Source organism: Apodemus sylvaticus, chromosome 3, assembly GCF_947179515.1.
Source record: "Apodemus sylvaticus chromosome 3, mApoSyl1.1, whole genome shotgun sequence".
In the NCBI taxonomy this organism is placed as follows: Eukaryota; Metazoa; Chordata; class Mammalia; order Rodentia; family Muridae; genus Apodemus; species Apodemus sylvaticus.
Genome location: NC_067474.1, coordinates 14,853,853 through 14,998,031, shown reverse-complemented (window position 1 = coordinate 14,998,031; position 144,179 = coordinate 14,853,853). Strand labels below are relative to the sequence as shown.

The following is a 144,179-nucleotide window of genomic DNA, read 5'->3' as shown; positions in this document are numbered from 1 at the left end:
TCAGGTCATTCTACCTGCAGTTTGTCCCTTGAGACAAAGGACTAGCAGCTCCCGAAAGATATTAAAGTTAGAAAATGCCCTGTGTTTACAGGATTCTTTTTCTCTGAAAACCTCATTTGACCTGCCCTACTTCTCACCTCATGATGCCTGAGGTGGCTATCTCTTTTACATTGTCTATTTTTCTTTGTCTTTTAAAAAAGATTTATTTATTTCTATTTTATATGTATGGATGTTTTGCTTGCATGTATGTCTAGTCTATGTGCCACATGCCAATACCCCACAGGCTGGAAGAGAATGGAGTATGTCCTAAAAAAACAAGTTACAGACAGTCACGACCCGGCATGTGAGTGTTGGAAATTAAACTGGGAGCCTCTAGAAGAACAAAAGGTATTCTTAATCACTGAGCCACTTCTCTAGTCCTGCGCTGCCTCATCTAATGTTTTCATAATGTCTATAATTCTCCTCATCTCAAGGCTTGATCATGGACCCATGTTTCTCTAGCTCATTTCTGGAGGGTAATTCATGTCTGTTCCGTCCCCAAACTTGATGCTACGATTCGTAAGAACATCTCGTGTTTACTTCCTTCCATGCATTGAATTATCTTTGTATGCCTCTGATGAAATCAAATTGACAAGGGTAATGACTTTAATGTGTTCTCTGACTTGTTTTGTGAGAATGTTGTTGACAATTTCTGTGTATAGATTCTTATAGAAACCAGTCTGTAGTTCTCTGGTTGTGCTATCTCTTATTTGGTTCTGATACCATGATAGTACTGGATTTATAGGATTCCCTCTTCATTTTTAATTGTTTTCTATCTTATGTATGGTTTAAAGAGTATTTTTACCTCTAAATTTATGAACTTTGGGTTTCTATTTTTGTTTGTTGGCTATGGGTTTGTTGGTCTTTTTAAAAAATCAATTTTTTTGTTTGGCTAATTCTGTTCTATCATTTCCATTTCACTTATTTTTGCTCTCTTTTTTTTTAAATTTCCTAGATAGGCTCTTACTACATAGAAGAAGCTGGTCTCAAGTTCACAAAGATCTGCCTACATCTGCCTCCCAAGTACCGAGATGTAAAATGTGCACCATGATACTGGCTACCCTTGTTTCTTAATACAACAGAGCTGAAATTACTTCCTGTATCTTATCAGATCATATCTGCAGTGGCCAGAGAAGGTGTCAATTCTGTAACTGGAGTTATGAGGAACTATGAGCTTCTTGACATGGGTGGGTGCTGGAAACCAAACTATTGCTGTAAGATAAAATGAAGAAAAAAATGTAGACTATTTTAGTCACTAGTCTTATGATTACCTAGATATGAAATCTGCAAGAATCTTACAGAAACTTGTAAAATTAATTATAGATTATTTGGTAAAGTAAGTTATTTCTATATTACATAGTAAGTGTGTGTAATATAATTTATTACACTTGTATATATGATATATGAGTGTGTGGCTATGCATGTATGTATGCATTCACTTGTGTGTGCATGTGTATGTGTGAGAACACTCACCACTGAGGACATGTGTATATGTGGGTACACTTGCGGGTCTACATGTGGAGATAGATGCTCCTGATGCTCCTGAAGTGGAAACTTAAGGGTTCTTTGGAAAGTCAGTTGTGTTGGATGGCATTTTGCTGAAGCAAGCATGTGAAGGAGTATTTTTCTGAAGTGGACACAAGTGAAAGGGGGTTTTGCTAAAGCAGACATTTGAAGGAATGTCGCAGTGACACAGACACAAAGGAAAGGCTAAGGCAAACTCATCAAGGAACATTCTGCTGAAGAAGACACAGCTGAAATGATGTTCTGCTACAGCTAATACGTGCAAGCACACGTGATTAATGGTACAAAGGTATTGGTTCATTTTACACTGTATTGATGAGCCCCTTTTGTCGGTACCCCACAGAGAGAAATGCACCAAAAAATTTCTGGTGGTATGCTAGGTCTTGTTACCACTGCTGCCGACTTGGGCTCATTGGCAGAGTGATGTCAGCTGAGACAGAGTCACGTAGAGTTTTGCTAAGACAGACTCATGTGCTGAGACAAGACATGTGGTGAGGCAAGACCAGTGGAGGACATGTGGTGTTTGGAGGGAGTATAAGTAGGACACAATGGACAGTGACGGGGCTTGGTTAGGCTTGGCCAGGCTTGGCGTGCTTGCCAGTAGAGCTAGCTGTGCAATGCTTCTGAGATAGGCACAACCAAGAACTTCTCCTGGTGTTCCTGTTGGCTCTGGTCCCTCCTGCTGACTTGTGCAGATTTGGCTGAGGCCTGGCTGTCTCTGCTAGGTCATGCCACACCAAACTGGCTTGCTGGTATATTCTTGAAATATTTGCAAATGGACCAAGCTGTGTCTGTTGACCTGTGAACTGAACTGTGGATTTCCTGACAATGCAGATGGGAGATGCTTCAAAGAATGATTTCTAAATAGGTCCACTTCCCCTGTATTCTTTCTCTTCTACTACCTCTTGTGGGTGATGAGATAGAGGGAGGTTAAAGCATTTAAGAACCATCATTAAAAGTAGGGTTTGAAAAAATTAAAGTCACACTCACCTGAGAGCACATGTTGGGAGGGGAGCACTCATCAGGGAACATATGTGCATGTGTGGGTACACTCACCTGCGTACGTATGTTACAGGGTATACTCTCTTGTGAACACGAGTGTACAGGGGAAACACTATACTGTAAGAACATGTATATGTGGGCATACTCACCTCTGTGCACATGTGTGGAATCTAAACGTGGGCAGAGGGTCTCTTCCTCTGTCATGTTTCATCTAATTTTTTTTGTATTTTCTTTTTTTGACTTTTATGAAAAGTCAATTCTTTTCTCATATATCAGATTACAGTTTTCCCTCTCAATTCCTCCCTACCACCCATATCTACTGCCTTGTTTCAAAGAACGATTTCTAAATAGGTCCACTTCCCCTGTAGCTACTCTGTATGTTTCTTGTACCTTTATAAGCATTTGCTTCTTTTGGTTGGGGAATTTTTCTTCTATGATTTTGTTAAACATATTCTCTAAGCCTTTGACCTGGTTTCTTCTCCTTCCTCTATTTCTATTATTCTTAGATTTGTTCATCTCACAATGTCCCAGATTTTCTGGATATTTTGAGCCATGAGTTTCTTGTTTGTTTAGACTTAACATTTTCTTTTTTGTTTGTTTGTTTTTTCTTTATTGATATATTTTTTATTTACATTTCAAATGATTTCTCCTTTTCTGGGTCCCCACTCAACATTTTCTTTAATCAACATATTCATCTCTTCTATTGTGTGTTAAATTCCTGATATTCTGTTTCTCATCTCTCGTATTATGTGGGTGAGTCTTGCCTCTTAAGTTTCTTGTTTGAGTTCCTAAGCTTTACATTTCTGAATTTTCCTGTTTGGGTTTTCCTTATTGATTTTATTTCCACTTTCAGGTCTTGAATATTCTTATTCATTTTCACCCATTTTTTTTTTCATAGATTTCTTTAAGGGATTTATTTGTTTCCTTTTTTAAGGACCTCTATCATATTCAAAATAGACTTTAAGGTTCTTGTTTTGTTTTGTTTTTGTGATTCGGGTATGTGGGAATTCATGGGGCTGGTCTGGTAGGTTTGCTGAAATGTAATTTAGATATATTGTTTCCTCTGTTGTTGATTGTGTTTTAATGTTGCTAACTATGCACCTGTCATTGGAAAGATTGCAATTCTACCTGCTGATATACAGTCTCATCTTTGTTGGTGGTTTTTTTTTTTTTCCTTGTTTTCTGTAGTGGAAGTTTTCCTAATTGTTGACTGGCTAAATAAAGACAACAAAAGCTAATGCTGGGCGAAAGATAATGCTCGATTTCCAGGCAGGACATGGTGAGGAGGGAGAGGTTTGAGAGTTGGACCAGGCGATTGGCAGATGAGCTACAGACATGTAGGTCTTTTAGGGCACCGATCATTTACAGCCTCCACAACAACTTCAGAGGCCAAGGAGGATGGGGCAGGATATTCTTCTCCCTGTCTTTGAGTTATCTGGTCAGTTTTAAGATATAAAGGTCTCTAGTGTTGTCCTTCCACGGGGCTAAAGGGAGGTGGATGGGATGGCAGTTGCAACACAGGCAAGCTGCAAGCGGGACCAGGAGAGCTAGCTTGGGAGCTGCAGGGAGGCAGGGGTGGGGAGTGGGTGTTCGTGTCACCTTGGTGGATCTAGCCACAAGAGGTTGAAAGAGCTCAAGCAGAGCTCTAGAGGAATAAGCGTGGGCAGCCATGGGAAAATGTCAGCCAACAGCATGGTGGCAGCTGTTCTCAGAGCATAGCTGGGAAGGTGCTCCCAGCATTTGTGGGAAAAGAGTTAGCTCATGAGTAGCTAGCGGGCAGGTGACTGCTAGTCCCAGAGCCTAGCTGGAACTAGTGTGGTTTTATTTAAAATACTCACAATAGCTTCCTCTTTCCTATCCGGTTCTTAGGGAAGTGTGATGGCCTTGTGTTACCCGGTAAGAAAATTCTTCTGTGGTCCTATGGGGAGTGGCCACTGCGTTCCAGGCAGGAGTCTCCACTTAACATTTTGAAACATGTACAGTAACAAGCTATTTAGCTGCTGGGATCTGCTGGGATTTGCCTGTCTCTGCACCACAGCTTTGTTTTTACAGATGTGTACTACCACCATTGGGCTTTTATGACACTAGTATTAGGTCCTAATGTTGGTGCCAGTATCCATGAGCCATCTCCCCAGCCATATATAAATTTTAAATTTATTACTGCATAACAGCAAAATAATTCATCTAAAATTTTAATTGCCACTAAATCTTAAAATTATCATGTAATTAAAAGAATTGAACAAAATATTTTCAAACTATCTACAGAGATCATTATATATCTCCATAATCATAAATTGTTATATATGACTTTATTTTATGTATGATGTTACTGGGATAATTCTAGGATCGTGTGTGTGTGTGTGTGTGTGTGTGTGTGTGTGTGTGTGTGAATAACCTAGCACTGCATTTATAGAATATTTAAATAGATCCAAAGTAAATGAGGGACATAATGTATTCATGGATTTGAAGTTTCAAACTACAAACATAGGCTAGACTATCTTATATGAGCCTTATCAAAATTCAAAACACTGTGTGTAAGAGTCTACATATGTGTGCATTTGTGTGTCAAGGGATGAATTTATTCTAAGATATATGCAATAGTGAATGTACTGATTCACTGTAATCCCAAAATTTGAGAGATGGGAAAGACAATCTGAAGATCAAGAATGTCCTTGGCTACACGTTTAATTTGAATCTAGCCTGATGTCTCAAAAGAAAAAATAATGAAAGCTGGAGAGATGGCTCAGCAGTTAAGAGCATCGACTGCTCTCCCAAAAGTCCTAAGTTCAAATCCCAACAACCACAGGGTGGCTCACAACCATCCATAATGAGATCTGACTCCCTGTTCTGGAGTATCTAAAGACAACTATAGTGTACTTACATGTAATAAATAAATCTTTTTTTAAAATGAGGTCTGGCTAAACAGTTCAGTAGGTAAAGTCACATATCAGCAAATTCTAATTTGATAATAAGACCTAAATTCTAATCTGACTCCTGCAGCTCAGACTCCTAAAAGTTGTCTTCTGACTTCCATTGCCCGAACACATGCATACAATATATAAATAAATTTGGTTAATTAAAAAAGAAACTTGGGCTGATGAGATGGCTCAGTGCTTAAGAACACTAACATCTCTTCTGAAAGTCCTGAGTTCAAATCCCAGCAACCACATGGTGGCTCACAACCACCCATAATGAGATCTGATGCCCTCTTCTGGTGTGTCTGAAGACAGCTACAGTGTAGCTGTATTTATTTAACAATAAACAAATCTTTGGGCTGGAGTGAGTGGGAATAGAGCGATCAGAGGTCCTGAGTTTAATTCCCAGCAACCGCATGATAGCTTACAACCATCTGTACAACTACAGTGTACTCATATACATAGAAGAAACTTGTTTTCCAAACCATTTTTCATGCCTCAAAGATAGTATGTAGAAGAATGAGGTGTAGTTCAGCAGGTAAGTATTCACCTAGCATAAAGCCTGGATTCCATCTCCAGTACTAAGGAAAAATAGACATTATACAAATACAGAAAAAAATACATTCTATGAATTTCTGTATAATTTATAAAAAAATAAATAATAGTACTTATCAATATTAACTGTTACGTTTTGGAGCTAAACATGTTGGCACACGTCTATAATCTCAGCACATAAAAAGCCAAGGCAGGAAAACAAAATTTGAGCCCAATCTGAGATATGGAATAAGAAGGAGTGAAAAAACACACAATCTACATGTGTATTGTTTCAGTTTCTCTAAACTTTCTAATGGTTAAGAAGTCATGCTGGCTGTGGCGTCACACGCCTCTAATTCTAGTACTCAGGAGGAAGAGACAGGGGCGTCAATATAAATTACAGTCAGATCATCGTGGTACACATAGAGAGTTCCAAGCTAGGCAGATTCTGTTTCAAAAGGAAGAAGAAAAGGAGGGGAGGGAGGAAGAGGGGGAAGAGGGAGAGGAAGAGGGAGGAGTAGAAGAAAGTCAAGTAGGCATGTGGTTCAGTTACTTGCTTGTCTCATGGTTTTCCACAAGCTGACTTCTATCCCTTGTAATAATGATAAACAAGATTATTCCTTAATCGGTGGTATTAGAAAATTATCAAGTAATAATCCTACTTTCATGTCATCAGATGGTGTGGGTACTGTCCTCTCTCCATTCTCCCATGGGGAGCTGGTACTGGGGTTGGTAGAGAAAAAGTCAAGCTGGAAGGCACTCTGCTTAGACACAGCAAACACTCTCCTCAGGCTGACAGCTGCGTGGGGAGAAGGGAGAACCTTCCTCTTCTATTTGCAGAGACGTTTTCTAAGGCACAAACGGTTACATGATCAAGATGGGCTACATGAACCCTCCCCTTCTACCTATCCCCTTTGACCTCCTGTGACACTTAGCTTTAGGAAGCTGAGAAGTATGTGTCATAGGAAAACATGACATCACTGAGATTCAGAAACAGGCAGGGAGGTGAAAGACAAGTCTGAGTAATGTGCAGCTCCTCTTTGTGCACTTTTCATGCTTGTTTTCGTGTGGCTGGTTGTTTGTTTGTTCATCTGTTCTGTACTGCTGGAGATAGAACCCAGGGCCTCACAGGCATGCCCCCACTGTGCTGGAACAAGTCAGAGATGGTTAGCATGAGATTCGTCATTCAGTAAATATGTGCAGAGGGAGTGGACACAAGCAGATGGCCGATGATGAGAAAAAAGCCCACACAATCTACCACAGAGAGGTTTGTGAACATAGCCAAGGCTCAAAGCCTCAGTACCATTTAGTCTTTAAAGCTTGATACCTAAGAAGACAACCCTAACTTACAGGGTTTTTCAAGTTAATGGATTTTGGTTAATCCTGGCCAGGTGTCAGTTCTTGATACAGTGTAGATTCTGGGCAAAGTTACTTAACCTCATTATAATTGAAAGCATGTTGCTAGGAAACTGCATCCATGATTCTCTCTGATGCCAGATCAAGATATTCTGCCAAAAAGCATGTAAGCTCCTTTGAAGAGCAAAGTGCTAATGCTCTCTCAAGAGAACTATGATCATCTTTCACTACACAGTTACATGAACTAAATCAGGCGTTTCCCAGCAGAAGCAAGGTATTCACAAGCCTGGTCCTCTGAGGGGTTCTCGATCTCTGTGATGGGGATTGAGCCCAGTTTACAAGCAAGTTCTCTACTACTGCATTAGAAGCCTTGATCTTTTTTAATGTTTATTTTATTCCTATTTTTACAAACGACTTTTATTTATTCTCTGAGAAATGCAAAAAATCTATATATTTTGTTCCAGTCCACCGTACTTTCCTTCCCAACTCCCTCACAGCCTCCCACTCAGCAGGTCCCATCCCAATTTTTTCTAAAATTTTTTTCTAAATAACTCACCCCGTCCAATCATTGTTGCCCCTGTGCACATAGGTATGGGGCCATCCACTGGAACATGAGTAACATTAGTGCTCATTACCCACAACGTCTATCACTGCCAATAGTTTCTCAGAGAGAGTGGGGCCTTGGTTGGGGATTTAGCTCAGTGGTAGAGTGCTTGCCTAGCAAGCGCAAGGCCCTGGGTTCGGTCCTCAGCCCTGTTTTAAAAAAAAAAAAAAAAAAAAAAAAAAAAAAAAAAAAAAAAACGGCATTCAAAAAGGGTGGAATGAGAGAACCAATTCCACAACACATATGCCATAGTATATTCATACCTGCACTGCACTTACACAAAGTGGTTAATTAAAAAACTCCACAGACAACAGCCAGCTTTCAATAATGGAGAGTGGGGCCTTGCTCTCGAACTTGCAATTCTCCTGCTTCAGGTTCATGTACCACCACCCCCAAATACTTGGGAATATTTTTTACCACCCAGGAGAGAATAATACACATTTCTCCCATGGAAGAACTCTCTCTGTTGTTGTTGTTGTTGATGATGATGATGACGATGATGATGATGATGATGACGACGATGACGACGTCGACAACGATTATGATGATGATGATGATGTTATTGTTTTCACTTATGTTTTGTTTCGGAAAGCAAGATCTCACTTTCTAGGTCAAGCTGGCCTTGGATTCGTGATGTTCCTCTAACTTCAGCCTCCTGAGATTATAGAAAAGAACCGACAAGGCCCACTTGTCTTTTCTTTGGTTGGCTTGGGTTTTTTTTTAAGACAAGGTCTCCTGTAGCCCGGACTGACCTGGAACTCACTGCATGGCCAAGCATAACTCCACACATTCTTGATCCTGCTGCCTCCACCTGCAAAGGGCAAGGATTACATGTATACTACTATTCCCAGCTCCCTCCTTGTTTACAGGTTGTGTATAGAAATCATGGTTTCCAACAAAAGAGAGACTCTGTTAGGGTGATCGAGTGCTGTGTACGAGAACTGCTCCAGAAGGTGCAGCACCACGGTGATACATGAGGAGCCATTAAGTTCGTTCATCACATGGACTCTTTTCTCGCAGACACCAGGAAGGAAGTGGTTAACAAAGACAGCAATACAGCGCCTAAGACAAAGATGAAAAAGGCCTGGGTGAGCACCCAGAACTCAGCTGTCGAGGGAAAGAAAAGCTCCAGTGCTGACTGTGCTACAAAACAGACAACGTGTCTGTCTCAAACACAGAGAGAGAATGAAAGAGAGAAGATAGGAGAGGGAAGGAGGTAAGAGGCTTCATGCTAGAGGCTGAAGACAGACACTAGGCAGGTTGCCCTTTGGAGTTAGAGATTGCTATTAAAAGAGTTACCAACACTACAGGCAGGCAGGCAGACAGACAGACAGACAGCATGGCAGGGGCTCCAAGGAGTTCTGGCTTGTATGGCAGAGTGAGGGAAGGGGTTCTAGACATGATTGATGGGTAGTTCACAAAATAAGCCTCTAGTTAGTGTTGCTCAGGCTGTCTCTGACTCTTGTATGACAATGCTGAGGAAGGAGGTTTTGCATTTAAAGGAAGAATTTTATAACTTGAGGATGTGTAATAAGTGGGAGGAGGGACCCCTTAAATTAATGTGTATCCATCCCATGGAGTGTACTACCAGTAGACTCTGTTAGCCTGAATCCTATATGCAAAGTCATCTATAAGGAAGGAGAGACACAGCTATAGGTGACTGTGACCTAAGCAATACTAGGTCTAGGTTTTAATAGCAGGGAGGGAAGAGCAGAGAAAAAATAGATGGAGAGGAAGCAGATGTGGGTCAGAAGAAAGAGGAGGAAAGATGAAGGGAAGGAAGGGTGGAAGAGAAAAAGATATATGGAAGAAAAATTAAAAATAGATATGTAAAGAAAGAAAAGATAGGGAGAGAAGGGAAGGGAAAAGAAGAAAGGGAAGGGGAGACGGAGAGATATCTAGACTGTATGAACTCCAACAGTTGTGCTGTGCATACATTTTCACATGATTAACTCAAGTATCCCTACAATGCAAGACACTTAATATGCATTTTTGGTCAATAATATTAATAGTAATAGCCATTGCTGAATGTGTGCGCCTAGAAAGACTCTTAAGACAAGTGTTAATGCCAGGAGCATCATTATACGTATCAATGCTCTGGAAGAATTCACTCACACAGGTTCATCCATTCATGTTCTCCCTAAAGCTTGTTTGGTTAAAACATAATGAAGACATGGTGTTCACAGCACAGAAGCCAAACAGATGGGAAGAGCAAGTGTTTCCCATAAAGCCCTGAGGGTGGGCTCACTCCCTCTCCTTTGATTGTGTTTTTCTCATTAAAATCCAATCTATGACACACTCAGACTTCTCTACAGATAACACAATACAAAGACAGCAACAAACTGTGTTAGCCTGAAGTTAAATGGCAGGGAAAGACTTTCTGGTTTCCAAGCTCTGTAGTCTCAGTCATCAGGACCCAAAGATTCACAGATTTGCTTCACCCTGAAACCCTGCCCTGTAGGCACCAGCAGGACACAGTGACAGATACCAGGAAAGCTGATGTCAACGCACTGGATTCTTCCCCATTGTACTGGAAGGAGGTAATACAGCAATTCAAAAGCTAGGCCTGAGGGAAAATTATTTCTTCTCTGAGTAATTAAAGCATGGGTAGTTGGCAGCCCTAGCCCTTTCTACAGTAACTGCTCAGCTCAGCCTGGCTTTCCTAGCTGAGATGCATTTGGCTGTAAGTCACAGGTTCTCTTTTACAAAGGCAGTCATGCTTTTCATGTTTTTCCCAACCCTCCGGCTATTGTCAGAAGTCCACCCTCTTCCAATCAAGATTTGACAGTGAAGACAAACAACCCTAAATGGTTTAAGATCCACACACTGTCTTTGAGAACTGTGGAAAATAAGGCTTTCATTTTTAAATTAAATGTGTTTTGAAAGAAAGCTGTCTATATAATAAGTACACTTGGTTTTCTTGGCCTGAAATATCTTTTTGAAAGTTAATTCTAGGCTTAGTTCTACAGTTTTCTTGGGATGATCTTGTACTTGTCCCTGACCACATTGTATGACTTAAAGTCAAAGGAAGTTTTCACTGGTGTTCTGTTGAAGGGAAGGGAGAAGAGGTCACCATGGGTGTCTGTGGCATTTTGGTGCAAAGAGACGATTTTTAATGAATGGTGCTTGTACTGGCTGGTTTTGTGTGTCAACTTGACACAAGCTGAACTTATCACAGTTGAGGAAATGCCTCCATGAGATCCAGCTATAAGGCATTTTCTCAATTAGTGATCATGGCGGGGAGGGCCCATTATGAGTGGTGCCATCCCTGGGCTGGTAGTCTTGGGTTCTATAAGAAGACAAGCTGAGCAAGCCAGGGGTAGCAAGCCAATAAGAAACATCCCTCCATGGCCTCTGCATCAGCTCCTGCTTCCTGACCTGCTTGAGTTCCAGTCCTGACTTCCTTTGGTGATCAACAGTAATGTGGAAAGTATAAGCTGAATAAACCCTTTCCTCCCCAACTTGCTTCTTGGTCATGATGTTTGTGACTAAGACAGTGCTGGCACAGTGGGTGATTTGCCAAAGGTGCCCATGAGAAGGAATCAATTTGAAACCATAGTATGGAACAGTAACAATATGACAGGAATTTAACATATAAAAGAAAATGATATGGTTAAAGAGGAAGTAATTCACTGAAAGTTTCTGATTTTGAAGTCTTCATCCCCAGCTTCATAGCTATTTGGGAAGTTCTGGTGGGAGTTTAGGATGGGAGATTGATTACATGAAGGTAGATCATAGGGGGCATGGCCTTAGTGGACCTATCTTATTACAGCCTTCTCTGTCTCACTCTTTCCTTCGTGCTATCTTGATGTCAACCTCTACTATGTGCTCACACAACCATGATGCTCTACTAAACTTACCATGGCCACCATCATCAGAGCAAGGGACCACAGAATGTCTGAAACTATGAACCAAAATAAGTAATTCCTCTCTTTAAGGTGTTCTGTCAGACACTGTCACAGTGATTAGACAGTCTGAATGTCAAAGAAGGGGTTAGTCTATTCATCTTTTTTCTTAAATATTAAATTATTTATTTTTATTTTATATGATAAGTTGTTTGCCCTCACATGTGTGTGTATATATATAGTATATAGAATATAGTATATAGTATATAGTATATAGTATATAGTATATAGTATATAGTATATAGTATATAGTATATAGTATATAGTATATAGTATATAGTATATGTATGCCTGATGCCTGCATAGACTAGAAGAGAGCACTAAGATGCTGTAGAACTGGAACTAGAATTAAAGGTGGCTGTGGCCTACCATGCTGGTGGTAAGAACTAAGCTCAGGCCCTCTGTAAGGACAGCCAGTCCTCATGACTACTGAATCATTTCCCCAGCCCACCCACCTTCCTTTCTTCTTTGAGAATTAATTTGTTTTTACTTCATGTGTGAGTGTGTTTTTCCTAACCATATAAGTGCACCACATGCATGCAATGCCCATAGTGGTCAGAAGAGAGCACTAAATCTGCTATAACTAGAGTTACAGAGAGTTTTGAGCTACCATGCGACTGTTGGAAATCGAACTCGGATCCTCTGCAAAAGCATGCAGTACTCTTAACCACTGAGCCACCTCTTCAGCCCCTCTTTTTCTTAAAAGAAAAAATCAGTGTAAAAAATGAGCTCATTAACTTCTCTTATCTAATGAATTTTCTTTTGTAAATGAGACTAAAACATTTGATAACTATACAGACTCTAAATGAGGAAGATGTGCTGATAGGATTTAAAAAGGAACTCTTACCAGTACCTAGGTAACTGGAGTAAAGGGGTATAGAAACCTTTTGTTGTTGTTTGCTTGTTTTCCGTAAATGAGGTTTATTAGCTGTTTCAATGCTTTTATTTCAAATATTTCCCAGAAATAAAAGTGTAATTTTTATCATGTTGTTTTGCAACAATTTGGTTAGTTGTGTCAAAATCCTTGTCTCCACAGGAATGAAATCAGACCAATGAGAGCGAAGGAGACTTTCTTCTTAGACGTTCTCTTCGGTCTCCACCTTTGCCGCCCACATCCATCTATCTTTTCAGTCTACCTTTTGTCCTCCTGGGTTATCTCCTTTTGCTCCTCCGCAGTTACCAGGCTAGGTGCTGAAGGCAAGACAGAGGTTAGTCCACAGCGAACACGGGACATCAGGTTTCCAACTTCCTTCTAAACACATTACATACAATAAGCATAAGTCTTTAAAGAACAGAGCATGGTGGCACTTTTAATACCAACCCTGGGGTGAAAAATGCGGGCAGTGATGGACCAGCCTGATTCCATCTCAGTGTGAAAAGCCATTTTGTTATAACGTCAGAATAAGTTGCTTCTATTTGCTAAATTGAAGCTTGACTCAAACATACTCTACCGTAATAAGATAAGACATTCTGTCAAGGATTGCTGAGATGTTCTGTTTCTGGAAGGCAGCTTCACTCCCATGGATTCCATCCTAAGATCCGATGTTTTGTCAAATCTGCGATCTGCTTCTGTAAAATTCACTTGCAATAATCCTATGGCATGAACCCTCCCGTTTATCCTCTTTCCCTATAGTAAGAGGCCTCAGAAGATGATGATTTTCATTCTTGATTAGTGAGATCAACAGTAGATCTCCATAAATTCAAGGCCAGTCTAGTCCGAACAGTGAGATTCAGACCAGCGAGTGAGATCCTGTCAGGGAAGATTAAAAAAAAAGATTTTAAAGAATTTCAAAGTTGTAACCCAGTAAAGTTCATTCTTAATCATCTAAGAAGCAGACTCTTATACAGGGAGCAAACCCTAAAATGAAGGTTTGAATATGGCATAGAGCCATTTTTGTATGTAGAGTAATGCTTTTTGCAAAATTGTACTATTCTAGATGTGAATGTGTTTGTCTGCAGATTGAACCAATTATTTTAATTATACTCTTGAAAAAACTGTTTGAATTCAATTAAAAGTGGCTTTTGCCAGCTGTCATTTTAACATACTGTTTATGATCAAAAAGACTTGACACTTGGAATAAACTATTTTGACTGTTCTTTGACCCTTAGAACCCTCACATTAGCTTGTAGCAATCAAATTAAAATTCTCAGCAAATATCATTAAACTTCACTGAGCCAAGCTATATTATGAAGCGTCAGGCTCATAGAATGTTTATAACAAAAATAATAATATTCCTTGTTAGGAAATATATTTTCCATTTATATGTTTCTATAGTTAAACAAAAGAAGTCTAAATAAGCAGAGATAAATCAAAACCATAAAATATAGTTACTCCATCTATACGTTAAGTACATATTGACTATCCTAGTCAAAGCTACTGTTGCTGTGGTGAGACACCATGACCAAAGAAAACTAGGAAGGAAAGGGTTTATTTTGTTCGTCCTTTGTGGTTACAAACCCCTTCAGCTCCTTCAGTCCTTTCTCTAACTCCTCCACTGGGACCCCCATGATCAGTTCAATGGTTGGCAGCAATCATCCATTTCTGTATATGTCAGGCTCTGGTAGAGCCTCTCAGGAGACAGCTATATCAGGTTTCCGTCAATATGCACTTCTTGGCATCCACAATAGTGTCTGCATTTGGTGACTGTATATGGAATGGATCCCCAGGTGGGGCAGTCTCTGGATAGCCTTTAGCTCCCAAGGTCTAAACCACCAACCAAGGAGTACACATGGAGAGACCCATGGCTCCAGCCGTGTATGTAGCAGAGGACAGCCTTGTCAGGCATCAATGGGAGAAGAGGCTCTTGGTCCCATGAAGGCTTGATTCCCCCAGAATAGGGGAACTAGAGGGGAGGGAGGTAGAAGTGGATGGATGGGTGGGGGTACACCTTCATAGAAGCAGAAGGAGGGGGGATGGGAGAGGGAGATTTCTGGAGCATCAGGAAAGGGGATGACATTTGAAATGTAAATAAATAAAATATCCATATATATATATACATACATAATACATATATACATACATACATACACATACATACATACATACATACAAAGAGGGAGGATGTATTTTGTTTATGTTTCCATATAACTGCACATCAATGATGGGAGACAGAACAGGAACTCAGGATCACCAACTGAGGGAAGGCACCACCCACATCACATCAGGAATTAAGAAAATACCCTACAGGCTTGCCAACAGCCTGATCTTATGCAATTATTTTATCAATTAAGGATTTCTCCTCTCTGAGTACTCTAACTTGTGTCAAGTTCACACAAAATTGAAGAGTACATGGATTAATACCACTAGACTCTTTTTTTTTAATCCACTAGACCCTTAAGACATAATCTTTTCTAAAGGACAAAGGAACTCCTCACTTAGGCTGCTGGTAGGAGTGTGGACTTGTCTCTTGATGCAACATGGCTAAATCTCTTTATGGGCTTTTCTAGAATCTATCACCAGTACTGCTGTTGACATTTTTCTTGGTTGGTGCTTTCTTTCCTCAGCTGTACTCTTTCATCTTGGGTTTTTTGGTGTTTTTTTTCATCCCATATAAATTAGAAAATCCTATAGATATGGTGTACCCATCCCCAGGTCAGACTGAATAGTGCACTGTTTGTCCAGGAGGATATCCTGTAAAAACTAATGCTGCCATATCACAGCAACTTTGAGAGCCACCCAACACTCTGTTGAGGTGAGATGAATTCACATGACACTTGGAGATACACTATTTGACAGAAAAAATAAGCTTGTTGTTAGAGGTCTCAGCTAAACTACAGCACCTGTCAGCAAATCTTGGAGGCAACAAAGATGAATCTAGTGCCTCTTTCCTAGAGCTGGGTGCAAGTCAATCACCCAAAGCCACACACAAAGAACCACACAGAATCTGGGTGGTGGTAGTTCACACCTTTAATCCCAGTGCTCAGGAGGCTGAGACAGAGCAGCTCAAGGATATCCAGTGAAACCCTGTCTTGAAAAAAAATGAACAAACAAAAAAACATGCACTGAAAATGTTTTATTCCACCAGGGAAACAAAATTCTATTGCTCCAAGCAGATTTGAAAAACAAATTATTAAGCAACTTCATGACTCATGACAGCTCAAAATACAGACATTAACTGTGCTAGTCCTTTGTGTCTTTGGGGGAAAATACTTTAAGCAATAACAACAAAAATAAGAGCCTATCTCTGTAAAAACCTAGACTATGAAACCAAGCCTCCACCTTCTCATAAGCTAATACAAACACGTAAGTGCATTCTTGAAGACACTGACAACTCAGGTTCCTTCATGCTGCTCTAGCAAACAAAGATCTTCTAATGTTTGGTAATGCCACCTGGCTGAGTAGAAGCCTTCCCCACTTCAACTAAACAGAACTCCAGACAAATTACATTCTTTAAAATGATAATGTCCTCAATATTTGACTCACACCTCTATTCCACTATTGGATTTACCTGAGTTGCAGAAGGCCCTACCAAACACACACACACACACACAGAGGCTGATGCAGTGAGGACCCATTTCTTTCTACTTGGTTGCCTTGTTCAGCCTTGATATGAAGGTTTATGCCCAGCCTTACTGTATGTATCTTGTTAGGCCGTACTTGGTAGATGTCCTCGGGTGGAAGGAATAGAGGGAGGAGTAAACTGCAATCAAGATGTAATGTATGAAGAAGAATAAAAGTTAAATAAAAGGAAATTCTAATGTTCCTTTGCATTTAATTAACAGTCAATAATTGTTATTTCTTAAATAAGAAGCAGATGTATAGCATACGTGGGCTGCATGCATGCTTTTGGCTTTCTGTAATGAGTATCTGTAGAATGTCCAAACTGAAACCATTCCGTTGTGGTATCTCTTCAAAGTATGCTCACTTTCTCCTCCCCACGAATGTGCTCGTTAAGTTGAAAGGCCTAATGCTTTTACCCTTTATTAAACACCAAAATACCTTTTATGAAATGCTGGATTCAAATCTAATTATAATTTTTAGAAACTCCTATTTCCTGCAAACCCATTCCATTTAAATATTTTCACTGCTTTAATTGCTTTCTACCAAAACAAAAAAAGAAGCAATAAACTCCCTTTAACAGCCCCAGTAGACAGCCAACAAGCATTCTGTCTGTTAGATCCAGAAGACAATGTACACTTGCAGTCTCAGTCCTTGGGCCAGCATTGTACATATGCCATTACCGCTCTACAGTCATTGGCTTCTGTCTCCGTTTCCCTTTTTATCTTTGTAATCCTTCACTTATTTGCTTAAGACTCCTTCTTCTCTAAGATTCTGTTATTAAAATTGCTTTCTACCATGATTTCAAGCTGCTTCTATACACTAAAAGAAATTGTACAGCTCTGCTGTCTGGATGCTCCTTTTCTGTCCTTACGACAATTCCCCTCTCCTTGAATCAACTCTGGACTGCTGCTCTTGGTTTGAAAGAGCGAGAACAATGGCCACCCCTTTATCTTTCCACTTTTCTCGTTGGATTTTAGCTTTCTTTCCTGATCTATCAAGACAAGCCCATCATACTCTTTAACAAAGACCACGACCATGCTCAGTCTCATTTCTTTAACCCATCACTTAGTAAGCCACCTCTTCTTGAAGAATCAGGTCAAGCTATGCCTCCCTCGAGCCCTCAGATCAAGACCCTTTCAGATCCCTGAGTGTCATTTACAGATGCGTTCACACAATTATCAGCTAAATTGTTCTTTCCTTATGATTTTGATATTAGCTTGTCTTTTTTCTTTGTAAGCTCTCAGATACAAGCTTCTTTACTGACAGATAAATGTGAAATGGAAACAAGACCTTTCTACATAACAACAATAAGTTATAAAATAGTGTAACAAAAAATCTCTGCCTATAATATCAGAATAACAGTAAAGATGGAATCTGTATAAATCTGTAACGAAGAAAGTTGAAAACAAAAGAAATGTGCTGTTGTCATTGTAGGAGCCTTTTTATTTTGAGAAGTTAAAACCCAAATTAATCTGAGTGTAAGACAGCTGCCATTTTACCCTATATCGACAAGTGTTTTCTAGTTTGTCTAAATAAGTGCAAGAATGGCTTAAGTATTTTAGAAAAATATATAAGTGATTAAACTATTACAGAAAATAATCAAGAATTGTGTAAGTATTAAATAAATGAAAAGAGTGTAGTCTTGCCAGGAGAGGTGATATACATCTTTAATCCCAGCCCTCTGGAGGCAGGGTGGATCTCCAAGTTTGAGGCAACCTGGTCTACAGAGCTAATTCCAAGACAGCCAGAATTACAACAGGGAAATGTTGCATCAAAAATCCAAAAGTAAATAAATAAAAAAGAGTCTTTTCTTATCCAAACAGAGTTATATGGCCCTGTAATCTCAGCATTAAGGAGGCTGAGGCAGGAAAAACCTGCCTAGGCACTGAAGGGAGTTCCAGCTCAGCCTGAGTTACACTGTGGGATCCTGACTCAAAGAGCCAAGGCCTGAGGATAGACACAATGGTAGTATATGTATTTAGAATGTGGCATGCCTTGGGTTCAAACATCATAACTGCAAAGAATAAGTAATATTACTTAATATTATTTAATATAAATAAATATCAGATATGTTCAAGTCAGATTAAGCAACAAAAAATAAAACTAATAACTGTACTGATTTTCGGAAATAGTAAAACAATTTGGCTATATCTGTATGTTTATTTAGTACAATTGAAAGAGTTACATGCACTCTAATACATATATTATACAATAGTATTTAGCAACTACAAGAAATAGATTGGCCTATTTGCACATATCTTTAATGTTTCTAAGCAGACCATTGCATGTAAAAAACAAGTAAGACAAAAAGACATATATTTAATATTTTTTGTTGGGTTTGTAATTCAGTTTGTGGCTGTGTATAAATGTACTAGGATGTTAAGGACTAAGCAGAGGAGTCCACAGGTGAGTGAATGTGTTTCAGATGAACCAGCAAGTAAAGAGTTTGCTCTGTAAGAATGGTAACATGAATTTAATTCCTGGAACCCATACACAGGTAGAAAGAAAACAAACTCCAAAAATTTGTTCTCTGACCTCCCATAGGTACTGTGGCACATGTACCCCTCCATGCACATCATGCACACACCCTATAATCAATTTTTCAAATAAATGTGTGACCTGTGCAATTAAAAAAAATACATTTAATTATTTCATGCCAATACTAACCTAAAGAACTGAGAGATTCTCCAAAAATGAAAATATATGATAGTATATTTCAGACATAAAAGGATGTTTTAATTAGAAAAACACATGAAATTTTGGTAAGTTCCCTAGTTTGGGAAAGCTAAGGTAGATATTGGTGTGACTTCACTAATTGAGGTGCCACTATTGAGTGTTTTAGTTATTTGTCTTGCTGCTTTGACAAAAGCCACTTGAGGAAGGAAGGGTTTATCTGAGCTTCCAGGTCTTCATGGAAGAGAAGGCATGGCAGCAGGCCTACTAGGTAATTGCATCACCTCTGCAGTCAGGAACAAGACAGCAATGGCTGCTCATGCTCAACTCGCTTTTGCCTTCCTGTTCAGTCAGAAGACCCAGCCCATGGAAGAGTTCTGTCTATGCTTAGGGTGGGTCTTCCCATCTCAAATAATCTAATCTAGAAAATTCCCCACAGAGTCCTCCAGAGAGTTACATCTAATGTGATTCTAGAGCCTGTTGAAATGACAATCAGTATTGACCACAACATTGAATACATGACCTGTCCAAAACATCTTTCCTGGGTATAACAGTTTTAAAGGATATCAAATTTGATCCAGTAAGGTGGCTCCATGGGGAAAGGTACTTAACACAAAGTCTAATGGCCTGAGTGCAATCCTTGGTATCTGTGAAAGGAGAAAGCCAACTTCAGCAAGATATCCCCTGACCTACACAAACATGTGCATGTACACCACACACACACACACTCCCACACAGCTAATAAAGGTAATTGGAGGTAGAGATGAGAGAGGGTCAATGTACTAGACCAGAACTCACTATGTATACCAGACTAACCTCAAAGTCACTGAGATACACCTGCCTGATTCCTGGCTTGCTCCCTGGGTTTGTTCAACCTGCTCTCTTATAAAACCAGAGACCACAAGCTCAGGAGTGTCCCCACTCACAATGATCTGAACCCTCACCCATCAATCAATCACTAATTAAGAAAATGCCCCACAACTGGATCTTATGGAGTCATTTCTTAATTGATGTTTCACATAACTCTAGCTTGTGTCAAGTTGACATAATACTATCAAAAACAACCCTGGATATTGAACATGCATAATTATTATGATAGAGGTGTGTCAGTGTTCTAGTATAAAACTTCTATGAAAAGATAGGACTTGGGCTGGAGAGATGGCTCAGATATTAAGAGCACTGACTGCTCTTCTAGAGGTCCTGAGTTCAATTCCCAGCAACCACATGATGTGGCTCACATCGACCTATAATCATAACTGGTGTCCTCTTCTTGCCTGCTGTATGCATAATAAATAAATAAATAAATAAATAAATAGAAAAATGAAAGATAAGAGTTAAAAAATCTAGAATGCACTATGTGTTTGCTAGTTTGCTAGTTTAGACAAGACCAATTAGAGATGCCTAGAGAAATCAGCCTCTACTAAATGATTACCTCTATCAAATTGCTTGTGGGCATGCCTAAGGGGGATTTTCTTGGTTGGTGATTTCTGTGGGACGGGAGAGCCCAACATGCTGGAGGTGGTAGCACCTCTGGGCAGGTGATCCTGGGTTATGTAAGAAGCAAACGGCAAGCCATGGGAAGCAGGTTAGTAAGTAGCTTTCATCCAGGCCTCTGCTTCACTTCTTGCCTCCAGATTTCCACCTTGAGTTCCTTTCCTGGCTTCCCTCAGTGAAGAACTGTGATGTGGAAGCAGATGTCAAATAAATTCTTTCCTCCTCAAAGAAGCTTTTGGCAGTTTTATTACTGAAATCAAACTAGACCAGTGTCCAAATATTTCCCCAAAATTATCCAAGGAGACAGCTGCTCACAGGTGGGTATTCATCTCCTAAAACATTGAAAGAAAAATAGAGAAAGGAATTGGGACAGATTCAACATTACGAGCTAAGGAAAGTGAGTCCTGATATTTTGTTGAACAACTAATACTTATTTTTTCCAAAACTCCAGTACAAGCCAAATTCTTTGTATATTTGATTCCAAATTTAACTTCCAGTATTGTCATTTTAGTTTTTGTTTTTCATTTTGATCATTGTTTGAGACTATCTCTGTGGTGGTTTGAATGAAAATGGATCAAAAAAACAAATCCAAAAAACCTTCATCTGTGGATCCAGATGAAGAGGATGATTCTAATGCTTTGATTGGGAATCTGCATGTGAATGTTGAAAATCCTGTTCCCCTATTGGTTCTTGATCGATCAATAAAGATGCCAGTGGCCAATGGCTGGGCAGAAGAGGCAGGACTTCCAGGTTTCCACAAGCAGGCTAGGAGACAAGAAGAGAAAAGAGGATTTGGCATGCTTCTGAGGGAGAGAGAGACCCATCAGCCTTATGAGATCTCAGGTGGAGTGGCTGTTGGCAGCTTCCTTGACTGAGCCTGCGGTAGCAGGCAGGAGATTAGAAATGCAACTAAGCCAAAGGCAGTTTTAAAATACTGAGCAGGAAGAAGTTAACTAACTAGGCAACTAAGTCAAGGGCAGATTTAGAGTGTTGAGCAAGGAATAAAGAGTTCATGTCAGCAGAGGGAGGCTTAGAGGAGGCCAGCCACTGAACCATAAGACAGGTTAAAAATGAGCTAGTGTGTGTGTGTGCGTGCGTGTGTGTGTGTGTGTGTGTGTGTGTGTGTGTGTCTTTCATCTTTGGATCTAAGGGAACCTGGGCAGGGGCCAGTAGTGCCATCTTTCTAGAGCTTAAATCGGGGTGTAAAAACTACATGCTACATCCAGATGTAGAACTCTCAACTCCTTCTCCACTACCATGTCTGACTACATGTCACCATGACAATAATGAACTATACCACCCCCAGTTAAATGTTTTGCTTTATAATAATTGCTGTACTCATGATGTCTTCACGGCAATAGAAAACCTAACAAAGGCAGTCTCATCATTTACCCTAAGAGAACCTAGAACTCTTCAATACTCAGATGTCAGTCTCCTGAGTACTGGAATTAAAAGCTGCCCCCAGCTAAAATTATTTGTATTTTATTTATTCCAAGTTGGTGTAGTAGTGAAAAAAGTTTTAAATTCATCATGAGGAGTGTCTTATCAAGTTAACTGTTGTATCTAAATGATTGCATATTAAGATAATTACTTGTTTCTATTTGCCAATATCAATAATTTGAAGACTTTTTTTCTGGGAGAGTGCAGAGCCTGAGTCCCACTCCTATCCTACTTTCTGTGTAACATCTTTCCTTTATCTGCTTAGCACAGGAGCAGGAATCCCACTGATGATTAATCTTTGGTTTTGATATATTGTCCTCACCGAGTTAGTATTTACTGTCACACGCTTTCTACACATGAGGAAAATATGATGGAAAACACTTAAAGGTTGCCCTTGACTCATGGGAATTATGTTTCAATAGAAAGTAGGAAAACAAATTTAACAATAATAATCTATGCATGAGTTTTTCTGTGACTCTTTCTTTAGAATAAAACAGAATGGATGATGTGATAAAAATGGGGCTGTGTGGGTGGGAGGAGGCTACAGAAGGCTGAATGGCGGGAAGGCCCCCCTGAGAGTCTGCACAAGCTGAGCCCTTCGTGAAAAGAAGGAACCAGGTCACAGCAAATGAAAATGAGTCTGAAGTGCTTATGAAAGGCAAGGTGTGTCTGTGCCTCTCGGTAAGGAGGACATGTGGCTGGAGGCTGGGACAGACACAGGAAGCCACAGACACCATTACAACGTTTGGGATGTATTCTAACCACAGTGGAAAATATTGAACAGTTTATGCAAAGGATTGCCACAAGAACTTTGTTTAAACAAACAAAGAGATGTCTCAGACAGGTGACAAACTGTTGCCACTTAGAAATAGAAATAACAATTCCGTAGCTGAACAGAAAGCAATCATGTTGGATAATTGGTGCCTGCGGTACAGAGAAAGCCTAGCTGAGACAGAGCACTGGAGGGATAGTACATGCTTTAGGGTGCCACAGTCACTGTAAAGACAACTGGTCCCCCTGGGAAAGAAGATGGACTTGGCCAGCATCCATCACCACACCACGACATAGAAACTTCCCATTAAATGACATCGTGATTCCCCAAAAGACACCACTGTCTCGATTCCTGTTTCATTCTTCAGTCCCTATCCCAGATCTCCTACATCCAATGGAGATGGAAGGCAAGCTGAAAACAAAGATGCAACAGCAAGAAGCAGGAGGATGGATATTTAACTGCTTTGAAAAAAATCTCAGGGGCTGGAGAGATGGCTCAGTGGATAAGAGCACCGACTGCTCTTCCAGAGGTCCTGAGTTCAAATCCCAGCAACCACATAGTAGCTCAGAACCATCTGTAAGGAGAATCTGGTGTGTCTGAAGACAGCAACAGTTTATTCACATACATGAAATAAATAAATAAATCTTTTAAAAAAGAAGAAAAGAAAAAAATCTCTGAAGAAAATTTACTCCTGTAGTGCTTTGGGATTTCAAAGTAAATGTAGAATTTTGTGAACTAGGAAGGAGTTGAAAGTCAGCATGGTGGGTGGTGCTATCATGTATCCTAGTGGGAGAAAAGGGTTGCTGTTTATTGTTATTTTGTTATGGTTGTTCATATCAAAGGTGGTTAGCCTGACAAGGACTCCTATATCCTGATCCTCCTCTTACCCTTCGTGTTGAGGAGCCAATTGTAGCAGATTGTGAAGCAGAGCTCACATCAATGGGATGACACTTGGTCATCACCCACATCAAAGATAAAACAGGGGTCCTGGCACATCCCTACTACAAAAGAAAAAAAAAAGATTGCTTTGCCAAGCTATGCTTGCTTTGCTCCCATGTCCCTTTGTGCACAGCTGAAATCACTCTTTGTTTTTAACATTTTGGGGTTCAGATCTTTTGGATGGGTAATGACCCCAGGATAGAAAATTTCTTGGAAATCTGGGGAAAGAGCCCAGAAAAGTACCACAACAATCAAGAAAACTGCAGAAACTGAGGTAAAAGTTTCTTGGTGGTCAGGTTTTCTGGAGGTTTTTTGAGAGTGCCTGAGTGAAGGGTTGTACCTTTAAGGGATTCTCAACTCAGATGTTAGAAATCCTTAGAGGTAGAGGATTGAGCACCGAGCACCAAAAGAGGAAATAATTGGGCCAAAAATTCCTACTTCCTCAAAATATACATGAGTCCCCTAGATAGGAAGTTTGTCTCTGGCTGCCCCAGAGGCTCTTCCACCCCGTTCAATACACCCTGCCTGCCTGGGCTACAGAGACATGAACAGTGTGGAAGAAGAGACCTTCCAAAACCCAGTTTAACTCCTGTTTTCTCTATCTTTCCCTCCCTCTCTCCTTCCATGCTTCTCTCTCTCTCTCTCCCTCCCTCCCCCTTCTCTCTCCCTCCCTCCCCCTCTCTCCCTCTATCACGCCTCCCCCAACTGATTCTCTTTTCTTCCCTTTCAACCATGTTTCCTTAGAGAACCTGGGAGTGTTTGGATCAGGTTTTGGAGAAGGGAGGAAAATAGTTACTTGGTGTACTTGGGTCTGATATTACCCTAGACCATGTGACCCCAAGCAGATGCTTTTCCGAGTAAAATTGCCTTGCAAAGCTACTCTGATTTTTAGTCAGGATTAACTATATTTTAAGGAGTTGTTTTAATCAGAGACTCAAATTCCAGTCAACACTGAGGGACACAGATCCATCTGATCTCAGCCTATACCATTCTTGAATGAGGGAAAACAATGCTAAGGTATGGTCCCAGTCTCTATGTTGCAAATCAATAGCTCCATCTACTGGCAATGGGCACACCTCATTCCTACTTCCTTCATGGGTAACTTTCCCAGTGACACCTTGTGTCTGTGAGCTGAGGGGAAGGAAGAGGCCTTCCAAAGACCTCAAAGAGAGGTCTACATGATATCACTTGCTGTCCACTATTACAGTTTGTGTGATAAGATATATGGATTAATCTTTCTTGCATTGACACTGACATTTCTTCATGATTCTTTGCTTTTCTACTTTCTGCCTGCATGCCTAGTCCATTTAGGTATGTCTCCTTTACCTATGCTAACTGCAATGGTTTTTTTTAGTATTTCTTTTATGTGTACGTGTGTCTGCATACATGACTGTATATGTGTGTGTCACATGCATATGGAGTCCACAAAAGTCAGAAGATCCCCAGAACTGCAGTTGTGATCTGCCATGTGAGGCTTGGAACCCACACCTAAGTAAGTCCTCTCGACCACTGGTCCATCTCTCATGCCTCTCAGGTGTCTTTTAAGAGAGAAAGTAGCTTCACATTTAAGATGCATAAATCACACAGAGAGGTGTGTCCTGGTGGAGGATGGGCTCCTTTTATCATGGTACTTAGCACACTGCAAGCAAGCAGTAACCATGTTATTTTGTCTCCATCTTCCTGGAAGATAATTCCAGCTGTGTGGGAAGAATGGCAGAGAAGCAGTCTGCACTGGGTCTTAATGCCTGCTTGTTTGCCCCGTGTCTCCAAGCCTGTTTTCTTTAAAATATTTTCTCCTTTCCCAAGACTCCTTTGTTCCATGCTGGTTGTCTGCTCTAGTGCCTGCACTACCTGGGCACTCTTGCTTTTGTTTCTGCCTTCCAGTTACGATATAAACAGGCTAGGAAGCACAAGTTGATGGCACCTCTTACAGTTTTCTGTGCTCTGAATCTCTAGATTACAGGTTCTAAAACAAAATGACAGTAAAGTAAAAGACTGCTGACAGTTTGCGGTGGTTTCAATAAGAATGGCTTATAAGTTTGAATGCTTAATCATCAGGAAGTGGCACTATTAGGAGGCATAGCCTTGTTACAGTAGGTGTGTCCTTGTTGGACAAAGTGTGTCACTAGGCAGGGAGGCTTTGGGGTTTCAAATGCTCAAGCCAGGTCCAGCGTTTTTCTTAGTCCTGCTGCCTGGTAAACCTCGGCTCCTTCTCCAGCACCTACTATGCCGATAATGAACTAAGCCCTGAACCTGTAAATAAGCCCCAGTCAAATTAAATGTTTCGGGGCTGGAGAGATGGCTCAGCGGTTAAGAGCACCCACGGACTACTCATCCGAAGGTCTTGAGTTCAAAATCCTAGCAACCAGATGGTGGCTTACAGCCATCTGTAACAAGATCTGACACCCTCTTCTGATGTGTTTGAAGACAGCTACATTGTGTTTAAATAAGAAATAAATCTTAAAAAATTTTTTAAATTAAATGTTTCCTTTAGTATGAGTTGCTGTGGTCATAGTGTCACTTCACAGCAGTAGAATATTGACTAAGATACAGTCCATACAGAGAACAGAGAGGACTCTCTGTCACCCAACCGAGAGAGAGAGAGAGAGAGAGAGAGAGAGAGAGAGAGAGAGAGAGAGAGAGAGAGAGAGAAATAACAGTACCTTCAGGATCAGTAGACTGCCAGGCCTCCTTAGGTAAATTCTGCTGGACGTTGTAAACTGCAGTTTGAGGATTCACCGAGTACTGCTGTTTCTATCTGCTACTTACATTCATGCCAAACGAAAACAAGGCTATACAAGGTCACCCTCTGGACCGCAGAAAGCATCTTAAAAGTGGTTTTTGACTGTCTTGTGTTTTCGGTATGATTTATCCGGGCCTTGAAAAGCCACATCATTTATTTATTATTACATTATCCCATGTATGTAGTTTGGATCCAGCTCTCCTTTTCCTTTTCTTTTTTTAAGATGGTGTTACACAGCACTGTCCTCCAAGTCAAATGATGACCATCTTCATAAGACCAGCTGTGTCTGCTCATAAAGGGCCATTGCGATGGGGCTGTTTGCTTGTTTATTGATGCCATTCCTTTTATAGAAGGAGGGAATGAACAAGACCAGGATCCTTGTCTGGGTAGCCAGCCACCCCTCCCAGACAATGGTAAGCAATTCTGCCCTAATTTCATGTGGCCTTTGGGGATTATGGAGGAGCTAGAGTGCAAAGACTATGGAAGAACAGGGAGAAGAGGCTGTTAGTAATCCCTTACCAATACTTTATAAATAAATCAAATAAACTATTGTCCTCCCTAACCCCCAGAATGATCTTTGATGAAATTGAACTTTAGTTATTGGGACCTTATATTTTTATTTTTTATTTTATTTTATTTATTTTATTTTGGTTTTTTGGGATTTGGTTTTTTCAAGACAGGGTTTCTCTGTATAGCCCTAGCTATCCTGGAACTCACTCTATAGATTAGGCTGGCCTCAAACTCAGAATTCCGCCTGCCTCTGCCTCCCAGAGTGCTGGGATTACAGGTGTGCACCACCACTACCCAGCCTTATTGTGACCTTATGAAAGGGTTAAAAATTGCTTAATCATATCCACACACCAGGGAGAAAATTCTCAAAACAGATTTGTTACTATTACTATATCACAATAAGAAAGAAAAACCAAGTCAGGTATGATGGTGTATGCCTTTAACCACAGCACTGAAGAAGCAGAGGGAAGTAGATTCAAGGCCAGCCTGATATACACAGCTTGTTTCAGGACAGTCACAGCTACATAACATAACTCTGTCTCAAAAAAAAAAGATTACAAATGTAAATATTTGAATTTTTTTAGATCCACTTATTATTTTATGTGTATGAACATTTTCCTGCATAGCCATTTCTTACACTTCCATATTGATGTTCATTACTGAAAGCAGAGAGAGCAGGAACCTGGAGGCAGGAGTTGATGCAGAGGCTATGAGAGGATGCTTCTTACTGGCTTGCCCCTCATGGCTTGCTCAGCATGCTTTCTATAGAACTGAAGAACACCAGCCTAGAAGTGGCACCACCCACAATGGGCTGTGTCCTCCCTCACCAATGCCCTACAGGCTTGCTTATAGCCCAATCTTATGGAGGCTTTTTTCACAATAGGGGTTCCCTCCATATTGGGGAGTAATGCCACATGGTAGGAACTTGACATTAGCCAAGGACAATCCCTGGCTTTGGGCAGGAACCTGACATTAGGGCATAATAGGGAAGTAGGTTACAGCAGGAATCTTTATCCTAGGGTGGAGTGCTAAGAGTGTACTTGATTTTGGTCAAGGTGAACTTCTCCCAGCCTACATTGAGCACAGAATCCCGCACTAGTCAGGATCCTGCTCCACCTAGGGTGGAGAAGCTCAGAGTGAAGGTTAAGCTCATTGTTCTTCCAGGTCTACGAATTCCTTAATTAAGCAGGTGACCCACCCGGCTGCCTGAGCAGTCGAGCCAGGCGAAGCTCCGGAACTCAGCCCAGGGAGGGGGGGGGGGGGCGGTGAAAGGGCTTGCTCAAACCGTTAAAAGGTCTGACCGCCATTAAAGTTGGGACCTCGATCAGTAAAATATCATCCTGGCCTTCTTTCTTTTCGCCTTCCCCATCTATCCCTCAGCTTCAGTTCCAGCAACCCAGTTCATAGTAGCTGCAGGCAGCTACGGAATACAACACCCTCCTCTCAAAGGACTGCATCTTGTGTCAAGTTGCTATAAACATAGCCAGCACAGGCCCTGATTTCTGATTTCAAAAGGATTCTTGGGTCACCTTTTCAGAGAGGAAAACAATAAAATACCAGTAGCTGGATATGATGGCACTTACCTTTAATCCCAGCACTTAAAAGGCAGAAACAGGAAGATCTCTGTAAGTTTGAAGCATATATATATCTATATACCTATAGATAGATAGATGGATAGATAGATGGATAGATAGATAGATAGATAGATAGATAGATAGATAGATAGATAGATATTTCCAGGACAGCCAAAATAAATAATCACTGAAGGCTTGTTAAGATAAAATTCTTCTAGTCAAGAGAATAGAATTTCTAGTTGGGATGAAAACCTCACCATCCAGTTGGGCCAGGTCCATCATTCAGTCAAGAGACCAGGCTCACATTAAAGCATTCTTAAGCCATCACTTATTGTAACAACAACTTATTGTTACCTAATATTTCATAGTCAACATATTTTAGCTACCTTTGAAAGAAAAATAAAATGAAGTAGAGAATCAAAGAAAACATTTTGGGGTTTTATTGTTGTTTCTTTTTTTAAACTTTTTTTAAAGATGTATTTATTTATTAAATTTAAGTGCACTGTAGGTGTCTTCAGACACACCAGAAGAGGCATCAGATCTTGTTACAGATGGTTGTGAGCTACCATGTTGTTGCTGGGATTTGAACTCAGGACCTTTGGAAAAACAGTCAGTGCTCTTAACCACTGAGCCATCTCTCCAGCCCTTTATTGTTGTTTCTATCAAAAGTAATTGTTAAAGCCAAGGATAATATTAAGGCCTAGATGGAATGTTAAAGCCTAGGTAAACTGTTACCAGGCTAGCCTGCCGTTATAAGGAAACTTTCTCATATATTTACTAGGAGTCTTTCATATTGTTATGTTCTGTGCCTCTGGAAACCAATCATGATAGAAGTCAGTAAAACTGTTTTGTATAACTACCCACAATAATCCTGGAACCAAACCAACCACCCAGCAGCATTTCCTGTACGTGTATATAAGCTTTTACAGTGTTTACTTTTATAAGCTGCCCTTGTGATGGATCCCAACATAAGATATAAGAAACTATTTAAAATAAGACTTCTATTTTGAGTAATGGTTGAGTAAAATTTAAGTTACCAAGACCTCCCAGGAAACTGACATCCTACTTGGCAGAAAGAGACATGTACATGGGTAACTGACATCCTGGTGGTTGGCAAGTTAAGGCATATTAAACAAGATGAGTCCCATCTTGACAAGTTAAGACATGAATGTGAGACAAGGCAAGTCCCCAATGAATACCCTAACCAACGGGAGCAGGATTAATATACAACAAAGACATATTCCTAAGGAAATAAATCCCCTATCCTTAAATCCTGATTGGTAGAATAACTTGGCACAGATGTTTATAGATTTTAGGCTTAAAAAAATTCCCTGTAGGATTGTGTATATATATATATATATATATATATATATATATATATATATATATATATTTCTTTTATATTTCTTTAAAGATCTCAATAAGCCGGGCATTGGTGGCGCACGCCTTTAATCCCAGTACTTGGGAGGCAGAGACAGATAGATTTCTGAGTTCAAGGCCAGCCTGGTCTACAAAGTGAGTTCCAGGACAACCAGGGTTACACAGAGAAACCCTGTCTCAACCCCCCCCCCAAAAAAACACAATAAACTTTATTATATTTAAAAACCTTTCAAATAAAAAACTGTGACACATTGAAAATAAGCAGACCCAAAGCCTATATATCTCACTGAACTTTTATTATAATTTTTATTTTTTATTATATTCAACAAAATATATTTTTCTACCAATTGTAAAAATGATGAATATGTTATTAAATAAACATAAAAAGATAAAGTATCTTTTTGTTTGTTTCATTTATAGTAGAGCTTAAAATCTTGGCTCTTACTGTAGTACAAACCCAAAATAAGAACAATTTTTAGACATTGGTGTTCAGTGTAATAAGGCTGTATTTCAGTGTCCCTCACATCACCAAAGGATTTCACCTCCATAGTAGCTAAGCTAAGAGTTGATAGTTCTGCTGTGCCAAGGAATGAATTGTAGGCATGATTATTTGGAAACAGATTTCCTGCTATGGTCAAAGTTATTTGACTTGAGTGATTATCATCATTCTCAACCCACAAGGAACAAGTTACATTCATTTAAGAAATGGTGTGTATATTAAGATGGTCTATTCATGAACTCATTCATCAACTGTGTCAGTGAACAATGATTCTGCTTGGAGGGTGGCACAGACATTAGGTGAAGATAAGATTCTGGTTCATTGACTGTGATGATTTTGAAAAGCATTCATCTCAGAAAAAGAGTAACTTACAAGGTTCTTCAAAAATTGATACAATAATTATAAATATCAAGCAAAACATTCAGTCTCATACTTTGTTTTCTTACAAGCCACCTCCCAAATTAATTGTCTATGTTTCTTTTGGTTGTATAAATAATTTTGAAATATGTAAGCTGATCTGAAAACCATAGTTTTCATAGTTTCATAGTTCATTATGATCATATTTGATCATAATATAAAATCATCAAATAAACAACCTTACTTATAGAGAGAGTGAGATAGGAGAAGCATGATTTCAAGACTATTATGTAGTACACAGCAAGACACTGTCATATACAAACAAGCAGAAAGTATATATGAATTTTACAATATTGGAAATATTTCTCCAATTACAAAGTTAGAGAGACCACTGAGTGAGAGCCAACAAATTTCTAATTCCTCAAATTTTTTAATTTCAATCAATTAGGATATGTTGGTAATCTTAACTATTGAGATATTAAGAAAAAATGATTGTTACTTCCTGTTATTTTTGTTGTTAGAGGTAGAATTATGTTTCCGTGGCTTTGTCAAAAGATTACTTTCTTGCTTTTTCTAGGGTGTAATTTCCCTCCTTGTGTTGGTGTTTTCCATCTATTATCCTTTGTAGGCCTGGATTTGTGGAAAGATATTGTTTAAATTTGGTTTTGTCATGGAATATCTTGTTTGCTTCATATATGGTAATTGAGAGGTTTGCCTGGGAGGGCATTTATATTCTCTTAGGGTCTGTATGACATCTGCCCAGGATCTTCTAGCTTTCATAGTCTCTGGTGAGAAGTCTGGTGTAATTCTGACAGGTCTGCCTTTATAAGTTACTTGCCCTTTTTCCCTTAGTGCTTTTAATATTCTTTCTTTGTTTAGTGCATTTTGGTGTTTTGATTATTATGTGAGGAGAGGAATTTCTTTTCTGGTCCAGTCTGTTTGGAGTTCTATAGGCTTCTTGTATGTTCATAGGCATCTCTTTTTTTAGGTTAGGGAAGCTTACTTCTATAATTTTGTTGAAGATATTTACTGGCCCTTTAAGTTGGGAATCTTCACTCTCATCTATACCTATTATCCTTAGGTTTCATCTTCTCATTGTGTCGTGAATTTCCTGGATGTTTTGGGTTAGGAGCTTTTTACTTTTTGTGTTTTCTTTGACTGTTGTGTCAATGTTTTCTATGGTATCTTCTGCACCTGAGAGTCTCCCTTCTGTCTCATGTATGCTATTGCTGATGCTTGCATCTATGACTCCTGATCTCTTTCCTAGGTTTTCTAGCTCCAGGGTTGTCTCACTTTGTGATTTCTTTATTGCTTCTGGTTCCATTTTTAGATCCTGGATGGTTTTGTTCATTTCTTTTGCTTACTTAATTGTATTTTCCTGTAATTTTTTAGGGATTTTTGTGTTTCCTCTTTAAGGGCCTCTAGCTGTTTACCTGTATTCTCCTGTATTTCTTTAAGGGAGTTACTTTTGCCCTTCTTAAAGTCCTCTATCATTATGAGAAGTGGTTTTAGATCCGAATCTTGCTTTTCCAGTGTGATGGTGTATCCAGGACTTGCTATGGTGGAAGAATTGGCTTCTGACGATGCCCAGTAAACTTGGTTTCTGTTGCTTCTGTTCTTCCCCTTATCTCCTGCCATCTGGTTATCTCTAGAGCTACCTGTCATTGCTGTAATCTGACTGGAGCCTGTCCTACCTGTGATCCTGGTTGTGTCAGAACTCCTCAGAGTCAAGCTGTCTCTGTGATCCTGTGATTTTGAGATCCTGTGATCCTGGGTATGTCCAAGCTCCTGTAGTGTTAGCCTCTAGGAGCCTAAGATCCTGGTGTGACCAAGTTCCTGGGATCCTGGGATCCTGGGATCCTGGATGTATAAAAGCTCCTGGGAGTGGAGCTTCCTCTAGGTGTTGTGGGACTGGTTGCGGAGGAGTTTGTGCCTAAGGTCTCCTAAAAGAACAGGCCCAGACAGACTGGAAGAAACCTGTATCACTGGTCTGGTAGAGTCCCTGGGTGCCTTGGTCCTCCTTGTCCCAGTAACTTCAGGTGTAGGGAAAGATGTTGTGTTCTCCTCACCTCTGATCCTATGATCCTGGGCATGTTAGAGTGCCTGGGAGTGGAGCTTCCTCTGGGTGTTGGCCCTTGTATTAGTTTGGGTTCTCTAGAGTCACAAAATGTATGGGTAGTCTCTATATAGTTAGGGAATTTGTCAATGACTTACAGTCTATAGTCCAACTCTCCAAAAATGGGCAGCAGCAGCTTGGATGGAAGTCCAAGGATCTAGCAGTTGCTCATTCCCACGAGGCAAGCAGGTAAGGAAGAGTGAGCAAATCTTCCTTCTTCCAAGGTCCTTATATATCTCCAGCAGAGGGGGTAGCCCAGATTAAAGGCTGTAGGTCTCCAGCAGAGGGTGTGGTCCAGATTAAAGGCCAGTGGGTCTCCAGCAGAGGGTGTGGCCCAGATTAAAGGCGTGTGCCTCCATGCCTTTAATCCCAGATGATCTTGAACTCAGAGATCTCCTTGTCTTAATCTTCTGGAATTCATAGCCACTATGCTTCAAGATCTCCATGCCAAGATCCAGGTCAAAATATCTCCAGATTAGGATCATAGGTGAGCCTTCCAATTCTAGATTGTAGTTCATTCCAGATATAGACAAGTTGACAACCAGGAATAGCCACTACAGCCCTATAGGATCTTAACTCAATGTCAAGGTTCAGTTCTTTTATCTAAACAGTGTTCCTGGTCAATCAGTCCTCAGGGTATTCTTCATAGTGGCTCAATAAATTATTCCTGTCTGATTGAGATAGGTGTTTTGTGTGGTTTGTGAGGTGATTTCTGGACCCCAACAGTAATTAGGTATTCTGTTTTTTACTTTTGTTTGTTTTTAAACAAAGGTAGAGACTGAAGCAGGAAGATCATGAGTTGAAGGACACCCTGCCCCTGTAGTGAGACCCTGTCTTAAAGTTTATAAACAGCAGTGCTCAATGTTGCAGACTTCTGGGGGAGGAATATAAACACAAAACACTAATTTAGAAGTACCCTCTCACTTTTATTAGTTGGGTTTTCTTGTTTGTTGCTTGAGACATGCTGAGATGGAAGTACAGAACTCATTTCTCTTGCCTGGCCTTTCATGTCCTTTCCCTTGAATTCTAACATTGAGTTCTATGATATCCTACATTCTGAAGCATGGCATGCAAGAACTAATCCTGGCTGTTTTGGACCAGGCTGGCCTCGAACTCAGAAATCCACCTGCCTCTGCCTCCCAAATGCTGGGATTAAAGGCATGTGCCACCACCGCCCAGCCTTGGTTTGGTTTCTAACACACAAGTCAGCCAGTGCCCAGCTGTTTGTAGCTCTAGTTCCAAGGGATCTAATGCATTCTGGCCACCAAGGGCACCTGCACATAAACCCATGCAGGCACTTACAAAGACCAATAAACAAAAGTGAAGACTTTTATTTATACTTTATATTCCCTCCATCCCTGCTTCTTTTTTGAAAAGGTGTTATAGTCCAGGTTGGCCTCAAATTCTTTGGTCTGCTTCAACCCTCCAGTTTCCATATTGATTCTAAGAGGAATAGATGTGGGTGAGGTAAGAGTTAAACGGGAGGAAAAGATGGAATAAAATAATGAAAATGAAGGTGAAATTCTTTTTGCAATATTTCAAACTCAGTAGTGCAACTTTCTGGAATTTTTGCAAAGTTAAAGTTCTATCCTCTTAATGACCACAAGCACATCTCACCAGAGCACAAAGCTATGACTCCTTTTGGTGTTTCAAAGCTATTTTTGAGTGAGAATTCAGACTCTGAAGGGAGCCTTATCCATCAGCAGAGTCACAATAGTGACTCTAATGAATCAGAAGCTTCTATTCCAGAGACAGCAAGAATAATAATAGCACCTTCTCAGCCTTCCTTTTATGCCCCGAGAAGAGCCTTTAGTTCATTTTAACTTACCTGGCTTTTTCTTTTTAACTCCACATCTTAGTTGAACTTGTCTCTCACCATCCTGTGCTCCTGGATGGTCTCTTGCCTTAATTCGTTACATTGTACCATGCATCTTTTTCTAATAAAAAAAACAACCCCCCCAAACAAACAAACAAAACAAGGAAAGAACTGTCCTCATAATTCCTACTCGTGTTCACACATGCACATTCCCTCACTGTTCTCATTGGAGCCTCACTATTTTGTAGGGGGAAAAAACACAACGTGACTGCATTAATTTAATGTCAGAAATGGGGGAGGGGGCACTTGGGGCTTTATTGGGCAGAAGGAACTTTGGGCAAGGAATGCTTTATTTTACATTTGTCCAAGGCCAATAGTGCCTGCAGGGGTTCTTACTGCAGTGAAGGTTCGGGTCCCTCAGGTGTTCTTATGGGTATGCTGACTTGGAAGTTGTTTCTCAGTTTAAGATTCATTGTGTTAAGTCATTAACCCTTCAGTTAGGAGGGGGGAGGGGGGAGCCTCAAGCAGTGCACGTGCCTTTAATCCCAAAAAAGTTACCTATCTTTGCACATCTTTAGTCCCAGAACTGGGGAGGTAAAGGCAGGTGGATCTCTATGAGTTTGAGATCAGCCTGATCTACATAGAAAGTTTCAGGACAGCCAGGGCTACATATAGAGACCCTATTGCATAAAATAAACAAGCAAACAAACACATCCAACCTACAGTGTGCAGTTGTAAAGCCTTTAGTTGCATTCGTGGTACTGACAGCCACGCAGCCAGGGTAGCATGACAGTGATGGCTTTGTTCGGCGTTGGTGTGCTAGGACATCATGATAAGCACTACTGATCTGCAGCACTCTGGCAATCACTGTGTTTTCCATCTACAATGTCAGTAGTCACATCAAGATGAATCCTAATAGTGGCTTTAAAAAAGGGATAGCTCAAGAACCCAGGTATCCCTCAACAGAAGAGTGGATGCAAAAAATGTGGTATATCTACACAATGGAGTACTATTCAGCCATTAGAAACAATGAATTCATGAAATTCTTAGGCAAATGGATGGAGCTGGAGAACATCATACTAAGTGAGGTAACCCAGTCTCAAAAAATCAATCATGGTATGCACTCACTAATAAGTAGATATTAACCTAGAAAACTGGAATACCCAAAACATAATCCACACATCAAATGAGGTACAAGAAGAAAGGAGGAGTGGCCCCTGGTTCTGGAAAGACTCAGTGAAACAGTATTCAGCAAAACCAGAACTGGGAAGTGGGAAGGGGTGGGTGGGAGGACAGGGCAAGAGAAGGGGGCTTACGGGACTTTCGGGGAGTGGGGGGGGGGCTAGAAAAGGGGAAATCATTTGAAATGTAAATAAATTATATCGAATAAAAAACATTCTTTGTTTAAAAAAAAAAGGGTTAGCTCTACTTCTCTTAAAAGGGCAATCACACCAGCCTGCTATCCGCTCAGTTCTCCTGGTGACCAAACGGCATATTTCTAAAGCAGTCTGGGTTCCCTATGTGCAGCCTGTCAAAAACAACAATACAAGCAGCTTATGAGAAAACTCCTGAACTGGGTCAGGAAGGGAAAAGTAGCTCCAAGGAGAGAAGGTCACAAGCAAATGGGGATGAAGGATTCAGTGTGCGTTCCTAGGGTATGGAAAACACATGGCTGTGTGCCCCGTGAAGCAAAAGAAATTAGCTGTAGAGGTGTGTTTGGGATAGAATGATTTCACGCTACATGGCGTCCTTGAGCCTGAGCAGAAGCCCTTCTCAGCTTCTGAGATGCGTTGTTAGTGAGGGCTAAGGGTGTCAGTAGAGGGCGGTGAGCCAGTGCTCACACACTTTCCAGAGGCAGGAAATGTGCCACAATTATTATTCCCTGCTAGAGAGTACTTGTATTAGAAAGGTTTAACATCATAGATTTGAGCCAGCTATGATTCATCATATTATAAAAACTGATTTCTTAGATTCTCTTCTTTCCACCAGAATCTACAATTTGCAACAGTAGGAACAGTGACAATGATAAAAATAATTATGGGACTGGAAAGATGTCTCAGTGGTTAAGAACAGTTTCTAATTTTGCAGAAGACCCAAGTTCCTAGCACCCACAGCAGGTGGCTTACCTCCAGTTCTTGGGGATCCTCCTCTCTCTTCTGTCCACATCAGGAACTGCACTCACAAGCACTCACTCATATACACATACTTAAAAGTAAAAAAAAAAAAAAAAATTAAAAAAATAATTGTTAGCTGATCATTGTGGAATACATATACAATCCCAGAACCAAGACTGGAAGAGCATGTTGAGCTACAATAGTGAGTTCCAGACAAGCTTTGTGTTAGACAGGAGACACACTATCTTAAAAGTTTTTTTTTTTAATTAAAATAAAATAGTTAACCAGGCATGGTGGCACATGCCTGTAATCCCAGCACTTGGGGGGCAGAAGCAGGTGGATTTCTGAGTTTGAGGCCAGCCTGGTCTACAGAGTGAGTTCCAGGACAGCCAGGGATACACAGAGAAACCCTGTCTTAGAAAACCAAAAATAATAATAATAATAATAATAGAAAATAGTTTGCCCAGGCTACCCTGAAGCTTACTATGTATGTGTGGGGATAACCTTGAACTTGGATTCTCCCACTGCTATCTGTAAGTGATGGGATCACAGGTGTGCCACCACACCAAGTTTAACAACTGGGGTTATTATGTGAGAAAAGTTTTGCTTATCTGTGGTGCAGATATCACAAAAATTATCAACAGACCCGTGCTTTCCCATCAGCTTTCATTAATGCTTATGTATTTAATGTGTGGTACAAGACAATTCTTTTTTATCCATTGTGGCCCAGAGAAGCCAAAGGACTAGACATCCCTCCTTTAAGACACTGAGGCAAAGAAATTGAAGAAGACACTAGAAGATGGAAACAAGTTCCATGGTTATATATCAGCAGAATTGATATTGTACAAATGGCTTTATATCTGGAAGCCATCTATAGATTCTCTCAGGTACTCTTCAAAATTCTGATAATATTCTTCACAGAACTAGGAAAAGCAACCCAAAACTTCATATGGAAACATACACACACACACACACACACACACACACAATCAAAAACAACCCTCAATAGAAAGAGTAATATTGCAGATATCACAATACCCAATCTCAGATTATAACACGAAGCCATACTAACAAAGATAGCATAGTACTGTCACAAAACAGACTTGTAAATCCAAGAAATAGCATATAGGACCAGAGATAAGGCACAGCTATAGCCAATGTTGTTGGCTTGGTTCGGTTGAGGTTTCTGAGACAAAATCTCTGCATAGAGACTTGGATAGCCTGAAACTCACTACTCTGGCTTCAAACTCAGAGATCTACTTGCCTCTGCTTCCCAAGTGCTGGTATTAAAAAAGGGTACACTACGGTGCCTGGCCCAGTCACCCATTTTTTTTTAATGAAGCAGTCAAAAATATATATTATAGAAGAAGCAAGTGGTGCTGGAAAAAAATGGATTTCTACATGAAAAAGAAATAAATCTCTAGATCCAATTGTCTCACCCTGCAAAAATTAAAATAATCAATTAAAAATAGATTAAATGAAGTACTACTGCAGTAACTCAAACTTTAAAACTGCTGTGGATAGATACTTCAAGATACAGGGAAAGATTGTTAAACAGGACTCCAATAGTGTAGGAAAAAGCCTAAGAATTAATAAATGGAACTGTGTGAAATTAAGTAGCCTCTGCACAACAAATAGTCAGATGAAAGAGGAGCCTACTGTCTAACTTTAGTGGAGCATGCCTTTAATCCCAGAACTTGGGAGGCAAGGGAAGCAGATCTTTGTGAGTTTGAGCCAGGCCAGTCTGATCTACAAAGTGAATTCCAGAACAGCCAAGGCTATACAGAGAAACACTGTCTCAAAAGAGAGAGAAAATGAGAGAGAGAGAGAGAGAGAATGAGAGAGGAACCTACAAAAACAGGAAAGTATCCTTTAAATCTATACATCAAACAGGGAATTAGTATTACTATCCAGGATACATAAAGATCTGAAAAACTGAAATGATAAGTGACATAATGAACTGAAGAAGTTGCTCTCAGAAAAGAAATACGGGGCAGAGGGGAGCTCAGCTATTCCACACCCACAGCCAATCCTGGTGACCTGCATTCAATCCCTCAGACCCATATGATAGTAAAAAGGAGCAGACTCCTACCAATGCCCTCTCGTGTCACCCCCAACCCATACACACTTACGTACATATGCACGCACATAAAATAAGTTTAAGTGCAATAATTTTTTTAAAAGAAGAAATAAAGATGGTCAATAAGTGCTTGGAAAGGTGTTCAACATCCTTAGCCATCAAGTAAATGCTAAATAAAATTGCTATGGTGGGATGGGGGAAAAGTGTCTAAGAGTATTTGCTGCTCCTCCAGTGTCTGAGTCCAGCTAAGTGACTCTAGCTCAATTCTCAGCATTAGGCAACTTAACAACCATGTGTGCCTTGCGCTTCAGAGGATCCACTGACCTCTTCATGCCTCTGTGAACACCCTCAGTTGACACCTGCACATACACACAGGAACATGCACAGGTGCAAATAAAAATAAAATATAAACCTTTAATAACGAAAGCAAACTGCTCTGAGATTCCATCTCACCCCAATCAGAATCACTATCACCAATGAAAAAATTAGCAGCGTAAGCTGGTGAGAACATTGTGAGCAAGGAAAGCTGGCGGAAATATAAACGTGTACAGCCACCATGGAAATCAGTATGAATGCTCCTCAGCACGCTAAAGGTATATGCACTGCATGATCCAGTGATAGCACTCTTCCATATACACCTGAAGGTGTGCATGAGAACTTACCATAAATACCATGTGACTTCTCTCATATGTGGAATCTAGATTTAAAACAGATGTTTCATCCACAGAACTTCGTTTGTGAGTCACAACAGTAGGGAATTGGGAAATATAAGGTAATAGAGCGTGTAAGCAGAAGTAGGGGCTGAGCTTTAAGTAAGGAAACCAGCAGGAAGTGGGAGGGGGTTCCTGTGAAGGGCTGTAAGGAATGAGGGTGAGTGAGGAGGACATGCCACTCGGTGTATGAAGGTGGTGAAACTCGGTACTTTGATAACTACCTCGGAGCTGCTTTGTAAGAGATACACGGGTGCACTGAGAAGCAGCAGGGTACCTTTCTTCAAACAGGCCTATTTCTTTTTTCTTTTTGTCTGTCTTTTTCTTTTGGATGCTGGCCAGAACCTGAGTATACTTTAAAAGTCTCTTGCCAAAGCTTGGGGCTTCCTTGCTCTCTCTCTAAAGGCCCCCTCCTAAGGAGCTCTCTCCCACTCTGCAGTTGCCTGCCACCTTGTGGCTGATCTCTACTCTCCAAGCAGCTATAAGAGCTATAGCTTGCTTACCCTGGGGTTTGTCTTTTAAACTCTAATGAAATTTCCTCGCGCACCAGAAAATAAACATAAAAAATAAATCAACTGAGGAGTCTGTAAGGGGGTCCTGGGGCCTAACTCCCAGGAGGAATGGGACCTAAGGGCTTGCTTTGCAGTCAAGATTGCAGGTAATGCTGATAGCTCTCCATCTGAGGCAGTGTAGCTAGCTAGAAAAAGGGGGGTGGGGGGGAGGTTCAAAGGACCACCGCTGGAGATGCAGCTCAGCATTTTCAAGAACTTCCTGCCCTTCCAGAGGATCGGATCCCATTCCCAGAGCCCATAATGAGCTTCTTAACCAAATCATCAGCTCCAGGGAACCTGATGTCCCCTCTGACAAGGCATGTACATAGTTCACATACTCTAATGCAGCAAAATATTCATACACATAAAAATATGTTTTTAAAAAGAAAAGAAAGCCAGGCGGTGGGCCATGGTGCACGCCTTTAATCCCAGCACTTGGGAGGCAGAGGCAGGTGGACTTCTGAGTTCGAGGCCAGCCTGGTCTAAGTTCCTGGATAGCCAGAGCTACACAGAGAAACCCTGTATCGGGAAAAAAAGAAAAGAAAGGAAGGAAGGAAGGAAGGAAGGAGGGAGGGAGGGAGGGAGGGAGGGAGGGAGGGAGGGAGGGAGGGAGGGAGGGAGAGAGAGAGAGAGAGAGAGAGAGAGAGAGAGAGAGAGAGAGAGAGAGAGAGAGAAAGAAAGAAAGAAAGAAAGAAAGAAAGAAAGAAAGAAAGAAAGAAAGAAAGAAAGAAAGAAAGAAAGAAAGAAAGAGAAAGAAAGAGACAAAAAGAAAAAATGAAAGAAATAGAAAATAACATCTCATACTTCTCCTGGTTTGGATTTATGTCTGCTGCTGACTGGTACTCAACAGTTTCTGCAGAACTGACCAGACTGCCTTCAGGAAAAGCTGTACTGCCCTTTCCAAAGACATCAGATATGACATTTAAAAACAAAAGCAAACACAAAGCACCTGACCCATACCCTGTGTGTAAGCATGGATCCCTTCGATGTGTGTTCTATCTGTACTAGCTTTTCTCTAGCAGCGCACAGTACCTCAAAAGGTCTCTCTATGAACAGAATTCTGTGGGTTAGAAAAAGATCTATCAGGCATATACCAAAAAAGTTTGCCAATACATAATTGTTTTATATCTAAACTCACTTGCAAATTAATAGCTTAAAAATTCCCAGATCATATACATAGAGCTACTTCTAAAATATCTAGGTCTATCCTCCAAAAGGCCATACCTTATTGTCTCCAAATATATCTCTCTGTCTGTGGCCTCAAACGCAAAAATCCACCTGCCTCTGCCTCCCAAGTGCTAGAATTAAAGGTGTGTGCCACCACTGCCCAGCCTGAATATTTTCTGCCTATAACTGAATCCCAAGACTCAGAACCATCAGCTACAAGGAGGACAGTTTTCTTCCCTAAGATGTAAGAAATGATATGAATCACTTTATTTGATATATTAGAAACATAAACCTATACATTTTTCTTTTTAAATTATTTATTCTATGACAGTTTCATATATTCTATAATACATTCTGGTCTCATTCACCACCTCATCATCTCTTATACCACAGTACCACCAAAGCCCTACTCTTCCCAAAAAGACCCCTTCTCCCACTATCAAAATCTTGCCTTCTTGTTTTCTTTTCCAGGGGGTGGTGGTTGCTGCATCGAACTTTATTGGTGGCATTCAAGAGAGCAGGGAGGGCTCCCTAAACCCCTCCTGTTATTATGGGGGTCTGGGATGGAAACTGTGAAGGAGATGCTCAGTGTTGGGTGCTGAGTCAGACCAGGGACTCCTCAGCAACCGAGGGCCTCTCACTCTCAGTGTGCTTCCTGGGGTGGGCGGTCCAGGGTTTCTTACTTCTTGGAGGCCATGGAGGCCATGAGGTCCACCACCCTGCTGCTGTAGCTGTACTCATTGTCATACCAGGAAATGAGTTTTACAAAGTTGTCATTGAGAGCAATGCCATACCCAGCATCAAAGGTGGAAAAGTGGGAGTTGCTGTGGAAGTCACAGGAGACAACCTGGTCCTCAGTGTAGCCCAGGATGCCCTTCAGTAGGCCCTTGGATGCCTGCTTCACCACTTGGCCATCATACTTGGCAGGTTTCTCCAGGTGGCATGTCAGATCCACAACAGATATATTGAGGTAGGAACTCGGAAGGCCATGCCAGTGAGCTTCCGGTTCAGCTCTGCGATAACCTTGCCCACAGCCTTGGCAGCACCAGTGGAAGCATAGATGATATTCTGGGTAGCCACACAGCTATCATGCCACAGCTTTCCAAAGAGGCCATCCACAGACTTTTGAGTGGCAGTGATGGCATGGACAGTGGTCATGAACCCTTCCACGATGCCAAAGTTGTCATGGATGACTTTGGCCAGGGGGGCTAAGCAGTTGGTGGTGCAGGATGCATTGCTGACAATCTTGATTGAGTTGTCATATGTCTCGTGGTTCACACCCATCACAAACATGGGGCATCAGCAGAAAGGGCAGAGATGATGATCCTTTTGACCACACCCTTCATGTGGGCCCAGATCTTCTCCATGGTGGTGAAGACACCAGTAGACTCCACGATGTACTCAGTACCAGAAACACTTCATTTGAAGTTAGCAGGATCTCAATCCTAGAAGATGGTGATGGGCTTCCCATTGATAACAAACTTCCCATTCTCAGCCTTGACTGTGCCATTGAATTTGCCATGGGTATAGTCACACTGAAACATGTAGGCTGTGTAGTTGATTAAGGTCAATGAAGTGGTCTTTGATGGCAACAATCTCCACTTTGCCAAAGTGCAGAGCAGAAGGCAGCTCTGGTAACCAGGCACCCAATACAGCCAAATCTGTTCACACTGACCTTCACCATCTTCTCTATGGGACGAAGCTGGCACTGCACAAGAAGATGCAGCTGTCTCTGGAACAGGGAGGAGCAGGAAGCTGCCTTCTTGGTTTTTAATCAAGACCATCCTCACAATCAAGTTGTCTACTAGATCTTTGGGTAAACGTCTCACCTGTTATACCACTGAAGACAATGGCTCTCCCTCCCTCAGAAACTATAAACTGCCAATGGAAGTCCAGAAAGGTTTAAATCTCAGCAGTTCAACATCCATGGTCTTTCAGCCTAATCATAAAGATCAGATGCAAAGTGATGGCACTAGTAACGGGAGGGACTCTGCAATTCCTGGGTTAAAACTCAACAACTCCTTAACCACCACAAGCAAAGCCATAATGTTTGCATAGAATGACTAATGGACATCCCAGCACTTGGGAGACAGAGGCAGGTGGAATTTCTGAGTTTGAGGCCAGCCTGGTCTACAGAGTGAGAAACCCTGTCTTAAAGAAAGAAAGAAAGAAAGAAAGAAAGAAAGAAAGAAAGAAAGAAAGAAAGAAAGAAAGAAAGAAAGAAAGAAAGAAAGAAAGAAAGAAAGAAAGAAAGAAAGAAAACAAAGAAATGGACAATTACCAAACTTTAGTAGAGGTGGTGCGGGCAGAAATCAGCCTTTTTCTTTTTTAAAGATTTATTTATTATATGTAAGTACACTGTAGCTATCTTCAGACACACCAGAAGAGGGTGTCAGATCTCATTACAGATGGTTGTGAGCCACCATGTGGTTGCTGGGATTTGAGCTCAGGACCTCTGGAAGTGCAGTCAGTGCTCTAAACCGCTGAGCCATATCTCCAGCCCAGGAAATCAGCCTTTATTTAGAGCTTTATGTCAGGGATTTGATCACTGGTAGCCTCACTTCATGCTCATGAGATGCAGTCTTGTTCATAATACAGGATCTCATTTCTACTGCACAGGCATGCCATAGGGTCCCATCAAGCTGTAGCAGCGTATCATTCTCTACCTTCTCTGTCGTATTCTGTAGCTGCCTGCAGCTACTACGAACTGGTTTCCTGGAACAGAAGCTGAGGGATGGATGGGAAGGGGCGAAAAGAACGAAGCCAGGACGATAGTTTACCAATCAAGTCCCCCACTTTAATCGAAGTCAGACCTTTTAACAGTTTGGGCAAACCTCTCCCCCCAGACTGAGTTCTGGTGAAGTTGTCTGGGGGTCCTTGGCTCTACAGCTCAGGAACCTGGGTGGGTCATCTGCTTAATTCAGGAATCCTTAGACCGGGAGGAACTATGAACTTAACCTTCACTCTGAGCTTCTCCACCCTAGGTGGAGCAAGCAGGATTCTGACTAGCTCAGGATTCCCTGCTCCACAAAGGCTAGGAGAAGTTCACCTTGACCAATGTCAAGTACACTCAGAGCACTCCACCCTAGGATAAAAATTCCTGCTGTAATCTACTTCCCTATTATGCACTAAAGGTAGATTCCTGCCTGAAGCCCTTGGCCTTGGCCAATGTCAAGTTTCTACCTTGTGGCACGACACCCCAATATGGCTCTGTATACTTCTCCATTTGTCAAAATTCTACTTCTCTGGTCAAGCCGAATCTGAAATGACCTTCTTTTCCAAACTAGATATTATGGCCTCTTCCTAATAAGGCAGAGTTAACTAGTTTTCACCAAAGCTCTGTATATCTTAGACCATATAAGAATATAGCAGTTTTTAAAACCTTATGAATGCCAATGAAATGCCAGAGGGCTATAAAGATGGACTTGAACCTCATTAAGATAGAGATCATGCCAGGTGGTGGTGGTGGTGCATACCTTTAATCCCAGCACTCAGGGCAGAGGCAGGTGGATCTTTGTGAGTTCAAGGCCAGCCTGGTCTACAGAGTGAGTTCCTGGACAGTCAGGGCAACACAGAAAACTCTCGAAAAACAAACAAATGAACAAAAAGATAGAGATCATTAGGATTATTTTTTGTATTGTTTTTTTTGAAACAGGATTTCACCATGTAGCCTTAGCTAGCTTAGAATTCACTATGTAGACTGGGCTGGCCTTGACCTCATAGAGATCTGCCTCCTAAGTGCTGGGATCAAAGGTGTGTGTTACCACACACACACACACACACACACACACACAGCTGAGATAACTTTTCTTAAAAGAGTTGACTGAGGATAGATGTGGAGGCACATAACTATAATACTTGCATTGAAGAGAAAACAGGAGAAGGACCATAAATTCTAAGTTAGCCTAGGCTACATTGTGAGATACTGCCTTGCAGACTAAAACAACACAATGACAGAAGATAAACTAAAATTGTGTCCCTCAGTGACGGGCAGCCAGCTTGCTGCCTCCCTCCTGTATCACTCTGTTCCCCTGCAAGAGGAGCACTTTTGAAGGCTGGAGACACCACTGTCCCCTGCTTGATTCTATAGCTTCTCCATCAAATGCCTTTCTCTCATTAGGAGGTACATTTTATGTTTTCAAGATTTTGAACTGTTCATTAATCCTATTCAATAATCCTTTGAATTCCATGAACAGAGAACATTGATGCCTTTGTAGCTTCTCTTCTTACTAGTTTCCTTGTGTGCTGTGGATGTAATTGATATAATACATTAGAATATTGCTGTAGTTTTGGAGACTATTCAATCTGTCACAGAGCAAGGGTCTCACTGTTAGGTCACAAATAATCAAGGAAGGTGGAACACACTCTTAAGATATTAGTAGAAATGCATTGTAGATACAGATGTTTACATGTGGATATGCATGTGTATGTATATAGTTTTACAGTGTAGCGTATGCATGTGTGTCACATTGTCCTGTCAGTGTAAAAGAACCTTTGGAGCAACAACAAATACTCCACCAACAACAACTAGATCAAAATTTCTAATACTGTCCAATATGAGATCTTGGGGGAGAGGGCTTGAGAGATGCGTCAGAGACTAAGAGTGCTCTCTGCTCTTGCAGAACCCAAGTGTGGTTCCAGCATTCATATCTTGCAACTCACAAGCAAACTCTAGCACTAGGGAATCCCAAGTTCACATGCCAACACAAGACATACATTCATATGCTAGGAATTACAAAAGGAAGCAAATCGTCAAAGAAGCAACTTAAAAGTTCTAACTCTTACATTTCAGCAACAGGCCCCAAACCACTTGCCATGGCTTAGTGGGAAAAAAAATGAAGTAACACCTTTTTTATTTATTTATTTATTTATTTATTTATTTATTTATTTTGGGTTTTTTTTGGATTTTTTTTTTTTGAGACAGGGTTTCTCTATATAGTCCTGACTGTCCTGGTGTAGGACCCCCGTTTTGGGGAGACCTCACTCAAGTCTCGGGTTAGCGCACACCCAAGGAAACACGAGAGACGGGCTTGATGAGGCAGTTTATTATCGGAGCTCCGGGCCGACACATATCTCGCATAGGAGACAGGGGAGTCAACCCCGAGGCTCGGAAACCAGGGGTTTTTATAGGAAAAGTCAGGGGGTTTGGCACGATTACACATGATTCAATGATTCAAACATTGGCGGGAGGAATTTGCACATGCTTACATCAGCAAACAGAAGTGCAGATCAGGGCTTTGTAGAGTTAAACATTGGGCCAGTCATCAGATGAGCTAGTTCCTGGGACAGGGTGAGCTATCTCTTGAGGCCAAAGGTCTCAAGCTGAGGGTGGAAAGGCAAGTTACTCAGTGACTCAGTGCTAAACTAATTGCTGGGGTCTAAAAATATTGAGTTGGGGGGTAATGGTATTAGAAGTTTACAGAAGCAAGATAAGCTTAGCTCATTTCCAGTTATCTTGTGGGGCCAGGATCACCTATTCAAGGCCTTTTTGTCTAGCTTTTAAAGGGTGGGCTCTGGACTGTGACCTTTTACCTAGTTTCTAACAAATAGCACAAAGAGCGAGCTCTGGAATATGAAGTGTTTGGGGCTCCCAAGAAGGCTGGAGTTATGCTGTATTTTTTTTTTTTTTTATCCTTTTACTGGAACTCACTGTGTAGACCAGGCTGGCCTCGAACTCAAAATCTGCCTGCCTCTGCCTCTGCCTCTGCTGGGATTACAGGCATGCGCCACCATGGCCCGGTGAAGTAACACTTTTGTATTGCTGTGCTTGAAATATCTGACAGACTGAGGCGGTGGTGGCGCACTGATTCCTAATGACTTTCTGCTATAATCATAGATTGATGCCTGGGAAGGAGAGCAAGGAAGATAAGATCTCCCTCAGTTCCACCGCAAGTTCAAGGCCAGCCTGGGCCACAGGAAAGCATGAGGGCTAGGGAGGGGAGGACAAGACAAGAAAGCAAAAGAGCTTGACTTGATAGATTCTCCTCCACCAGCAGCACCACTTACTAGTCCCTGGCAATGCCTGCAGCACAGCAGGGGCTCAATAGTTTCTTACCTGTTCCAGGAAACAATCTGGGTTTATTCACCTGCAGAATCTGATAAGTTCCTATACAATGCCATTCTCTGGGGTAAGTTTTCTGCATCTGAGTTTAAGCCAAGACTGACCTTCAACTCCTGATCTTGATGTCTCCCCCTCTGCTGGACTGGGACTATAGGTGTTCACCACCACGCCTGACTTGTCTGTAATGACTCTAGGTTCGCCCAGGACAGAAGTGACTGCCACTACAAGTGACTGCTTTTCATTTAAATTAGATGATAACACAACTCAGATGTGTCCTAGTATAGCCTGTAGAATGATACTTTACAGGCAGAGGCGAGACAATGTCTCCTGGGAAGAACGGCACTCCCTCTTACATTCAGAAGCTGATGATCTCACTTGACAATTTCCTAAATGCTCCTCTTTCCTTATAGCGGGGACATGGTATAACCAAGTAAATATGGATATCTAAGTATTCATCTTGTAGCCAAAAAATTCTGCTTGCTTTGCTCCAACCATTTATGTTATTACGGGAGAAAAGGCATTCCAGAAATTCCAGTCACAAGTTCTTTTTTTTTTTTTTTTTTTTTTTTTCTAGTCACTGCCTTTCAGGGCAGGTGTATTCCAAACAATGGGCCCAGGCTAAGGAGATTTACATCTGAAAAATCTTACAAGGTCCCTGCCATACAAATGAATGTTGGGCAAGGTAGAAAGAATTTACATTTGAGTTGGTACCTCAGTTACCAACCTGAGTTGGTGCCTAGTTCCATAGCTACTTTTTCCTACAAGTTAATCCAGTTCCACCTTTAACTCTTGATTTTGCTATGCAGATAGACTCTCTCTCTCTCTCTCTCTCTCTCTCTCTCTCTCTCTCTCTCTCTCTCCTGCTCAGGCCCACCTGAATAGCAAGGGAAGTTTATGAGGAACTGCCTTTTGTTACAGGCCCCGTGCAGGGAGTCCTTGAACAAGGCAACCTTCTTAGCTTATCCAGGTGTGATTCAGGATACAGTATATACTTAATACTCAGGAAGACTCATGTAGACTCAGAGAGAGACAGTAGATATTTTTTACTCAGAGAGACACTTGGAGGAATGAGTTAGTTAGTTCTTTTAGGCTGAGGGCTAGAGGTTGGAGCTGCCAGCTAATCACCCAGGGCCCCGGGCAGCCCCAGGCTGAGGCTAGGGACTACAAGGTACTGATCTCCAGGGGCCTCAGAGGGTCTACGATGGCCGCGAGCATGGCCCCAGGCATGCACAGAGAAGAATGCAACCAGCGGACTAGGCAGAAGTACTCTTGAAAGACAGCGAGAGCCAGGCAGCTTCCCAAGCTCTACAATGTCGCCATTTTCCCCAGGAGGCTAGGCACGAGAACCATCCTTCTTCAGCTCCCGAGCCGGTGCGACATGGAGACCAAGATGAAGAAGCAGTTTAGCTGCATGGGCCTTGGACTTTGGGTAAACACCCTGTATTGTCCGAGAAAGCCTAGCTAGCCTTTTACAGGTGTATGTGATGCTTAATGTGAGATGTTAACTTGACTGGACTTTGAGAGATACCTGAAAATACATTCAGATTTCAAACCACCTCTGTGGTCATGTCAGTTTGTCCTTTCCCGCTGGAACTGTATTTCCTGGACCAAAGAATCCTGGTTATCCCGCAGCAGACTTCGGACTGTAACACAGACGGTCCCCTTCTCCTTATTTGTATCCTACTGAAAAGATTAAGAATTTCACTTGTACCATTCAGCTATGTGTGTTTGCCAACTGCCATGCATTTTAAATCATAGACTGTATTTTTTATAATTTAATTATTGTTTTTACACTTGTGTGTGTGACTTGTGGGAGTGTGAGTATGGGCAATTTGGCAGGCATGTGAAGTTCTAAGGGTAATTTTTAGGAGTTGGTTTTCTGCTGGCCTCAAACTCACAGAGATGTGCTTGCACCTGTCTCCCCAGTTCTAGCATGTGCCACCACCACCATTCTCAACTTCTATCATAGTTCCAGGGATCAAACTCAGGTGTTAAAGCAAGGAATTCTACTCACTGAACCATCTCACTGGCTATTCTCTGCCAGCACAATGAAGTAGTGAAGTAAAAGCAAAAGTGACGGCATACACAGAAGAAATGGATCAAAAGTTTGTGGCTAGTCTGGGCTACAGATTGAGACCCTGTCTCAAATGAATAATTGGATAGATAAACAAGTAAGGTTTTGATCAAAACTGAGTATTAAATTTTCTATTATTTTGAAAAGTTTAACTCGGAAACTTTAAAAAAGCCATAGAACACTGGTCCCTCCTAGAAGGGCAAGAGTTCCCCCTCCCAGAAGGGAGAGGCTAAATTAAATTCCTCAGACCACAGTATGGTCTCTGTGGCTAGGAAAGACCCAGAGTCCACTGACCACCTACCTATCAACCAATTAATTTAAAGGTAATGTAAGACCCGATAAAAGCGGGCACACCAGTGCCCCATGCCTCAGAAGGCGACACCCAAATCACTCACGAGAAATGGCCTTGATGTAATAGCAAGAACTCTGGGTTCTACAGCCGTATACCACGAAAGGGTAGAGTACTATGGACCCCGAGTGCAGAATTGTGACAGCTTTTATAAGTTTACAACAAAGCCTGTGAATCACAAACCAATCATTCCTTAGCATTGAGAGCCCGCACAGTGCGAGCCAATCAATTTGTACCACTCCATAGTTTTTAGGCCAATCAGTTTAAATTATTGGAGGCCACGTTCCGTGGACTAATTAGTTTCCTATTTTCTTGGAGGTCTATAGCAGCATGAACTCCTGAATGGGGGTAATGGCGTAAGCAGTTTACAGAAGCAAGATAAGCGGATAATTAGCTCATTTCCAGTTACCTTACGGGGCCAGGACCTTTTTGCCTAGCTCTTAACAAAGTGCGGGCTTTGGAATGTGACCTTTTACCTACTTTCTAACAAAGTAGGAACAATCTGGGGTGACCCTAAATGAATGGGCTACCCATCCCATCCCTAGGTCCACTGTTCTTCGGGTAGTCCATGAATACATTTTGGTGCCAGTGGCTTCTTGGACCCAAGATCTTTTCTTGGAAACAGCGCCATTGGCTTGGAAGACCGAGTGTTGACCCCCCGTGTCCACCAAGAACTGAGTGGGTTTCTCTTTCACTCCCACAGTTATCCTGGGTTGGGGGAGGTGGTCAGAAACCCCATCTCCCCTAGTCGCTGTCTTCACCCAGGGCTAACACCTGGGTTTGCCATTTGGGGGCACTTTTCCCAAGACCTGGGAATTCCTGCTCCTGGCTTCTATTTCTTAGGGCACACTCTGGCTCAGTGGCCTCTCTCCTTACAGTATGCACACTGGTCCTTTTTGTCTCCCTTTTCTGCTTTTTCTAACTATTATATCCAGGATTCTCTTAGCTTCCTTCTCTGTCATTTTTTCTTTCTTTTTCTCTGTTCCTTCTCATCCTCTGTCTCCCTGTCTCAGCAAACTGCACTAAATTTCACTATAGACTTTCTCAACAACCTATATTAAATCCTTCTACAGACCTTCTCAGCAACCTGAACCAAATCCCTCTAGCCTCTGAAGCTTTTTCCTGATATAGCTTTATATTTCTTGCCCCTGGAGTCATATCGTGTATATTGGCAGAATGCCTCTATGAGCTGCTCTAGAAAATCTGCAGATGACTCATCTGGTCCCTGCTTAACCTTACATACCTTGGTCAAATTTGAGGGCTTCCATGCCCTCAAGACCTGCCAATAGAGTCTGGTGTAGGTCTTTCAGGTGCCTCTTACCTTTTGTCTGAGGGGGTAATCTTTCTGGCTTCCTGTATTACAAATAAAACAGTCTCAAAGAGATTAATTAGTCTCTTGGGAAATATGCCCTTAGTGAGAGAGCCACCGTGGTATCAGGATAGGTGGTCTCAGGTCCTCTCCTGCTCCATTCTGTGGTCCTCTCTAAATATCAATTGAGCATAATTATTATCATTTTGTAAATTATAAAGTATAAGATAGACATAACACCTAGTTTATCATCCCTGCCAATTAAACAGAACCCTTTCATCTGTATTATCTTAAAAGACTGTCAGAGTTAACATTTAAACTTAACATTGTAAGAATTGACTCATGTCCTGGCTTTAAATTTTATGTCACCTGAAAATCATTTATTTAAATCTATATCAGATTTCTCAGGATTAAACAGCTTGGGCTATCTATGAGACTAACAGTCTTCAATGCCATCAGAAATCTAAGAGTGACCAATATACAGAAAATATATAGAAAGCTTAGCACAGCTTTTAAGACTTAAATATCATATTCCATGGATTTTTGATGTTTTTGAAAACTAACTATGTAAAGTAAGGTGGACTGTTGTCTGTTAAACTATCTTCAGCTATTTCTGATTAAAACCTAGAAAACACCCTAACAATAAACTCAGAGCCTTATATTTCTATTTGGCCCTAAACTCACAGGCTTAAACATCTCAGATTGGTAATAATAACAACAAAGAACTGGGTGTAAATCCTCTACTTTCAAATTTTTAGTATTTATACCAAGGAAAACCTTGATTTTTGTATCAAAATAAAATCTCTATCAAATAAGAACTTATGCCTTGAACTTAATAACAAAGACTTTAGTATCACAAAGACAGATTTTTCATTTAATATTTTAGAATCTAGTCTTCTGGAGGTCTCCCTTTTTTTGACCTCTCTCCCAGAGGAAAAATATAACCACAAAGTTTAACAATCACATTGATCATAATAATTTAAACAATGTAAAATAAAAGAAATAAACCATCTGCACCAACTTAAACCCAAAATTCTTGCACCTGCCACATTGAGTGTCTTGTCGAGACTAATTTTCCCCACCAGGGGGTGTCAAAGTCCAAGTATTTTGTCTCTCCTTTTGTTCTAAGTTGGCACGCTTGAGTCATGTGTCCTGATTTTGGCGCCATAAAGAAAGTTGCTTTTCAGTTGGATAATAACAAAATGAGGCAACACTACCACTCAAAACAACCAAAAAGGAGAGATTTTGACAAATGAAATAAATGTTCTAGGGCAGGAATTTATGCTTTCAATAATACCTTTAGGTGCTTTGAATGTTCAGGGCTATGTGAATTCCCAGGATTTAGGTGTGTTTGGGGAATACAGTTAGGAATTGATGGACCAGTCGGGCGGTGGTGGTGCATGCCTGGATTCCCAGCATTCTGGGAGTCAGAGGCAGGCGGATTTCTGAGTTCGAGGCCAGCCTGTTGGTTTCTGCGTTGATTTCTGTGGCTGCGGCTGCTGACCAGGCCCACACGTGCGCACCCCGGGCGCCGGGCCGCGGAGGAACCGTGAACCGCAATGAGACACACTAGACCAGATAGCTCCACGTGGGCTTTATTTAAGAAGGGGAAGGGGTAGCCGGCGGGAAGGGAAGGGGGAAGAGAAAGAAAAGAGAGAGAGGAAAGGAGCGCTGCTCAGTTATATACCAGGGGTGACGTAATTACAGGTAAAGGTGGGCTATGGAATTCTGGGTAAATGGCAGCCGTTGCCTAGGCAACAGACCCATACATTGCTTTGCATGGCGTCACAAGCTTTGCAGGCCTCAGGCCTCGGGTACCTACACAGCCTGTTCTACAGAGTGAGTTCCAGGACATCCAGGCCCAGACAGAGAAACCCTGTCTTGAAAAAACCAAATCCAAAAACAAAAAAAACAAAACAAACCCCCCCCCCCCAAAAAAAAACAAAGAAAGAAAGAAAGAAAGAAAGAAAGAAAGGAAGAAAGAAAGGAAGGAAGGAAGGAAGGAAGGAAGGAAGGAAGAAAGAAAGAAAGAAAGAAAGAAAGAAAGAAAGAAAGAAAGAAAGAAAGAAAGAAAGAAAGAAAGAAAGAAAGAAAGAAAGAAAGAAAGAAAGAAAGAAAAGAGTTGATGGACCAGTCTGATTCTATCTTAAACTTTAGATGCCATTTTGTTTCAAGGTCAGAATAAGTTCATTTTGTTTACTAAAACTCAGATATGACCAAGCATTAACCTATTTCTGGAATTTGACATGTTCCCCACCCCATGGAGTTTTACTTATACTTTGAACATGCCCTGATAAGATTAAGATATTTTGTCAAGGAATCTTGAGGTATCTTGAGATGTTCTGCCAAAATGATTTGTCAAATAGTTTTACCTGATGTCTGCTTCTGTTACGTGCTTGCCAAGTCCTTATGCTACCAAATTCCTCTGAAAAATCCCTTTTGCTCCTTTGAAAAAGAGGCCCAGAAATGATCACCCTCACTGGTCTCTCAAATCCCACTTTGGAGAGCCCAGCATATGCACAGTAAATAACGCTTGCTTAATTAGCCTTAATTTGGGTGCTAGTCTTCATTCTTGCTTGATGGGCTCATTATTCTCGGAGGCCACAGTCAAACTAGACCCCAATCCAGTCTTGGGGACCCAAAGAGCTACTTCACTTTAGGGTGCACGCCTCGAGGAAATTCCAAGGCACAGAGACATGTTCTTGGTTCAGTGGACTACTGAAGTGAATGGGGAAACACAAAGAGATCAGCAAGCACCTGAGGATTCCTACATCCTTAAGTCACAACTCATAGTGAGACATCTCCTGCAACATCTGACACTGTTCTGGTGGCATCCTCCTGCCTGTGTGGGGACAGAAGGTGCCTGATAAGGTACATCAAATCCTGGCTAGGACACAAGTAAGCCATTGCTCTCCCTCTCTTGTTTTCGTTTTTGTTTGTTTGTTGTTTTATTTTTGGTTTGGTTTGGCTTCGTTTTTTGTTTGATTTCCAGTTTTGTTTTGTTTGTTTTTGTTTTGTTTTCTTGCCCGCCCTACTGACTAGACTAAACCCAGATTGAACACTAATTCTGAACAAGGTCAGGCAATCTGTAAACTTTATGCCCAAAAAATGGAATATAAATGATTCCCCCTTGTACTGGCTGGGTTTGTGTGTCAACTTGACACACAACTTAGAGTCATCCGAGAGAAAGTGTCAGTGAAGGAAATCCTTCAATGAAATCAATTAGTGATCAATTAGTGACCATTGTGACTGGTGCCGTCCCTGGGATGGCTGATGGTCCTGGGTGCTGTAAGACAGTGAGCTGAGCAAGCCTTGAGCAAGCTCTACATCAGCTCTTCCTGCCTGCTTGAGATCCTGTCCTGACTTCTTTGGTAACAGTGATGTAGAAGTACAAGCCAAATAAACCCTTTCCTCCCCAACCTGCTTTTTGTTCATGGTGTTTTCTTGCAGCAACAGAAACCCCTTAGGGGGTTCCCTAAGAATTATTCCCCCGGAATAATGGATGAACCTGGATATTAGGTTGTTGTACTGGCTGGTTTTGTGTGTCAACTTGACACAGGCTGGAGTTATCACAGAGAAAGGAGTTTCAGCTGGGGAAGTGCCTCCATGAGATCCAACTGTGAGGCATTTTCTCAATTAGTGATCAAGGGGGAGGGCCCCTTGTGGGTGGTACCATCCCTGGGCTGGTAGTCTTGTTCTATAAGAGAGCAGGCTGAGCAAGCCAGGGGAAGCAAGCCAGTAAGGAACATCTCTCCATGGCTTCTGCATCAGCTTCTGCTTCCAACCCTGCTTGAGTTCCAGTCCTGACTTCCTTTTGTGATGAACAGCAATGTGGAAGTGTAAGCTGAATAAACCCTTTCCTCCCCAACTTGCTTCTTGGTCATGATGTTTGTACAGGAATAGAAACCCTGGCTAAGACAGTTGTATATCTCTGGATATGATCCTGCTGTCCTCATTACAATTCAAAGAAAACAATTTCAATGAGAAATACCAAAACCTATAGGTCCCAGTAAAAATCTTTTTCCAGTATCCCAGATTCTCTCATCAAGCCCATAACCTACCACAGCAGGTACACATCCTAAAGATTTGCTGACTACTGTCAGACCTATTTGAACTTCTACTCTTATTCATGTTGCCACATACACTTGCATACACCTTGCCCTCATCTAAAGTCTACAGGCCTCCAATACCCACATCTTCTCTCCCAATGAAAGTTCCCCTCTTAATCATGCTGCCAGGAGTCTTTTCCTTCCTCAATCATTCTACACCTAGCCTAATAGAAGACTGTTGGCTTTGTCTGAATCTAAAACCCTCTTGTTATGGGAAATGGTTTACAATCAATCTTTTACAGCATTGCCACAAGTTGCTACTGATATTTGTCCTTGGTCCCAGCCCAAATTAATCCTAGGTGATAAATAGGACCGGTACTATGAATTATCTTCAATGCATCAGATTTCTTGGCATCTCTTTATTTGGCTAAATGTGTGACCATTGTATGCAACCTGTCACTGGCATAGAGAACAAACAGCTCTTTCTTCCTGCCTGTACAGATGTCTGGTAGGCCTGTAATGGTGGAATTATGTGTTGCTTATCAGTCTCCGCCATTGTACATGAGACACATATATTTTATCTTTTTGTATTTTCACTCATATTCCTCAAATTTATATTTATGATAGGGATGGTAACCACTTACATCTAGCTATAACATCAGACCATCCTAGAGCCAAGAGGGTGGCTTTCTGCAGCCCTGGGAACACCAGCACTAATCCTATAAGACCAAGAGATCAAAACCCTAAATGCCCAATTAAATGGGACTTGGACTTTTTAACAAAACTCAGTCCCTAGAACAAGTAGATGTTTTGGCCAAAGTAGTATTCCCAAACAGGAGAGGTCTCAATTTGCTCTTTACAAAATAAAGAGGGGTGTGTGTGGCTGTGGGAGAAACTTGCTATTTCTATGCTAACCAATCAGGAATAATTCGAGAAACAATAGCTGTGGTAAGAAATGATCTTAAAGTCGGGCAGTGGTGGCGCACGCCTGTAATCCCAGCACTCTGGGAGGCTGAAGCAGGCGGATTTCTGAGTTCGAGGTCAGCCTGGTCTACAAAGTGAGTTCCAAGACAGGCAGGGCTATACAGAAAAACCCAGTCTCAAAAAAACCAAAAAAAAAAAAACCAAAAAAAAAAAAACCAAAAAAAAAAAAAACCAAAAAAACCTCTTAAAACCAAATACTTAGATTACCAAGGAGGAAATAATTGGCACCAATGCCATTCAACTTGTAGCCCTGGCTAACTACTCTTATTTCAGGGACTGCAGGCCCACTAATATGCAATTAGGCATTACAAATGCATTACACGTTTCTTCTATTGATAAATAGAAAGTGATGAAATACCTATCCTCTACTGGCATTGTCAGTCCATGAAACAAACAGAAATGTAGTCCTAATCAAGAATTTGGAAGGACACATAAAACAAGAGGGGATGATGTACCAACCTGATTCCATCTTAAGGTTGGAAGCAATTTTGTTACACAGAAGAAGAGCTGAAGAGATGGCTCAGCAGTTAAGAGCACAGACTGCTCTTCCGAAGGTGGTTCAAATCTCAGCAACCACATGGTGGCTCACAACCATTTTAATGAGATCTGATGTCCTCTTCTGGGGTGTCTGAAAACAGCTACAGTGTACTTACATATAATAAATAAATAAATCTAAAAAAAAAAAAAGGTCAGAAGAAGTTTGTGAAGTTTGTTTCTCTTTACTGTAAAACTCAAGTTTGACCATGCTTTAAACTAGTTCTAGAATTTGATATGTTCCCACCTACGGAGTTTAACACAGTTTGAACATACCCTGAATTCTGTCTTCATAAGGTGTTCAGCCAAGGAATCTTGAGATATCTATAGATGTTCTGCCAAAATGATCTGTCAAATAATCATACCTGGTGTCAGCTTCTGCAATTCACTTGCCAAGTCCTTATGCTGCCAAATTCCTCTGAAAATGCCTTTTTTTCCTATAAAACGAGGTCCTAAAAGTTCACCCTCTCTGGTCTCTCAAATTCTACTTTGTAGAGTTAAATCTTTTTTTTTTCTATATTCTTTGTTTACATTCCAAATGCTTTCCCCTTTCCTGGTTCCCCCCTCCCAGTATGTCCCATAAACCCTCCTCTCTCCACCCATTCTCCAATCACCCCCTCCCTTTTCTCTGTCCTGGTACTCCCCTACAATGCTGGATCAAGCCTTTCCAGGATCAGGGCCCTGGAGAGTTAAATCTTATGCATAGTAATTAGTTGGCTTTAATTTGGATGGTGGTCCTCATTCTTGCTGGTGGGATCAACAAATGTCTCATTTGTAAATTTATTTGCAAAGTCAACACTGCAGAGTCCTATGGAAGAGTTGTGACAAGATGACTAGCTGTTACATTTCCTTTTAGTTTGGTTGGTTTTTTTTTTTTAACTTTCTGAGAGATGGTCTTAATATCTACCTTTGATGGAGCTAGAGAGATGGCTCAGTGGGTAAGAGCACTGACTGTTCTGCCAAAGGTCCTGAGTTCAATTCCCAGCAACCACATGGTGGTCCATAACAATCTGTAATGGGATCCGATGCCCTCTTCTGGTGTGTCTTAACACAGAACATACATACATAAAATAAATAAATCTTTAAAAAAAAAATACGCTGGGCAGTGGTGGTGCATACTGTTAATCCCAGCACTTGGGAGACAAAGAAAGGCAGATTTCTGAGTTCAAGGCCAGCTGGGTCTACAGAATGAGTTCCAAAACAGCCAGGACTATACAGAGAAACCCTATTCAAAAGCAAAACAACAACAACAACAACAACAAAATATCTACCCTTGACTAGCGGGCACCTCCATTATGTAGACCAGGCTTCCCTGGAACTCACAAAGAACTGCTTGTTGTTGCCAGCTGGGTGCTGGGATTCAAGCACACACCACTGCTCCAAGCTCCAATTTTTTCAAAAAGCAGTTGCCATGCCTGCAATACAAGCTGTTGACTCAAGGAGACTTGGAGGTCTGAAGTTTAAGGTACACTCAGCTCCAGGGTGAGTTAAAGAGCAGCCTGAATTACAGGAGACCCTGTGTCTTTGGGTTTTATGGCGGTGAAGGGACACCATGACCACAGCAACTCTTATAAAAGAAAACATTTAATTGTGGCTGGCTTACAGTTTCAGAGGTTTATCCCATTATTATCATGGCTGGAAGCATGACAGAGTACAGGCAGACATGGTGCTGGAAGAGCTGAGACTTCTACATCTTGATCCACAGGCAGCAGAAGAAGCATTTTAGACCTCAAAGCCTGCCCCCAGTGACCCACTTCCTCCAACAAGGCCACACCTCCCAATAGTGCCACTCCCTCTGACCAAACTTTTAAATACACCACAACCTGTATCAAAAGAAGAAAAAGGTGTCACCAAAAGGCAACTCTTAGCATCAGAAGCAGTTTACAATTAGCCTCCAAATCCACTGATGAAGTCATCCCTAGGCAACAAGGAACCTCTTGCTGCTGTTGCCATGGCAACTGCCACACACTCCCTGAGTACACTTGTGCACAGTGATATGCATCATTACCAGGCATCTACATCATGGCCCAGATAAAAGACAGAGACCCTGACCCCTCTCTCTCTTCTCTTCCTCGCTTCTTTCCCCCATTCACTAAAGAACCTCTTCTTGTGGGATTTTGTTGTCTTGTGTGATCTGTTTGGAAACAAGCCACTTCCCAACTGACAACAGTTATTAACTGCTTACGGTGGCACGCACTTGCAATCTCAGATGTTGGGAAGTGGAGTCAAAACAAGAGGTCTGCCTTAAATTTGTATCCGACCTGGGCTACATAATGACTCACTATAGTCAGCCTAAGTCATAGAGTAAGATGCTGTCTCAAAACAAACAAACAAACAGCATTTGGAGGAAATGTGTTTCTAGACCAACTATCTACTGCTTTATGTGTCAAATGCCACCCAGAGGGAACCAACTGCCTTCAATTTTGTGTAGCATTTCAACCTATATTTACTTTTCTTTTTAAAAATGAGTTTTCTTGTCACAGTCTGCTTATACTTCTTGTGATACATCATAGACTCTTTCCCTCATCCTTTTTTGCCCATGGCTTAATGCTGAGGAGTGGTGAGGAGACATAAGCACATCCTGCTCCATCTGTGGCAAGCGTACCACTTATTAGAATGTAGATTAGCTCTCAAGATTCCTGTAATCTCAAGTCCCTGTTTGGCTCTCTTTCTGTATCTTACTATTTTCATCAGAAAGTCTGTTCAGATATAATTTACAAGAAAATAAGGCCCTTTTTTTTTTGGAGATGAGGCATTGATATATATATATATAGTTCAGGCTGTCCTCAGTTTTGGGATTGGATTACAGGCTGCTGCTCCCACCAAGCTGGGTACATTTCTTTCTTTTGTTTTTTTTTTTGTTTTTTTTTTTGGTTTTTTTTTTGTTTGTTTTTGTTTTGCTTTTGTTTTTGTTTTTTTTTTTGGAACTAGAGCTCTTGTAAGCAGCCTGGCCTAGAACTCATTGCATCTAATCTCTACCTCTGATATTAGAGATTATAGGCCAAGATCACCACACCTGCTAAAGTTAAAGTATATAATTTTGGATGTATAAATTTTATCTTGACAACTATATGAAGCTATGTAATCACCGCTAAAATTGCCATATAAAAGATTACCAGGAAGATGGGGGCATAACTAAAGCTCAGCTTGGAGACTGACTGGTGTAGAAGACCACCCTGGGTTCAATTCTTGGTTCTTAAAATGTATTTTAGAGAGGTATGCCAGTAATCCCAGCACTACAGCAGAATAATTACTTCAAGTTCAGGGTCATGCTGGTTACAGGTTGAGACCTCATCTTTCTCTACCCCCAAAATCTACTATATCTTGCCCTCACTCAAGAAAGTCCCTTTGAACTCAGTATCTTGAACCTCAGTATTCAGGGTCATGCTGGTTACAGGTTGAGACCTCATCTTTCTCTACCCCCAAAATCTACTATATCTTGCCCTCACTCAAGAAAGTCCCTTTGAACTCAGTATCTTGTCTGTCCCTAGCACACACAGTGTCTTCTGCAGTGTACTGGCTATTCCTGGTTGTCAACTTGACTATATCTGGAATGAACTACAGTCTAGAATTGGAAGGCTCACCTATGATCCTAATTTGGAGGCTTAGAGATATAAGTTTCTGACCTGGATTTTGGCATGGAGACCTTGAAGCATAGTGGCTAAGACAAGGAGATCTCCAAGTTCAAGATCATTTGGGATTAAAGGCATGGATGCACACACCTTTAATCTGGGCCACACCCTCTGTTGGAGACCTACAGCCTTTAATCTGGGCTACACCCTCTGCTGGAGATATTTAAGGACTTTGTAAGAAGGAAGATTCTTTCTCACTCTTCCTTGCCTGCTTGCTTCCTGGGACTGAGAAACTGCTAGATCCTTGGACTTCCACCCACAGCTGCTGCTGATCATTGTTGGGGAGTTGGACTATAGACTGTAAGTCATTGACAAATTTCCTAACTATTTAAAGACTATCCATACGTTCTGTGACTCTAGAGAACCCAAACTAATACATGCAGTTATGAATTTTCCTTTCCTAGAGTGTTATAGAAACAGTGAAATAGTATATAGCCTTTCACATAGGCATGGGTATAGAATGAGCAGAACCCTTTCGGTCTGCCTTCTTTTACTCTTTAGTGCTTCTGAGGTTCTAAGGCTTCATTGCCAGAATCTGTGGATTGGCCCTGTGACAGTTCCAAATCTATAGGAGTTTGTCTTCCCTGATTGACTCGCCTATGCACTGACAGACACTGTTCCTTCTTGTTTGTGCCAGGAATGGACCCAAGGTCTTGCAAGTATTTGGGAGATGCTCTGCCACTTGAGCATTGTCCTCATCATGACACTGACTATAGTGAGTATAGCTTTGAGGGCCACGTTCTATGTTGTGTGGACACACGATTGGTTTCTCTGGACAAAATACAAGACCAAGAGTGCTGAATAGCATAAAGGTAGCATACTGTACCAGAAGGGAAGGTAAAGGACTACCAGTGAATTTTCACATTTACAAGCTTTTGTTGTGTAAACTTTGTTCCTTGATTTAAAACTAGTGGTTAAATAAAATTGGTACAGCCAACTAGTGCAGGGCTTAGAGGTAGATAGGATTTGAGTTACCTGGTTGGGGGTGGAAAAGAGAGAGGAGAGAGGAATACTAGGTTGGGGGGGGGTGGTCAAGAAGGAAGAACTTGAAGAGAGGAGGAAGCTGCCTTAGGAAAAACAGCAAATATCTGAGGTATACCGTTGGGGAGGTAGTCCTCAGATGCCTCAGGACCTGAGTTAGGAAAGTAAATTTTGGATTCCCCCTCCCCCATAATTGTAAAAGCTAGATAAAATAACCATAGTCTGAGTCTCATTTATTTATAAGCTATTCAGGGATAAGTCTAACTACTTGGTTGTACAGTTTAGCTGTCAAATTTGACCCATAGTGGCTATATCATTTTAAATTCCAGAGAAACACAGGGTTACAGTTGCTTCTTATCTGTGCCAATATTTCATAATTGGAGTCATTTTAGTACATAAGTGGATGTGGAGTAACCTGACTAGTGCTTCAAATTGTATTTCCCAGATAACTATCCTGTACACGGATGGCTTACATGAGAAATGTCCTCTATATCTGGTATCTGAACTCCTGGTTCCCAGTTGGTGGTTTGTGGGAGGTATTTAGAGAGGCTGTGCGACTTTTGAAAGGTAGAACCTTGCTAGAGGGATCATATCACTGGGCTGGGCTTTGAGTGTTTATACTCTAGCCCCATTCCCTGTTTGAACTGCAAGCCTGCCACATGCTGCCACTTGCTGCTGTACTTACTGGCCAGACAGACTCCTGGACATCTAGAAACATAACCCATGTTGTTTTGTCACAGCAACAGAGAAGGAACTAACATACATTGTTCTTTTGGACTTGATACGTGACTTTCTGCAGCCTGTACTGACCTCTAACTAAGTGTATAGCCAAAGATGACCTTGACTATGGCCTGTGCCACCAAGCCCCAGCTTTTGTACATCTTGTCCTTTTCTGTACTTTTAATTTTTAAAATTTATTAGCTCTTTGAATGAGTTTTTTACAGTGTTTTGATCAGATTTCATTTTCCAAAGTCAAGCAAATGGTTAAATAGTTTGCCCAATATCACCCAGGTAAAAAGACAAGGCTGAATTTAAATACAAACCTACTATTATAGCAATGTCCTACTATATTATATATGAGAAACATAATATAGTATAGCTGAGCTATCCTGGAACTCTTAGAGCTATCCTGGAACTCTTAGAGCTATCCTGGAACTCTTAGAGCTAGCCTGGAACTCTTAGAGCTATCCTGGAACTCTTAGAGCTATCCTGGAACTCTTAGAGCTAGCCTGGAACTCTTAGAGCTATCCTGTAACTCTTAGAGCTAGCCTGGAACTCTTAGAGCTATCCTGGAACTCTTAGAGCTAGCCTGGAACTCTTAGAGCTATCCTGGAACTCTTAGAGCTATCCTGGAACTCTTAGAGCTATCCTGGAACTCTTAGAGCTAGCCTGGAACTCTTAGAGCTATCCTGGAACTCTTAGAGCTAGCCTGGAACTCTTAGAGCTATCCTGGAACTCTTAGAGCTAGCCTGGAACTCTTAGAGCTAGCCTGGAACTCTTAGAGCTAGCCTGGAACTCTTAGAGCTAGCCTGGAACTCTTAGAGCTAGCCTGGAACTCTTAGAGCTAGCCTGGAACTCTTAGAGCTATCCTGGAACTCTTAGAGCTAGCCTGGAACTCTTAGAGCTATCCTGGAACTCTTAGAGCTATCCTGGAACTCTTAGAGCTAGCCTGGAACTCTTAGAGCTATCCTGTAACTCTTAGAGCTAGCCTGGAACTCTTAGAGCTATCCTGGAACTCTTAGAGCTAGCCTGGAACTCTTAGAGCTATCCTGGAACTCTTAGAGCTAGCCTGGAACTCTTAGAGCTATCCTGGAACTCTTAGAGCTATCCTGGAACTCTTAGAGCTAGCCTGGAACTCTTAGAGCTATCCTGGAACTCTTAGAGCTATCCTGGAACTCTTAGAGCTAGCCTGGAACTCTTAGAGCTATCCTGGAACTCTTAGAGCTAGCCTGGAACTCTTAGAGCTAGCCTGAAACTCTTAGAGCTAGCCTGGAACTCTTAGAGCTAGCCTGGAACTCTTAGAGCTATCCTGGAACTCTTAGAGCTATCCTGGAACTCTTAGAGCTATCCTGGAACTCTTAGAGCTAGCCTGGAACTCTTAGAGCTAGCCTGGAACTCTTAGAGCTAGCCTGGAACTCTTAGAGCTAGCCTGGAACTCTTAGAGCTAGCCTGGAACTCTTAGAGCTAGCCTGGAACTCTTAGAGCTAGCCTGGAACTCTTAGAGCTAGCCTGGAACTCTTAGAAATCCTCCTGCAGTTTCATAAGTGCTGGAATGACAGGTGTGAATCACAATATACAAGTTAATACTCCTTTTTGTTTAATTTAGTTTAAGATGCTGGAAATTGAGTCCAGTAGCCACATGTGTGTGAGGTGTACCTCTCCCATGTTTGAGGCTGAGTGTCACTGTACAGTTAGGCTGTCCTGGATTCCTCCCCTGGTGTGACACTCCTGCAATAGTCTCTACAGTGCTGGAACTGTATTCAAAATGGAAGGACAAAGTCCCAGTCTCAACAAGCTCGGCTTGGCCTCCACACTGACTTTCCAATTAAAGAGATATAAAGCAGAGAGAGGTTTAACCAACATGTTGGGGAAAGGAACACATAAATTTCAATGACCCACAAGTTCCTCTTTTGGGGGTTCTGACATGACCTTTAAGTTTAAATGTAGTTGAAGGGGCTTAAAAAGAAGGATTGGGGGTTAAGGGAGTATGGCACGGCGGTGTGGGGGAAGGGGGTGCCCAGGCGGGGCCCTTGCCCCAGCACCTCTTCCCCCTGAGGGACCACACACACAGAGGCATGGTATAGAATAGAGTTTATAGAGTTTATTCAGGGTAGAGGATGGGAGTTAGGCAGAGAGAGAGAGAGAGAGAGAGAGAGAGAGAGAATAGAGAGTAGAGAGTAGAGAAGTGGAGTGGAGGCTGGCCATGACCACGCGGAGTGGAGGGAGAGCCCAAGATGCAGAGAGGTGAGAGTGGGATGGAAGAGAGTGAGGAGAGAGAGAGGAGGGGCAAGTAGCCCCCTTTATAGTGGGCCAGATCTCTGGGGCGGGGCATTTCTGGCTGTTGCCAGGTAAGTGTGGGGTGGAGCTTAGACAGAATACCAACAGTAGTAACTACAATTCATGGAGAACAGGGTGAGATGTATACCTATAAGAAGTTTTGGTCATGGTGTTGCCTTTTGATTTGTATTTCAGCCCTGGCTCTGCAAGCTGGTCTGAAGAAGCCCTGACTTGACACAATCTTGTTCCTACTAGTTGATTATTTAAACTGTATGGCCCAGCCTCACATTCTTCCTTAATTACTCTTATCTGCCTATGGCCTGCCCTAGAAGGTCTTGCTGTTCCTGGGATCTAAGGTGAATTCAGGTGTAGGAAATGAGCAGTCTGCACCTTCTGCCTAGGAGGAGGAGGACTAGCTGTGTAAACAGACACTCCTGGGATGACTCACATGCCTATGCAAGTTAAGCTGGAGCCAGAAAGACAGAGACACAAATGAAGGGGAAGGTGCCAAGCTTCAATCTTGCTTTCAGTTTATCTTGTTGGTTCAAGTAAGAAGTCAGTGATTTTTAGCAAAGCAGGTTTTTAAGTGCCTTACAGGATTATAGGCCAACATTAAATAACAGAAATTGCCAGAAAGTACACACGCCCATTTCAGGTTCTTCAGTACTGACTGACTAGAACCCCTCTAAAGGCTGGGGAAATCCTCATAAGCATGGGGAATGGAGCCGGGACCCCCCAGAACTCACATAAAATTTTCTGGTAGATGTGACAGCCCACCTGTAATCCCAGTCCTGGGTGGAACAGAGGCAGGCAGATCTGAGTCCTAGAACACCCTGATCTATACTGTGAGTCAGCCAGGACTTTGTACAAAGTGAGTGTGGTTACATGACCTTTTTTACACTACATCATGGTATTTTTTGAGGCAACTTCATGTTCACAGGGCATGATCACACTTGCCTTAGAATAAGCAACCATTTGTTCCCTTTAGGATGAGGGCACCGCTTTGTTTCATGAGTTTCCACATCCATCTTCTTTCTTTTTTGTTTAATATATTTTGTTCAGGACATCTAATCACAGGCCTTGAGCATAGTGAGTATCTGCTGCAACCCGGAGCTTCATCCCCAGCCCACCTCAACTTAGGTTCTGCCATAATTCCTTGAATACACTGAAAAGTGTTGGTCTGAAAAACAGTCTCCTTATCAAACTCATAATATGAATATTTTTAAGAATTTTCTGAGCCAGGCTGGTCTATATATAAGTTCTAGGCCAGCCAAGACAACACAGTGAGACCCTGTATCAACAGATAAAAGATTACAGAGATCTGTCCAGACATGATGGTGTGTGCTAGGAGATAGAAGGATCAGCTTTGGTTACTAAACCAGATGCTGATCTCAAAAAGCAAACAAACAAAAAATGACATACAGCTGGTAGATAGATGCCCTACCCCCCCCCCCCAACAAAACAAACTATTCCTGGATTGTCAGTTTGGGGGCAGAAAGTAAAGAGTTCCAGAACAGCATAGGCAGGCTGAGTACAGCCATGGATACGGAAGAGAAAAGGGTCTTTATCTCACCAGCAATAGGCCATGTTAACCGAGCACCTGCTACATGCCAGGTGCTATAGTCAACTCTTTATAAGTATTATTGTTCATAGCACACTCACATTTTAGAAGGGGAGAGACTAAGGCATATAGAAAGTTAGGTACTTTTTTTGTTTTTGTTTTGGAGACAGGGTTTCTCTGTGTAACAATCCATAGCTGTCCAGGATTCGATCTGTAGACCAGGCTGACCTTGAAATTCACAGCCCCTGAGTTCTGGGATTAATGGTGTGCACAACCATGCCCAGCAGTTAGGTACTTTTTTGGAGATCATTCATCTGCTATTAGGCGTGGGTAGAGTCCAGGGCCGGCTTCAGCTCTTGTTCTTTGCAGTTTTTACTGCATCTAAGCTAAGACCACACTAACCTAAGGACTGTTAGAAAAGGCAAGAGGCCTGCAGCAAGGTCCAGATGAGAAGTTTCTCTTTTACTGCTTATCTGGAGAATCTAGCTTTGTGAGAAGCCACGTTGCTCCATATTTCCACCCTTGTGCCCCACTTCATTCCTTCCCTCCAGCCAGGGAAGATGCTTTGTGAGAGTTAACTAAAAGTTTCTAATGGATAGACTGTGCTTCAAGGCTAAACCGTTTCCAGGGCAGAGTGAAAAGTTTCTTTTTTCCATAAGTTTGCCTCAAGTGCCCAGAGTAACTTCCTGGAAAGAAGTAAAGTTTATAGCACTTCTGTTTTCTAGTAGTGTCTTATAGTTAATTACATGCATTGTATAGGTTCCTTGTTTTGTTTTTTGACCTGGATGCAGAGGATTTATCTATAATTTAATGAGTCTGTCTACTAGTAATAAACAGCCTTTTATCTCAAAATAACATTGCATTAGTTGCCATTGTTCATGATATTTTCTGCGCATGCAAATACTTGTGTAGGATAAACTAGAACTTTTAATTTTAATATTGTAATCAACTGCCAAAGTCTTTGCCCTTCATGCTGCAGTATTTGTATGTTCTCAAAAAAGCCACCATCAAACAAACAAAACCAAAAACCATAGTACCTGACTTTTTCATTCTAATTCATCATCTTGTTAAATGTGTTAATTTTTCACTTCAATAGGTTTTCTACATATCCCTACTAATATATGCGGGTGACTCCGGTGTGCGTCTTTTGATTTATTACAGAGTGGTGTTTAGTGGTGTGAATGTACTATGGTTTATCCGCACACCTTCTGAAGGACAGGCAGTTCAGGTTATTCTCTACCATCTGTTTTAGGAGCTCCGTCAGGACTTGTCATAGGAGGTGATCAAGGCAGACTGCAGAGTTTCAGTGTGCCGGAGGTGAGGAAAAGCACAGCTGTAATGAGTTATACAAAAACACCTGCTAGAGTGTCTGACCCATGACAGGTCTTTGTTAAGTGAACTAACCATGAATCAGTAAGACATTGAATGCAGGGCATACTGAGTGCAGTGGTGTGGACACGTGTCAGAGGCTGGTTGATATCATTAGGATTGTAATGCCTAAGGGACGTAGTCATAGACACAGCTGGTGTTCTCCAGAAAGTTCAACTGCCTGTGGCTGTTGTTTAAAGACTAAGGTGGACAGGTTGAGAAGGAAGAGTCTTTTGTTTTTGTTTCCAATGGTGACGTGAATCTAGGGCCTCTTATTTGTTAGGCCAGTGTTGTACCACTGAACCTCATTCCCAAGCCCTGTATAACCTTTTATTGGTCTTGGACTCTGGTTACTCTTTCAATTCACAACTTGAAAAAAAAAAATCACTAGTTAGTCAAAGAAACTACATCAAGAATGGTTTTCCTACTCTAATGTAAATAGTGCCTGTGAACCATTTTTTTTTTGAATAAAAGAAATAGTCACAGCTCTGGAACAGTCACCACACCCAGCTATATTTATGCAAAGTTAATACATCTTGCTAGGTTGCTCTGCGAAGGCAACACACCAGGTTTGTATAGCTCAAATTCAAGTTCATATATCATGACAAAGTAGTAGCTTTATTTAAGAACTCTATAACTGTACACTGGCATTATTTAATATTTGTGCTATGATGTGTTTTGAGGCTAGGGCAAGAGAACATATCATGTATTAAAAATCCTGAGGCAAAGTGGTCCACATCCCACCCCCACCACAATTAATACATTCCAAGATTTCCACAGCTGTGAATTTTTATTTATTTATTTATTTTATTCGATATAATTTATTTACATTTCAAATGATTTCCCTTTTCTAGCCCCCCCCCCACTCCCCGAAAGTCCCGTAAGCCCCCTTCACTTCCCCTGTCCTCCCACCCACCCCTTCCCACTTCCCCGTTCTGGTTTTGCCGAATACTGTTTCACTGAGTCTTTCCAGAACCAGGGGCCACTCCTCCTCACAGCTGTGAATTTTAAGACTCTACAGTTTTACAAAGCAGAGATTTTGTTTGTTTCTAGTTAGCACTGTTAGCTCTTGAAGCATTAAATCATGCAGGCTGATGGAGTAGCTCCGTACGCCCTAATTCTCTTTTTGTGTGGGAGACACTAGGTTTCACTCCCAGCTCATCCCTATCATCATCAATTGGGAATTAAATTTACATTTCAATTGCATAGTTAAAAATAGAACATTCACAAATCTCAGCCCACTGCCTAAATACACAACAAGAAAATAACAGCAGGTCATGGCAAACACAATCCATTGGCTTACACATTTTGGAAGTTAACAGCTTCCCCCCTGTGGTCTCAGCCTCTCATTTCCATCTTTCTCATCTTAAATTCACAAGTTTGTAATCACCTTTTAACTATTTTTTTTCACTTAACATGCTCTTTCTTGTCTCTTTCCCTCTAAATTCTAGTGGGGGTGCCCAGTATGGGCCATTGTTACCATTTTCTTCCTGTTGTTAATGTTGTTCATCATCATCATCATCATCATCATCATCATCACCACTATAAACACATAATCTTACTGTGTAACCTAGGCTTGCCTTAGCCTTTCAGGGGCTGCCATTGTAGGCTTTCCCACCACTCCAGTGGATATGACTTCCTTTCCAATGGGGGAACGAAACATGAGTCCTTGAGTAAAGTTAGTAAGCCCTCAACCACTGAGCTACACCCCCAGTCCAAGAAAATTTTTATATTTTGAGATATAGAGTTTTTCTTCTAATCCCAGAGTGCTGGAATTACAGGTATGTGCCACAACAGCCAGTTTCAGACAATCACTTTTCATACTCATGAAACAAAATAAAAAATAATGAGAAGCATCATCAATATTTTATTGGTTTTGATTGATATTATACAATTGAGACTTTTCCCAGTAGATTGAAACACAGTGCAAAGACAGGAGTGAAATGTCATAGCTCTGTCATTTTCTATTCTGTGAACAGATCCTTTGAAGCTAGGCTAAGGTGGTCCAAGATGTCAAGGAAGATGATGCAGTTCTGAGAGGTATCTGCAGAGATAGGACTGAACTTCCTTAGTTTGTGGCTGGGCCATTTTACAGTCATGGTTTACTATCATTAGTCTGAATATGCTATTAAACTCTAGGGTTTAAAGGGCTCAACTCAATTCACAGCCTCATGAGTGTCTCTATATATCACCATACAGGAAAAGTTCAGTCCTTGTGTGTGTGGGTCACCTATGTAAGACTTCAGATCAGTTGGGCAATAGCGGCACACGCCTTTAATCCCGGCACTTGGGAGGCAGAGGCAGGCAGATTTCTAAGTTCAAGGCCAGCCTGGTCTACAGAGTGAGTTCCAGGACAGGCAGGACTATACAGAGAAACTTGGTCTTGAAAAACAAAACAAAACAAAACAAAACAAAACACTTAGTCACTTACTAGTATTCAACTGAAAACTAGGCCATTGGTTTATAAACTAACAAGTGGTTCTCAATCTTGTTTTGAATTGGAAGAGATATTTGACACTTTCTGGAAACACTAAAGGCTGTTACCAGAAGGAAGAGGTTGCTACTAAAATTAAAAGGTGAGGGGGTTGAAGCATACTTACAGACCTTACGTTACATGAGAGAACTGCCCAGCAAAGGGTTAACAGGACTAAGCAGAGAAATACATGAGATCTTGTCTTCTACTCCTTGAGTATTTTTCAGGGTGGCCTGCGGCCTGCTTCAACACCCTGTTGGGATGGGTGCCACACACTCAGCACAAAATGAGGCAGAGCTATCTTTGCTATTTTTTGAGAGGAAGTTTTATTCACTATCTAGTCCAATTTGGACTGTAACTGAGGGTCCTACTGCTTTAGCCCCTAAGTGCTGGGATTTATAAGCATGGGCCACCATATCTGCCTCTTCATGACAGGTCAATGATAACTTTAGACAATGTGCCCCTTGCTGGCTACACTTAGGGGCATCTATTCCCATTCAGCCAAGCCAGAGCTCTTATTCACAGCTCTTATTTTGTTCTCTTTAATGTAGTAGATGCAAGGGGGCTAAGTCCCCTCAATGGTGATTAAATAACAGAGTTTACTTAGCAAGGGTGGTTACTGATGTCCAATGAATTTCTTGTTTATCTATTTTTCAAAGCAATTTGAGCACATTTACCATTCATCAGTTAATGTTTTGATAGTTTCTATTCTAAAGACAAGGTTCAGGGGTCAGTTTTCTACGCTATGTGATTCTGGAGATCACAGTCAGGTCACCAAGCTGGGCAGAATGCCTTAGCTGCTGACTCATTCCACCAGTCCTTTTAAAATTATTATTATTTAAAAATTACATTTATGGAGGCAGAGGCAGGCAGATTTCTGAGTTCAATGCCAGCCTGGTCTATAAAGTGAGTTACAAGACAGCCAGGGCTACACAGAGAAACCCTGTCTCAAAAAAAACCAGACCCCTCCCCCCTTAAAAAATTACATTTATATCTAGGTAGTGTGACATATGCCTTTAATTCTAGCACTCAAAAGGAGGAGACTGTAGGATTTCTGTGAGTTCAAGGCCAGTCTGTTCTATAGAGAGTTCCACGACAGCCAGGGATTCAGAGAAACCCTGTCTCAAAAAACAAAACCGAAAAACTTTACACTTATTTTTTATATAGGTGTATGAATGGAGGTCAGAGTTAGTTCTTTCCATCATGTTGCCTCAGGGGTCCAACTCTGGTTCTGCATTTCATCTGCACCATTGTGGGTGTTTTACCAATGTAACTGTTCTGTGTGTCATTAAATACTGCGTTATCTCAAGCACATTTCATGTAAAAGGAAAAACTTAATTTCTTCTTTTTAAGTTTTTATTAGACTCTGAAACTAGTTCATTGAAGTGACTTCTTCATTATGCTCACTGAGTGTGCCTCTCTCTCTTTGTGTGTGTGTGTGTGCGCGCACGCCTGCGAGGTTTGTGTTGTGGCTTGCAGAGGCCAGGGAATGAAGTGAGTGCTGAGAAAGAGATCCTCGGCAAGTACAGCAAGTGTTTTTGTTGTTGTTTTGTTTTTTGTTTTCCCCAAGACAAGGTTTTTCTGTGTATCCCTGGCTGTCCTGGAGCTCACTCTATAGACCAGGCTGGCCCCGAACTCAGAAATCTGCCTGCCTCTGCCTCCCAAGGGCTGGGATTAAAGGCGAGCGCCACCACCGTAGCTGCGGGCCACACTTTCTGAAGGCAGTCTATATAACAGGATGTGGACCAAGCTTGCTCTTTGCTGTCTGTCACTGGCATTAGAGCCTATTTCTTCGGGATTCTGGTGTGTAATGGAAACAAGCTGAAACACACACACACACACACACACACACACAATCAGTTCTGTTTCTCTAAGGAATCCTGTAAGTCTCTGTGTGAGTACGTGTACACACACACACACACAATCAGTTCTGTTTCTCTAAGGAATCCTGTAAGTCTCTGTGTGAGTACGTATACACACACACACACACACACAATCAGTTCTGTTTCTCTAAGGAATCCTGTAAGTCTCTGTGTGAGTACGTGTACACACACACACACACACACACACACACAATCAATTCTGTTTCTCTAAGGAATCCTGTAAGTCTCTGTGTGAGTACGTGTACATAGGTACCTGAGGCGTTCAGAAGAGGGTATCAGATCCCCTAGAACTGGTGCTTGTGAGCAGCCTGGTATAGTAGGTTCTAGGAACAGAATTTGGAACTTCTGCTTGCAGCAGTATGTGTTCTTAATCCACTGAGTCATTTCTGCAATCCCCTGCTTAAATTCTTCTATCACATATAGTATGTTGTTTGAACATATAATTATATTTGGCCACCCATTCATTTGCTAGCCTACTTGGACCTTCCACATTTTAGCTGTTGTGAATTATATTTTATAAGCATTTGTATACATTATTATTATTATTATTGGTGTTTTTGAGTCAGGGTCTCTCTACATAGTCCTGGCTGTCATGAACTCAACCATGCATTCCAGGCTGACCTGGTACTCACAGAGATCTGTCTACTTCTGCCTCCCAACGCTAGAACTAAAGGCCTGCTCCACCATATCCAGAATTTGTGCCATTTTCTTGGAGACACATCTCTGGTGGTGAAACTGCTCTTGTATGCACATGATCACAAGGGTGCAAAGTACCATAGGCATGTCATGCCTAGAAGACAGCATGCCACAACATCTTCCAGCCTCTGGCCTCTGGCTCCTTCCACTCACTATTATAAAATATCCCTTAACCTCGGAGGGGGTTATACAGACATCTCACTTATGACTGAATATCCATCACTCATTTATGTGCAGTACTTTGGTCTCTTGTGAGTCTGCCATCACCACTGGCCTTTGCAAAAAGAAGATTCTCTGATCAAAGCTGACAACCACATTTTCTATGCAGAACAAACACAATTATTTAGAAGGGAATTTGTCAGGTGTATCGTGTTCATTTAGCAAGAGGGCTATAATTTCCAAGCTGGAGTATGTGAACTCCCAGCCATGGGCTTTAGCCAGGTTTATAATACCAGGTGTAAATTCCCTCCTGTGGAGCAGGCCTGAAAACTAATCAGAAAGTCATTGGTTATACTCACAACAGATTTTCCACTACTATACAAGTGTGCACTGACCTGGCTGGTCAGTGATAAACCCTGTAGGACCCACAGCTGAAGAAGACCTGAAGACTTTTCTCCTCAGCAGCCTGCATAGCACTCTCTGATACTACCAGGACTACAGCAACAGGGAAGCTTCGATGTCAGTTCGTTTGATTTCTTTATACTCTACCACTACAGAATGTTATATACCAAAATTAAAACAAAACCCCTGCATTTTATTTATTTATTTATTTATTTATTTATTTATTTATTTTTGGTCTTTTGAGACAGGGTTTCTCTGTGTAGCCCTGGCTGTCCTGGAACTCACTCTGTAGACCAGGTTGGCCTCAAACTCAAAAATCCACCTGCCTCTGCCTCCCAAGTGCTGGGATTAAAGGCGTGCGCCACCACCGCCCGCCCAGCAGAGATTTCTACACTTTCCAGTAACCCACCTAACTTGAGGTTGCTACCCATTTATTTGGAAAATTCCTTGATTTAGAACTTCCTTTTGTTTTGGAACTATAAATACTTTTAATCATTTCCCTGAAACAACCTGAACCCATGTTCTTGGATGAGTCAGGGTTACTTGACCTTTTTGAGGTAAAAACTGAGTTTATATAGATAATTAATAGACAGCCAGAACTGTATAATCTTACTGGACAGAATCAGGAGACACAAATTTAGGTGTTCCCAATATAATTTTAAGGAGAATTTATAGGATAAGGTGGTGCAAACCTATAATCTCAGGAACCAAGAAACAGAGATAGAAAACCAAGAGTTCGAGCCTGGGCTACATAGCCAATCTAAATGAAAACCATAAACAGCAGGTTGGCTTGATAAATGGTTGATAAGCCTGAGGACCCATGTTTGGCCCTCAGAGCCCATAAAGTGAAAAGAGAAAGCCAGCCCTACAAGCTGTTCTCGACTGCACACACTTGATATAGAAATGCTTTACTTTATGTTTTTCTAGACAGTCACACTATACAGCCTTTGCTGGTGCGACAGCTATCGTTGGCTGTCAACTTGACTATATGTGAAATGGATGACAGTCCAGAAATGGAAAGTGTATGTGGGATCTTGATCTTTATGCAGATCCTGAGGCTGGATGGCACTGGCTTTTAATCCAGATCTTGATCTTACCATGTTCTCCATCATTCTGAAGCAGCTGGCTTAATAGATGGAGATGGAATGGCCTTGTGAAGACACAGAAACGGTGCCAATTAGGTACAGCAGTCTGGATGGTGGGGCAGGGTTTTAGAAGGTGGCATGTCTTTGAATCAGAACCTGATATATAGTAGTTTCTCCTATAGCCACAATCCATGGGTCCATGAATCAACAGCTTGAAAAGGAAATAGTCCCTCTCCCCACTGGGTAAATTTTTGTTTCCTGTTCTTGAAACCCTAAGTTCTGCTGGCCTAGAAGCTTTGGTATCAAAGTGGAGAGTGTTCCTGCCAGGAGCTACAACAAATATTGCATAGACCTGAAGGCTCTGATTTCCCCTGCTCACTTTAGGGTCCTAATGCCCTTAAACTAACAGGCTAAGAAAAGAATAACAGGTCGGTGGTGGCACAGGTCTGTAATCACAGCACTTGGGAGGCGGAGGCAGGTGGATTTCTGAGTTTGAGGCCAGCCTGGTCTACAGAGTGAGTTCCAGGACAGCCAGGGCTATACAGAGAAACCCTCGAAAAACAAACAAACAAACAAAGATCTATTTTAGCTGGGTGGTGGTGGCGCACACCTGTAATCCCAGCACTCTGGGAGGCAGATCAGCGGATTTCTGAGTTCGAGGCCAGCCTGGTCTACAGAGTTCCAGGACAGGTACATACAGAGAAACCCTGTCTCGAAAAAAAAAAAACAAATCCAAAAAAACCCAAAAAATCCAAAACAAAACAAAAAGAATAACAGTGTTGAGGGCAGGGTAATCGATCCAAATTGGATTGCTTCTCCACAATGAATGTAAGAAGAATCATATATTTGGAGTGCAGGAGGAGATCTGTTAGGGCATCTCTTGGTACTACTGCATCCTGTGATTAAAGTCAATGGGAAACCACAACAACCCAATCCAGGCAGGATGACAAAGGGAAGCACAGACCCATCAGGAATGAAGGTATGGGTTACTTCTCTGGGAAGAGGGCTAAGACCTGCTGAGGTGCTTGCAGAAGGTGGAAGGAATTCAGAATGGATAGTAGAGGAAGTTAGTTACAAATACCATCTAAGGCTACATAACTAGTTGTAAAAATGAGGATTATAAGTGACATGAGTACTTCTGTTGTATTTTATTTAAAATGGATTTGTATAGATATTTGTGTTTTCTTTAATTTTCTTATCATACATTGTAGAATGAATTAAGAGAATACTAATAGGATGTCCCCCAAGGGACAATGCCACCTATTCTAAATTTATATTGCCTTTGTGGTTTGTATGAGGGTAGTTATATTATGTTAGTGGTAATTATGTCCTGGTTAAATATGTATTTGCAATTGTACATGGGATAGTTATGTTTAGGTATTATTATGCCCTGGCTATTGTTTTTATTTGGATATTATCCATGACATAAGGCGATATGATTGTTTGTCAAGTTAACAAGGGTTAGATTTGAACTCTACTATTGGTTGTCAACTTGAGTATATCTGGGATGAACTACAGTCCAGAAGTGGAGGGCACACTTATGAGCCAGATTTTGATTTTTTTCTTTGTTTGGTTTTTTTTTTTGTTTGTTTTTTTGAGACAGAGTTTCTCTGGGTAGCCCTGACTGTCCTGGAACTCACTCTGTATATCAGGCTGGCCTCAGAAATTCGCCTGCCTCTGCCTCCCCTCTGCCTCCCAAGGATGGGATTAAAGGCGTGTGAAACCACCACCCAGTGAGCCAGATTTTGAGACAGGAAGACAACACACCTTTGATCCAGATGTTGAGGCTAAAACACAGGCTGATGATCTGGATCTTGAATTGGGAAGACCCAGGCCTTTAATTCAGACCTTAGGTAGGAAGACATGCCTTTAATCTGGGCCATACCCTCTACTGGAAGCCTGTATGAGAACAATAAAAGAAGAAAGGTTTGTTCTTTCACTGTTTGTCCTTGCCTTACTAGGATATCCACCTCTTCTCTAGCATTGGACCCTGCTTCTTCAAGATTGCAGCATATACTGAAGACCAGCTGAGAGGACTTTCCATTCACAGCTCACCATTGTTGGTTTTGTTGGCCTGCGTCCTCTAAGTCATCGTAATAATTATATTTTGTGTCTGAAGAAAACCTTGACTAATACTGCTGACCTAGGGCTTCTATGTAGACTAGGCTGGCCTCTAATTCAGAGATTCACCAGCCTCTTCTGCCTCTCAAACGCTGAGATGAGAAGTATTTACCTCCACTCCTGGCATTAAAACTTTGTCTTAATACAAGAAAACAACCACACAACAAAGAGACTTTGATATAACCAAATGTAAATGGACCCTACCTTTCCCAGCTACTACATGTCACCTAACTTACCAGCTATGTATGTGTAAGCTACATATATAATTCTTTAATAAGTTTAAGGCAGACTGGAGAATGATAAATTCAAATAACTCTCAGACAAAAATCTACAAAAATTCAGACAGCTTTGGTAGTAGGTTTGAATTTACTTGAAGTATGCAGTTTAGGAGGGTGTGATCCGTCCACGGCTAGAGGTGGGGAGGTTCCTAGAGCTACTTGCATCAACACTTTCCCTGAGAGGGAGCTGTGAGTGGAGCTCAGTAGGAAGATGCTTTAAGCAGAGACTAGAGGCCCTGGGTTCCATTCCTAGCATTATGCAAAATAAACACGTGTATTCATATCTCCCTAGAATTCCTGTCTTGTTAGTGGTGTAATTAGTGTATAACATGCAGAATGGATATAGTTTAAACAATCTGTACTAGTAACAACCATAAAAGCCATAGAAAGCCAGGCGGTTGTGGTGCACACCTGTAATCCCAGCACTCTGGGAGGCTGAGGCAGGTGGATTTCTGAGTTCGAGGCCAGTCTGGTCTACAGAGTGAGTTCCAGCTATAGCTGGGGCTACACAGAGAAACCCTGTCTCAAAAAAACAAAACAAAACAAACAAACAAACAAAAGAATTGAAAGTTTATAATAGGCAATCAAAATTTAAAGAAAATCTAAAACAAATTATAAAACCAAAACCATTAAACTTTTCAATACTTTTTGTTGTTTGAGAATTCTTACTATTTAGCCCTATAGACTAAGGTGGCCTCAAATTCAAGAGTGTTAGGATTCAAGCGCTATAACACTTTTAATATTTGTTTAGGATGTTAGAGACAGAGTCTAAGAAATCCTGATTGTTCTAGAATTCCCTGTGTAGACTGGGACAGACTTGAATTCAGATTCAACTGTTTGCCTCTCCCTCCTGAGTGCAGAATTAAAGTTGTATACCACCATAGCTGACAATATTTTCTTTTAGAGGTTTTTGTTTTTGTTTTTTTTTTTTTTTGTTGTTTTTGTTTTTGGTTTTTTTCAAGACAGGGTTTCTCTGTGTAGCCCTGGCTGTCCTGGAACTCACTCTGTAGACCAGGCTGGCCTCGAACTCAGAAATCCACCTGCCTCTGCCTCCCAAGTGCTGGGATTAAAGGCGTGCGCCACCACTGCCCTGCGAGGTTTTTGTTTTGTTTTTGTTTTTTTGTTTGTTTTGAGACAGGGTTTTGAGACAGGGTTTCTCTGTGTAGTCCTTGCTGTCCTGGAACTTACTCTGTAGACCAGGCTAGCCTCGAACTCAGAAATCCACCTGCCTCTGCCTCCCAAGTGCTGGGATTAAAGGCATGTGCCACCACTGCCCGGCTTCCTATTTAAGTTTTTATATCTTCCTAAAAGTTTTAGCTAACTATATTACTCGTTAATTTTTAGCATCTACTAATATTTTATAAAACTGGGGATCAAATCCAGTGCCTTATGCACTACCATTGTCCTATATCCCAGCATCAATTACTAATTATAAGAAACCATCTGCAAAGGATATCATCATGTACTATATCACAGCTTTAAAAAAACAAATGTATGTAGCCAAATATGAATGACCATACCACTGATCATTCACTTTATGCAGAATGACATATTCTCACGTAGTAATAGTTTTGTCAGGTGTCTGTTAAGAAAGTCAAGCCAGATGTGGTAGCAAATGTCTTTAATCCCAATATTCTTAAGGGAGACGCAGGATCTCTGAGCTTGAAACTAGTCTGTCTGGTCTACATATGGAGTTCCAGAACAGCTGGGGAAACCACAAATCAAGGTATTTTTCAAATTGATAAAAACATTGGTATTATAGCACAGTAGGAGTACCTTCACTATAGGTCTGAGATGTTTGTTATCTGATGTCATTCTTTGATTTGGTTGAAGGAAGTGAGCCATCTGTTGGGGTAATACTTTACAAAACATGTCACATATGTCACAAGATTGTTAAGTCATACTGAGGTAGGCAATAAATAGCTAAGAGGATTGTTAGCCTAAGATAATTTAGCTCCGAAGTTGCACTATCCCAGCTCTCCACAACAATCAGGAAGTCTCTAATCAATCCCCTACACCTTTACAAACTCTGGCTTTTCTCTGGTAAATTCAGTTCACAGCACTTACCATGTGGTTTTGCAGAAAGACAGAATGGGATGTAAAATGTTTAAAGCCCGAGTTCCAGAAACACAAAGTATAGAATAAAGACTGGGATGACAATAGATTTAATTAGAATTGAAAACTTCATGGCTGAAATGTGAGGAAGTTCTCTCATGAATTAAATTTTCGGAAGGGGTGGCTAGGGAATTAGGGATTTGAGGGGCTAGGTATTTGAGGATACTAAAGTTTAGAGAGTAGGGAGAAAGGTAAAACTGAGAACCCGGGTTTGCAGCTAATCAGTTCAACATTCCTTTTACAGTAAGTCACCTAAAAGTATACATGGGCGGTTAGTCAAGTAAGATAGTTCAGAGAGTGAATGTGCTTGCTGCCGAGCCAGACGACCTGAGCTCAACGAAGGAGAGAACTGAGTCCTACCAGGTGTCGTCTCAGAAACACATGGACAGGCACAACCTGGCCATTTGAGGATATAAGATTGGAAACAAATGCTACTAAAATATATTGATTTCAGGAAACTAGAAAGAAACCATAATTTTATTATAGGTTACAAAAGACACATAGTTTAAAAGATATAGAAAATGTATAGTTTAAAAGATATAGAATAGGTACAAATAAGAAAGCCGGGCGGTGGTGGTGCACACCTTTAATCCCAGCACTTGGGAGGCAGAGGCAGAGGCAGGTGGATTTCTGAGTTTGAGGCCAGCCTGGTCTACAGACAGGTTCCAGGACAGCCAGGGTTATACAGAAAAACCCTGTCTCGAAAAACAACAACAAAAAAACCAACAGTAGTGGCCTAAGCCTCTAATCCCAGCACTCAGAAGGCAGAGGCAGGAGGATTTCTGAGCTCAAGGCCAGCTAAATTCCATTACTTATTTTTTTTTTAATCATACCACTACCTCACGTTTATATCATCACTTAGAACTTTATTTTCTAAGCTCCCATGACTGAAGTTTAATATGCATAGGGAGTGAATGGCAAGATTTTAGGATCCTCATGCAGTTAGTTGTTTCCAGAGATAAACATAGAAATGTGGATTACAGTAATCTGATTCCATGTCTTGTAATTTTTTTCTGAAATATAATTCCAGTAGCTGTATGGTGTAGCACAAAACAGATTGTTAATCAGGAAAGGGGTTGATTTTTTTTCTGTCTCCCTTGGGAGTACTGGAGTGTCGTAGAGGCATTTTTAAATCAGTATTGATTACTTTTTCCGCCAGTAAAAGAGCCAACTCCAGGCAATGTATACATAGGCAGATTTATAGCCAGGGGGGAAGGAGAAGAGGGGAAGGGGAAGAGAAAGAACACATCCAGAGGGGGTGGTGCAAAATGTCTGGATTATATGGGGAGGGGAGGGGGGGGAAGAACAGCCCAGCCCCTAGGCTGGGAAGTTTAAGGTTGGGGGCAGTGAAAGTCGGGTATGCCGGGAGAACCCAGGTAAGTACAACTTTGGTATGTGAAATATGTGCCTCCGCCCTTGACCTTGTCTGAAACCCCACAGTTGAGGCTAGAGTGTCACTGTTATCAGGTGATGGAAGCCAGAGAAGTCAAAAATCCTAAAATGTAGGGCTAGAGTAGGCTCTAGACTCAACCATCTAAAGCACTGGCTGCTCCTCCAAAGAGCATGTTCAGGTCCTAGCACGCATAGCTTTCTGTAATCCCAATGCCAGAGGATCCAGTACCCTTTTCTGGTCTCTAAGCATGAGGCATGCACATGGTACATGGTCATACACACAGAATACCCAAACAAACAGAATAAAATACATTTTAAAAGATCATAACATCCACAGGATGGCCTGTGAATTAATTGAGCTATTCCCTGCCCTATGCCCACAAAACAGTTCTATCATTGAGAAACTTTCAAGTTCATACCCTTTTTAAACTTTAATTTGAATTGATACCAAAGTTAAGGGGCAGCATTGGGTACTATAGTTATGGCCTGAGAACTTATCACCTGGTTTTAATCTACAGCTAAGGAACACTAATTAGAAGTGTACTGATTCAGTAGCTTAGTCTTCATGAATCAATCCCTCATCTGTAAAACTGAGGGAAAATGATGAAATCTTTTCTACTTAACTGTCTTAACTAAGGTATGCCTGGAGAACCCAGGTAAGTACAACTTTGGTATGTGAAATATGTGCCTCCGCCCTTGACCTTGTCTGAAACCCAACAGTTGAGGCTAGAGGGTCACTGTTATCAGGTGATGGAAGCCAGAGAAGTCAAAAATCCTAAAATGTAGGGCTAGAGTAGGGATTAGTTAAGACAGTTAAGTAGAACTGTAATGTAAAATCCAAAAGACACAAATCTAAGAACATTTCAGAATTTTCAATAAAAATTACATTTTAAAAATAAACAATAACAAGCACTACTAAAAGTATGAAATAAAAATAGTATAGGTCTAAAGATTTGGCTCCTGTCACTGAATCAAATGGTCTTTCAAGCTATTAGATAATGATAAAAATCAATGGTGGGACAATACTAGAATTGAGAGAAGAATAGAAAATATTACTGCCTCAGACACAACAGGTATTTTTTTCCTTAGGATTTATGTTTCTTTGATATTGAGATTTGTGTGCACTTGGTCATAATGTTATTTAGACAGGGCGGCCTCAGTTGTCCTACCTTAGCTTCTATGTGCTAAGATTAGAAGTATGCATTAATACATCTAGCTGTTTTATGAATTTAGGTAGTAGAGACCAAATACAAGACCTTGCTAGCACCCATCGTATTACTGAACTACATCCTCCATCTCAATGAAAAACATATTGTAATGTATGTAAGATAAAAACCCAACTCCCACTTGACATCAGGAGTCAGTTCTGTCTACATGACTGACTATTTATCATTGAAAATATTCCACCAGGTATTGACTCTACTTCTGGACACTTTGGTAAAATTTGGGATAATTAATATAAGAACTAATGTTTTATAATCTTTGGGATACTATCCCTTTCAAATTTGAACAAAGCCTTGTCTTTGATTCAAATCTTTTAGAACATCGAGGGTGATATACTTTCTTACATGTTCAGCATTCGACAGTGTTAGTTACTAGCTCTTCAGATTCATTACTACCCTCGAAGACACTCAAGTTAACTATCATTATCACTAAACACTTATGAACACCAACATCCAACTACCTAGAGCAGCTATATTATACAGTATATATTATACAGTATTACAAACAGTACTGAAAACAAAGAAGATCTTTCTCATGAACAGTGCCCCCAGCATTTTCAAGAGTACCTGACAATTGCGTTTTAATCTCTTTTTTAAAAGATATTTTATAGCCGGGCAGTGGTGGTGCAAACCTGTAATCCCAGCACTCTGGGAGGCAGAGGCAGGTGGATTTCTGAGTTCGAAGCTAGCCTGGTCTACAGAGTGAGTTCCAGGTCAGCTAAGGCTATACAGAGAAACCCTGTCTCGAAAAAACCAAATCCAAAAAACAAACAAACAAAACAAAACAAAACAAAAAAGATATTTTTATGTTTACATGGGTTTTGCCTGTACTATATGCATGTCCGCTGCCTAAAGAGGTCAGATTGGTGTCCCATGCCCTGGAACTGGAGTTAAGGATATTTGTGAGTGACCAGGTCGGTGTTGGAAACCAAATGGTCTTCTGCAAGAGCATTACGTTCTCTTAACCATTGACTCAGCTCTTCGTCCTTCTAATTACAATTTTAAAAGCAAAATTTCAACCAGTATTTTAACTCTTAACAGACTTAATTTGTCTCAGTACTTAATACTGATATGTATAGAGTACAAATCAGCCAAATATATAAATATAACTGATCAATTTATACTTTTAAGTGACTGCTGTTGAACATTCCCTTAAATTAGGGCACTAAGTTTAAGAAAGCAAATATATGTTCTGAGTGGAATTTCAAATTAGGCAGAGCTGAAAAAATTTAGGTGTCTCCTAGTATCCTTAAGGGAGTTTTGTAAGAGATGCCATAGAAACTTATTGCAGTTGTTTTGCAGCATATAACAGGTGTATTATAGGCTTGTCTTTAAATGTCTGTGTAGCTAAGGATATCCTTAAACTCCTAATCTTCCTGCCTCTTTCCAAATGCTCAGCTATCATTGCAGGTTTTTTGTTTTTTGGGTTTTTTTTTGTTTGTTTGTTTTTGTTTTTGGTTCTTTTGAGACAGGGTTTCTCTGTTGTAGACCAGGCTGGCCTTGAACTCAAAAATCCGCCTGCCTGCCTCTGCCTCCCAAGTGCTGGGATTACAGGATTGAACCACCACCACCTGGCTATTCTTGCAGTTTTGTTTGAATGGGCCCTATATTACTTCCTACTAGTGACCTTTGAGACATCTGAGGGCAAGACTTTTTCATAGAAACTTACTTCGCCTTAAATATTAAAATTTAGTTATTAATGATATTAAACATTAACATTTAATACTTATAGAATTTATTGAATTCTATTAATGCCTTAATTTGTGTAATTCTCTCCAGAATCCTATAAATTTAAAAAAATTCATCCAATTTAAAGATTCATAGGAAGAGGAAGATTTAATCAAGTATCTTAGTGTGAGATGAGTTGGTACCTAATCCCAATCAGACAAGTATGTTATACTATGTTCAAGTTTTATCCATCTACAAAACAAAACCACTGAAAATCCTTAGGAAGGGGAGAGACATAATTGGATGGTTCATGATAGAAAAACCATGAAGGCTAATACAATGCCAGCAAGAAGGAGGAGGATTGACAAGTTATAAGGCATTGCTAACAAATGTTAGTACTGAATGTGTATCATTATTCAGAGGGCAGGTTAATATTTAAAGTGGAGCTTACAATTAGCATTTTAAACACTTAAAAGATCCAGACTTACAGATATGTCTGGTAAAGACTAGGAGACACTGAAGTTAAAGTGGAGAAAAACAGACTTGAAAATTTGAATGATTTGAAGTACTCAGGTAGACTGCATAATCCTACTACATTTCTCAAAGAAAAAAATACACTTTAAAAATTACATTTGATTCAATTAATTGATTTTGTGTGTCTTTGTGTGTGTGCCTGTGTGTGTGAAGAATGTGGAGAAATGGAGTTAGTTCTGTTCTTGGTAGAAAGCACCTTTAGTTATTCTTCTTCCCTGAAAAGTCACTGAAACATTGACAGATATTAAACTAAAAATTTAGTAGGAGCCAAGAATAAGTAGTCTTATCTTACACAGGACCTAATCTTTGCATAACCCACAGTATATTCGGATTGAGAATTGGGAAAAGAATATAGTGAATGGAGGAGTTTATAAGTAACAGTACAGAGATAACACAGGAAGGGGACGCAGAATGGCCCAGGCATGAGTAAGTTTAAATGACGTTGCACTCCCCATGAAAGATAATTCTAAGGTCCTTGGAAATCTGTGTGCAGTTTCGAGAAAAGCCCAGAAGCCAAAAATGAAGCTGGATTACGATGCTTCACATGCTACAGGAGGAATTCTTGATTATTATGGAGTGTAGACTGCTCAAGAGAATGAGGGGAAAATAAAACTTATGGATATGCATGATTATTAACATTTATCTCCTATGTTACTTAGCAGAAGTCATAAAACATATTTTCACTTTAGTGTTAGTAAATAACTTGTGATGCATATAAACTCTAAACATTCATTACAGAGTATAAAGTAACAGACATTTATATTAAGTTTCCCAAAGAAGTCGGGGAGTACATCATGACATGTGGTGCTTTAACCTTTGAAACTGGAGTGCATCTCTGTTGATTGACAGCACCGGTTAACTGTGAGGAAACACAGCTCTTAAGTGCTTTTAGTGTGTGTGAACTTCAAGGAGTGGTTGTCTCCTCCCAAGAAGTCAGTCCTAGGATGAAACTGAGATTGTCAGTTTTGGTAATCAGTAGATAACCTTACCCTCTGGGCTATCTCACCAGCCCAGATTTCCCTTTTCCTGTGTAGCCTTCCTTGTCTGTCCGGGAGCTCACTCTGTAGACCAGGCCTCAGTCTTTGAGTGAAGGGATTAAAGGTATGTGCTGCCACCACCACCATCTGGCCAGCTTTGTTTTTCATAGTTCTAGCTAGACTGCAACATAGCTTATATGTGTTAATATACTAACAATTTTTCTTTTCTGTAGTCTTGCCAATGCACTACTTTCCTGGTGCGCAACAACTGAGTGTAGCCAGACAGTGGTGGCGCACGCCTTTAATCCCAGCATTTGGGAGGCAGAGGCAGGCAGATTTCTGAGTTTGAAGCCAGCCTTGTCTACAGAGTGAGTTCCAGGACAGCCAGGGATACACAGAGAAACCCTGTCTCAGAAAAAAAAACCAAAAAAGCAACAACAACAACAAAAAAACAACAATTGAGTGTTTTTTGGTTTTTGTTTTTGTATTTTTTTTTCAACTGGCTTTATTTGCTGGTGTAAGGTACTAAAATTCTAGTTTTAAAAATACTCAATATGTATAACAGTTTGAAGACAAGATTTTTCTGAGATACGGCAGAAGTGCAAAGTTAAAAACAAAGTGAGATAAAGAACAAGCTCCTCTCCAAACAATTTTGAAATGCTTTTCCAGTGTACATCACAATAAAGAAATGCAGATCTCAATCAGTTTAATGCCCCTATGTCTCGCGTTGTCGGGAACTGTAGGCTTAGAGAGACCATTCCTAAACTTTTACCTCTATCAGATATTCCTAGAAATAGTAATTTAACACGTGTTTATGTCACATAATTGATTAGTCTGCATGTAACATCTGCTCATCAAATTTTAATGCTCAAGTTTTGTAGCTTCAAGTCCTTGCCTAAGCCCGAATACAAATGCAATATTCTCCCTAGCTGACATTCTCTTTTCTAATCTTGATGCTGTTGACCTATCGTGGATCTCAGCATTGTACGGTCGCGCTGCTTTGCAGCTACAGTCCAGTCCACTTTGTGTCGGTTCTTCTCTTCTGGACGTGCTCTTTACTTACCTGATCTCACTTTGTGCCACCCCACCCTGGCAAAGATGCCAGGCATACTTTCCGAGTCGCCTGCCATTCCCGCGGTGGCCTTGTGAGTGGCCCTGGTGACAGTCGGCTGACCCCCAGAGCTGTGCTGGTGCTCACTCTTCAGCCTCAGGTTCCCCTGTTGGGGCTGCTCCAGGTTTGGCGGGGTCGGTCTGCCGCGGCGAGAAGGTCATGCTCACCTTGGGGCAGTCCACGGCGAGCACTGAAATACCTTCCAGGGTCAGGGAAGGACAGACACGCTACCAGTCAGGGACTTCGCTGGCCGGCCGAGCCGCGCCCGTCCGGGCAGCCCGGCGACTTCCGGATCTGCGCAGACTCCTGGGTCGCCCCTCCCCCGGCCGGCTGTTTCCCGGCATGCTCTGCGGCGGAAAGGCCGAGTCGACAATAACAAACCCCACGGCGGCCGCGACCCAGCCCTGCCAAGCTTCCAGTGCCTCGGCCCGCGGACTCGGGTCCCCGCGCGGAGCCGAGGGGCAGGAGCAGCGGCTGCGCCCGACTCCCATCCCGCCGGACTTCCGGGCCTCTCCGGGTACTCGGCGGCCGGGCGCCGACGGCTGTGTCGGTTGGCGGCGCCGCAGGGGCGGTTCGTAGCCGCCGCCGAGGCCAGGGCGGCGGCAGAAGATGGTGCGGGGGGCCGCCGGCTGTGTCGCTGCCGCGGACGGAGGAGGCGCTGCCGGGTAAGTGTCGCCCCTGCTTCCATCTGGCGGCGGGCTTGGCCGGGCCGGTCAGCCCCTGACGGGCTCGCCGGAGCGTCTGCCAGCGCCGGCTCGGAGGGTCGCCGCGCCAGCCCTACGGGGACCGTGAGGCCCGCTGGCTGCTGACAGGATCGCGGGAGCGGCGGGGCGGCGGTGCTCACCGGAGGCCTGAATCGCGGCCTCGGTCTTCAGAGCTTGGCGCACTCAGTGCCGGGCTCGGGAAACCCGAGAGGATTTGGGCCAGGGCCGGAGTGAGTGCCCGAGGGGAGCAACCTAGAGGTGATGCCTTTGTCCCGACCCCGGAGTGCAAGCATCGGTGTAAAGTTACTCCTTGGAATGACTCAGCCTCGCTCGCCCCACGGGTGGATTTGGGGTGGGGGTTTATACGGGTTCCAAAACTTGGTACAAATGACAGCTTCCGAACGCGGTGTCTGTACTTTCTCTTTAGAGTGGTGGATGTGTTATGGTGACTGTTTATGGTTTCGTAATCCTGTCCTTTCCGTCATGAGTCTTTAAAATGTGATCATTTAAATGTGAACTGGCATAGGCCTGATGCCACTCGTGCACTCACTTATTGATAAAGCCCCTGCAAGACATTCAGTTGGGTGGGGATGTTGGCAAGTCTATCATGAGCATTAAAAATTGTCCATTTTGCTAACCCTTTTCTGTAAAGGACTGATGTGAGTTATCTGAGGGTTTGCAAAGCTAGCAGTTTAGAAGTAGCCTAAAAATGGACCAGCCCGTGTGCTCAATCAAATGTTGTTACTATATTTCAGTAGGTGATTTTTTTTGACTACTAGATCTATAAATGGACAGCTGTTATGTGAGAAATATTTTATTTCGTGTTATTACAAAATATGGCACAAATCGCTTTCCGATTAAGTTTTTGTCATCTATTTTAAATGTTAGCCTAGGGTTAGAACATAGCTGCTATATTCATCTCAGCATTCCAGGAGGCTGTGACAGAAAGAGATGGCTTTAGGTTATTTGAGTTACACAGTAAGTTAAGGTGGTCTTGGGAAACATAGTGAGAACATGTCTTGAAAACAGAAAAACAACAAAAACGGTATTTACATAGTTATGGCATGGGTGTGTCTGTCAGGCACACAATGTAGCATTTGCATCGATAAATCTACTAATGTAATGTATTGGACTTAGACAAAATTTATAAATTTTGTTTTGTTTTGAATTAAGGAAGACAATGAAACAGTCCTCTGCCTGGAGAGAAGAGGAATTTTTATTTATTTATTTTTTTGGAGGGGCTCTTTATGACAAACATCAGGGTTTGAATGCACAGCAGCTTGAGTTTACACATAAATCCATAAAAGCCAAAGGACAAAAGATAAAAGAACTGATTTGTCACCGGATTGTGTTTGTTTTGTTTCTTGCCTTGTTAGAGTGTGCTGCTAGGAGTATGCTCTGTAAAGTGTTAGTTAGATCCCTGAGCCAGTGTAGACCTGAGGGGGGAAAACGTTTCAAGGTCTATCTGATTAAGAGAGCTGTTTAGAGGTGCAGCTGTCTGATTAGAAGAGCTTGATTTAGAGGTGTATATTGTAGCTCAGGTTGGTCTGCAGCTCTTGGCCCCCTTTTGCTAAGACCCGACTCATCATCCCTGACACATCTCAGAGTTTTGGTAAGTATTCATTAGAGATGTTTTGGTAATTATTCAGCAGCAGGACAACTCAAGTCTATCATTCAGAAGAAAAGTGAGAACATAAGCAAGCCAGGAAAGTTAAGAAGTGTGTGTGTCTGTATTGGAGGGTGGGTTTGAAACTTTGGATAAGGTGTCTCACAGTCTTGAGTAAAGACCCAAGAGAATTTAAGAAGCTATGGCTACTTGACAAAAGGACCCTTTTGGAGGGATGAGCGGGGAGAAGAAATAGAAAATATGGAAGGCTCTGATTGAAGGCATATTCCATGAAAAAGGTTACTAAAGGTGGAACTCCCGGAGTGAGGGGTAGTAGTGGTAGGAAGAGGCATTCTGTAGACATTTGTGCTCATATGGACCCTGCATGTGCAAAGGCACAGACTTGAGTGTCAGTAGATCCAGCAAGTCTGGGAAACAGTTGAACTTGAATCTATTCCTCACATGTTGATTGATCCTACAAAGTACACTTGTATCTAACAGTGAACTATAGTACATTTCATATGTGTTGTGTTAAGACAACCCTTGGGGAATTTAAACAGGGTTTCAGGGAGACAGGAAGACAGAGTTTCTCTGTGTATCCCTGGCTGTCCTGGAACTCACTCTGTAGACCAGGCTGGCCTTGAACTCAGAAATCCGACCTGCCTCTGCCTCCCAAGTGCTGGGACTAAAGGTCTGCACCACTGCCTCCTGGCTGGGGATTTTAAAGAAGGCAAAATCACATCTATCAATTGCTGGTTTAGAAAAGAGGTTAGCGAAGCAGACTGTGGCATGTTAGGTTAGACAGTCTGCTTTTTAGATAAAAACATAATATTACTTAGCATAATTCTCTAGTATTTTTGCATTATGGACCTAGGAAACCTAATCTGCTTATTATAAAACTGGTCATTGCCACAGGTCCTAAAAGCATTACTTTTCCTTTCACCCTTCTGTAAAGTTGAGTCAGTGAATCTGCAAGTGTGTGCAGAACTTGAATGCTTATATTATAAGCAGCCTTTTATTAGTAGTTTCAGCTTTCTTAGGTGTTTAATGAGTGCCCTCAAGAATACAGATTTTGCTGGATTGAATTCTCATATTATTGACTGGTAATTATGAAAACAAAAAGTAGTAGTGACCTGTTTTCATCTTGTTTGAGACTGTTGACATCAGTTTTTCCTTCACTATCCATATATAAAAATTGGTCAGTAACTGCCCACAGAATATGTATCCAGATTATGGCTTTGATGACAGCAAATGAAATGACATTTGAGAATCCTTTCCTGTTTGTTTGTTTGTTTGCTTTTTGAGACAGAGTTTCTCTGTGTATCCCTGGCTGTCCTGGAACTCACTCTGTAGACCAGGCTGGCCTCAAACTCAGAAATCTGCCTGTCTCTGCCTCCCAAGTGCTGTGATTAAAGGCGTGCGCCACCACCGCCCGGCAAGAATGCTTTTTTTGATATTGCCCTGTGTTTATAGCCTTGTTTGATAGAGTAAAAGCTAATTCAGTATTATATAGGTAATTTGTTAAAAAAATACATTTGTTTCATAGTTAATGTACACTTAAAAGTAAAATATACAACTAGAAAATGATCTCTAAAGTCATGGATTTTATATAGTTTTGATGAATTAGATATGATGCCAGAATGAGTAATATGTTAATGTCCTAATGTCAAATTATTTCCATATTATGCAGTAAGATACAAGATAGTATGTATGGCATCATGGTGGAAATAAAACTGAATATCATTACTTGTTCGTTAATCCTCACATGCACTGTGGCAAATGCACTCATAAAATAAATGTAATCTTTAAAAATTTGGGGGCTGCAAATATGTCAACAGTTAAGAGCACTCACTCCTGCAGAGGACCCCAGTTCAGTCCTAGCACCGGCATTAAATTGCTCACCGCCAGCTACAACTCTAGCCCTAGAGGATCCAACACACATCTTTTGGTCTTTTTAAGTACCTGAATTCATCTCCACACACTATTTATTTATTTATTTATTTATTTATTTATTTATTTATTATTGTCTACAGAAGGAAGAGAAGCAGTTACAGACACTTTTAACTATCCAGCCCTGGCTGACCTTAGTTTTCTAAAACCAGATTATTGTGTCTATGCATGTGCCTACTCTCCTATTGAGTTTTATTTCTTTTTTTTTTCTCTTCTTTTTGTTTTGTTTTTTGTTTTTCAGGGCAGGGTTTCTATGTATATCCCTGGCTGTCCTAGAACTCACTCTGTAGACCAGGATGGCCTTTTATTCAGAAATTCCCCTGCCTCTGCCTCCCAAGTGTTGGGATTAAAGGTGTGTGCCACCACTTCCCGCCCTGGATTCCATTTCTGATTTAAAAGTATTTCTGTTCTGTTTTGGTTAAGAGCGTATTATATCTGTTACCTCCATGTAGACCTGAGCGTGCTTATGTAATGTCAGAGAACGCACACACTTAGATGTGACCCTTGATGAAACAGGGTTTTTTTGTAGAGTGTGAAGATGCCTGTCCTGCTCTTGGGGTACATCTGATTTGCAGAGGCTGACATCCAGTTCTTAGTGTGTACCACCTAAAAGGGGATGCATCTGATTTGCAGAGACTGACACCCTGTTATGGTCTGGACCACCCATATGGCTTTGTAGTGAATGTTGTTTCCATTTATGAAGAAGCCAGTCATCACTCAGAGTGGTAGAATTGCTAAGAATTGCAGTTTGCAGAATTAGAAACAAGAAAAACAATTTCAAATTGCATTTCTCCATGAGGCCTTTAGTTTGCTTTCTTTAGTAACATCCAGATCTTGTGCTCTATTAAACTTGAAAGCAACTTGAAAGTATTTATATTCCTAGCAGCCAATACTGTGCCTGGCTTATTCAGACCTCCTCCACTCCCACCCCAAGGATTGGGGTTCTCCTGAGGGCTTAGTTTTGAAAAATTTGAAAACCTTGAAATGTAAAAAAGCTAGTTCTCAGGTTTTAGAATGTTAGAACATTGATGGTAAGGCTAGAGTAGTGGGCCTTGTCACTCACAGTGCTGATTTTTCAAGAGAAAAGTTTGAATTACCTCAGCTAAAAAGTTGGCTAGGCAGTTAAATTAATTTTGAAACAAATTCTAACTATGATGCTTTGACTGGCTTGGAACTTGGTATGTAGACCAGTTTGGCCTCTATCTCTGGGATTTTACTACCTGGGCCTCCTCAGGACTGGGATTAAAGGTGTGCAGGTGTGTACCACCACAACTGAAAAAGCAACATGAAATGTTTTCTGAGATGATTTCTGGTTATTTTATATAGACATGGAAGTCAAGCATCACCCATATATTCTGTATAAATATAATGGGATCATTTTTAATTTCAAATTTTTTGTTTTAGATTGTTTTATATGGCTTTGGATACCCTGGAATTGGAGTTGCCACATGGATGCTGGGAACACTGAAAGGGCAGTGTTCTTAGCTGCTCAGCTGTCTGTCCAGCTTGTCCGCCATCATTTGTAGCCAGCTACAAATGGGAAGGACCACCCAAATTGCTGGACTATACACCCAGCTCAGAAATAACTTTAGGACCATACTTAAATCTTTAATAAAAAGCAGAGATTGGAGGAGGAATTTTTACCTGGCCTGAAAATGCAAAGTGTTGGTATAGTTTTCTTCATGTGTGGAATCCTCTGATGATACTTCTGGGAAAAGAAACTAGGCTACTAAACATACTAAAAGGAACTAAGCTATTAAACATTGAAGCTTAATACCGACCACCTTTAGTGATTCCCACTACCCCCCAGCCCCCTCCAGCTGGGGCTTCTCTGTGTAGCCCTGGCTGTCCTGGAACTCACTCTGTAGACCAGGCTAGCCTCGAACTCAGAAATCCCCCTGCCTCTGCCTCCCAAGCGCCTGAGATCAAAGGCGTGTGCCACCACTCCCCGGCTTTTTTTTTTTTTTAAATACACTACTGGGTACTGTAAAGGACTCTAATGTGCATTATTGCTTTCCTCCTTCCTTACTCTGTAATGTATCGTTTTCAGTTTGTAGATCATAAACTGAGATACTGAAGTGATTGAGTCCCAGTGGAGTAGGTAGAATCTAAGTGGAAATAAATCTTGTTCCAAACACTACCTTTCTAGGTTAATCATGTGTCAAGAGTTGTCAAGTTCACATATGTAGTGGGGTTGCCAACTAAAGTAAGTGGGATCATGAAGGTTGTCTTCTCTTGTCTTCACTTATTTTGCAGAGCGGTTCAATGAGGAGGAAGAAAAACCTGCCTTGAAGAAAGCAGTGTTTAGCTAAACATTATAACACATTAAAAGTAGCTTAGGGCCAGGCAGTGGTGGCGCGCGCGTGCGCCTGTAATCCCAGCACTTGGGAGGCAGAGGCTGGTGAGTTTGAGTTTGAGGCCAGCCTGGTCTACAGAGTGAATTCCAGGACAGCCAGGGCTACACAGAGAAATCCTGTCTCAAAAACAAACAAACAAACAAACAAACAAACAAACAAACAAAAGAGTTACATCCTAAGAGAAAAGATGGACAGAATTTAAACAAAAATGAGTTTGGATACCTGGGGAATGATAGTTTTGTGTACAGTAAAATGAAGAGAAAGATTTAAAGGAAAAGCATCAGACTGAAAATTGCACTTTTTGACTGGGTATGGATGTGTAGCTCAGCAGTTTATTTGGCCTTGGTTTTTTGTTTTTCTTTGTTTTAGAGAGACAGGGTTATGATCAATCTTCCTGTCTCTGATTCCCAAGTGTTGTGATTACTGGGGTGTCGGCGTCTCTTTGCTCATCTGGGCAGGCTCTTCTCACCGTCAACCTTGCAGCCAGTCACACTGGCTCAGGCGCACTCCAGTGTCTCAAGTGCTTGATTCTTGACGTGCACAGTGAGCATACACTGCACCCAGTCCCCAAAACAAAGAAAGAAAAAAGAATACATTTAGACATGTTCAACAGTAGGATTTGTAGTTGGAAAGATTTTACATCAGCCAGTACTATTTCTGAGTAGGAGACAGGTCTGAATTGTTACTGACCTTAACTGATGGTGTTTTCATACATGTGGAAGAGTTTGTACAATTTGAAATATGAAGATTATTTCTTGGGAAATATATCTTTTCTTATCAAATGAAAGAACTGGTAGATGAACTCAGTCAAGGTCATATAGTACTGCAGGGCTTGACTATAGTTTTTTAAGCCTTCTGTTCTTATTCTTCTATCTCCCTAAAGATAAAAATTAAAGGAATAAATATGAGTGACCATTTAGGGAAGACGAGGTGGATCAGAGCAACATGTGTGAATTTCAGGACCGCTAGGGCTACATAGAGATCCTATCTCGATAAGCAAGCAAACAACCCCCACCGCCACCCCCAAAACAACAGGTTTAGTGGCATATACTTAATACCTTCCTTAGGAGATAAGGGTTAGGGGTCAGAATTGAATTTGAGACTACCCTGAGACTGTCTAAAAACAGACAAGCAGTTCTTAGTTTGTGCATTTTTAGGACACAGTGCAGGTTAAGTTACACCGGTGGTGGCGCACGCCTTTAATCCCAGCACTTGGGAGGCAGAGGCAGGTGGATTTTTGAGTTCGAGGCTAGCCTGGTCTACAGAGTGAGTTCCAGGACAGTCAGGGCTACACAGAGAAACCCCGTCTCGAGAAAACAAACAAACAAACAAACAAAAAGTTGCACCAATTTATATTCCTGCCAGTAGAACTAGGTGTGGTGGGTGATAGGGCAAAGACAGGAGGATTAGGGGTTCAAAGTTGGCCTGCTACCTAAGAAATATCAGGCTTCCCGGACTTCAGGAGACTGATTCTTTTCTGTCTCAGAACAAAAAAGATAAGAAAGGGGGAAGGAACAAGAATGAGGAAAAGTGTACTGTGCACTCTGTTACCTTTTCAACATTTAACAATTAGTGGCAATTTGAATGTTAACAATGTAGCTATGTTAGTGTTCTGGTGTTATCTCTCTCCAGGCTGGCACTACCACCGCCCGGCTAGTTCTCCTTTAAGTTTAGTATGCACACACATCCTAGTAGTTTTATTTATTTATTCATTTACTTATTTACTATTTTTGTTTTGAGATACTGTTTAGCTGCATAGTTCAGGCCATCCCCATACTCCAGGTTATTTGGACTCCTGAGTGCTGGGGTCACACAAGTGCTACATCATCCTAATACTATCATATGAAAAAAATTAAACTTTTCTCTCTTCCAATTGAAATTCTAAAATTCACTAGGTTTGAGCATGACATGTTTTGATATTTGTCTCTAGTGTTGTCTTAATGAAATATGTATTAATAATTTTGTCTTATTGACTAGAAACTAATGACAGTACTTAGGCAGGTGGTCAGTAAATAGGAGTTGGGTTGTCGAAGAGATGGTTCATCAGATAAGAGTGCTTGTTACATTTCTAGAGGATATTCAGGTGATTCTTGGCAACCACACGAAGGCTCAGAGACATCTGTGACTACAAGGGGATGTGACACAGCTTCTGTCCTCAGAAGGCACCTGGAATGCCTGTGATATGGTCACACACACACACACACACACACACACACAATATGCAGGTAGAACACCTATACACATAAAATAAGTTTTTATAAAAAAATGAGTAGGCATGGTAGTATATACTTGAACTCTGATCTCCAGCAAGAGTACTGAGAGTTTAGAACCAGAGACAAAAAGTAGTAGACAAACAAGTGTGTTATTACTATATATATATTCAGAGTCTTCCAGTTAGAATTCCCAAAGCATTCAGTCTAGGAACTGTTCACAAACATTTCCATTGTAGTAGATTACAACACATAAGAGGCTGTGCGGCAGACGAACATTACACCATTTAGATATAGGACTTGCTACTGAAATTTGGGTAGCCATGGGATCATTTCCCGAAGAATAAAGAAAAAAGACTCTTCTGTGCTAGTTCTGAAAATGATATGCAACAAACAAGTTTAGTTCATAGAAGCAACTCATGGAATTAATGATCTTTACATAAATTAGGGGCAAATGTGTAAAATGAATAAGGAGCAATCCCAAAGTTATAAGCTAATAGAGCATTAGCTCTTTATTTTTTTTTGTTTTGTTTTGTTTTTTGGATTTCGTTCTCTCCCACCCCCCCACCCCACCCCACCCCAGGGTTTTTCCCTGCCCAGCTGAGCATTAACTCTTAATGTTGTTTGTGTATGTGTTGAGGTTAGAGGATAGTGTCCTCTCTCTCACCTAGCTCCTTTAGGTGGCTGCTGGTGCATTTACTGTCAACTATCTTACCAGCCTTGAGTTGTTTTAGGAGTTAAATGTGTAAGGTTAAGTTTTGGTAATGTGCTCAGTGAGGATAAACTTAACTTTCTATTACTTTCTGGATAAATTAACTTTCTGGAGTTGGTTTTATATATATGGAGATTTCTGGTTTGGATTAATTGAAGAGTTGGTTGTGAGCTTACAGTTGGGGGGGGGGGAGGGGAGGTGAGACATTAAAAGAAAGACACCAGGCAGCAAGCCTGGTGCCAGAGCTTTACATTCTAGCCTGAGGGAGAAAGTCCCTCCCTCCTATGGTCTTTGTGTGGATTCTTGTCTTTTCCTTCTTAGGATAGCATTTGCATACCTCCTTTCTTGATATTTAGTCATTTTATTTGATAAGGTTTTTTTAATTTTTAAAAGATTTATTTATTATATATAAGTAACTGTAGCTGTCTTCAGACACACCAGAAGAGGGCGTCAGATCTCATTACAAATGGTTGTGAGCCACCATGTTGTTGCTGGGAATTGAACTCACCTCCTCTGGAAGGGCAGTCAATGCTCTTAAGCTCTGAGCTATCTCTCCAGCCCAATGATGAGGTTTTAAAAGATACTTAATATCGAAGTTTGTCACTACAACCTTTTTTTTTTTTTAATTTATTCAGTGACGACATAAGAACTTGCTTTTATGAATAGTCTGACTGTATATCATTTTCTAGAACATTTGGATGAGTGATCTCATGTACTGCTTGACTTTTGCAAAACACAAATTTGGAAAAACTGGGTAGCTTGTTAATAAGTAATAAGCCAAGACTAGTTACACATGCTTAAACTCAGTTTTGTTTTGTTGTTGTTTCTGTTGTTGTTTTTTTTTTTTTTTATTATGTATGGGTATTTTGCCTGCATGTATGTGCACTAGCCACATGGGTACCTGGTTCCATTGGAGGTTGTAAGAGGGCATTGAATCCCCAGGAACTGGGGTTAAATAAAGACTGTTATGAGTCTGAATGTGGATGCTGGAAATCAAACACAGGTGTTCTATATAAGAGCAGTCAGTGATCTAAACTGCTAAACCATCTCTATGTAGATATTTAACATTTTAAAATATGTTTTTTTATTTTTTATTTGGAAATTGTTATCTGGCTAGCTTGGAACTGCCTATGTGGTTCTGGATGACCTGGAACAAATTTCTAGGCACACCTGTTTCCTGCATACTTGGATTACTTACATGCTACCATGTCCACTTTAAACAGATTTACAAGGAAAACAAAACTCAACTTCAGATCATCTTATTTTGACAAAATAGTTTACTGTGAATTCTCATTGAGACTTTTTATTTCATAGCTGGGATATATCATTTTTGCCTCAAACACCATTGGTTGTCCATTATGTTTGTTAGATACTAAGCATGTAAAGAATCGTGTATGCCTACACCTGCTATCCTACCATTTGCAAGATGGGGACAGGAGGATTCAAGTTTGAGGCCAACTCACCAGCCTCCCCCCTCCCAAAAAAAAAAATTCTTGTTAAACAGTTGGTAGGGTGAGCAACAAGGCAGAGAGAAGGAGTCTGTGGGAATGGCAGCTTTAGGAAGGGGTTTTATGATGGAAGACAGTGTGTGACAAAAACTGGATAATCTTGCTCCGTGGCAGAATGCGTACATTTCCAGTCCTCTCAGTGTTACTGCCATAGACCTTCCTCCCCCACATTTTTGTTTTCAAAGCCAAAGATGGTACACCCCTTCAATTAGGTAGTTCCAGTTTTGTCTGCTTCCCTACAGCTGGCTTGAGGACACACATCCTTCACTTTGTAGACTCTTGAGTAGGGTATGCACTAACCAGTCCAAATAATTCTTTCATTTTCTTTGTCTGATTTTTAACTTTAAAACTAGAATGCTGAGTATTACCTAAGAATAAGAAAAATCTTAAATACTTGTTATGTTGGTTAGGTTTTGATGCACAGTGCAAAGTTGATTTGTAAATGATGTGCTTAGAGGAGGCTGATATTGTTATTTCAGTTATTACCATTTTTAATAAAGTATATTGTTTATACTCTGCCTTGTATACAGGGTGTTCACAATCCTTTTGTATAATAGGCATTACTAGCTGTTGTTTTTCCTTATGTTCCTGGATTGGCTACAAATAGTGTGATAAGAATTGACATATGCTCAGTCCATACATAATTTAAGAACTTGATTTTCATTGAGATCTTACAGGAAAGAAGAGTAATTTTAATCTTAAAAAATTGAAGTGGATTAATTTGAGACAGGATCTTGCTATGTAGCCTTAGCTAAGCTGAGAACTCACTATGTAGTAGACCAGGCCATCCTCAAATTCATGGAAATCCAAACTGCCTCTGCTGGAATTTAGAGGCATATACCACCATGCCTACTTTTGGAAGCCTTTGTGTTCTGGTAATCAGCATAGTAAAGATGGCCAATCAGTATGGGAAAGAATTAGAATTAGTATTTGTCCATTTTGAATAAGGGGGATTATGTAGGACATATTTAATATACACGCATGATGTACAGACACTATCCCAATTCATGTAGGTACTACAGTAGACCTAGTCTTTCCACTAAGATGAATTTGCCTTTGAGGAATTAAATTGGCCCTATTGAAAAACAAGTAAACAGTAAATTTATTGATGGAAACTTCTACCTATATATTTTTCTTCTGTGAATAGGGCTGGGAACCTAGAACTTTTTGTAAGTTTTGCTTTTATATTGTAGGATTTTTTTTCATTTTATTTATTTCATTTTTTAACAGAAATGAGAAACAAAAACCTGGCCATAGAAGACTGCCCAGTATACCCATACTGCATCTTAGGAACTTCCTTCAGTTCCCATCTTGCTTTAGCTAGACTTATGCCTTCCCCCTTCTCTTATTTGGTACTGCAAGGAATATGTTTCCTGCTTTTTAAAAGAAAGCTGAAAGCCTTGGTGGTGGTGCACGCCTTTAATCCCAGCACTTGGGAGGCAGAAGCAGGTAGTTTTCTGAGTTCTAGGACAGCCTGGTCTACAGAGTGGGTTCCAGGACAGCAAGGGCTACACAGAAACCCTGTCTCGGGGGTTTGGGGGCTGGGGGGTGAGGCGGTGGGGAGGAGGAAGAAAGCTGGAAGTCAGAATACTTTTCTCATTGTCCCACCTAGAAATAGTGCTAGAGGGATTTGAAACAGATCTATTAAACTTTTCACTTAGCAGTCAGTTATTTTTATGTTGACTAGGGACAGTATAACCAGGGAGGTGTCAGACGTGTCCAATTTCAGCATTCCTCAGGCTAGGGCAGGGAGAGATCCCAAGTTCAAGGTCAGACCCTGTCTCAAAACAACAAAAAATATAAATATAACTAGAAAGTAATGTTTCCATAGAAGCTTACTGTTTTGAAAGACTGTATCATTTTCTCTCTCTAAACACTGCCCTGAACATTCTCTATACATCTATGATTATGTTATTTATTGTGGGATAGCAGAAGATAAAGATTGTGTGTCCTAGGTTGGCCTGGAATTTCCTGCAGTCCTGCTTAACTCTTCCTAGTGTTGACATAGGTGTGAGTCATCACATCTAACTGTGTTTATGTTTTCCCACAATATTTACACCAAAAGAATGAGTAACCCCACAATTATTATTAATGATAATGTAAAGTACTGTTATATATTTTAAACATATAAGAAAATGGTTTCCTTTTGCTGGGAGGGACTAAGACAGGGTTTTTGTGTATCTCTGGCTGTACTGGAACTCACTATGTAGACCAGGTTAGTTTTGAACTTGTAGAGAATTTGCTGAGATTAAAGGAAAGCACCCCATGCCTGGCAATGATTTCCTTAAGAATGGTCTTTATTGTGCTGCATGGGTATCTGTGCTCCGTAGTTACCCTCCTGCTAGTATGTTTCAAGGACGCTGCCAAAGAAATTCAATATCTAGCATTGTTGATTTTCTTGACTTTGTGCCTGTTAAACCCGGTATTTCTACAGATGCTGTTACAAAAAAAAAATGTGAGGGTTTTCTTGTATTATTACTAAATTTAAAATTTTTGTTTACCTTAACAAATACTAGTTTTTCTAGAAAGGTTATAATTATTCATGGTACATTGATAGTTTTATTAAGAGTGTTGAATATGATTAAAGTGATTTACTACTATTTATTGTGGAAATTTACAAATGATCGAAGTATCCTTAATTGTTGGGGTACTGTTCAACATCCAGTTTATCTTTCAACACAATTCAGTTCTGCTACCTTTTTTTACTTGTTCCTCTTTTTTACACCATTTGTTTTCATTAGACTAATAGTTTAAATCCAGTATCATTTTACACATTATTTCAGCTTATTTTGTCTTAACCATAGTACCATTATCAACCAAACAAGCATGTTTACAAACATTATTTTAATTATGTGTGTGTCTAGGGTATGTGTGCTTGTTCCTATGGAGACCAGAGGTAATGAATCTGTCTAGAGCTTGAGTTAGGGCCACCACCAAATATGGTGCTAGGAACTGAGCTAAGGTCTCCTGGAAAATCAGCAGTAGGAACTCTTAACCTTGAGCAACCTCTCCAGCAACCTCCAGTCAAATAAAAACATTAGAAAACTTTTGGATGTTGGGGCTTTGTGCTGGAGATCAAACTAAAAGCTGCTGTGTAAGCTGAGCAAGCATTCCATGGTGCAAAACTTCAGCTTGGAATTCTTTAATATCTAGGACCTAACTTAGGCTTAGATTCCTACATTCTTCTAAAAATTGGCTGCTATTTCATGTAATAAAGGCAAGAGCTTAATTTCTCTTTCTCCAGTTTTATAATGGGTTCTGAAATTGTCTCATTTTAATTTTTAAATTAATTTGTTGTTTGTTTGTTTGTTTGTTTTGTTTTTGGGGTTTGGTTTTTTCAAGACAGGGTTTCTCTGTATAGCTCTGGCTGTCCTGGAACTCACTCTGTAGACCAGGCTGGCCTAGAACTCAGAAATCCGCCTGCCTCTGCCTCCCAGAGCGCTGGGATTACAGTCGTGCTCCACCGCTACCCAGCATTTTAGAATTAATTTATTTGCTTTGTGTGTATGGTCAGAAGACACATAACTTATGTCTGTGTGAGTTCTCTCCACAGTTTGAATCCTGGTGATTAGTCAACTCAGGTTATCAGGTGCTTTTACCTGCTTAGCTACCTCACCAGCCTCGGGTTTTTGTTTTGTTGCCCTTTTGTCATGGTCTCATTAGTTTTTCTTGCCCTTGTGGTCCATTAAGATGCTCTAAGCATGTGTGATTGGTATATAATTTTGTTTTTGTTTTAGGCTTTTAAATTCAGCAACTTGTTGGGTTTTTTTTGTTTGTTTGTTTTGTTTTGTTTTTGTTTTTTTTTTTTCCTTTCCCCAAGACAAGGTTTTTCTGTATAGGCTGTCCTGGAACTTGCTCTGTAGACCAGGCTAGCCTCGAACTCAGAAATCCTCCTGCCTCTGCCTCCTGAGCGCTGGGAATAAAGGTGTGCGCCGCCACTTCTTGGGTATATTCAGCAACTTCTAAAACCCCCCTTAGAAAACACAATGTTGATTGTTCAGTGAGTTTACCCAATTCTAGAGTTAGAAAAGGCTCTGAAGACTGCCTCTACTCTGGAGACAGACTGCATCAATCATGGTGATTTGCAGACCCTCACCCCCAACTCCTGATGAGCACCTCTCCCCCTTATGTGGAATAGCTCACAAATTTAGGAAGGCACTATACTTAACTACAACTTTTACTATAATAAAGGATAGAAATTAAAATCAGACTGTTGCTTATAGAGCTGAAGCCCTGCAGCTTCAGACGTCTGCCTGCTCACCGTCTGAATTACTGAAACACCTTACCTTCTCTTTTTCTGTCATGTTTAAGCATGCTGTCCCTAGCATTTTGGAGTTAACTTTTCTGAAGCTTCCCACCAGGTTCTGTGGCTACTTGTCTGCCTTGAGGCTAACTTCCGTGCTTGATTAGCATAAATGGCCTGGCCTTTTCTCCCCACCCCTTCCAAGCAGCTACTGACATTGACTTGCTACTGTGAGGTTATTTTTGGTTTTTTGTTTTTTTTTCCTTTTCAACAAAGGGAGAGGTAAGTAGAAATTAGAATTTGGGACGGATCAAGACTGAGAACCTCTCTTACTGTCATCTTCAGTCTGTAATACTTTATGGTGTCAGGAGGTCTTCAGTTCCTTTAGAGTATTTGAAGCCCATTAGATATGAAATCCTGAGGGCTTAGAGAGTATTGATAGATGGTGAAGGCAGAAATCAGACCTTTTCAGATGAGGAGGTTCTTTACTACAAAGGTACATAAAGCTGTTTTGCTGCCTTGGTTTTAGTGATGCTGTGAAAAATACACCTCCTGGTAAGGGTTCTATTCACTGTTGACACTAACATTTCCAGAGTAATCTCCCCTGTACCCCTGTAGTTGAACTAGGACATTGGCAGGCATCCTGCAACTGAGCTGCATTTCCAGCCCAGCTCTTTTACTTCTTTATGGATTAGGTATGATTTTCCTCGGAAAATGTTTTGTTTTTTAATAGTACTAGATATTGAATATAAGACCTTGCTGTGCTGGAATTGCAGATGTGTAAGTGCGAACTTTCCTAGTCCCAGCTGCTGTTAGCTGAAGTTACGTAGCAAGCTGGCTTGGGTTCTGCCCTGGAACTTTTTGTTGTATTTCTAACTCTAAGCAGGCCAAGTGCCTTCTGAATCTTCATTTGCAAAAGAAAAAACAGTAATATTAGCTTACATATTGTGATAAATGAGGCAATGTATATAAAGCTGTTTAGTATAATGATTGTAACAGTCTCTTGGTGAGAGCGGTAACTGCTAGCTTTCTGTACTATGCATGTTCTTGGATTATGGGCAATTAAAAAAAGCATTGTGGCCAAAATCTATCCACTGACATTTTTTAGACAAGTATAGGTGGAGCCTTATTATGTGGCTTGGTTTCCCTGTTGTTCTTGGGCAGGACTTTGTTAGCTGTAGTTAATTTGGTGTGAGGAGAATGAGGGTGCAAATTCAGAAGGGAGCTTCTGAGTAAAGCCGCCAATCTTGGAGTTCACAGTACTCGTCCTAAATGACTCCTCAAAGCTGCAAGCAGTGGATGAGAGCACAGGCTTCCCTATCTTAAGGAGTTCAGGGGATGTTTCTCAGTGTATCTCCAGTGGCTTCTGGACTTGAGCTAAAGAGCAAATGCCTGGCACACCCCTACCTTATAGTGTGTGTGTGTGTGTGTGTGTGTGTGTGTGTGTGTGTGTGTGTAAAACTTTGCCTAATCTTTAATTAAGATAGCCCCAATATTGGAGTTTATTTTTTCCTAGAGAATGAAGTTTACAGTAGTTTAGAGGCTATGTTTATTCTGGTCATTGCATTCTTTCACTGTACTATAGTGCTTGATGTGTTTACTGGGTATCTTAGTAAGGGTTTTCTTTTTTCTTTTTTATTGCTGTGAAGAGAGACCATGATTGAGGCAACTTTTATAAAGGAAAACATTTAATTGGGGCTGACTTATAGTTTCGGAGGATTAGTCCGTTATCATCATGACAAGAAGCTTGTAGGAAGACAGGTGCAGGGGAGCCCAGATAGATTTCTTTCTTTTTCTTTTTTGTTGTTTTTGTTTGTTTGTTTGATTTTTGGATTTGTTTGTTTGTTTGTTGTTGTTGTTGTTGTTGTTGTTTTGGAGACAGTTTCTCTGTATAGCCCTGGCTGTCCTGGAGCTCACTCTGTAGACCAGGCTGGCCTTGAACTCAGAAATCCGCCTGCCTCTGCCTCCCAGAGTGCTGGGATTACAGCCATGCGCCACCACCTCCTGGTTTGAGCCCAGATTTCTACATCTTAATCTGTAGGCAGCAGGAGACTGCCACACTGGGCATAGCTTGAACATAGGAGGCCTCTAAGCCCATCCCTCCACGGTGACACACTTCCTCCAACTAGACCACACCTGCTCCAACAAGGCCGCACCTCCTGATAGTGCCAGCCCCTGTGGGCCAAGCGTTCAAACACAAGACTACTACAGTAGGGAAATCTGTGAATGAGTAACAGACTTATTGACAGTCAAAGATGGCATGGAATATAAAGAAGTGAGTTATTACAGGGAAGGATATGATAACAGTGTAAATGGATATTTACACTGAGGAATTTGGGTTGGTAAAAGCAGCACGTTTATAATATACTCTAGTAACTGAAATATTTGAATACAGGAATAGTGATGTATCCCTGTAATCTCAGCACTTGGAGCACGAGGCAAGTTTAAGGCCAGTTTGGACTGAATAACTGGACTATTTCTCAACATCAAGCAAACCAGCAAAAATTGGATGTTTTGATGTAGCGGTTTTACTTCTTAAAAAATTAGTCTTTTAGAAATAATTCTGAATACAAGAGATGAATGTATTCTGTGACATTAAACTCTGGAGGCTAATGAGTTACACATCGTGTGCCTTTGAAGGGGAGTACTTTGTTAGGTATTAGTACTGAGGGCTAAGAAGCATTGCGATAATTCGGTGGCTTTTGTCTTTAGTGGAGCATTGTAGTCTGCATCACAGTTGTGGATTCAGTAAATATGCAGGCAGAAAAACTGTACCAGGTAGCGAACTATTATTTTAGATGTCAATATTAAAGGAAAAGAATGATTAACATTATGTTGTTAATTGACATTGAGTTATTTCTCTATGATGACTTCAAAAATTTTCTTTTCCAGTTCTCTGAGTTTCACCAGTAATGCCACTCAGTTGCCAATATCAAGCAAGCACATATAAGACACTTGTAATCTTGTAAGAAAAGCAGTAGTTCTCTTCACAGTGTCTGGCGGTAAGTCATACTTAAACCTTTATAACTGTTTTTTGATCCTTTGACATCATACTATTAAAACCTTTATTTACCTTTTCTTACATGAAAATTTTATGACTCAGAAGGGAAGAACATAAACTAATCTGAGAGGTTAATTTCATCAATTTCATTTGTCTATAGGATTTATACCACCTGATTTTTAAAAACAAAATAATGAAGAAAAAAATAACTAAGATCTTAAAGTCTTTTAAGATGGTTCTTTATTATGAAATGTTCACAAATTACTCTAAATTGAACAAGTTAATGGCAGAATAGCTTTAAGTAATCCTAAGATCCATCCAGTTTACAGTTAGTAGTAGAGAGTGATCTTTTGTTTTTAAGGATATGTTGTTGTTGTTGTTTTTCTGTGTATAAGTGTTTGCCTGCATGTATGTCTGTACCTGGTACATTCAGGGGCTAGAAGAGAACATTGGATCTTCTGGAACTAAAATTACTGACAGTTGTGAGTCACTATGGGAGTGCTGGGAATTAATCCTGGGTCCTATAAGAGCTACAATGTTCTTAAACGCTGGGCCATTTGTCCAACCCCTGGCTGCTGGATTTTTGGGGGTAGGAAAAGCTTTAAGGTTTTTTTGTAGCGTAGTTAGCTCATTACAGAGACAGATTACAGAAAAAGCAGCAACCAAGTAGGAGGAAGTGTGTGTGTGTGTGTGTGTGTGTGTGTGTGTGTGGTGTGTGTCTGTGTGTTTCTTTAACTTGAAATTAATAGCTGTCCTCTGTCTCTGGGGAGGGGATGTGCACAGAGTTCATGGTGTATATATATGGTTCTGTATCCTGGAGTGGAGGCAAGAATTAGATGTCACTTGTTTGCTCTCTCTTCTACCTTATTTTCTTGAGACACAGTCTTCCTCTAAAGCTGGTGCTAGGCTGGGGACCTGTAAGTCCCAGTGAGCTTTCCTTTCACAGTGTTTGGATTATCAGCTTGCCTGTGACCTGTCCTGTGTATACATGAGTCCTTGGGATCTGAACTCATATCCTCTTATTAAGCAGCAAGTACTTTCACCTGCTGAGCCATCTTCTCAGCCTAATAATGGCCAATTAATTGCATTTTTATTTGCTCTCTGAAACAAGGAGGAGCAGTGACTTTGGAGATTTTGTTTTGAGATTAAAATCACTGCTTCTTGAACTGGCCTGGAACTTAATATGTAAGCCAGGCTGGCTTTGAACTCCAGGCCATCTTCCTGCCTCATCCTCCTGAGTACTGGGATTACAAATATGTAACCGACCCCTCCCCCCAATACATACATATACATTGTTTTAGGTTGTTTAATCCCTGTTAAGGATTAAATCTAGAACCTTTTTTGCATATTGCATGCAAATCAATTATTCTGTTGAATTACTCCCTCCACCCCCAATTTCCTATTCATAGTGTAGAAAACAAGAAAAATTATGCACATTACTTTTCTAATTGTAGCCCTCTTTTCTTCCTGTACAAAAGCTGTCTGTAGAGTGTAGAACTGTGCTTTTCACCAGTCTCATTCAAAATACATAACAAAACATGAGTTGTTTGCATGGTCCAACGTGCCTATCTTAAAATCAACACACCACATTTTATTTTTTGTTGTATAGTAAGACTGCTTTATCATAGGGATGAAGGTATTCAACCTTATTCTTGAATGATTCCCTTTGTTTTTTACTTAGGAACCACATTGGAGGGTGAGGTAGCAGTTTCCAGAAAGATCATCATGAAGTTATATGTGTTTCTGGTTAACACTGGAACCACGCTAACATTTGACACTGAGCTAACTGTGCAAACGTGAGTTATATTTCACTAATCTTTTGGTTTTCCAACTTGACTTAATAAAAAAAAATTGCCTTGGGGATTTTCAGAAAATATTCTACCATGATGGGGTCAAGCACAGTCTGAATTTAATGCCCAAAGCCCAAGTAGGAATGATGTTGTGCTCTTGTAATAGCAGCTTGGGAAGATCCCTCTGGATAGACAGTCTAGCCTAATTTGGTGAAATTCAAGATAATGAGACTCTGTCTTCAAAAAGGTTAGTCTTCCCAAGGATAACACTTCTTGAGGAAGCTTTCATGTAACCTCATGTGCTCATGTAACCACACACATGTGCACACATGCAAACATACATTTGCATATACATACAAATATTTTAAAAACCCTACTTCTAAAACAACTTGGGACTAGGGAGTTGGCTTAGCAACTAAAGACCATTTGCTGTTGAAGAGAACACAATTTGAGTCCGCGCACCCATATGGCCGCTCACACTATGTCTTCAATGTTATGGAATCCAGTGCCCTCTTCTGATCTATGTGGCACCAGGCACATATGTAGTGCACAATACACATACAAATAATAAAATAAATAAATCTAATTTTTTAAAAATAACCAATCTATATGAAAAAAAGCCAGCTGGGAATGTTAAACACACATTTTGTCCCAGCACTCACGTTGGAGGTAAACGGACATCTGAGTTTCATGACATTCAGGGATACGTGGTAAGACCTTGTTTCAAAAAGCAGTAGCCATATAGTAAATCTCAAATCTTAGTATCATTTTCCTATTCATCATGCATAATTGATTATAAAATGTTAGAATTAAATTCAGTAAATTGTGCTTTGTGGTTTTTGTATAACTGTTATTCACAATTTTAAAAGGGTAATTCTGAATTATAAGTTTATTAGAGCAGTAGGCATCACTTTGCTATTTTTTGGTAATTTTGTGTTGTGCGTGCATGCACGCGCGCGATGAAGTTGCTTTTATAAAGGTACTACAAATCTGTAAATAACTGGATTTTATTTTCCTAAGTGTGGCCGATCTTAAGCACGCCATTCAAAGCAAATACAAGATTGCTATTCAGCACCAGGTGCTAGTGGTCAACGGAGGAGAATGCATGGCTGCCGATCGAAGAGTGTGTACTTACAGCGCTGGGACGGTAGGTGTCAACAATCCTGTACTGCATACCCTGCTTCCTCAGCAGATGGGAGCAGGGACTGTCTGTGTGTTAAGGGCAGTACACAAGTTCGTCATTTATAACACTTATATTTTTATCATTTCTGCATTTTTTTGATACAGGACACAAATCCAATTTTTCTTTTTAATAAAGAAATGATCTTATGTGACCGTGCACCTGCTATTCCTAAAACTACCTTTTCAACAGAAAATGACATGGAAATAAAAGTTGAAGAGTCTCTTATGATGCCTGCAGTGTTTCACACTGTGGCTTCAAGGACACAGCTTGCAGTGGTATGATATAAACAATTCCTTTAATTGCTTCTAAAAGCATTCAGGTCTAGATTGCAGAGAAGTCAAAATTATGCATAGAAAACATGAAAAACACTCCTTACAGTTTTGTTTTATTTTTGTTTTTAATTGTGCACTTGTCAGAGAACAACTAGTGGCAGTAGGTTCTCAATATAGTTTCAGGGATTAACTCATCTACTTGCTAGTGAGTGTTTTTACCTAGTACCCGTCTCATGGACCTCTTATAAAGACAGGCTTCTTTATGACAGCCTCTTCTACTTCAGTGTAGGGCTGAGGGCCGGGGTAACGTTAGGTCAATCATAGTTTAAGACCATGCATTTGGGTTCTGAATTTGGATCCCAGGATCCATTTTGGGTGATGCACAACTGTCTGAAACTCCAGCTCTAGGGTATCTGATGTCTCTAACTTCCACAGAACCTATACTTATTTGGTATGCACATATGCACAATTGAGATTAATAAAAATTCTTTTTATTTTATAGTTACTAAGTTTTGAAATTTTGGTCCTCTGCATTACTAGTGTGAGAAGATTGTCTTAAATATGACTTGGCCAGCATTTCCCCTAGATGGTGATAGTCACATGATTAGCTAACTAATTGACTCTAAGCTGTCAAGAAATTGCTGTGTTTTACTTTTAGATAAGAAAGAAGATTGTTTCTTAGAACCTGTGAAATAACACAGTTTATATTCTATTTAAAAAGGGTAATATTTAGAAAACTTTCAGCGTTGGTTAGTAAAACTTAGGAAATCATTTTGATGTGTATGTAATACTGGACAAAAGATTGTTTGGCAGGAAAACAGGTGAGAAGAATTTGCACATTTCCAGTCAGAGTGGCACCTTGGTTTATTGGAAGCAGATGGGAGTGAGCGCAGAAGAGGCTTCTGTTCAGCCTAATAGGGAGCCACAGGCTTTTATTTGGTTTTCTTGGAGTGGGCTAACCTTTTGATATTTGTCCATATATTTATTAGTCATGGACTTTAAAGATGCTTTTCTTCTTGTCCATAAGAATTCTGGCTTTGTGATTGGCTGGTAGTAGGAAGTGAGTTAACCCAGGATTGCTGAGTCCATTTTGCTGCTGTTGTCATCATCATGATAAAAGACTTGGTAGTGCTTGAGTCAGGCTGAGACCCTCTTGGTGGTGGCATCAAGGAAAAAATTCAGTGGGATTATACTTACACATTAAGGATCATACTGTGAGCTGGGTGGTAGTGGCAACGGTGCACATTTTAAATCCCAATACTCAGAAGGCAGAGAAAGGTGGATTTCTGTGAATTCAAGGCCAGCCTAGCTTATAGAACAAGTTCCATGTTCCAAAACAGCCAGGGCTACACACACAGAGACACTGTCTTGAAAAAGGTGGGGAGGGGGGAATGTGCGAGTTGAGATGATTGCTTTATTGTAAATAAAATCATATTAAAAATTACATAGTTGGGGCTGGAGAGATGGCTCAGTGGTTAAGACCACTGGTTGCTCTTCCGGAGGACCCAGGCTCAATTTCCAGCACCCACATGGCAACTCACAGCTATCTGTAACTCTATCTGACACCCTCACACATGCATACATGCAGGCAAAACACCATGCACATAAAATAAAAATAAAATTAAATAGTTGGAAAAGAGAGTTTGTTTGTTTGTTTTTAGTTTTTTTTTTTTTTTTTTCCAAGACAGGATTTCTCTATGTAGCCCTGGCTTTCCTGGAACTCACTCTGTAGACCAGGCTGGCCTCGAACTCAGAAATCCGCCAGCACTCTGCTTCCCAGAGTGCTGGGATTACAGGCATGCACCACTACCGCCTAGCTTTTTTTCTTTATAATTGAGGACTCCTACTTTACAATTTGAAGATGATAATGTATTTTCAATCTTTCATGTTTGATAAAAATGTGAAAAAAGAATATATATGCAGACATCCATACAGACCACTGCCCTCTTTATTCTTTCCCTTTTCCATCTGCAAACAGGAAATGTATGAAGTGGCCAAGAAGCTTTGTTCTTTCTGTGAAGGTCTTGTCCATGATGAACATCTTCAGCACCAAGGCTGGGCTGCAATTATGGCCAATCTGGAGGACTGTTCAAATTCATACCAAAAACTTCTTTTCAAGTTTGAAAGTATTTATTCTGATTATCTTCAGTCCATAGAAGACATCAAGCTAAAACTTACTCAGTATGTTTATCATTATGTGGATGTTTAAAATGCCTTTATCAGTAGTTTTTTTAGTAACTGGATGTTGGTTGGAGGCTATATTTATTTAAATGATTATTTTTAGTCTCTTAAAGCATTTTTATTATAATTGTCGTTATTATCATGTGTATAAGTATAGGGATGTGCGTTTCATGGTGCTTATGTAAAGTCAGAGGACAGTGTTTTGATGTTGGTTCTCTCCTCTGGCTGTGGAATTCAGGCAGTTCCTGTTACCTCAGCCATCTCACTGACCCATGTTTACAGTCACACTTTAGTTGTGGTTTTGGTTTTGTTCTTGGTCTCTTTTGTTCCATCTATCTAAGAATCGCTTTCTAGCTTTTGCCCAGTTAAGAAAATGTAAATGGAGACGGGAAGGCCAGAACTCACAGACATGGAAAACATAGTATACATGCTTTACACATAAATCATGAAGTACCGTTGGGTTTTGGAAGGAAAGTACTAAAATAAATCTAATTAATATGCAAGTGAACAATACTTCAACCTTAGAATAATGGTGAATGCATGCTAGTATATGTGGTCTTCAGATTTTGTATTTAGGTTTGGTTTTTATTCTTTTCTTTCCTTAATTTTTCATTTTTTTTTTAAAGTGATGCTGGGAACTCAACCCTTGTTCTTTCCTATTTCAGACAAGCAATTTTGCACCCCAACCCCCAGAACTCCTTCTTTTCTTTGGTTTTTATCATTGTACGTTAACTATTTAAAGAACAAGTTTTGGTCCTTAGTTGACTTCAGAAGAAATATTGGTAGGAAAGAGAATGAATAAATAGTAATAGTAATAGTAAAAGGATCATTTTAAATGTTTATTGCAATAACCTTTCCAAGAAACTATTTTGGAGGGAGTTCTTCTAACCACATCACTTTACTTTAAGGACCTGAATCTGTTAATATACAGTTTTATGACATCTTAAAGATGACATATTTTCCTCCATATTTTTTAGCAGCTTTGCTCTCTCAGTCTGTTATTCTGATGTGGTTAGTATAAGAGTTATCCTAAGGCTAAAATTCTTAATTTAATGCTGTATTTTCAATACATTAAATATGTTTGATTGTGTTAAAGGCAGTTATAGTGTTAGGGACTGCTATGTTCAGTCTTCATTAATTTTAATGTTTTTAATAAATAGGTTTTATTTGAAATAAGTTTGAAAGTCAGTGTCTACTTTAGTATAATCTAGCTAGCTTTGCTTTAAGTTGGTATTTTAATGTTAATGATCACCTCTCTGCTAAGCTGTACTTTTAACTGGCTAATAAAGGAGCGTATATGTGAATAAGACGTGGAGCAGTGGTAAGGCTGGTGTTTTGAAGTACAGTATGATTTCATTGGATGATACTAGAACACACTCGTTTTAATGACTCATGTTTTGTATATTAAGTTTAGGAACTGCGGTTTCAGTAATGGCCAAGATACCACTGTTGGAGTGCCTAACCAGACATAGTTACAGGGAATGTTTGGGAAGACTGGATTCATTAAATGAACATGAAGGCTCAGAGAAAGCTGAAATGAAAAGATCTTCTGAACTGGTGCTCTCTCCTGATATGCCTAAAACAACTAACACATCCTTGTTAACCTCATTTCACAAGTCAATGGAGCATGTAGCTCCAGATCTCACCGATGCTGAACGTGGCAAGGAACTTAGGGAATCTTGTCAAAGTCCTGTCCAGCAAGAAGAAGCTTCAGTGGATGCTAAAGACAGTGATCTGCCTTTTTTTAATGTTTCTTTGTTAGACTGGATAAATGTTCAAGATAGACCTAATGATGTGGAATCTCTGGTCAGGAAGTGCTTTGATTCTATGAGCAGGGTAAGTTGTGTGTGTGGTGGGGGAGTGGGGGGTGTGATTAACAGTAGAACTTGCATTGTTATTTGGAGATTAGGTCAAATCATTTGTAACCATGCACTTGAGTTGATTATAAAGCTGGGAAGATTATTTGTTTTGTTTTGGTTTTTTCAAGACAGGGCTTCTCCGTGTAGAGAGAAGCTGTCCTGGAACTCACTTTGTAGACCAGGCTGACCTTGAATTTAGAAATCTACCTGCCGCTACTCCCAAGTGCTGGGATTACAGGCGTACACCACCACAGCCCAGCTGGGGAAGATTATTTGAAAGTGTACATTTTGAGTGCAGTTTGAAGGGTTTACTTGAATAGATTTTGAGTGGTTCAAGGATAAATCACTACCAATTAAAATATATTTTTGAACATTTCCATTATTTGGAAAGTGGTCTTTTCACAGTGAGCACCTCCCTACATGAGAATTGTAAACTATTTCATCTTCTTAATAATTCATCAATAAGACATTGGGCTCTCAGTTATAATTCTAAAAGTAAACCTGGGTTAAATGTCTCTTATTTGCTCGGTAAGTTGATACAGATCATCTGCATCAGAAAGATGCTACCATGAGACACTTTGGTTTTTAATCTCTCAATTAGTAAGTACTGTTTATCTCATAGTAGTAGTTTTTTTTTTTTTTTTTTTGCAAGCAATATAATAAACAAAAGGTGCTTAGATTTGATGGTTTTTATTTTTGTTTGTCTTTTGATTCTATTTAAAGTCCTTAGTTTCATAGATTAGTCCTATTTCTGTTGTTTCATAATGTATATTTGTAATATATACTGTGAACTCCAGTATTATATATTATACTATATACTGCAACATAGTGGTTTTTCTTGAATTTTAATGTTTGTAATTTCTGAATTCCAGTTCTGATACTTGTGGATTACTCTAGTGTTTATAAATTTCTAAATCAATTTGAATCCCTATATATAGACTGCTATATAATGTCATAGTTGTTTTGTTTGCAACCCAGTTTTAATTTATACATAATATTTTATAATTGTTGATTTTTTTGTAGACTTCTATTTCACAAATCAAGAGTATTTATGATTATGATTAATACATGGGTTACATGTTTATATTTAGCTCAGTTTAACCTTTTCAGAGTTTATTGACCTTTAGTATTTCTAATATTTCTTTCAAGCCACTTTGTCTGTCTGTCTGTCTGCTATCTAAGACAGGGTTTCACTATGTAGTCTTGTCTGCTATCTAAGACAGGGTTTCACTATGTAGTCTTGTCTGTCTGTCTGCTATCTAAGACAGGGTTTCACTATGTAGTCTTGTCTGTCTATCTGCTGTCTAAGACAGGTTTCACTATGTAGTCTCGCTGGCCTTGAAAGAAATTCTTCTGCTTCTCAGGTGCTGGAAGTAAAGGTGTACACTGGTATACTCAGCTATTTATTGAATAATTTGCTTATTGTATTTTTGGACAGTTTGAAGGTTCTATAGTTAAGAATAGAGAAGAGTAGAGAGTTGGTTTCATATGCGCACATGAGTAAAAGATTAATGGAGCAATAAATGCTGATGATAGAAACCTAGGTAATTATTCAAATGATTAATATTAATAAAAATTTATCTGGAAATTGTAGTTTTTATTATCTTTGGGGGAAATGGAATAAAATTGTCCACAAAATAGTAAATAAATCAAGATAAATCCATTGTTTTTCTCTTTCTGACCATTGTTCACATCACTTGAATTATCTCTCTGTTTTATCCTTCCCTAACCTTATTTAATGGTTTTAATGGTATTTAATGGTTCAAATTCCTCCTTTATGCATCAGAAAGACAGTCAAAAAGACCTCAATGAGATGACTTAGTGGGTAAAGGATATCTGAATATGATGTTTGAGTCCTAGTGGGCCACAGGAGGGAATTGACTCTCACAAGTTGTCCTTTGACTTGCATGTGTATGCTATGGCTTTTGAGAGCTCACATTCGTGCCCACACACATGTATGCATTTACATACACAAAATAAACATAGTTGAAGAAATAACGTGGTTGATGTTATCTGCATGTTGATAATTGCAGGTATTCAGAATGCTCTCTGAGGCTTGAAAAGCTATGCAAGTTTTCCTCCATTAAAAGTTGAGCTTAGAAGCTGGTAAGGTGACTCAGTAGGTAAAAGCCTGAAACCTCATTTTAATCCCCAGGACTCAATGTGAAAGGAGAGAAGACATCCCTTTTTGTATATGTCTTTTTTACCCACCAAGGCTCTAGGGTTAGTTACAAGTACTAAAATATCAATAATGATACAGTAATAAAATGTTCTTTCAAGTTATTGGTGATAGTTCCCACATATAATCCCAACACTGAAAGTTTGAGACTAACCTGGGCAATGTAGTGTGAGTTCCTTGAATGAGACCCTGTCTCAAAATAAATAAATGCGTTATGCTTAATGAATGCTAAAACCATACAGCGTAATCAGAATCTGAGGAGGGATCTGTGAAGGAGGAGCAGAGCTGAGGATGAGGAGATTGGCAAAGGTAGTTAGTATATTATGCCACAGTTCCAGGAGCCTTGAATGAAACAACATCATTTAATATCTGTGACCAGTTGTACTAGAAAACAGTTACCATCAGGTGCATACATAACTACATTTTATACACAAACACAGAGAACTAAAGTCAGGACAGGAAAGATTAAAGATTAAGAAACCTTATTAATCAAATAATTTCCTTGTAGTAGAGATTAAGTTTAAACTAAGCTTTCTGTCCCACTTGGGAAGAAAAACCTTGCCTTTCTAAAGAATGGGGACTTGTGGAGTTGTCTGTGCTGGCCTGAATTTGGTCTTTCTACCTTGTTTCCTGAGTTCTGAATTACAGATATGCCAGCATACCTGGCTATGGAAGATGATTTGAGAGACGATGATGAGTTACTACCAAAGAATGGGTTTGTCATTAGCTCTACTTTTATATGACCTTGATGACTTTGAAAATAACACATTCTTAGGGATACTGAGAATTAGAGCATTGGCTGAGATTTGTGATAACTGAAATTATGCTCAATTATTTTTGTATTGTAGTTTGTTTAGGACTTGTTTAGAATGGGGTTCATTCTATTAGCCTTCCTTTGGAAATATAACTTGATTTCCCCGTGCATTCTTTTTCTGTATCATTTTCTCTCTCTTTTGTATCTGACTCTGTGTTCAGTTACTGTGAAATATAGATAAAACTATTTCCAGAAGATTTTACTCATTTATGTTTCCTTCTCATTTAGCTTGACCCAAAGATTATTCAACCGTTTATGTTAGAATGCCATCAGACTATTGCCAAACTTGATAATCAGAATATGAAAGCCATTAAAGGGCTTGAAGATCGGCTGTATGCCTTGGACCAGATGATTGCTAGCTGTAGCCGGCTGGTAAATGAACAGAAAGAGCTTGCTCAGGTATTGCGTTTATGACCACTGTTTTCCAGCTCCCAGAACCAAGTAGCTGAATTTCATTTTGTGCTACCATCCCTCTTCTCATTCCCTCACCCTCTCCCTCCCACCTTCCCTACTTCATGGACTGGAGTTTTCCTACTTGGCCCAGACTGGCTTCCTGCTTAAGTGCTATGGTTTCTGGTAGTTGTTACATGTCTATTCCTTGTGATGTTGATGCTTCATGTGCTTATTTTTAATAAGAAAACACAAATATTATAAAAGTCTAGGATAGCTTAAATTTTATGTTTCCCTGACATTTAAAAAAATTTGTTTGCTTTTGGCTTGTGTTTGGGTTAATTATTTTAGTAAAGCTTTTAAGGTGCAGAAGGCTTTCTGTCTTTGGAATCGCCATCCCTCCGACCCCCCAGCTAATTTTTAGGAATATAAATGAAAAGTGATTCATTGTCTTCTCTTACTGGAGAGCTTGTGTCTTTATGTATCCAAAAGTAAATATTCATAAAACTTTTTCTTCCCAAAGGGATTTTTAGCTAATCAGATGAGAGCTGAAAACTTGAAGGATGCATCTGTGTTACCTGATCTGTGCCTGAGTCATGCAAATCAGCTAATGATTATGTTGCAAAACCACAGAAAACTGTTGGATATTAAACAGAAGTGTACCACTGCCAAACAAGAGCTAGCAAACAATCTTCATGTCAGACTAAAGTAAGAGATTCTGTCATATTTCATTTAGTTCATGGTTTTATTTAATCTTCCCAGTAATAACAGTAATTTCCCCTTATGATTACACTCAAGTGCATATTGACCAACCCTAGGGTTAGACTTTATAGTGCTTCAATCTTTATAGCTTACCCAGAAGATGACTTTTAGCAAATGTTGAACACAATGAATGTTTCTCTGTAGGTGGTGTTGTTTTGTGATGCTTCATGCTGACCAGGATGGAGAGAAGCTGCAAGCCTTGCTGCGCCTGGTGATGGAGCTGCTGGAGAGAGTCCGGATTGTCGAGGCTCTCAGCACCGTCCCTCAGATGTACTGCCTGGCTGTTGTTGAGGTTGTGAGGAGGAAAATGTTCATTAAACACTACAGAGAGGTAGGCAATCCTAATTATTTAATCATATATTAACATTCATAATTGGTATACGTTATTAACATTAATGTTCCTCTTCTAAGTGGGCTGGTGCTTTAGTCAAAGATGGAAAACAGCTATACGAAGCTGAAAAGTCAAAAAGGGAATCCTTTGGGAAATTATTTAGTAAGTATTTATTTATTTACCCTTTTCCTTCTTTATTTTTTGTTTCTTAAGTAATTTCTGAAATAACCATGTTCCTGGTTTCTTTGCATAGGGAAGTCCTTTTTAAGAAATCGTCTGTTTAAGGGACTGGACTCCTGGCCTTCCTCATTTTGTGTATGTATTTTTTTTTTCTAAACAGGACTAAATTTCTGTATTATAAAACCTTATTCAGGGTTAGAAGCATTTATCACAAACAGAAAGTTGTGAGTGATAGTGATTAACATCAAATGTCTTGGCTTTAAGGGTTACCTGGTATAAGCTTTAATATGTGTTAACTTTTTTGTTGTTAATTTTTAAGATTAAATTTTAATTACAATGTTTCTCCCTTCCCTTTAAAAATCCATTGGTATTATATGTATATATGTGTACATATAAATATTCCTAGATATAATCTGAGTCCATATAGTGCTACATATATGTATATTTTCAGAGTTGACCATTTGACACTGGACAACCCTGGGAAAGATAACCTCTCCTGCTCCCAGCTTTTTACTCAGTTGTCAATAGTTCTTTGAGTAGGGTTGAGCTTTGTGGGCTTTTCCCCATGCAACTTAATGTGTTTATTAGTGTTCTCCTTGTTTAGCTCATGTTCAGGTGGTCATTTTGGTGAGACTTTGTGGGTGTAGCTTCTGATGTTACAGGAAGACAGTCTCTGATCAATCTTATTGTCCCCTCTTTCCAATGTGTCCCTCCACTCCTTTTTAAGAGGTCAATTTCAGACATGTTTCTGCATGGAAGTATTTCTTAAGAATGCACAATTATAATTAGAATTCACATACTCATTTATGAATGAACCTATTTCATGAATATTATCTTGACATATTTAAATCTTCTTGACTAGTTATTAAGATAATCAGAGTTACTTTTAATAGATACCAATTCTTGCCAGTATTATAAAAAATAATTAGTAGGTCTTTACAATCCATTTTTCATTTAGGATTAGAGTTTGAACTCTTCAAAATGAGAATAACAAAGAAAAAAATCTTTCTAAGTTTACTGTAGAGACATGTGACCATTCTGCAGGTCAAGGCAAAATTGGAGAATATCATATACAGAGTGTAACATATGGTGCCGTTTAGTGTTGATGGGATCCTAGAATGTTTGTAAAATGGTGCTGGGACAAAAGAGAAACAACAAGCATGGTAGTTCTCATCGAGCAGCTCAGTTTCTGGACTAGCGTGCCCTGTCATATTTGCATGGTCTTTTGTTTAAGTCTATTATTTTTCTCTCCTAATTGAGAGAAGATCATTTGACATGCTTTTGTCGTCTCTTATAGTTGATTTAATTGTTGCAAGAAATCATAAATGCATCCTTTCTATTGGTAAAGGTTTTTTTTCCTGTCATAGACTCAGAAGCCTCGAAAATTTGACTGTGAACTTCCAGATATATCATTAAAAGATTTACAGTTTCTTCAATCATTTTGTCCTTCAGAAGTGCAGCCATTCCTCAGGTAACAGCCATGAATACTTTTGACTTGAGTTGATCTTAAAATGATGAAGATGATGATTGGTCTTCTTGTGGCTTCCTAATCTGCTATACTTGGTGTTTTAGGATTGTGCAGACTTCTTTCAGTTTGCCTGTCCTTGCTTAAGAAGGATCGACCATGCTGTGCATTGTTTTTTAACATAGTGAAATAATTTGTCTGCAGTTTTTGTTAGAAACTAAAAATCTATTATTCTTTTCCCAGGGTTCCCTTACTTTGTGACTTTGAACCTCTACACCAGCATGTACTTGCCCTACATAATTTGGTAAAAGCAGCACAAAGTTTGGATGAAATGTCACAGACCATTACAGATCTGCTGAATGAACAAAAGGCAAATGAGTTGTTTTAAATATATTTAATAATATACGATGTTTGTGATGTTACAGATATTTAAGACTTTAACTTTGTGTTTCAGGTATCCACAAGTCAGGCATCCCCACAGTCAGCTGCTTCTCCAAGAATAGAAAGTACAACAGGCATTACAACTACTACCTCACCAAAAACTCCTCCTCCACTAATTGTTCAGGATACCTTATGTCCGGCAGTGTGTCCCTTAGAAGAATTATCTCCAGATAGCATCGATGCTCATACATTTGATTTTGAAACCATCTCCCATCCAAACACAGAACAAACTGTTCACCAAGCTTCTATAGACTTGGATTCATTAGCAGAAAGTCCCGAGTCTGACTTTATGTCTGCTGTGAATGAGTTTGTGATAGAAGAAAATTTATCGTCTCCTAACCCTATAAGTGATCCACAAAGTCCAGAAATGATGGTGGAGTCACTTTATTCTTCAGTCATCAATGCAATAGATAGTAGGCGCATGCAAGACACAAGCACACGCGGGAACGAGGGCCTTGGGGATCGGGCTGCATTACATGTCCAGCTGGAGAAATGCAGAGTTGCTGCTCAAGACTCTCACATTAGTATACAAACCATCAAGGATGATCTATGCCACTTTAGAACATTCGTACAAAAAGAACAGTGTGACTTATCAAATTATTTAAAATGTACAGCTGTAGAAATAAGAAATATTATTGAAAAAGTAAAATATTCCCTAGAAGTAACACTAAAGGAAAAGCATCAGCAAGAACTCCAATCTTTAAAAATTGAGTATGAATGCAAACTTGATGCTCTAGCAAAAGACAGTGAAGAAAATGTAAATAAAATTTTAAAATTGAAAGAAGATTTAGTTTCCCTTGAGGAGGCTTTACAAAATAAAGATAATGAATTTACTTCAATTAAACTTGAAAAGGATGCTATTGTCTGCATGCAGCAAGATAAGGATCAGAAGTTGTTAGAGATGGAAAATATAATGCATACTCAGAATTGTGAAATTAAAGAACTGAAGCAGTCACGAGAGATGGTGTTAGAAGACCTGAAAAGGCTGCATGAGGAAAAACTAGTGTCATTGAGAGCAGAATTTCAGTGCTTAGAGCAAAGTCACCTAAAGGAATTAGAGGACACACTGCGTATCAGGCACACACAGGAGTCTGAGAAAGTTATAACAGACCACAAAATGTCTTTGGAGAAATTAAAAAAGGAAAATCAGCAAAAAATTGACCAGATGCTAGAATCTCATGCCTCAACTATTCAGGAAAAAGAGCAAGAGTTGCAGGAATTGAAACTCAAGGTCTCTGACTTGTCAGACATGAGGTGTAAGTTAGAGGTTGAACTTGCACTAAAGGAAGCAGAAACGGATGAGATAAAGATCTTGTTGGAAGAGAGCAGAACACAGCAGAAGGAAACGTTGAAGTCTCTACTTGAACAAGAGACTGAAAATTTAAGAACAGAAATAAATAAACTAAACCAAAAAATTCATGATAATAATGAGAGTTATCAGGTAGGTTTATCAGAGTTAAGAGCTTTAATGACAATTGAAAAAGATCAGTGCATTTCAGAGTTAATCAGTAGACATGAAGAAGAATCTAATATACTTAAGGCTGAATTAGACAATGTTACATCTTTGCATCACCAAGCATTTGAAGTAGAAAAAAAATTGAATGAACAAATAGTTGAATTGCAGACTAAATTGAACTCAGAACTGAGTGCTCTTGAAAAACAAAAAGATGAGAAAATAAACCAACAAGAAGAGAAGTATGAAGCACTTCTTCAGAACCTTGAGAAAGACAAGGAGAGATTGGCCATGAACCACAAGCAAGACAAAGAAGAGTTAATTCAGAAGCTTAATTTTGAAAAAGACAAAGCTGTTCAAACTGCACTAGATCAATTTAAATTGGAGAGAGAACTTGTTGAGAAAGAGTTATTAGAAAAAGTTAAACATCTTGAGAATCAAATAGCCAAAAGGTAAGTATTAAGTTTAGAATGTAATTTATTATTTCAGATGTCTCTGTTAATTATAATACCTTGATTTGTTGATTTTTTTTTTATAATTAAATAGAAGAACTGGGATGTTTTCAAAAAGTGAAGAAAATTTACCTTCAAATACTACTCATCATAAAGATGAAAATAACATTATGTAAATTTATTATTGCTGGAGCGAGGTGTGATAGCTTATGCCTTTAATCCAAGTTCTTGGGAGGCTAAGGCAGGAGGATTGTTGTGAAGCCAAGCCTGGGCTACACAGTAAACTAGTTTTAGTTTATAATTTGTTTTAAAAAGGAAACAAATCATTTGCATAAAAATGTTTTTGAAACATGTGATTTATACCTTTCACTAAATTTTTCAGTTGAAATCACTTTTGTTCTTTTCCTATTTTTTTTTTTTTGAGTTTATGTTGATAGGAATATGCCAAATGGTCCTCACTATTGCTTTCTTGATACTGCAATTTCATCATTGTTTTCTCTGGTCGGAAAGCTAATGCTCTTAAATTCTAGACTTCTTGCTTGTGTGTTTCTTTTTATTTAATTTTTTTAATGTCTGTGGAAATAGAACTTGAAGACAAAAAGTCAAAACAGTGTAATGACTGAAAAAGCTCATCAAAGAACTGGATGGTAAATTGGTCATAGCAGAGTATATTAATGAATTATTGCAGTAGCTATGCTGTAAAACTGAGTTTAGTTCTTATTTAGTACAGCATGGACTAGTTCAAGTTTATTCTAGGTAACAGGATCAATAGATGGAACCTTATAAAGACAAAGCCATCAAATGACAGGAAATTTTAACCTGTCCAACTGATCTTCCGAGATTCTTGCTGATAGCAAACTAGAGGGATAAGAAACCAAGAGTAGGAAATGAAGAATTTGATCCAATATTGAGAGAGATGAGATTGCATGAGTGGGAAATTTTCTCCAAACTGACTTACAAACTTGATGCCACAGCTCAGCAGTGCTAGCCTGACAAGAACAATTGTCAAGGTTGGAGTCTAAAGGGCCTAAAGAGACTGACTAATGTTTAGTGAGACTTTGTCAAGCTCTAAGTGAAATATCAAGACATCCTCTGAAGTGCCCATCAAAGTTGATTCTCCATGGCTCGCTGGGAAGCTGCCATAGTACTCAAGAACCTCTTAAAGCAGCCAGTGTTGGCTTAGTCTGCAACATAAGATGAGTAGTTCTCTGTTACTTGTGAGACAACAGGCTACAACCACTTGTGGAGAATAGGACTGGAGCCTCTCTTCTGTCTCCCAAACCTTGCAGGTGTTCTTTTATTGGCATAGTTGAAGCTCTTCAAGGGATTTTGGGAAATGTAGAATCTTTGCCTTGAAGAGCTGGTAGCAGTGTTGTGGGGGGCTGGGGGAGCAGTCTAGCATTGTACACTGTTTTAAACATAGTAGTCAGAATTTGATATTTATTCATATTTAATGCCCAAATAAAAACACTTCAATTAATATATTTGTTTCACATGATGTAACTTTTGTCCCACATATGCCTGAAATTTCCTTATCCTCTCTGTTTTCCAAGACTCAAATTGATGTTATTCTATCCTTCCTTGATTGAACATTGTTCCTTTTCCTTTTTGTTTTGTTACAATCACTGCCATTCTGTAGGTTAAAAGCTGAAAAAAAGTAGAGCATAACTACCCTTCTTGGACCTTACTTCATGACGTGTAGGAGTAGAAGAAGGAATTATAAAACCTTAGGAAACATAAAAGAGCACATAAAAGCTTTAATGTGGGTAGATTTATTTACTAGCCTTTATTTCTGTGATTACCCTGCAACTGGAAAATATATGCAGCTTCCTTTTATTATCTGCTCCATTCATTATCTTAGCCAGTTCTTTGTCTGGTGGTCACTGTTCCTGACAGGACAAGGCCCAAATCTTTGTAAGGAAACTGCCATTACTTCTATAAGGCCATAAGGTTCTCAATTTAACTTTTTAAAAATTGGGTGTTTGTGTCTAAACCCAGAGCTTTGTACATGCTAGTCAAGTACACCACTGAGCTACATCCCCATTCTTAGGTGGTATAATTTTTCATTAGTTTTCTTTTTGTCCCCTCTATTACCAGACACGGTAATACCTAGAGACATCCCAGGAAACCTGTGACACATTAATAGTCTTTTCTGTTCTTATCTATGAAATTAAACCAGCTATATAGCAGATAACATTTTTATTTATTGGTTCAGTGGGCTCAGTGACCAAGTGATGACATAATTTAAGAAATGCTTAGGGAAAGGGTCATATGTGTATTAGGCCCTGTGCAGAGATCAAAGGACAGCCTTGTTTGACACCAGGCCTCTTTTCTTTTTAACGTTTACTACTGGATACTCAGAAGAGTTAACCTATAAGCCTCCAAGGATTCTTATATTTCTACCTCCCATGTTACTAGTAGTATGCTTGGATTTCAGAGGTATGCTACCACACTTGGTTTTATATAGTTTCTGGGGGATTCCAACTTAAGTCAGCATGGCAAGTACTTTACCCGCTGAGCTTTCTCACTAACTCCCAAGAATTGCTCCCGGTAGAAGTAAGTCACTTCTAAATAAGCATAGACCAAATTTCTGTTGCTTTTTTTTTGGGGGGGGGGAGGCAGGGGATAATATTTGTACTGATTTCAAGTTCTGCTATTTTGACATAACTGGAAGAATTGTCACAAAATGGTCTTAGGCTCAGGCTCTACTACATTTGGACTTTACCTCATCCATGCCAAATGGCACTCTTAAACTATGAATCTAAACTAAAGTCTTCCTTAAGTTTCCTTGCTCATAATGTTTTATCATAGCAACAGAAAAGCGACTAATATAGACAGTACTTTATGAAAGACAGCCATGGTCTCTCATAGTAATTTAGGAGATTATTGTAGTAAAGTTTTTAGTCTGTACAGGGACCAAGTAGAGCACTCGATGGTAACTCTGCAAAAGGAAAATACTGATTCCCTATCTATACTGTCGTAATTGTGATTATCCTATAGTACCCGGAAATTTCTGGGCACCATTCATTTCTCTTAGGCACAGATATCTACTTCAGTGTGTGGTCTAAGGGTTATAGAAGCTTATATGCTAATCTAGACCTTATAAAAAAGTAGATTTTGCTTTGTTCCCTGAACACGTAGACAGCCTTACAAGTTTACGATAAATGCCCCAAAACCACATACTCAGGCAGGAATGTGTTACTTCCATGATTTAGAGGCTTACCCAGCAATACTTTTTTCCTTTCAGAAGGAACACAGACACTGCCGACAAACCCCAAATACTCATAGCCTTTGTACAAGCCAATCAAGATATCTTATAATTGTAAATTCACTCTACAAGTCAGGTTTAGCCAGCCTTTGCCATTAAATGTGTTAGATAAGTATGATATACAGACTAGGAGGAAGACAAGCATCTCTGCCAACTAGTCTTGGGGGTGGGGAGCAATAATTACACAATTCTTCAAAGACAATGAAGTACAAAACCTTTTGTCATTGACAGTAAGCTGCTGTGACATCTGTGCAGCAAGGTCAGCTTTTAATCAAGATTTGAAGCCAGATATTTAATGCCTGCTAACCAGATTCTAACAAAATTAGCAGATGATCTATTTATGGCATGGATCGACAAGCTGGAATCTAGGAATCTGTCCACCTTTAAAAGGTGTGTTGTCTCTCCGGTTACATATGCACACTCCCAGCGTCCCCATCCTTTTCTTAGTCTCAGGAGCACGATGGCACATGCTCTTCTAAGGAAGGTAAAGTGCTCTTGCTTTCCAACACAGTGGCTACTTCATTTCCTGTATTTCATCTCACCAGGTAGATATTCCTACCTCTCTTGACTCTCTTGAGAGTATAGTGGAATAGGATATCTTGAGAGGGCACATTTATATTTTATTATAAGACTATATTAGTGATTTTCTTTGCCTAATTTGGAAGTTAATCTTTGCCTTAGACATTTGTGTATAGAAACAATATATAATATCTATGCTGCCAGGCATTCATTGTATAATTAAGATATTGATCCTGCAGGTGTGGGGGCTTCTGATACAGCTTTATTGCAGTGCACCATGCACATTCATGTATTTGTTTTCAGTGACTGATTTTGCCAAAGTTTAATAGAACAGAGATCATTAGGTTAACACTTTTATTGTTTGTACCATAACAGAAGATTTGGGTTCTTCTTCCATACTAATAGCTTATGTCTCCTACGTTAGGTGCATTCTCTACCCTATCTTTCCATGTTTTTGCCAAAAGAAATTTGAGTAATTGATGAATGCAAACCTCCTTTGATTACGTTGACTTACTTGGATACCTGGTTTGAAAGTCACAGTGGGTCTGGAAGCAACTGAATTCTGTGACAGGATCTTGTTTGTAAAGGATCTGAGTTTTGAGAATGGAACTGCAGCCCTCTGAAAAAGAAGACTCCTGTGCTGTATGGAATGGAAGCTCTTTAGTATTTAGAAAGGCAGCTGAGACATGCCCCAAAGCCCCACACCTTTGTTTGAATCTCAGTGTGCCCCTTTATCACCACTACTACCCCTTTGCCAGTTCACAGCTCTGCTTCCCCAAAGCCAGGAAGTGGTAGTTTAGAAGAAGAAAACTGAACAACAGTTGGTTATATGAACTGTTACCATGTCATTCCTGTGTTGGTTAGCTCTTCCGTCTCAGGCCTTAGGCTTTATGTTTCAACCCTCCAGCCTTTTAAAGCATCAATGTGGATCTCCGTGCTAATCCCTTGGGATACTCTTTTTGGCTCAGGGGATCATAGGCACTTTTCAGAGAGAGTGAGTGTGATAGCTGTATATGCTTGCATGACTAGAACTCTCTCTCCTGTGTCACCTCAGCCTAGCATTTATCCCAAAACACAGTGATACAAAGATTAAAAAAAAAAAATTAGAAAGAATAGATATTTGCCCTGGTGCTTACACACCCCCAGTCACACAATTTGAACAATACTGTTTCATTCTTAGTGATACAAACCTTTGCTTATTTGCTACATGTTCTCCATCATGGTATCATTCAGAAAGCGTTTTGTTTACAGTAAAATTTGAATTTGTGACTGTTACCAGTTGTAGCCCCACTTCAGTACATTTCATACAGTGCTCCACTTGATTATCTAAATGTGGTTATGACCTATATTCTAAATTATTGTTATGTACCCTCCAGGTGTACAAGTAAGTTTTTCAGAACCTGTACTAGTTGATTAGGATTACCTCTCAGCCCTGCCTATGTCTAGTTTTATGCATTGTTAGAATCCTGAGTCCTCATGTTTCTCATTAACACTTCCTGTATGCAGCTTTGATAAAGCTTTAACTTGTACAGCAACATTTTTTCACCCCCAAGAAGAAACAAAATGAATCCTTTACATTTTAATGCTGTGCTCTATGAAATAGACGATTACAGCCTGTTTGCACTAAGTTATAAATCAGACTGATGGTTAAGTGCTTAAGAAGGAAGATTTGTCTGAGTGTACAAGTTTGGGCTGGCTTTATCTGTAAATTTGGGTGTATGGGTAAAAGATTCCCAGTAATTCTTGTGCATAATTTCAATTGCTATAGTATTAATTGTACATTGCCACCATAATTATAATAAACTAGGCATGAGCATAAAAAGCATAAACTTTTTAACCCGGTTTATAATTTGTACCTCCATTCCAAAACATTACAGTGTCTTTTAAGATCAATCAGATACACATTGAAAGTTTATTTTCTAATAACAACACAACAGCTTCTAATAGAGTTTGATACAAGAGCATTGCCTTGTAGGCCAGGCACTGAGAATATGTGAAACCCACACTGCTATGGGTAAGAAAGTTTGCAGAGATGTGAGTGCAGGGATGAACTACCATGCCTGACTTGATTCAATACTTCAAAGTCAATATTTTAGAACTCTTTAAGGTTGAAGGAAAATTAAGATCTAAGATTATATGCCGACCACCAGTTAAACCAGTACCATTTGTTGAAAATGTTGTATTTTTCCACTGGATGGTTTTGACTTCTTCGACAATAATCAAATGACCATATGTGTGGGTTTGTTTCTGGGTCTTCAATTCTATTCCATTGATCTACTGTCTGTCACTGTACCAATACCATGAGGTTTGTTTGTTTTTGAAATTATCAATATTGCTCTTTAGTTCAGCTTGAGGTCAGGGATGGTGATTCTCCCAGAAGTTCTTTTATTGTTGAGAATAGTTTTTCCACTATCCTGTTTTTTTTTTTCTTTTTCTTTTTTTATTCTAGATGAATTTGAGAATTGCTCTTTCTATCACTGTGAAGAATTGAACTGGAATTTTGACAGGGATTGTGTTGAATCTATAGATTGCTTTTGATAAGGTGGCCATCTTTACTATGTTAATCCTGCCAATCCATGAGCATGTGAGATCATCTTTGATTTTTTCAGAGACTTGAAGTTCTTGTCATACTTTCTTTCACTTGCTTGGGTAGAGCCATACAAAGATATTTTATATTATTTGTGACTATTGTGAAGGGTGTCATTTCCCTAATTTCTTTCTTATCCTTTTTATCCTTTGTATAAAGGTAGCGTACTGATTTTTTTATCCAGCCACTTTGCAGAAGTTGTTTATCAGCTGTAGAAGTTCTCTGGTGTAAATTTTGGGGTCACTTTAAGTATACAGTCATATCATCTGCAAATAGTGATATTTTGACTTCTTCCTTTTCAATTTGTATCCATTTGACCTCCTTTTGTTGTATCTATTTAGAACTTCGAGAACTATATTGAATAGATAGGGATAGAGTGGGCAACTTTGTCTAGTCCCTGATTTAGTGGGATTACTTCAAGTGTCTCTCCATTTAGTTTGATGTTGGCTCCTGGTTTCCTGAATATTGCTTTTACTATTATGTTTCGATATCGGCCTTGAGTTCCCAATCTTTCCAAGACTTAACATGAATGAGTGCCCAATTTTGTGAAATGCTTTTTTTTAACATCTAATGAAATGATCATGTGGGGTTTTTTTTCTTTGAGTTTGTTTATATAGTGGGTTATGTTGATGGATTTCTGTATATTGAACCATCCTTGCATCCCTGGGGGGAAGCCTACTTGATCATGGTGAATGATCATTTTGATTGGATTCGGTTTCGTTCTTGGATTCGGCTTCGTTCTTGGATTTGGTTTCATTCTTGGATTCGGTCTGTGAGAATTTTATTGAGTATTTTTGCATCAGTATTCATAAGGGAAATTGGCTTGAAGTTCTTTGTTTGGTCTTTGTGGTTTAGTTATCATAACTGGCTTCATAGAACAAAATAGGAAGTGTTCCTTCTGTTTCTATTTTGTGGAAAAGTGTTCCTTCTGTTTCTATATCACATAGAGTCTTGATGCCCCAGAATAGAGGAATGCTAGAGTGATGAGCAGGGAGTGGGTACCTGGGAGGGGGAGGCAAAGGACAGGGGGATGTGATGGGGGGGTTGCAGTTGGGAGACCTAGAAGGGGGACAACATATGAAATATAAATAAATAAAATAACCAATAAGAAAATAAAAAAAGATTTACGATGACTAACCAGTGTGCAACCATTCACCCGGGCTTTACGTGTCCATTCTCTGCTGGCATGCTAAAAGATGGTCACGGTTTGAGTAAAGTGAATCAGTCTAAGGATGCATAGATTTCTTTGTATGGAGAATTCTGTTTTAGCTTCATGTTATTTACCATTAGACATCAAATTGAGCCCAAATCTATTTTATGGAAAGTAACTTTTTCTAAGAAGTCACCGGGTATGTGTTTCTTCCTCTTCAGTTTATAGGGATAGAAATATATTTCTCATTATCTTGGGTTTTTGGGAAGTAAATAACCTAAGTATGATATTTGAAATATTTGATAATTGATTATCTCTTACTGGTTTTTTAAAAATCTCTTTTCAATTTTTAAGTTCTGCCATTGAGTCAGCCAGAGAAGATTCTTCAAGCTTAGTTGCTGAACTTCAAGAGAAACTTCAGGAAGAAAAAGCTAAGTTTCTGGAACAACTTGAAGAGCAAGAAAAAAGAAAGAATGAAGAAATGCAGAATGTTCGAACCTCTTTGATTGCTGAGCAGCAGGTGTGTTTGAGGTCTGAGGAAGGTTGATGGACAGAAGTCGGCCAGGCTGGTTCTTTGCAGTGGACGGTTCCTGTGGGTTGTTTGACCTTAATGCTTGATCTTTTTCATGATTAAAAGCATTCAATTTAAAAAAAAATTGAAACAATGTCACATGAATGTAGTTAGCAATTTATATAAGAATTATCAACTCACATAGACATGAAATCTGCATTTGAGAATTGCAGCATCGTTGGCCCAACTTATTTCACATGTAATTGGACTCTTTCTCTGCAATTCTCACTGTGGTCTTTTATAAAAACATACTCAATTTAAGATTCCCATAATGAATTAGGGGTTGAATTAACTAAATTCAAAACTAGGAAGCTAACTACAGTATGAGTTATCCTAAGGTTCCAGTTGGCTTTTTATAAATTGTGACTATCATCTTAATCCATTTCATATTACAGAAATATGATTTCCTGGAAATAAACAATGGTTAATGGTTATATGTGCTAATTTTCTATTTGTAAACAGAAATTACATAGTAGTAAGCTGCATTGATAACATTTCCTTTTTTTTCTTCATAGAAAGGTTTTTCAAATTCTAGGGCTCATCAAATGTTCTTGGTAACCCAAAACTTTTACTTTGTTCTTTGCTGTTAGATTTTTTTTTGTCTGAAACTGTCAAATGATTTTCCTGTTAAATCTCTCTGTTGTCATTAATGGATTTCTAAAAGGTTTTGGGTAAATGCTAAGCAGATTAAAGAATCAGGTTAGATCATTTTCTCACATATGTATTTGTTTTATTTTAATGAATGGATATGTTTAATGAATATAAATGAAATGTTTAACAAATTTAATCTCCTTTGTTAATTAAAATGCAATTAAAATTGCCAGTTGTCTGTCAGGTCCCTCTGGGCAATTGGACATGTGAACGTCATGCACTGGGTAAACCTGGGGAGTAGTTAAGTGTAGTCGCTATAGAGGGAGGCCCAGAGGGCATTGCACATATCCCGACAGGAGAAAGATAATCATATATTAGTATGGTAATCACGAGCTAGCCAAAGATGAAAGACTGCAAAGGAAAGAAAGTGTCCCATGTATCCAGCAGCACTCTATTAAATTGTTAATCATTTAACTGCCTTCCCTGAAATCGCAAGCATTTCTTGATTCCTTTTTCTGACAATACAAACAAGGAGTAAATAAAAAATTTTCAAGATACTGAGTTCAAGCAAAGAAAATAATAACCTTTCCTGGAATTTATACCATTTGCTTAGTCATGTGAATCCATAAATATACCTCAAAAAAAAAAATACCTTGCAATCTCATTTCCATAGCGTTGGCTCCTAAGTATATGCAGTTGATTTACTATTACTGTTGTTTCAGACCAACTTTAACACAGTCTTAACAAGAGAGAAAATGAGGAAAGAAAACATAATAAACGATCTTAGTGATAAGCTAAAAAGTACAATGCAGCAGCAAGAGCGGGATAAAGGTTAGTGGTATCTTATAATATGATTTTTAAAAATACTTTAAAATGTTTTCAATAAGTAATGTGCCTTTGAATCTGGGGTCTTAGATTTGATAGAGTCGCTCTCTGAGGACCGAGCTCGGCTGCTTGAAGAGAAGAAGCAGCTGGAAGAGGAAGTGAGTAAACTGCGCACTAGCAGCTTCCTCCCCTCAGCACCCGTGGGGGCAGCCCCAGAGCTTTACGGTGCTTGTGCACCTGAGCTCCCCGGCGAGCCAGAGAGATCGCTTATGGAGACAGCAGAGGAAGGGAGAGTGGACTCGGCCATGGAGACAAGCATGATGTCTGTCCAGTAAGTAGGATTGCTCTCCATTCCGTTCCTGAGAGGCTGTGATCCTCAACAGAGCCGTACGGGGGGCCTGATGCCGGTTTCATGGGTCTGTAATCCCAACAGGAGGATCACAAGTTAGAGCTCTTCTTGGGAAACAACTCAAAACAGTTTAGCTGAGGCTGTCTCAAAATTTAAAAAAAAAAAAAAAGTATATACTACTGTTCCATTAAATTATAAAATTCTAAAGAAAGGAAGTATTTTTAACTTTACTAATTGTTCTTAGCCCATATAAAAGTAATTTTAAAAGACAGTGTAGAAACATGTTAAGGGAATGTGGTAATTAAAATTCATCAATGACAGAAATTAATCCAGAGTGGAAAAGTGACATTCAGGGGAGAAGTAAACCCAGCTACCTTCTATGTACAGGAGAGTCAGTTAAAACAAAACAATATAGAAAGCTCAGTATAAGGTTTAAAGTATAACAGGCATCAAATATCTTCAACCTGGTGTTGAAGGGGTGGGGACAGAGGCAGGCAGATCTTCAGAGCTCACTGGCCAGCTATCTTAGCAGAATTAGTGAGCTCCGGGTCAGTGAGGAAACTCAAAAGAGGTAGCAAGCAGTCTCCTTATGTTGACCTAGTTATCATATATATGCACACATCCATACAACACATGTGTAGACCACACAACCACACCAGAAAAATAAAAAAATGACAATATTCCCAACTTTGGTTAATAACTAAAAAGTGATTTTGTACAATTGTAAATTTAAACAAATCTTTATTTAGATGTATAGCTATTGATGCATCTATGAAGATACTTATGTATAAATACTGGTGTATAAGTAAAAATTAGACTATTCTAGGGTAAACCAAAGGAACTAAAACTAACTATAATCAATGTAATATTCTGAGAGAGCTATATAACCTCATATACATTTCTTTCAAAATCAATTCAGCTAGGGAAAAGAGTGTTTCATATCTGAAAAAGTATGAATTTTGTTGAAATTATCACTAGATAAAAACATTCAAAGTTTTGTTTATAGTCTCAGGAAGTGTCTAAGTCTGAACACAAAGTATTAGCTGTTCTGATAAATATGGGCTACCTTTGAAAATTTAGTACAAGCTCTTACTCTATCAAAGTTACCAGGCGGGTCTTGAACTCGGAGATCAGCCAGTCTCTACCTCCGTGGTGCTGGGCTGCGAGGTGGGCAGCACCATGCCCGGCCCAGCTTCTAAACGCTTGTTGATGGATGTACAGTTCAGAGTGTGTACTCTGAGCGTGCGTAAGCCTTAAACACCCATTCTCTCACTTTTAGAGAAAATATGCTATCTGAAGAGAAGCAGAGGATCATGCTCCTAGAACGGGTAAGCAGACTCTGTCAAGTACTTGTTTGATATGATGACTCTGGGGAAAAATGCCTTTTAACTTGCATTTGTGAATTAAGACTTTTTATGATTAGTTTGATAAGACCTGCCATTTGTGTTCCTAGTAGCTGAATAGTTGTAGGATCAGATCTCACTATGTAATTTCTTCAGTGATTGACATCTCTAGAAGGCAAAAGGATTATAAAATTTTACTTACTAATAGCTTAGAAAACAGTAATAGAATATCAGTAAGAATTTCAACATGTTTATCTTAAAAACCAAAGTAGATTTAAGATGAGCAAGAATATAAAAAAGTTAAGATTGAAGAAATGAAGTTCTTAATAATATTAACTGAAATGAGGAAGGAACTTCCAGTTGCATATAGAATTGTATACATACACCCACAGAAACACACATGGAGCACGTAAACACACCAAACATAAAAAGATAAATATTTGGCAATTTTTATGAATAAAAATACTTTGAAAACAGAATGAACCCCCAATGACTAGTTTCATTTGATTTATCCATTCGTGACAATTTTTAGCAGTGTCTGTGTTGAACACTAGCTTAGAAAATAATCTGGAGCCAAACTGTCCAATTTAAGTTAACTCAGATGTATTAGCCATTCTCTTCTTGTTTGTGATTAACACCTTAGGATCACACAAGTTGTAACAATGTGTTGCATTTATTGTGTATTTATAAATGGCACGGCTCGTGAGAAGATTTGAAAACTTTAGTTTTAGGACAGTATATTCAGTATTCTCATTCTCACTAAAATGGTTAGTGATCACTACAGATAGAATAGGCTCCCCAGACATGTGCTCTATTTGAAGATGAGAACCCTGCTACTCATCCAAGGATAAACCACAGGTCTGCTTTCTCCCTGTAGACATTGCAGTTGAAAGAAGAAGAAAACAAGCGGTTAAATCAAAGACTGGTAAGAGTTTTCTGGTTATGTCTCTTTTTTAAAAATTTACTTTTGTATTTTAGTACAGACATCATACATCTGAAGGATACAGCCTTTTCTACTTTTGTTTTTGCACTTACTGATAAGAGAATGGAGCATGTGTGCCATCATGGAGTCAGTGTGAAAATCAGAGGACAAAATAAGTTTCTGCCACCGTGTATACCTGGGGATTGAACTCAGGTCATCAGGCTTGGTGGCACCTGCTTTTAATCTGCTATGTCATCTTTCTAGCCCAGAATGGATGTGATTTATTCATACTGGTGTTTGTTAAGCCATTTTGTACATTGGCCATCACTGGCTTTCAGGTGATGGAATCTGGTCAGGGTTGCTATTTTGATTGATTGTAGAATCACCTGCTCTGTCATTTTTGTAGATTTATTGATTTTGTGTATATGTTTTGCCTGCATATATTTATGTGCAACTTGGGAGTGCATGTGGGTAGTTGTGACCCCATCACATGGATGCTGGAACTGAACCCCAATCCTTTGTAAGAGCAGCAGTTGCTCTTAACCACTCTGCCATTTCTCTAGATCATATCTTGTTTTTCTTGACTTCAAAATAGTGTATTTTACTGAAAATATAGCAAAGTAGACTGACTACCTTACCATGATACTTAGAAAAAAAAGGAAAATATAGTCTTTTTTATTAAGGAACTACTGTTTCTTGGGATTCCATATTTATGCATGTAAACATTGTTTAATTCAGTGAGTTAGGAGTGCTTTGTAATGTTTTGAAAATTGACATTTACTCTGAATATTGAAAGTGAAGATAACTGGCTGTGTCCTGACTTGTGTCTTTTTTAATTCCTCCAGCATCCCACTTTAGAGTCAATAATGATTTAATAAAGCAATTACTTAATTTTCCCCCAAGTCAGATTGAATTCCTAGCACCTAAAACAGTTAATTTCTGATAATTGCGTGTTTTAAAGGAGACATAGTTTCAGGCTTATGTTCAGTGGTTTTTTTTTTTAAAAAAAAGGAGAAATACTTTTACCCATATATCACAGTCAATATGTGGAGGTAAAAGGTCAAATTTTGACATAGGTTCTCTCCTTTGACCATGGTTCCAAGGAATGAACTTGGAGTGGACCAAGGAATGAACAAGGGATCACCAGGGTCTATGCAGCAGGCACGTTTAGTATATATTTATATTTGTCCTTTCTAAGCTTGGTGCACTTGTTCAAAACTCGAATGAGACTCAACCAGAGACCAGAGTCTCTGCCGGGCTTTTGAGATTTCCTTTGTCAATGGAATTAATATAAATCTCTCCTTTTTATTCCCAAAGATTTATTTATTTCTTTATTGTACACTGTAGCTGTCTTCAGACACTTGAGAAGAGGGATTCAGATCTTGATACAGATGGCTGTGAGCCACCATGTGGTTGCTGGGAATCGAACTCAGGACCTTCGGAAGAACTAGTCAATGCTCTTAACCACTGAGCCATCTCTCCAGCCCCTTAGCCTAAGCTAGACTCTTCAGACAAGGGCAAAAGCAGTCACATTCTTCACCAAAATCCCACAAACAACAGTCTCTAGGCCGTGTATTAAAAACCTCTTGGGCCTGGTCTGTACAGTTCAACTCACTCTCAGTAACAACATCTTTTATATTTTACTAGGATAGCCCATTAAGCCCCACTTAGATATATCCACTGCTTTCCAAATACAAAATCCCCAAAATCTACTCTTCCAAACAAAAGCATGGTCAGGCCTGTCATTGCAATTCACCACTCCTGGGACCAACTTCTGTTTTAGTTAGGGTTTTATTGCTGTGAACAGACACTATGAGCAAGGCAACTCTTATAAGGACACTTAGTTAGGGCTTTAATTACAGGTTCAGAGGTTCTGTCCATTATCAAGGCAGGAGCATGGCGGCATCCAGGCAGGCATGGTGCAGGAGCAGCCTGAGTTCTCCTGCAGGCTGCTAGGAGAGAGTATGACTCCCAGGCAGCTGGGATGAGGGTCTCAAAGACCACACCCACAGTGACACGCCTACTCCAACAAGGCCACACCTCCAAATAGTACGACTCCCTGGCCCAAGCATATATAAATCATGACACCAACTAAGCCATTTCAATTGATTATTTTTAGTAAGTAACAGGGAGCCAAGTGTAGGCACCATTAATCCCAGCATCCAGGAGACAGAGAGAGAGAGACAGGCAGATGTCTGTGAGTTCAGGGCCAGCCTAATTTATAGGGAGTTCCAGAACAGCCAGGGCTACATAGAGAAACCCTCTCTCTTCATTTGTGTGTGTGTGTTTGTTTTGAGGCAGGATCTGTGTGGTTGGCACGGAGTGCATAGTCCTACCTCCAGAGTGTGGTGATTCCAGCTAGGCATGTACCACCATTTATTGCCAGCCTCTGCTTTCTTCCTTTGACTTCACACCAATAACAACATTTAGGTGACCTATACTAGTAGTATTACTAGTTAAGAATGCTTTAAAGAAGAGTGGCCTGTTGCAGATGACATCACCCAATACATTTTTTTATGGAGAGTCCCCAAGGAAATATAAGCCCTATTTGGCTGAGATTTTTACTAATATTTTGTTGTTTTGCTTTCATATAGGGCAGTTGGGTTCAAGAAACATTTTAAAACTTTTTTTCTAGCACCTAGAATAGTGGTAACCAGAGACGCAGAGATGCTCGCTCCCACGTGACCCAGAGAACTAGCACATGCAGCTAGCCCCTGGCTCTCAGCAGAGAAGGGAGCGTTCCCACACACTGCTGTCTACACAGAAGCATTGACATGGTTTTCTCCAAGCTTAGATACTTTTTATAGAGTGAGCTTTTAGAACATCTGAATAAAATTGAACATGTGTTAAAAATGACTTAACTTCACTGGTAAGATATATATGTCACTTTCCTGGGTAATTTTATCAAATCTCTATTAGGCCTTCTTAGTCAGATAATTCTGTTACCAATTCCTTGCCTTTGTACAAAATTTAATGTACCAATTTAGATTTCAGTGTTGAATGAATGTGTAAATAATGAAGTGTGACTGTACATATGTGGCTTCTTTAGCTTGAACACAGGTTAACATGTGTAACAGCAGACCTTTCTGGTGAGTGTGGTACTGTGTGTACAGCTAATGCCTGATTCTACTTTTTTGCCTCAGATGTCTCAGAGTTTGTCCTCAGTATCTTCAAGGCATTCTGAAAAAATAGCCATTAGAGAGTAAGTATCTCATTTTTATTTTGTGGATTTTTTGTCACAATTGTTAAGATTAATGAAAATGTGTTGTCACAATGATTATTAGATCCATGCTCATATTAGCCAAATGCCTTGTGCATAATAGTAAGATGAAAGCTCATTGGAAAGCAAGGTTTTTCACTGTTCTCCTAGAGCTTTGGGGGCTGTATTCTGGGAAGCTTTTCTTGACACTGGTTTTTCAGCTGAATGTCCATTCCGAAAGCATCCTTAGCTTCTTCATCCTCATTTTCATTGGAAATCTTGATTTTAGCTTGCTTGCTATGCTCACTTTCTCCATTTTATGTTTTTTATGTGCTATAAATTCAAAGTATAATTTGAAATTTTCGTCAGTCAAACAGTTTAACATTATATCTTTCCTGAACCAAATTAACTTATAGAAATTGTTGTCTCCCCCAAGCTTGTTTGGCAGGAGCTTTGGAATAATAGAGAAAAGTATCATAGCAGCTCGATGAACCCCGTTGTGCAAGAATTATTGAACTTTACACACTTGTTTTTCTTAAGACAAGAGTCTTACCATAAAGCCCATTCTGGAGTGCCACATACCATTTTCTTGCCTTGCTGCCTCAAAATATTAGGATTAAAGGGGTGAATCACACTACCTGGTTTCTAAATTAACTATTTGTGAATACACTTATTTTTTTTTAAGATTTATTTATTTGTTATATATAAGTACACTGTAGCTGTCTTCAGACACACCAGAAGAGGGCATCAGATCCCATTACAGATGGTTGTGAGCCACCATGTGGTTGCTGGGATTTGAACTTATAACCTTTGGAAGAGCAGTCAGTGCTCTTAACCACTGAGCCTTCTCTCCAGCCAGGAAGACCCTTATTTTATTTAGTAGATTTTTGTTATTAATGGTTTGAAGGGTTTTTATTTGTTTTGGTTTTGTTTATTTCTAGGGTTTTTTTTGTTTGTTTGTTTTTGTTTTTTTGCGAATCTCAGATATCCTTGTTCTGGTCCTAGTATCTCAGTTTTATCTTCTCTAACTGATAAAATGGTCGCATAGCTGTCTGCTTAACAAGCTGTGCATTCAAATCATTAGTCTTCTAGAGATGAGCGTATTAGTCTTACTGCCTCAAAAGATCCTTTGCTTCCTTTTAATATATTAGCTTTTGGTGTTCAGACAAAACAGTGCTTACCCCATAATTGTAGCAACATTTAAAACTCTTCCTAGACTGTGCTTGTGCCACCACATGTTGTCCCAGTGCTTAGAAAGTGAACCAAGAGACCAAGTCAAAGGCCAGCCTATTCCATATAGAAGACACTGTCTCCAAAAAAGGGAAGGGAAAGAGGCTTTAGAGTTGACTTTGTCAGCTGCAGAACCTAGCACATAAAATTACTCTGGTAACTAAATCTAAGGCTGATCTTCAGAACTTGTAAATCGCTTGAGCAGTTTGAGAGCTAGACACTAGTTAAGTAAGTGCACATGCAGGTAGTTGGAACTGTTTCTTCATGTTTAAGATCCGCATTCCTAAAACCTAACTCAACACATAGACTTGGGTCAGTTGCTGTTTTTTTGAAATGAAGAGTATCACATCTAAGAATTGAAATTCCAGAAATGTTTGTTTCTTTGTGTAAAGTGAAAGACTGGGGGAAAAAAATTAACCTGTAACTAGGTATTTTTCTACTGCACGCAAGTAGTGGATATAGATAGAGCCCATAAACATTGAGCCAACTGGATAGTTTGTACCGTGTGATTAACAGACGCTCTCTAGGACAATAACCTACTTCTCCTTAGTTTTCAGGTGGGAGATTTGGTTCTCATCATCCTAGATGAGCGGCATGACAATTATGTGTTGTTTACTGTTAGTCCTACTTTGTATTTCCTGCATTCAGAGTCTCTTCCTGCCCTGGATCTCAAACCCGGTGAGGGAGGTAAGTGCACAAACACTTCTCAAGTACTAATCCTGAGTGGAGGGCATTTATTCCCTCCTGCTGTCATTAGGGAAATCTGCCGTTTTAAAAAATGGAATCTACATTAGCTACATATTTTTATGGACGTAATTGATAATTCTAAATATGACTATAATATTCTTCAGTAGTTTAACTGCTCAGACTGCATATATATTCAAACATGATATAACCTAGTAATTGCAATATTACTGTCAGAATTTTGATGTTCATTTTGTTGACAATTAGTTTATGCTTATTTAAAGCTCAAAGATATTACTAGTGTTTGTCAAATAAGTAGTTTAAGTAGTGCCTTTACTGTACTATTTATAATTTATTTTTCTACCTTGTTCATTTGTTCATTGATTTATCATCGTCATTATTGTTTTATGGAGTTTTATTTTGTAGAAACTGAGCTTTGTTCAACATGCTGAGTAAGAATACCCATTATTTATTGACTCATTAAAGAGTTCAAAGAGAAGAGAATAGCTATTCTGGAATTATACTAAATAGAACTACGTAGAAAATTAGTTTACCAAGCCAAGTGTGGTGGAACATACCTTTAATCCCAGCACAGCACCCTGTCTCAGCAGATCCAGTCAGACCTCTGAGTTCTAGGCCCAGAGTGTGTTCCAGGACAGCTGGGTTACACAGAAGCCCTGCTCAAATAACAAAGAAAAGAAAGGGTTATCACTTTCTCCACATGATCTGATGTTCTTATGTGGAGTGACCTGCAGGCAAATCACATCTGTGGGCTAGGGCAGCGTCGCTTGACCCCATCATGGCTTTTGATGGATGACCTATTTAGAATGTTTGTGGGACAGCAGTTAATATAACCATGAAAAGTGAAAAGATAAATTTGTTTTCACTTTGAAATTTAGGAAATAGGTACCATGTTTCTTATTGTATATTTTTTGGATTTTGACACATATCCCATACTGGTCGCAAACTGTTGCGCCTCTTAGGCTGATGTCGACCTCGTCGTTCATCTCCCTGTGCCCACCCACTGCTGCATCCAGGCGTGGGCGCTGTGCTTGGATTCGTCCTCCTGCCCTCTGGCCTTGCTCTTGTTTTACTTGTTTCCTTGTATTTACTTACAGGGCTTTTGTTTTTCACAGTTTGGGGATCAAATCTAGTCTCTAAGTTGTATCCCAGCTCTTTACATCTGTAGATGAAAATGATTAAAACCCACATATTTACCCAGATTTACCTGTTAACATTTTACCTTGTTGGATTATTTCTTATGTTTTTCTAAACACGTACACTTGAAAATGTGTACTACTATTGTAATGAATTTTAAAACAAAGTGTTTATCTTCTCATTAATGTTCTGGTATCAGCTATTCTCATTTTTCTGTACAGGAAATCCAATTTTAGACTTCATTTGGTTTTTATTATTAATTGCTCACTGAGTCCCAGTTGTGTTGCTATTGCTGTGCTAGGCACAGGTGACAGGTTCCATCACACACTGAACGGCTGCCACTCAGAAGTCTGGAGGTCGTTATCATTAGTTCCTTCAGTAGGTGGCAGTGTCGAGTTAGTTATTGGTTCATGGCTCCTCCTTAGATACTAGTGTTCCTTGAATAATGAGTATTTTAGAAAGCATACATATTTATATATTGGAACATACCATAAATTTTTTTCTTCAATAAATAATTGGGTTCAGTAATTTTACTGGTTTTTAAAGTACTTAAATATTCTTTAGAGAACACCACTGTTGTTTCTAAAGTTCTTTTTTTCATGAATGAACTATGAACATACATTATTTATTAGCTTCAGGTGCATCTAGAAGACCCTGGGTTCTCGGAAAAGTAATGGAAAAGGAATACTGTCAAGCCAAAAAGGTAAGAGCTATACCCTGTAATAGTAAACCTAGGGATTTTATTATGTGGATATGGTTACTAGTGTTTTCTGATTTTTGTTCATTTAGAGCTTGAATTTTATTAAATTGAGTTTAACCCAGAAACCTAGTTAATATTGATATTATCTTTAGATAGAAGAGGTAGATTACCACCAACAGTCCATTCACCTATAAAGGAGAACAGCTTTCTCATGTTGAAAGCACACTGTATAACTAGAAGCAACTTATTTGTACAGTTGGTCTATATTCATTTTTATATGCTACACCATTGATGAAAGATGGCAGTTTTTTTTTGTTTTGTTTTGTTTTTTGGGTTTTTTTGGTTTTGGTTTTCTCGAGACAGGGTTTCTCTGTGTAGCCCTGGCTGTCCTGGAACTCACTCTGTAGACCAGGCTGGCCTCGAACTCAGAAATCCGCCTGCCTCTGCCTCCCAGAGTACTGCCCTGCGAAAGATGTTCTCAAGTCTATTTGGAGGCTAAAATGAAACTGACAAGCCAGAATTGGTAGTATAACTCTTACCAAAGCACTTGAAGCCAAGGCAGAGACAGAAGGATCTATATAGTTCCAAGCCACCCTGGGCTATGAATATATGCACATGTTATTCCAGCCTTTGTAAGACAGGGAAAGGAGGTTTGCTAACAAATTTGGAGCCAGTCTTGTGTGCATAGTGAGTGCCAGGGCATACAGGGTATATACAGCTAGACTATAATAGAGCGAGCGGGACGGGGGTAGCTACACCATCCTCCGCACCCCCAGTGCTCATCAGTATTAGCTTACTCTCACTTGGTCAGGAGCTTATCTTTTATAGTTTGGTACAGAAGAGAGACTGCTTCACCCCCTCTCCATCCTCTAGCAGTGAGCATTGTGGTGGAAGGGTATTTGTTATTTGGTTCAGTCATTCAGTGACTCCTTTTTTCTTTCCTTCTTAGGCACAAAACAGATTTAAAGTTCCTTTGGGGACAAAGTTTTACAGAGTGAAAGCTGTGTCATGGAATAAGAAGGTATAGCCACAGAAGAAGTCTTTACATCTCATACCATTTTCTGATTTGTCCTTCAGTGCTGATAAACCACTCCAAAACCAACTGGCCATCTGTGATTTTTGTAAAAGTCAACATGACAGTATACTTCATTGGTGGACTGCACTTAACCTTTTAAGTGGCTACATCTTAGGAACAATAAATTTATTAAAATTCTTGGCTGAATCGAAATGGTTTTGTTTTGTTTCCACCCAAATATCTAGAAATGCGGACCAAAGTAGATGTTTTCCAAGGGCAGAGCCTGCACTGTGGCTTGTGACTAGCCTCATTAATTGCCTGTTAATAAACATTAGCTGAATAGTTACCAGTGTTGTTACCAGCATTTGTCCTCTTGTGAATTCAGGAGTCCTTGCACTCTTTAACATGTTCTTTATAAAATGTATAAATCCTTCCAAACTATTTAAAGAGGAGTGTTATTGCATGCAGATAATCGTAATTTTGCGTTTGCCTCAGAAGACTGCTAAAGTAAATTTGTTCATTTTTTTTAAATGCCCTTTAATGTTTCAAAAAAAATAAATAACAGTGTAATTTGACTGACTTTAAGATCAGCCATAAATAATGAGCAATCTTCAAAAGCTCTTTTCACACAGATCATCCGGGCTTCGGGGAGGAAGAGTCTATACCACTAATGTTTCAAGTGCAGGACTCAAACCTCTCAGTATCTTAGGACTATTTCAAATAATCATATTGATGAACTCATAATTCATGGTTGAGCTTCAGAAGAAGATATTCATTGTACATTAACATTTAGAGGTCATTTAAATAACTAAAGTCTGTATTGTAAAGGACCTGTACAATTTTAAGACAATAAAGAATTGAAAGTGTAAATGTGTGTGCCTTTTAAAGGTTACATTTTTAATATATTGCGTGATTGCTGGGAAAGGTGAAAAAATTTTCTGTATCAAAGAGAAACATGTTTTAAAAAATGTCGTTTGTATCTTATGTAACAGGGTGAGTAGTGTTCTGTGGAACAGAACCTTGTGAACTTAAGATGTAGAAGCTGGCACCGAAGAAAGACGGTGACATAGCTAGGCGTTGGTCGGAAAGTTTCCTCAGGGTTGGTGGTAGAGAGCAGTAATAAAATGAGTCTTTTTCAGAAATATTTAATTTCTTCATAAAAATAAGTTGGATATTTTTATAAATATGTAATCTAATAGAATGAAATGGAATAAACATCATAGTGTATAGAATACTAATTCAAAAACATTAATGAATAAACGAACAAATGATTTCATACGTTTCTATTCAGTCCTTCAATGACATTTTTATAGACTACAAGTGTAACAAATGGTATAATGCATTATTTTTTAACAGTTGTATTTGTGTTTGAGTCTGCTAGTGTGGTCCATTTAGCTTAATTGGTGCTCTTCAGATTTAATACATGGTTTTATTATGTGCTCTGACACACTAAATGTCTTTTGTTACTACTGAGCTTTCCTGTGGGGTCGTTGATTGTTTTGTTACCTAGGGCCTCATATTCATCTTAGCAGTGTTCACACAGACTTTCCACGTAAGTGAGAACTAAAGTGAGTTTGTTAGAAAGAAGACAAAACATTTCCAGAAACCTAAATTCATCGAGTTCTTGGTTTTACAAAATGAAAAGCAATATGAACTTTGCAGCTAGAATGCCTGGCGTTCAGTCTCAGATATGACTTTTAGATAAAGTTCCATAAAGGGACTCATTTGTATAATATTTAAAACAGGGTATTGGAACCAATGTAATATAGTTTGCACTTTCAATGCAAATAATAATTTTTAGGGGTGTGTTCAGTATCAACATGTTAACTATTGTAAAGGTTTCTTTATGCAGTATAGTTTTGAGGGCGACGAGACTGTAGCTTTATAGGGGTCACGCGTGGTCCCAGCCTCACAGGAGGCTGAGGCAGGGAGTAATTGAGCAACACAGAAAGACAACATCTGAAGACCAGGTGGGAGGAAAAAAAGGCTTTTACTGCGAACTGTTTAAGAATGCTTATGTTACATATGTTTATTATGACAGTGGTAAGTTGATATAATAAAAACAGTATATACGTCTGGCCTATAGATCCAGCACTCAAGCATTTCAAGCAAGAGAAGACCCTGTGTCTCAGAGAAAAATAAGTAAAAGCAGTGTATTGAACTAAATTTAATAGTTTTGAAAAAGTGGGTAAGGTATAAAAGTAGTTTTTACAAAATATATTGTAGCCCCTAATGTTTCTTAGTTTTGTCATGTCATACTAAATTATACATACTTCTTTTCCTTTCCTTCCCTTCCTTCCTTCCTTCCTTCCTTCCTTCCTTCCTTCCTTCTTTCTTTCTTTCTTTCTTTCTTTCTTTCTTTCTTTCTTTCTTTCTTTCTTTCTTTCTTTCTTTCTTTCTTTCTTTCTTTCTTTCTCTCTTTCTCTCTTCTTTCTTTCTCTCTTTCTTTCTCTTTCCTTTCCTTCTTTCTTTCCTTTTTCTTTCCTTCTTTCCTTCCTTCCTTCCCTTTCTTTCCTTTCTTCTTTCTTTCTTCCCTCCCCCTCTCTTTCCCTCCCTCTCTGTTTCTTTCTTTCTCTCTCTTTTTCTTTCTTTCTTTCTCTTTCTCTCTCTCTCCTTTCTTTCTCCTTTCTTTCTTTCTCTCTCTTTCTCTCTTTCTTCCTTCCTTCCTTTCTTTTTTCTTTCTCTTTCTTTCTCCCTTCCTTCCTTCCTTCCTTCCTTCCTTCCTTCCTTCCTTCCTTCCTTCCTTCCTTTCTCTCTCTCTCTCTCTCTCTCTCTCTCTCTCTCTCTCTCTCTCTCTCTCTCTCTCTCTCTCTCTCTCTCTCTCTTTCTTAGGTCTCTCTATCTCTGGCTTTCCTGTAACTCACTGTAGACCAGGCTGGCCTCGAACTCACAGAAATCCACTCACCCCTGCCAAGTGCTGGGAATAAAGGTCCCCCAACGTCCCTGGCTAATGTGAATTTCTGTGTCCCCTTCATTCTGTTTCCATGTCTCCTTAATATGGGTGTTACAAGTGTTCAAGATTCTGAGCTTTCCTTGTTTCTTTACATTTAAGAACAAGCTACTAAAATCTGATAGTGAGTTGTAGTTACCTTTCTATTGGCTGTGATAAAACCAAGGCAACGAGGGCTGGAGAGGTGGCTCAGCAGTTAAGAGCGCCAACTGCTCTTCAGAAGGTTGTGAATTCAAATCCCAGCAACCACATGGTGGCTCACAGCCATCTGTGATGAGATCTGATGCCCTCTTCTGGGGTGTTTGAAGACAGCTACAGTGTACTCACATATCATATAAGATAAATAAATAGATCTTAAAAAAAAACACAAGGCAACCTGTAGAAGAAAGGGTGGTGTTTTATGGTTTCAGATGTCCTTGATGATGATGATGGAGCAGAGGTGGCAGGTGGCAGATTGCTAGCTGGAGGCGCAGCAGCTCAGAGTTTGAACTCTCTCAAATGTTTGAACATTACCAGGTTCAACTATGTTATGATATTATTAGCCCCTCTGCATCACAGCTTTTGTGTCATGACCCCAAGGAAACACTTCCAGAAGACTTTTCCCTCCATGATACTGGCCTCTTTCACATTTGATTCTTCATCTCCTGCCAACCAGCATCAATTGTTGCAACAAAGCAAAGATTTCCCGTCAATGTAGTCAGTCACTTTTTAGTCACACAGCTGATTGATTAGCCCCAGCTGCACAGACACCAAGATTCAAATTTCCCTGAAACTTACTAAGCCACAGCCCCATCATCTATACTGCTCATGCCATTCTTACCTTCCAAGCTCTCACAACAACCCATTCAGCTCTGAACACTTATTGTCTTAGGGTTTTATTGCTGTGAACAGATACCATGACCAAGGCAACTCTTAGAAGGACAACATTTAATTGGGGCAGCTTCAGAGGTTAATAAGAATCAGAGGTGATTCAGTCATTTATCAAGGTGGGAATATGGCAGCTTCCAGGCAGGCATGGTGCAGGAGGAGCTGAGAGTTCTAAGTTCAGGCCCACAATTAAACACCTATTCTAACAAGGTGGCACCTCCTAATAGTACCATTCCCTGGGCCAAGGATATGCAAACCACCACACTAATGGCTTTTCTAGCCCAGAATTCCAAGATCCTTTCATAATTCTACCAAAATCATGGTCATCCATGTCTATCACTGCAATATCCTACAAATCTGGCAACATTTTTTTTTCATGCTGTGATAAAATACCATGACTAAAACTAAAATGGGGGCGGAAGGTTTTATTTCACCATATAACTCTCAGGTCACACTCCATAACTGAAGACAGTAAAGGCAGAAACTGAAGCAGAGACCACGGCATAATATTAGCTTGCTCCCCATGGCTTGTTCATCTTGTTTTCTGATAGAATTCAGGGCTACCTACCCAGAGGTGTTATCACTCCTAGTGGTCTGGGCCCTTCCACTTCAATCATTACTCAAGGAAGTGTCCCTCAGGGTTTCCTAAAAACAAACCAATGGAAACTTCTCAATTGAAGTTCCTCTTTTGAGATAATTCTATTTTGTGTCAAGCTGACAAAAGTTTTTAACATGTATTTGTTTAACATGTATTATTTAAACGTTTATTACATGTATTTCATGGTGAGTCACCATTAGATGCACCATTAGGATTTTAGTAGGGATCACATTAAGAATGTCATCAATGGGGAGCAATAGTATTGTGTTCATTTGGCCA

The 144,179-nt window shown here is 39.9% G+C and overlaps 1 protein-coding gene, 1 non-coding gene and 1 pseudogene across 2 annotated transcripts; 2 read left to right on the top strand and 1 right to left on the bottom strand.

The window, feature by feature from the left end:
• Positions 1-41,994: 41,994 nt before the first annotated feature.
• On the bottom strand, positions 41,995-42,999 carry LOC127679756 (glyceraldehyde-3-phosphate dehydrogenase-like; annotated as a pseudogene).
• Positions 43,000-85,899: 42,900 nt separating this feature from the next.
• On the top strand, positions 85,900-140,355 carry Rb1cc1 (RB1 inducible coiled-coil 1). Its single transcript, XM_052175989.1, has 24 exons — positions 85,900-85,996; positions 103,514-103,623; positions 105,304-105,418; positions 106,433-106,559; positions 106,700-106,870; positions 108,846-109,048; positions 110,458-110,884; positions 114,129-114,299; positions 114,814-114,998; positions 115,197-115,383; positions 115,464-115,545; positions 115,637-115,698; positions 116,931-117,034; positions 117,272-117,398; positions 117,483-119,374; positions 127,253-127,418; positions 128,783-128,891; positions 128,976-129,216; positions 130,514-130,562; positions 131,455-131,502; positions 134,643-134,701; positions 136,479-136,615; positions 138,403-138,473; positions 139,420-140,355. The coding sequence occupies exons 3-24, from the start codon at positions 105,348-105,350 to the stop codon at positions 139,495-139,497; spliced, it is 4,767 nt and encodes a 1,588-aa protein (XP_052031949.1). The 5' UTR covers positions 85,900-85,996; positions 103,514-103,623; positions 105,304-105,347; the 3' UTR covers positions 139,498-140,355.
• Positions 98,680-98,820, top strand: LOC127681894 (small nucleolar RNA SNORA8). The gene has a single exon (XR_007977237.1). It is a non-coding gene; the product is annotated as a small nucleolar RNA SNORA8 (small nucleolar RNA).
• Positions 140,356-144,179: the final 3,824 nt, after the last annotated feature.

Excerpts from the sequence above, each read along its gene's own strand:
- Rb1cc1 (XM_052175989.1), top strand. The coding sequence starts at position 105,348 with ATGAAGTTATATGTGTTTCTGGTTAACACTGGAACCACGCTAACATTT. Across the intron at positions 130,563-131,454 it reads GGATCATGCTCCTAGAACGG|ACATTGCAGTTGAAAGAAGA; the intron begins GTAAGCAGACTC and ends TTCTCCCTGTAG. Across the intron at positions 131,503-134,642 it reads AGCGGTTAAATCAAAGACTG|ATGTCTCAGAGTTTGTCCTC; the intron begins GTAAGAGTTTTC and ends TTTTTGCCTCAG.